This window comes from Stylophora pistillata, chromosome 3 (assembly GCF_964205215.1).
Source record: "Stylophora pistillata chromosome 3, jaStyPist1.2, whole genome shotgun sequence".
In the NCBI taxonomy this organism is placed as follows: domain Eukaryota; kingdom Metazoa; phylum Cnidaria; class Anthozoa; order Scleractinia; family Pocilloporidae; genus Stylophora; species Stylophora pistillata.
Window position 1 is genome coordinate 25197933 of NC_142521.1, and position 143708 is coordinate 25341640.

The following is a 143708-nucleotide window of genomic DNA, read 5'->3' on the forward strand; positions in this document are numbered from 1 at the left end:
AGAGGTTTCTTAACTTTGTTGTTCCACAGGGAACTATTTAAGGCCCCCTTCATTCTCGTTATATCATAAAAATGATTTACTCGGTTGTCTACATCACTCACAACTATCTAGAATCAGCTAAATTCATTCGAAATGCTGCTAAATAAATTTACAATAAATTGTTTCATTGATAGTCTACTCTGTAGTTGTGAGGTTGACCACTGATGGAGGCAATAACTGGACAAGAATCTAACCATTATCTTGCAGATCCAATTTCGTTGAAAGCCTCGACCAGTCGTCTGTCTTTTCGAAAAAAAATTTAAATAAGAAGGGGAATTATCTAAAAATCAACTGACTTTAATATCTATCCACCTAAACGACTGAGGCATAGATGGGGGAATTAAGAAAATTGTCTGAAACCACATCAACCATACCTAATGTAATGTTCGCTCTGAGGAGGGCACAAAACATAATCATACCTAACAACATAAAACGTTATTATTGCTATTATAATCACTTCTTGTGACTTTTGGGAGATAGGAACTAAATCAAATAACAAAACAGCCTGAACAATCAGGTGAGCGTGCAAGCGGCTAAAAATACATTTTTGCCCACAAATACCCAATAAATTGAAAGTAATGTAAATAAACGGAATTTTTGTGCAAATTCTCACCGTCATTTGATGGAGGGTCTTAATGGGGTTAAGTGTCAACCCTCAAATGGCCAAAATATTAACCATTAACCGTCATAGACGCAATATTTTTACCGTCAACTGTCAAAACAAGCAAGCAAAATGTTAGCTGTAAAATGTCTTAGATATCTTTAATTAAGAACTAAATGATTGCCTTAATTGGGGTCAAGTTCTGTTGTGTATAAATAAAAGTTTGATATATCACAAAAATACATTTATGTCCTTAATTTCTATTCGCGAGTAAAACTGGTTAGCGACCGAACTGACTTCCGGTGTAGAAACCCTTCCGGTGACGTAAAACGTAAGTCATTTATTTATAAAAGTGTTAAAAACTAACCGTCCTTCACAAACGCGTCATTATGTTAATTACAGCCAAATTCGCGCGTTTAATTCGTTTTATAAACGACATTCCAAAAAATTAACCGTCAATAGACCTAAAATTTAGCCGTCATGCGTCAGTAGGGCTCATTTTTAACCGTCAACCGTCAACCATCAACATTACCCCCCCTTCCATTGAGACCCTCTTAATTGACTAACAGATTAGGGCCGTCAGCCACCATTTTCTGCTGTCGGTGGCGGCTGGCATTGCTGCTGGAATGCTTCCCAACAAAACGTTCTCCGAAAAAACTTTTAAACCGCGGTTGATTTAAAACTTTGTCCAAACTCCAACCGTTGTTTTTTCACTGAAAAAGTTGTTTTTTAAATGTTCTTTAAATTCAAACAATAGATTCCACAGCCTTGTTACGGCTTGACAATTTTGAATGCTTTTTGCCTCGGGTCATGGATGGCTTTTTTATTTTACGCATTACTGATCCATCCAGGTTTGCCAATATCTAAGAAAAACTTGGTTGAGTAATTTGTATTTAACATCAAAGCAGCTTTACAATAAATTTTCCAATGTATCTTCCCAACTGTCAACAGTATTTTACTTGATCTCTGATCTGCCAGCTGAAATTTTGAATGATTGACATATGTAAAACGATATCAAACTGAAATTAGTCGCTGAAGTAGCAGCCCTCACGGGACCACTTTTTGTCTGCATAATGAAAAAAGCCGACAGAAGTGTAATCGTTTAAATATGTACAAAACTTTGGGTTCATTTGAAGTGGCACCTTGAAGAAAACGATGACAAAGTTTTTGTTCCTCTTCATCGCACTTAAGGTATGTTCTTCGCAAGCTCTTTAAGGAAACGTCTCCAACAAAGTAGAGTTGTTAAAATTAATGCAAACATGGATGATGGTCAGTGAATGATCTTTAAACACGAAGGCGCGCTATATAAAGAAGTCTTCCCTGGGAAGACCTAGGCTCATTTGTTACTCACCGTTGACGTGTGCGGGTCAAATTCAAATGCTGGTAGACGAACAAAAGGAGCTAATGAGATATCTATTGTTTACTTCCACCAGCATGGTGGTACGAGGTAACGTGCGAACCAGCGACTTCGATCTCAAATTTACCGCCACAAATAAAGACAGTTTCCATTGGAGAAAGGAAATACAAATCTCAAAAATTCTTGTATTGTGATGAAGACATAAAACAATTTTGAGGAATGCGCCCGTTGTTCACTGCCTTGGAGTAGCTGTAGCTCAAGTTGACTTGACTCTAACAGTTCTACATCACACGACGGTTGATTGACAAACGGTCCAGTGGGACCTAAGGCTCCTTTTATAGCGCGCCTTCGTGTTTAAATATTCTAAGAGGTTAGTCGATGCATTATTAAGTCTCAATTCATTTTTGACAGGAATTCATTCTTGTTACTGAAAGTCTCGTAAATCGTAAGTGCTCATTTGTTTCGCTTTTAATTTGTGAAAATTTTTATGTGTGTGCATTATCATATTGAGCTTATAACCAAAAGCATTTCTAAGACATGAAACCTATTTGGGGAAGAATTTCCTCGTCAATTTTAATCAATGCATGGACGTTGTCGTATCTATATAACACAATAATAAAAAGAACTCGTTAAGATTCATCATGCTGTTATTAATCAGAAAAGAGAGATCATTCTAAAACGTTCTATCAGAGCTAAAAACAGGCCTAAAAAGTGAAAAACGAGTATTGAAAAATTTCCTCCATTTCCGTTTTTGACTTTTCGTTCAGTTATCATCCCTTCGCAGTAAATAGATTTCATTCAAGCGGAAAATAAAGAACAAAGAAGGGTAGATTACGTAACCGTTTGACGAAGTCAGTAACGATCGTGAACTTAATTCTTAGAATAAGGGAAGTCTTTAATTGTCTTAATCACTTGTTTCGTAATATCAACGCAGACTCTATACGTTAAACAGGAACGCGGCAAAATTTTGTAATTCTGTCGACCAGAAATTGCTTTTTTTTTCTTTGTACCACGTGATAAAAATGAGGCCGGAGGAAAGCGGATTTTTTAATTTGCGGTAAAAGATGACCAGTGCTCTGTCTGTTCACAAGAGATGTGGTTTTCTCAAATGAATTTGTGGACACATATCAATCAAACTCTTCCCTTGGAGCTGATAAATTCACGCTCAAGGACACTTTTCATTTTACTAAAAATAAGTCATCAGTAATTACCACTTGCGACATCTCATCTCATATATAAAGACTCATTTTTTAGGGCTCGACAAGTTAGCAAGTTAGCATCTCTGGCATAATTCGTGGTGTTATCTCCAGAAATAGAGCTAAAGTTCCGGCTTTCTCAAAGTAAAATCGGGCTAATTCGAATTTACCCCCCGCCCCCTTCCCCCACCATGCAAACTACAAACACCACAAACACCACATGCAAACACCACTTTAACTGCCATGGAATCATGTATCGCTGTCATTAGTCGGTGGATGCAAACGGACAAGTTAAAACTGAGTGCAGATAAGACAGAATGTCTTCTGATTGGAACGCGACAACAACTTCAGAAAGTCAGTAACATCAGCATCTTATCTGTTGGCGACTCCAAAATTGCTCCATCATTTGAAGTTCGAAACTTAGGAATCTGGTTTGATTCGAAGATGAGTATGCTTAGTCATATTAACAGAACTTGCTCAATCGCATTCTATCATCTTTGCAACATACGTAGAATTAGGAAATATCTAAGTCGTTCAGTTACCGAAACATTGGTTCATGCTTTTATAACCAGTAGAATAGATTATTGTAACAGTCTACTATATGGCCTCCCGAATTCACATATCATGAAACTCCAACGGATAAAGAATGCGGCAGCTCGGTTGGTCACTGGATCACCAAAATACTTCCATGTTACGCCATTACTTTTCCACCTTCATTGGCTCCCGATTAGTTACCGTATAAAGTTTAAGATTCTCCTTTAGACATTTAGCTGTTTATATGGTCTAGCCCTAACTATTTGACTGATTTGATTAGCATCAAAAAGCGATCCAGGTACTCTCTTAGATCAAACTAGCCTTTATTACTTGAATTATCAAGTAATAAAGTGATCGTGCCTTCCAATCAGCTTCACCTCATCTTTGGAATGCATTACCTTCGACAATTCGTAACATAAAGACATTGGACACTTTCAACACTGCTATCAAAACTCATTTTTTTAATCTAGCTTTCAAATAGATTTTTATTTTTACTCATGTTTCTTATTCACTTAGCTAGGCTTTTGTTCTCTTTGAGTGCAGAGACTCGTAGGTTCCAATAGGTTCTTATATCTTAGTTACGTTTGCTATAATTTTATCTTACGATATTGTGAAGCGCGACTGAATATATTCGTATAGAGGTCTGCGTTATATAAATGTAAATTATTATTATTATTATTATTATCATTATTCTTATTATTAAAGTTCACTAGCAATCATGCCTAGAACATCTTGGACAGGCCACAACGATAAGAGACTAGAGGTTGTTTCATAGATGTCGACCACAAATAGATCAGTTTCTAATTTGAGAACACCGATTATGTTTAAATCTTTTGATGCCATATTTAAAATTCAAGTTTGATTTTAAAGTGTCCTTCAGTAAGTTATTCCTTTTTCGCTGTACACGCGAGCGGAATAGAAGAGGGAAATCGTTGTTTGTGACCGGCTTTTTTACTTTGAAACTATTCAACAAACACAGTTTTAGTGGACGACTTATCCAGCAGTAGTGAAAAGTGTTTTTTTCCAGAACCGGAGCCGCAAAACATTGGAAGCACGGTCTTTCGTAAATTTATTCAGCAGTTCTCTGAAATCATGACTTGGCCATAGTAAAAGATCTTCACCTGATTTAGCTTGTTCGAGCAGGATACCATTTGAAGGTAGCTTGACTCCAACTTCGACTGAGAAAGCCGAATGTCGAAGTTGTATGAATAGTAGATATTGTTTAAGAAAAAAAGCAGAATGTGCGTTACTCTGTGAAAACAGGATTTTGCCTTCACAAATAAACGGATCGACGGGGAAATTTCAATAAACTTCCTCTGGGAAAAGGTTTCCCTGGAGCCGGGATCTATTACGGCTGTTGACTATCCTTGAGAAATTGACTAACAACAGTAATGTTGGTTCCAACGTAGATTTATTTTGCAAACGCTACTGAATTGACGTGGTCCTAATTTGGCCTGACCTGGCTTGACCAGAACTGGCTACCTGGCTGAGTTTCTCCTGGCCAGAACTGGCTCGAACAAAGAAAGCTTTTCAAAACAGCTCTATTTAAGCCTAATGTACAAAGGATTAGGTAATGCTATGAATTATCTAAAGAATCACGTAATCTACTACAACGATTGGCTAGGCAGGAATTAGTCACTTTCGAAAAGCTCTGGTGGATAACAGCTACACAAAAGGACATGACAGGAGACGGTTACAGTTTAACGCTAATTACAGTTATGATCTAATAACAACTGTTTACGGTTGACTGAATGGGAACTGGTAGCATTTGCGTTTTGCTGAGCTTAGCAAGATCTCACAGTTTCTACGTTGAAGTTTATATATTTTTTGAGCTATTTCGGGTCGAAGGTGCTTCCATCGAAATGGGTTTTAAGTCATGTACTAACTGCAAAAGGTAATGAATGGTCATGTTTAGACAAATGTTGTTGGAGAAAGGAAAGAGAAACTCTTCCAGGCGTGTGTGATTTAAGGAAGTGAATGTAAGTCTTATGACTTGGTTTGATGATTTGTTACCAGTCTTGTTTAAGAGAAAACTGCAAGAATTTGAGAAATAGACCATATTGCTGTTTAACTGAACAAGTGGACAACCGCTCTACTTATAGCTTAAATTGGACATCCGTATCAAGGGAAACCAGTTGAATAGTTTTTAGTCATAGCAAAATACCACTTTTCTTTTTCAGCTGGTTCCTTTATAATAAAGAGAGGCGAATTTCTTGAAATTAACACAACTGCTCCGTCCATTAACTGCAGTTCGAGTGCTAATTACAAGTCAACACTTCAGGAAAGAAGCTCTCCACATGGCAGCCATCTTGTTGCTCACATAGAGTTCAGTGGTAACATTGTGTTCTGGAGCGGGTCAACAGTTCAAGTGTTCGGGAAGTATGCTCTGAGTTTAAAGAGTCAGAATGGTAACATCTCGATACACACTGATGTGAACATGACTTGTGGAGAGAAAATATTTGATACAACATGTCTTGGTGGATTTACACAGAATTCTACAGAAGAGGAAGTCGGATATCGAAAAACAAAATTATATCAAGGTGAGAAACATTTTGAATGCCTTGTTGTTTTTCTCTGAGAGTAGGCAATTATTATATAAAGGGTAGAAGAGTTTGAATTGCCTCCGTACTTATCCCTACTGGAGAGACGTTCAGAGAGTCACCCAGGTGAGACGCGCTTTGAATGCCTTAAGTTTTTGCTCTGAGAATAGACAAAGCCGGAAAAGTCTAATTCTCCGTCGAAATTATTAAGTCGACCTTTGCATTTAAACCTTTTGATACAGATGCCCAAAGAACTTTATCTAATGACAAATCTAAACTGATTTGAAAATCATCAATTTTGAAGGCTGTCAACAACTCGATTTGAGCACTAATAGGACAGTTTATGCGTCATCTACTCGCCTATTGGACTAATTGGACAACGCGCTTTGTTATATGCCTAAACTTTCACTCAACAAAACAAGCACTCAACAAATATATATGAAATACATATATATGAACTGCGGTTATGAAACGTATATGTGCACGATCCTTCGCAGTAAAGCACACTATATAATAGTGTGCTTTACTGCGAAGGATCGTGCACATATACAAAACGAGCACTGTTAAGGGACAAAACCTGTCGGGACAATTTGTTCGTAGGTACAAAACTGTTTCACTTCTCCAAATTTTTCTATCTGTTTGAAAAAATTCCTCCCCTTTCTTTGCAGTGTTTTTCCATCTTTCTCACTTAACAATTCCAAGATGTGTTTTCCGAGGAAAAGTAATGAATGAAACAGCACGGAAAGGATGAAAAGAAGAGCACATTAAGTATAGTTTTCGAAAGTAGATATCTCTTATAATTTCAAACGTCACCCAAGAAACTTCAACACGGATATATTCATTAAATCACTCCGCACACTTTCAAATTCACTTTAGCTCAAGCATTTGCGCTAGATGCTCTTCCTCCGCCAAGCAGAAAAAATTTCAATTTGATCTCTATCTCTTAAACTGAGTAAAACAACAAGTAGTGGATCCAAAGTGGAAAAAGGACATACATTCAATCAAGGGACGAAACCAAAACGCTTTTGTTATTCAAGCAACATTGACAACGTCATTATTTAAAAGTTGATAGATGACTCAGGGCGGTATAAATTTCAAACTAAAAAACTCTGCATCTTCATATATAAGCGAACTTTGAATAATCTGTGGATATATGCACTCAGTGCCGTCCATACATTTGTATCTCGGGTATTTTTCGGGTATGATTGGAACAATTACAACATACTAGGAAAAATTGCAGAATTCTGATTGGCTGAGACAAAGTGCATCCTCTCTTAATCGCGCGGGCAACCTTGATAATCAATAATTGATAGTTCCTCTGCAACGAAAGGCACTAGGAGACTTTTACAACAGGAGATTTTTGCTGGAAAGGTTTTTTTGTGATAAAGTCTGCTTGATCAAGTTGAAGGCAACGAATAATTCATTGGGAAACTTATACGCGGCAGCGGATATTAAAGCGCTTAAGAGCAAATGTGGCCAAAAATCGAACATTTTCAAAATATTGTGGCAACAGCCAAAAAGTCGATTCGGCTCATATTCTCAAGTTAGGTAGGCCTCATGGTGAAACAAAACACTGCATACTTCGTTTGGCTGAATATCGATTTATTTTGGAGAAAATCGATAACAACTGCATATCGCCAAATTGCCGCTTTTGAAGCTCAAAATTTCAGACGAATCTCGGAGCGTCGCGCCACGAATTGACAACACTTGGACCGATAAAAAGTACCAAATCTTGAAAAGCAACATCAATTCATGTGTTACGGCAATTTGAGCAATTCTTCATCATTTATTTACACAATCTAATTAAATCTATCCGACCCTCTTCTAACAAGATTAAAAATAGGTCAAAAGCAACCTGTTATTTAACTATGTGGTAAATAAAATAATCGACTGAAAATCTGGCTTTTGGAAGGCGAAGTGTGGTTCTTTTCGATCTCCAAAGGATTTTTTGGGGTAATGATTCTGTGCGATTTAATCAAATTTTAAAGTTGGAGAAAATGAGCTGATTTGACGGTGCAGTCAGTTATTCGAAAATGTACACATTCACACGCAAACTCAATTGTTTCGCTTTTTACATCCAGTCTACAGCTTATTTAACATATCATCTTATCGTTCGTATTGCTGTATCACAAAAGGTTATTGCAGTCCTGAAATTGTTGCATCGCTCCCATAATAGCGATATAACTTGGCAGGATAGTCAACACCCATTGATAATGAGTTTACAAAGCGTATCACGGGGTTTCTCCATTTCCATTTCGTCGAGAAGGAGGCTGTAATTACTTCACGTAAGAGATCTTTGTTTAAATATAGTCTTCAACCAGACCGCGAACCAAACGTCCGCGGGATTAATGTTGTTCGTTCAGAGACATGTTACTCGTGTGCGGAATAACGCTAATTAATTCAAAATGAGGTCCACTGAAATCGACAACTCTGCAAAAATATTTGACTGTGAAGCACGTGGCTACAGGAACTATGGTTGAGTGTTACATAAAGGAAACAGGAGCAAACAATTATTTAACTCCGATCCTTATTGAGTTAAATTTTTATTTAGTGAATTATTGTTTCGTTTGATAAAGTTCATTTTAGGACAAAAAGAACGAAAGGTAAACCTAGTTCGGTGATTAAAACCACTGCGTGCTACAATATTACTCTATTTTACTGTTGATAAGATTTCAACTTCCCTGCACTCTTACTTAATTTTCTTCACTTGACGGTATGTTGTTTTAAAAATGAGTTATAGTCAAACCTATTAAATGAAATCCAGAGGGGTGTTTTGATCGTTAATCGCTGATACCACACTGAGTATCCAGAAACACTTGGGGCTTTGTGTGAGAAGGAACCGATCGAGATGACAATTGCCTTGAATAGAGGTCAGGATTTAAAATGACTTATAAGTATTTTTTAAGACGCTGAAAGATTGAATCGTATTTGTTTTCTCTTCCTTACTATTTTAATCGCTATAGATTGTTTGATTAATTACAGAAATTACCTTGAAACTGGCATAAAACGAATTGCATGCAGAGAAAAGATGTGAACTCTGCAAAAGCAGTGCGTGTCGTTCTTCTTATAAGGATATCTGCTGCTCGTTGAAAACTACAGTAAGAGTGCACTGTGACTTCGACAAACGATCCAGAAAACGGGAAACAGTAGTTATACCTCTTCTTGCTTGTTTAAGGTGGATTGAGAGCCATTCCACTTGTCTCGATTTTCCGGGCCAAAAGACGACGTTGACCTAATTCTTAGCCAAACAACCATATTCTCTCCTCCTGTTAACATACATACCACGACAATTTGTCCCTCGCCTAGTGCAAAGCTTCGTTTGGGGTTGACGAGAGGCTCTAAATTCGAGGCGCCGAGTTCCTTTTGATATATCAAACCACGCTCAATAATATATCGCCATATAAAGCATTGATTGGCTTTGGACTTCAATAAGAAGTAGTCATTCGCTTCTTAAATTTATCATCTTGGAAGGAAATATTAAGGAGATAGGCAAAACATGGGTTTGTTTACTTGTTTAATCTAGATGTCAGTCTTTTTCCAACGGGCGTGAACATTCTGGTCTGACCAGACAACAGGCTTATGTTAAATTGGTCATTACGCATCAGCTACGCTCTATGATATTTCGCCATATAATGCATTGATGGCTTTGGACCCGACCATGTTTGAGGGGGATAGATCACTACTTACTCGGCTAACTTCTTGGGAAAGAATTCTAAATAACTAACTAGTTGAGTGCATTTTTCAAAGTCACTGTTTCCAAAATGCAAGTACCGTATTTGACTGAAGTAGGTATACCGACTCGCACTCGAGCCTGCTGTATCAGCTGGTGCAATGATTACTCGAAGCGTTTCTTGAGTTCTGAGATACGCAGAAATGGTTTCATTTCCAGGCGTGAGTTTTTTTTCTTTTTTTGGACCAGTGCCGGGAAAAGATGAGTGTGAATAATGTAAACGTGTGCTACCTGGGTCGTGGTCTTACTACCAGCACGAGTAACTTAACAAGGCACAGTAGCCTCTGGGGAAGAAACAGCACGGTTATAAAGCTGTTGAACGTTGGCTAGTTCAAACATTTCAGCGAAAGTCGTGGTTTTCCAGGTTTGACCCTTATAAAACTTCTTTTAAGTAAACAAATATTTAAACACTACACTTATCTCTGTTGCACATCTGCAGTGATACATGATGGGCTATTCCCTTTACAGATCTTTCGCTCTTTTTTGTCCTAAAAAAGGCTTCATCCATCCAAGTACCATGAAAAATTTAAGAATTGTTTCATGCTTAGCGTACGTCTATCGAGTTATGGATGCACGCGGGGAGTTTCGAGGAACCGGGAAATTTCGTGATAACCATAGGAAGGTCTAAGAATAGGCGTGGAATTAATCCCTAGCAGCCCTCGGATAGTTATTTTGTTTGGCACATAGTTAAATCACGGGCTACTCTTGACCTATTTTTAATCTAGTTGGAAATAGGTCGGATAAATTCAATTAGATTGTGTAAATAAATGTCAAGAATTACTTAAATTGCAATCAACATATGTTTTGATCTTATTTTTTAAGATTTGGTACTTTTTATCAATCCAGGTGTTTTCATTTTATAAAGCGACGCTCCGAGAAGCGTCTGAAGTTTTGAGCCTCAAAAGCCACATTTTGGCGTAAAACAGTTGTTATCGATTTTCTCGAAAATAAATCGATATTCAGCCAAACGAAGTATGCAGTGGTTTGTTTCACTCTTAGGCCAACGTAACTCGAGAATATGAGTCGAATCGATTTTTTTCGCTGTTGCCACCATAATTTGAAAATGTTCGATTTTTGGGCACATTTGCACTTAATTAACTCGACCGTTCGCTTATAGCCTGCAACGGGAGAGAGGGAGGGGAAGGAAACCTTCCCCTTCCTCTTCCCCATTGCCCATTTTTCCACTTAACACCTACTCCCTCGGCAAATATTTCCTCGCCCCAATCCTCCACAGTTACCAAATCTAAGATGGCGGCCTTATACGAAAATGTGCACTCTTTCGCCCAAAATACGCCGGCACTGCAGGCTAGTTCGTTTATAATCCTCGCCCTTTTCGTATTGATCTAGCAATAGCGCGTGTTGAAAGAGGTACTCTTAGAGAAATAGAGAGCTTTTCTTCGTTATAAAAGTATAAATCTCTTTATGGTAATGCCTTAAAACTCTGAATAACACAACTGGATTGAATATTTTCAATGAAAGCATGAATCTGGTGCGTGCTAAGACATTTTACACTTTCTCCCCTAGGTGCCATTCCCAGTAAGATTGGACGATTCATAAGGAGCTTACGTTAATGGGCAAAACCTGTCGAGACAATTTGTTCGTAGGCACGAGACAGATTCATTTCTCCAAATTTTTATATCTGATGGAAAAAATTCCTCCCCTTCTTTGCCATCGTTTTCTCATCTTTCTCACTTAACAAATCCAAGATGCGTTTTCCGAGGAAAAGTAACGCATGGAGACTGAAAAGAAGAGCACGTTTAGTATAGTTTTCTAAAGGAGCTATCTTTGGCAATTTGAAAAAGCATCTAAGATACTGCACCACGGATATATTAATAAAATCACTCCGCACACTTTCAAATTGACGTCAGCTCAGGCATTTACAGTAGATGTTCTTCGTTTTCCGTTAAGCTGAGAGAATTCCAATTTGTTCTCTGTCTTAAAGTAAGTAAAACATCAAGTAGGGGATCCAAAGCAGAAAAAGGACACACATTCAATCAAGGGACGAAATCAAAAATATTTTTTATTCCTGCAGCATTGACAACGTCATTGTTTAGCAGTTGATAGATGACTCAGGGCGGTGTAAATTTCAAGCTGAAAACTATGCAGCTTTATATGCGAACTTTGAATAATCTGTGGATGTATGCACACAATACCTTCCATGCATTTGCATCTCGGGTATTTTTTGGGTATGACTGGAAAAATTACCACATACTGAGCAAAGTTGCAGAATTCTGATTGGCTGAGACAAAGTGTGTCCTCTCTTAATCGCGTGAGCAATCTTGACAATCAATAATTGATAGTTCCTCTGCAACGAAAGGCATTGGGAAACTTTTTACAACAGGAGATTTTTTCTGATGAGGTTTTTGTGATAATAACTGCTTGATTTGTTGAAGGCAACGAAGAATTCACTGGAAAACTTATTCGTAGCAGCGGATATAAAAGCGCGAAAGAAGTACCGACCGGACCAACATTTTTTAACAGCGGGCAAAAAGAAGAACCATATATAAGCAATTTGAAAGCTACATTTTACAAAGACAAACAAAACGTTCTTCTTTTCGGAAATCAGAGGAAGGAATATGGTGAAGAGTACAAAGGAGAATGAAAAAAACCTCACGCGCTGAAAGATGTTTTCCCAACAGTTAGCTCTAAGAGGTCAATGTTTGAATGTTTCATAAACGGTTGTAGGCATTCAGACCATTTTATCTTTTAATTCAATTCTTTGTCAATATATTTATAGCGTTAAATTTATTTTTGTTCATAGTTGCACTCTTACATATTTTAGCTGTTCGTTTATGTTATTTTTGTTATACTTTTAACATTGGTAGTTTTACGGTTTGAACAATTCATTATTTACGAGGGCCACTGGTTTATCACCTGGTATATAGTTGTGTGTTTTTTTCATGGGTGTATAAAGTTTATGATCATTACTACTATCATTACTATTTTCATCATTCACGCACGAACGGATATATTTCCCTTTATCTTTTTATGTGTCTACAAGTTTCTCTGGTTGCTTTTTCAAACTGGGAAATTTCGTGATAACCATTGGAGGGTCTAAGAATAGGCGTGACCTTTTGCCCATACTCCCACATTAGGAGTTATTTATGTTCACATTTTGCGAGTGATGATGATTTACTTCTTTTCAAATGAAGTTTTAATTGGTGGTTTACTAATTGTTAGGACTTGGACCTGGGGGATTAAAAATAACTGACAGGACCATCCCACTGCCTAGCAAATTTATACCAGGCGCAAGTCATGGAGGAAACGGAGGAAGAAATAAGGACCAAAGCAACAACCACTTTAGTTTGCCTAAACCATATGACAAAAACAACACAGCTTCTCTGTTAGGAGGAAGTGGAGGTGAGATAATTATTGTTTTCATTTGAAGGCAACTGTTCAAATAGAGCAAAATACTTAAATAACGACAGCACATCCATGTAGCCTATGAATTGCCGCAGATATCACTATTTCTGGTATCTATCACGTAATAGTCGAGATATTTACTCTGCTTGTCACATAGATTTCCATGCGACAAGCTCGGAAACAGAAGCGAGTGTTTCGATCACTAAACTTTATCAAACCAAAGAAATGTTTCAGTCCTTTTAAGAAGCGGAAAATGCTTGACTGCCTGATATATCCCGGCCAAAAAGTGCATGCATTGTTGTTATCCGACGACTGACTAATTTTTTTATTTAGGTTCATGCGTGAAAAATCCAGGCGAAGTTTCTGGTGGAGGAGCCATAGAACTTGTCGCTGTTAATGGAGAGATAATCATAGGTATTGAACTTGCCATGTTATCCTCTAAATAATATCCCAAATGTATCGAATGCTGCGATTGAATAGTTGTTATGATAAGTTAGAGCGAGAATTGATAAGTCGAAGCTTACAAAAGTCTCATGTTCTGCGATTGGTAAAACTGTGCTTACACGGACTGTACAAGATGAGTTAAATTTGTTATCCGTTACTCAAGCGATGTGATTAACTTGACACTTTCGTGGTAAAGTTATTCTTTGTGTAAAGAGTTATCAGCCAAAATGCAGACAAAGTGCTTGGTTATTTCAAAAGAACTGGACTACCTAAAGTTTGATCAGGCCAACCATCTAGTCCACAACAGCACCATCCACAATCACATTCTTTGTTTGTCTTTTGAACTGTTCCGTCAGTTCCACAGACGAAAGTTAACCATAGAAGAATAGTTTGCTGCACCGAAGTTCTTCTTTCAAAATTTGATCAGTGCAATGCAGCCTTCATGGGAAAACTGCAATCCTTAAGAGAAAAGCGCTTTACATGAAGCCAAAATTATCACGGCTGTATACTACTCAGATACTAGCCCCATACTACACGTAGAATTCATGGTAGTATCGAGCTCAACAGATGTCAGTCTCGAGCGTTACGAAAATTCTATTTTGACGCTAAAAAAGTTCAGGCTGCAGACTTAGATTTAGGAAACGATTCATCTTCCTAGCTAGGGAAATTAATGGTTATTTGTTGTTTAAGTGGCGTTAGTCGAAAATGTGAGATTGATTCAATTCTAGGTGCCCCTATTATGGCTGAGGCCCAAAGTGACAACACAGGAGCGTGTTCTGGGGGCTCAGGAGGACTTATTCGCCTTAAGGCATCTAAGGTCAGTAACCTGAATTAATATAATCAGGTGTGGTTAATGTCAAAGGACCTCTGATATATAAATCGATGATAGAGTTCAGTTTTGTATAAAATAATAATTATTAGATACATAAGGTAAATGTGAGTTCAATAGCAATTCGAATTCTACCCGTTTTAAATTTATTGTAGTTAGTGTTGAAACTGAACAAAAACTCTGCTATGATTAATCAAAGGTAATTATACATCAAAACGGAAAACTAATTGTGGATGGAGGGAGCGGACCAGACAGTGATGACCAATCTTTGGGTGGCGGAGCAGGAGGAGTCATTCAGATAATAGCACCTGAAGGAGAGATTGCTGCTGGGACTTTATCGTTGAAACATGGTGTAAACAACCGTTGCGATGAAATACTAGCAGAGGATGGCTATTTTCTCTTGGAAGGTAACCAAAGAAACACGTTAAGAACCTATTTTAAAATATCTGAGATAGTATCAAAGTTGGTAAAGTTTAGTTACACTTGTTGACTATGTAACAATTACTTACTTAACCCGAACTCGCCGGATAAAAAAGAACGTTTGTTTAAAAAATGCGCATTTTAAGACGGATTAAAGAAATACATTTCTGAAAGAATATTCCCTGTTTCAATACTCAAATAGGTATAGCCCCTTCTCCATGTTTCATACCTGTGCAAGTCTGTATAAAACAGACGGTGTAACATCATTAAATGACGTAGGTTATGATGCAAAGATGTCGCGCTTCTTGTCATCACGAATGCCGGAAATGGTACTCGATATAAATCCGGTGTAGTCAAATAAAGTAACCACGAGGGATAAATCCAAAAGATTAAAAGTTTAACCACAAGACGCTAAACATCGAAAGGATCTGTAGATCGAACATTTGTGTACAAACTATTTGCTTTAACAGCTTGAAGAAGCAACATAATGGGTAGCTTCTCTTTTCTTACAGCAAATGAGACTGCGGGAGCATATAATAATACAAAACTTTACAAATGGCCACCAAGACTCAACTACAACCCCATCATTGCTTCTTCAAATAAAACAACAGGTTTGTTTGTGTATAAGCAGCGTCTGTGTGCCAAGTAAGAAGTGTGCTCAACAAAACTTATTAATCTAAGAAAATTACCCAGGCATGAGCGTGTCTCCGTTTGCGATCAAGTCTAAGGCATTGAGTAAGGCTGCCCAGTGAAAGGCCTGCATGGGATCTGGCATGGCCAATCGGAAGACAGGATTCGCTTCATCTTGCCAACGGGCGCTGAGGTCCTTATTATCAAGGCCAGATCGCTTTTAGGCCTCTCGCCCGCTCGCTTTTCTCAAAGCTTTTTTTTTTTATTCGGGCGAACGAACGCTCGAGCTGTAGTGCTAATAACGAAAGTCTGCTCGTAGGCTAGTCGAGAGTTTTAAATCCTTGTTCTAACTTTCTTTTATGTAATGAAAAGGTCAGTCATCAATTTATTTTAAGATTTGTTAAGAATGACATTAGATTTTGTTAGACATTTAAGAATAAACACTAGCGAGAAAAATACACAACGTTTCGATGACTCCATGTCATCATTCTCAAGTGAGAAGAGAATAAAAATGAATAGTTAATTTATACCGTACGAAGGTGGCAAACGTAAAAAGTTTAAAATATTTAAAATATTTAAATAAATAATTGCGCGTGTTGAGTTCATAAATGTAAACTATTAAATAAATAGTTTCGCGCGTATGGAATCCGATTGTTTGTTCAAAGAGGGCTTCATCTTTTTTATGAAAAGCATTTCATGAACTAAACAGTCCAGTTTCCCGGTGCACTTTTTAAGTACGTTGAAATGCTTGGTCAGGTCGCCGATGGTTTGTAGGCCGTGGTCGTTCTTTAGATGTTTGCCGATGGCCGAATTACGGTGCTCATTATACGTTGATGTAAATGCCGGCTGGTGTACCCGACGTACTCTGCATCACACAGATCACATTTATAATTATATACAACGCATTGTTGGCTAACTATAGGAGGTTTAGGCTCACGTACTCTGAGATCTTCACAGATTTTGCGACTCTTGAACACGGGATGAAGGGTGTGATCGATTTTGTTGCTTAGATCTGATAATTGCCTTTTCACTGCGTCAGCTGACTTTTGATCTTTAAAAGGCAAAACCACTCGGTGAACAGCATTTTCGTTGACGGATAATTGAGCTTGCACTCCAGGGTTTTCCGACCTAACTGAGGTGACGAAGTGAGAGATGGTGGAATTGATGAGGTGGTCGGGATACTTGAGGTTTGTAAACATCGTCTTTAGATTATCACATTCAGATTTGAAGGACTCCCATGTGGACGAGAGGCGGAATGCACGATTCAACATGGTCTTAAGTAGTGATTTCTTGTACCTTTTATCGACGTGGCTCTGGTGATGAAGCAATAGGCCTGTGTTTGTTGGTTTCCGATAAACACTAGTTTCTAGTTTACAGCCTTTCTTGAGCACTTCCATACCGACAAAAGGTAACTTTTTTCCAGATGCTAGCTCCATGGTGAAGTGTATGGACGGATGGCAGTTATTTAGCGTTGATAATAAATCTTCTGCCGCTGGTACACTTGTGACAATAGCAAACGTGTCATTCACGTACCTTCTGTAAAATTCAGGGAGCTTTTTGTCTTTATCTAGTTTCTCTTCGATAGAACAGAGAAATGCGTTTGCCATAAGTGGGCCCAATGGAGAACCCATGGCCACACCATCGGTCTGCTCGTAAAGATTGCCATCAAATTGGAATAGTTGATTCATAGTTGCAACTTCTAGAAGTTGAACCAGTTCAGGCTTTGTAATGCTGAGGTCGTGTGTAGTATTAAACCAGTTGTCAGCGAACGCCTTCTCAGCGATGATTTCGATCGTTTCTTGAAGCGGCACATTAGTGAATAGTGACGTGACGTCATAAGATACCAGAATGTCATTCTCGTCGATGAGTAGGTTTTGAATCTCATCGGCGAAGGAGAAGGTATCTGATATTGTGTAGCGATTGCTTGACAGGGGCTTCAGTTTGTCATCAAGCCACTTGGCGAGGGCATAGTTGTAAGTGCCGGTGGCAGATAGGATAGGTCTCATCGATAGATTCTCTTTGTGTGTCTTAGGGAGTCCATAAAGATGGGCAAGGCGTGAGCCAGCCTGGCAAACACAGTCGGCAATCTGCTTTGGTAAGATCTTCAGTACAACAGATGCAAGGTGCTTTTCCTTCTCCAATAGAGGGTGGTAATGCTTTACTGGGCGGCCTCTCGTTTTTGGTCTCTGCAGGCTGACAGGTGTGAACTTCGATGTATCATTGATAGATGCCTGGCTCAGCAGGTTAATATAATCAGATTTGTTCATGATGACTACACCAGTACCTTTATCTGGCTTCGTGACGACGATGTTGTCAAGTCGTTTCAACTGCTTTATAGCCCTTTGAAGTGGTTTTGGCGGCTTCGGTGATTTGCACTCGATGTAATTAAGTGCAATAGAACGGAGGGTTGCGGCAGTTAACTCTTTCTTGTCATCAGCAAGTGTCCGCTCCAGTTTCCAGTAGAGTTTTTCAAAACTAGCTTTTATCTCGATGGCAAATATGCTTTGTGGAAGGGAGAACTTTAACTGACAGGTGTGAACTAGAAAAACTTGGTTGAGTAATTTGTATTTAAGGGGGCCCTCTGGTTGAAATTTGGTAAAATTGAAAAATTTTTCGCCCAAGTTTTTTTTTTGGAAAAATATTTACTTGACTCTATCTAGATTTTGAATATGTTGCTTGTTTTTACATAAATTACTTTGCAGAGTCAAAAAGTGGCCAAAAAATTAACCGTCAATTGACCTAATATTTAGCCAAATTTAACCGTCAACCGTCAACATTACCCCCCCCTTCCATTGAGACCCTCATGTCTCCCTTGATCTGAGAATGGCATTTTATACTGTGCACCATAATATATGGTTTTTCTTCTTGTTTGAGTAACAGTAAGCTAACCTGTAAATTCGGTTGCAGTAAATCAGCCGAGAGGTTTCTTAACTTTGTTGTTCCACAGGGAACTATTTAAGGCCCCCTTCATTCTCGTTATATCATAAAAATGATTTACTCGGTTGTCTACATCACTCACAACTATCTAGAATCAGCTAAATTCATTCGAAATGCTGCTAAATAAATTTACAATAAATTGTTTCATTGATAGTCTACTGTGTAGTTGTGAGGTTGACCACTGATGGAGGCAATAACTGGACAAGAATCTAACCATTATCTTGCAGATCCAATTTCGTTGAAAGCCTCGACCAGTCGTCTGTCTTTTCGAAAAAAAATTTAAATAAGATGGGGAATTATCTAAAAATCAACTGACTTTAATATCTATCCACCTAAACGACTGAGGCATAGATGGGGGAATTAAGAAAATTGTCTGAAACCACATCAACCATACCTAGTGTAATGTTCGCTCTGAGGAGGGCACAAAACATAATCATACCTAAGAACATAAAACGGTATTATTGCTATTATAATCACTTCTCGTGACTTTTGGGAGATAGGAACTAAATCAAATAACAAAACAGCCTGAACAATCAGGTGAGCGTGCAAGCGGCTAAAAATACATTTTTGCCCGCAAATACCCAATAAATTAAAAGTAATGTAAATAAATGGAATTTTTGTGAAAATTCTCACCGTCATTTGATTGAGGGTCTCAATGAGGTTAAGCGTCAACTGTCAAATGGCCAAAATATTAACCATTGACCGTCATAAACGCAATATTTTTACCGTCAACTGTCAAAACAAGCAAGCAAAATGTTAGCTGTCAAATGTCTTAGATATCTTTAATTAAGAACTAAACGATTGCCTTAATTGGGGTCAAGTTCTGTTGTGTATAAATAAAAGTTTTGATATCTCACAAAAATAAATTTATGTCCTTAATTTCTATTCGCAAGTAAAACTGGTTAGCGACAAAACTGACCTCCGGTGTAGAAACACTTCCGGTGTCGTAAAACGTATGTCATTTATTTATACTGAAGGTGTTAAAAATTACCGGTCCTTCACAAACGCGTCATTATGAAAAATTACAGCCAAATTCGCGCGTTTAATTCGTTTCATAAACGACATTCCAAAAAATTAACCGTCAATTGACCTAATATTTAGCCAAATTTAACCGTCAACCGTCAACATTACCCCCCCTTCCATTGAGACCCTCTTGATTGACTAACAGATTAGGGCCGTCAGCCACCATTTTCTGCTGTCGGTGGCGGCTGGCATTGCTGCTGGAATGCTTACATACATACATACATACACACTTTATTGCATAGCTCCCCCCTGGGGGCTCTTCCGCCATACATGAATATAAGATATTAAGTCGTAAAAACGTCATAATAAGATAACATGATATTAAAAAAAAAAAAAAAAAAAAAAAAAAAAATTAGCTTATATTTCAATGCTTCCCAACAAAACGTTCTCCGAAAAAACTTTTAAACCGCGGTTGATTTAAAACTATGTCCATACTCCAACCGTTGTTTTTCACTGAAAAAGTTGTTTTAAATGTTCTTTAAATTCAAACAATAGGTTCCACAGCCTTGTAACAGCTTGACAATTTTGAATGCTTTTTGCCTCGGGTCATGGATGGCTTTTTTATTTTACGCATTACTGATCCATCCAGGTTTACCAATATCTAAGAAAAACTTGGTTGAGTAATTTGTATTTAACATCAAAGTAGCTTTGCAATAAATTTTCCAATGTATCTTCCCAACTGTCAACAGTATTTTACTTGATCTCTGATCTGCCAGCTGAAATTTTGAATGATTGACATATGCAAAACGATATCAAACTGAAATTAGTCGCTGAAGTAGCAGCCCTCACGGGACCACTTTTTGTCTGCATAATGAAAAAAGCCGACAGAAGTGTAATCGTTTAATATGTACAAAACTTTGGGTTCATCTGAAGTGGCACCTTGAAGAAAACGATGACAAAGTTTTTGTTCCTCTTCATCGCACTTAAGGTATGTTCTTCGCGAGCTCTTAAAGGAAACGTCTCCAACAAAGTAGAGTTGTTAAAAGTAAGGCAAACATGGATGATGGTCAGTGAATGATCTTTAAACATTCTAAGAGGTTAGTCGATGCATTATTAAGTCTCAATACATTTTTAACAGGAATTTATCCTTGTTGCTGAAAGTCTCGTAAATCGTAAGGGCTCATTTGTTTCGCTTTTAATTTGTGAAAATTTTTATGTGTGTGCATTATCATATTAAGCTTATAACCAAAAGCATTTCTAAGACATGGAGCCTGTTTGGGGAAGAATTTCCTCGCCAATTTTAATCAATGCATGGACGTTGTCGTATCTATATAACACAATAATAAAAAGAACTCGTAAGATTCATCATGCTGTTATTAATCGAAAAAGAGAGATCATTCTAAAACGTTCTATCAGAGCTAAAAACAGGCCTAAGAAGTGAAAAACGAGTATTGAAAAATTTCCTCCATTTCCGTTGTTGACTTTTCGTTCAGTTATCATCCCTTCGTAGAAAATAGATTTCATTTAAGCGGAAAATAAAGAACAAAGAATGGTAGATTACGGAACCGTTTGACGAAGTCAGTAACGATCGTGAGCTTAATTCTTAGAATAAGGGAAGTCTTTAATTGTCTTAATCACTTGTTTCGTAATATCAACGCAGACTCTATACGTTAAACAGGAACGCGGCAAAATTTTGTAATCCTGTCCACCAGAAACTGTTTTTTTTTTTCTTTGTACTACGTGATAAAAATGAGGCCGGAGGAAAGCGGATTTTTTAATTTGCGGTAAAAGATGACCAGTGCTCTGTCTGTTCACAAGAGATATGGTTTTCTCAAATGAATTTGTGGACACATATTAATCAAACTCTTCCCTTGGAGCTGATAAATTCACGTACAAGGACACTTAATTTTACTAGAATAAGTCATCAGTAATTACCACTTGCGACATCTCATCTCATCTCATCTCATGTATAAAGACTCATGATTTTTTAGGGCTCGACAAGTTAGCAAGTTAGCATCTCTGGCATAATTTGTGGTGTTATCTCCAGAAATAGAGCCAAAGTTCCGGCTTTCACAAAGTAAAATCGGGCTAATTCGAATTTACCCCCCGCCCCCCTCCCCCACCATGCAATGATTACTTTAACTGCCATGGAATCATGTATCGCTGACATTAGTCAGTGGATGCAGACCGACAAGTTAAAGCTGAGTGCAGATAAGACAGAATGTCTTCTGATTGGAACGCGACAACAACTTCAGAAAGTCAGTAACATCAGTATCTTATCGGTTGGCGACTCCAAAACTGCTCCATCATTTGAAGTTCGAAACTTAGGAATCTGGTTTGATTCGAAGATGAGCATGCTTAGTCATATTAACAGAACTTACTCATCCGCATTCTATCATCTTTATAACATACGTAGAATTAGGAAATATCTCAGTCGTTCAGTTACCGAAACATTGGTTCATGCTTTTATAACCAGTAGAATAGATTATTGTAACAGTCTACTATATGGCCTCCCGAATTCACATATCATGAAACTCCAACGGATAAAGAATGCCGCAGCTCGGTTGGTCACTGGATCACCAAAATACTTCCATGTTACGCCATTACTTTTCCACCTTCGTTGGCTCCCGATTAGTTACCGTATAAAGTTTAAGATTCTCCTTTTGACATTTAGCTGTTTATATGGTCTGGCCCCTAACTATTTGACTGATTTAATTAGCATTAAAAAGCGATCCAGGAATTCTCTTAGGTCAAACGAGTCTTTATTACTCGAATTATTAAGCACCAGGACCCGTCCAACCCTTGGTGACCGTGCCTTCCAATCAGCTGCACCTCATCTTTGGAATGCATTACCTTCGACAATTCGTAACATAAAGACATTGGACACTTTCAAGACTGCTATCAAAACTAATTTTTTTAATCTAGCTTTCAAATACATTTTTATTTTTACTCATGTTTCTTATTCACTTAGCTAGGCTATTGTTCTCTTTGAGTGCAGAGACTCGTAGGTTCCAATAGGTTCTTATAACTTAGTTACTTTTGCCATAGTTTTATCTTATTGTGAAGCGCGACTGAATATATTCATATAGAGGTCTGCGCTATGTAAATGTAAATTATTATTATTATTATTAAAGTTCTTCAGCAATCATGCCTAGAACTTCTTGGACAGGCCACAACGATAAGAGACTGGAGGTTGTTTCATAGATGTCGACCACAAATAGATCAGTTTCTGATTTGAGAACACCGTTTATGTTTAAATCTTTTGATGCCATATTTAAAATTCAAGTTTGATTTTAAAGTGTCCTCCAGTAAGTTATTCCTTTTTCGCTATACACGCGAGCGGAATAGAAGAAGGAAATCGTTGTTTGTGACCGGCTTTTTTACTTTGTAACTATTCAACAAACATAGTTTTAGTGGACGACTTATCCAGCAGTAGTGAAAAGTGTTTTTTTTCCAGAACCCGAGCCGCAAAACATTGGAAGCACGTTTTTTCGTAAATTTAATCAGCAATTCTCCGAAATAATTACTTGGCCATAGTAAAAGATCTTCACCTGATTTAGCTTGTTCGAGCAGGATACCATTTGAAGGTAGCTTGACTCCAACTTCGACTGAGAAAGCCGAATGTCGAAATTCTATGAATAATAGATATTGTTTAAGAAAAAAAGCAGAATGTGCGTTACTATGTGAAAACAGGATTTTGCCTTCACAAATAAACGGATGGACGGGGAAATTTCAATAAACTTCCTCTGGGAAAAGGTTTTCCTGGGGCCGGGATCTATTACGGCTGTTGACTATCCTTGAGACAATGACTAACAACAGTAAGGTTGGTTCCAACGTAGATTTATTCTGCAAACGCTACTGAACTGACGTGGTCCTAATTTGGCCTGACCTGGCTTGACCAGAACTGGCTACCTGGCTGAGTTTCTCCTGGCCAGAGCTGGCTCGAACAATGAAAGCTTTTCAAAACAGCTCTATTTGAGCCTAATGTACAAAGGATTAGGTAATGCTATGAATTATCTAAAGAATCACGTAATCTACTACAACGATTGGCTAGGCAGGAATTAGTCACTTTCGAAAAGCTCTGGTGGATAACAACTACACAACATGACAGGTGACGGTTACAGTTTAACGCTAATTACATTTATGATCTAATAACAACTGTTTACGGTTGACTGAATAGGAACTGGTAGTATTTGCCTTTTGCTGAGCTTAGCAAGATCTCACAGTTTCTACGTTGAATTTTATATATTTTTGGCGCTATTTCGGGTCAAAGGTGCTTCCATCGAAATAGGTTTTAAGTCATGTACTAACTGCAAAAGGTAATTAATGGTCATGTTCAGACAAATGTTGTTGGAGAAAGGAAAGAGAAACTCATTCACACATGTGTGATTTGAGGAAATGAATGTAAGCCTTATGACTTGGTTTGATGATTTGTTACCAGTCTTGTTTAAGAGAAAACTACAAGAATTTGTCTTTACAAATAGACCATATTGCTGTTTAACTGAACAAGTATACAATCGCTCTACTTATAGCTTAAATTGGACATCCGTATCAAGGGAAACCAGTTGAATAGTTTTTAGTCATAGCAAAATACCACTTTTCTTTTTCAGCTGGTTCCTTTATAATAAAGAGAGGCGAATTTCTTGAAATTAACACAACTGCTCCGTCCATTAACTGCAGTTCGGGTGCTAATTACAACTCAACACTTCAGGAAAGAAGCTCTCCGGCACATGGCAGCCATCTTGTTGCTCACATAGAGTTCAGTGGTAACATTGAGTTCTGGAGCGGGTCAACAGTTCAAGTGTTTGGGAAGTATGCTCTGAGTTTAAAGAGTCAGAGTGGAAACATCTCGATACACACTGATGTGAGCATGACTTGTGGGGAGAGAGTGTTTGATACAACATGTCTTGGTGGATTTACACAGAATTCTACTGGAGAGGTGGTCAGAGGGTCAAAATTTTACCCAGGTGAGACGCGCTTTGAATGAATTAAGTTTTTGCTCTGAGAATAGACAAAGCCGGAAAAGTCTAGTTCTCTGTCGAAATTATTAAGTCGACCTTTGCATTTAAACCTTTTGATACAGATGCCCAAAGAACTTTATCCAATGACAAATCTAAATTTGAAAATCATCAATTTTGAAGGCTGTCAACAACTCGATTTGAGCACTAATGGGACAGTTTATGCGTCATCTACTCGCCAATTGGACTAATTGGACAACGCGCTTTGTTATATGCCTAAACTTTCACTCAACAAAACGAGCACTGTTAAGGAACAAAACCTGTCGGGACAATTTGTTCGTAGGTACAAAACTGTTTCACTTCTCCAAATTTTTCTATCTGATTGAAAAAATTCCTCCCCTTTCTTTGCAATGTTTTTCCATCTTTCTCACTTAACAATTCCAAGATGTGTTTTCCGAGGAAAAGTAATGCGTGAAACAGCATGGAAAAGATGAAAAGAAGAGCACATTAAGTATAGTTTTCGAAAGTAGATATCTCTTATAATTTCAAACGTCACCCGAGAAACTTCACCACGGATATATTCATTAAATCACTCCGCACACTTTCAAATTCACTTTAGCTCAAGCATTTGCGCTAGATGCTCTTCCTCCGCCAAGCAGAGAAAATTTCAATTTAATCTCTATCTCTTAAACTGAGTAAAACAACAAGTAGTGGATCCAAAGTGGAAAAAGGACACACATTCAATGAAGGGACGAAACCAAAACGCTTTTGTTATTCAAGCAACATTGACAACGTCATTATTTAAAAGTTGATAGATGACTCAGGGCGGTCTAAATTTCAAACTAAAAAACTCTGCATCTTTATATATAAGCGAACTTCGAATAATCTGTGGATATATGCACACAGTGCCTTCCATACATTTGTATCTCGGGTATTTTTCGGCTATGATTGGACCAATTACCACATACTAGGAAAAATTGCAGAATTCTGATTGGCTGAGACAAAGTGCATCCTCTCTTAATCGCGCGGGCAACCTTGATAATCAATAATTGATAGTTCCTCTGCAACGAAAGGCACTAGGAGACTTTTACAACAGGCGATTTTTGCTGGAAAGGTTTTTGTGATAACGGCTGCTTGATCAAGTTGAAGGCAACGAATAATTCATTGGGAAACAATTAGAAAGAAAACATAATTTTTGTAAGAATACAAATAATAAATAGATCTATTAAATAACTAAAAACAGTATCGAAGATCATAGACAAGAGCTATCAACAAAAATTTACAATATTAACAATATTAACAATAACAATATTTACAATCACTACCGCTAAGCCATGTGGGCTTTAAGAGAACGCTTGAATGAAACAATATCTTGAGATTCTCTGAGTTTAGGGGGTAGTGCATTCCAAAGTTTACTAGCTAAAAATGAAAATGACCGATGTAAAAACTCAGGATTAAAAGGAAGTAAATCTAGCCTTGTACTGAGCCCACGTAAACTATACGGTACATTTCTAAAATTAAAAAAATCACTTATGTAAGGTGCCCCCTTATCATACAAGCACTTATATAACATAACCAACGATTGGAATTGTCTACGATTCTCCAAGGACTTAATGTTGGCCAACTTGAGGAGGAAGTCGTATGACACAGACTTCGAGAAGCCTAATATAGTTCTTAATATAAAGTAATTAGTTCTCTCTATTGTAGTAGTCTCCGCGTTACCTACTCCCAGTAAAAGGGGGCTACAGTACTCAAGATGAGGGAGAACATAGGCCTTGTATAAACGAACTAACACGTCCTTAGAAATAAATTTGCGTATTCTCCGCAAAGCCGAAGCCTTTGCGCATCCCTTATCCAGCTGTTGCTTTATGTGCGCTTTAAATGTTAATTTGCTATCTAGAACCACCACTAGGATTTTGAGTGTATCATTTGAATGGACATTAGAATCATTAAGATGGAAATCATACTGGTATGAAGACGGGCCAATAGCGATAGCTTGCGTTTCGGTGGCATTAATCTGTAAAAAATTCATTGAGAACCATCTCGATAGAACGCTCAGATCAGAGTTAATTCTATACTGCAAGACTGTTGGTGAGACATCAGAAGCGTAATGAGTAGTGTCGTCAGCGTATAGTCTCGAGGACGTATTAGTAATAAAATAATTAAGATCATTAACATACAAATCAAATAAGAGTGGACCCAACAGGGACCCCTGTGGTACACCAGTTTTAACGGTTCTCCACGAAGAATATACACCATCAAGTTTGACCCTCTGTCTCCGTCCAATAAGGTAAGCGGTCATAATTTCCAGCGCATCATGCGTAAAACCAGATGCCTTTAATTTAGCAAGGAGAAGCGGGTGACAAACAGAGTCAAAAGCTTTACTTAAGTCGATAGCCACCGCTGCAACAGCTTCTCTTCTGTTAAGACAGGCTCTCCAATCTTCAGTCAATTTCAATAAGGCCGTGCAACACGAGTGACCCTTGAGAAAGCCAGACAGATTCGGTGAGAGCCGCCAATAAAAGGCTTCATAGATTTGATCGAACAACACCTTCTCATATAATTTCGATAAGGAAGTCAGAACAGAAACTGGACGATAGCAGTTCTTTTCCGTCGTACTTTCCTTCTTAAAAACAGGAACAACGTCACTGCTTTTCCAAACTATTGGCCATTGACGATTGGTAATAAAATAATTGATTAAACGGGTAACCGGCTCGGCAATAACAGGTGAGGATAAACGAAGTAGCTTCTGAGATATTTTATCGCAACCAACAGCCTTGCGAGGGTCAAGAGTATCCAAAAGTTTCCTTATGTTATCAACATCAACTGGGACGAGGTCAAAAACATCATCACAAGTTTTCTCAGCAATGACTTTAACACTAGGATGATCAACAAACTCAACCATTTCCTTACTGTCACCATCGTTTGATGAAGTTCATTTTAGGACAAAAACAACGAAAGGTAAACCTAGTTCGGTGATTAAAACCACTGCCTGCTACAATATTACTGTATTTTACTGTTGATAAGATTTCAACTTCCCTGCACTCTTACTTAATTTTCTTCGGTTGACGGTATGTTGTTTTAAAAATGAGTTCTAGTCAAACATATTTAATGAAATTCAGAGGGGTGTTTTGATCGTTAATCGCTGATACCACACTGTGTATCTATAAACACTTGGGGCTTTGTGTGAGAAGGAACCGGTCGAGATGACAATTGCCTTGAATAGAGGTCAGGATTTAAAATGACTTATAAGTATTTTTTAAGACGCTGAAAGATTGAATCGTATTTGTTTTCTCTTCCTTACTATTTTAATCGCTATAGATTGTTTGATTAATTACAGAAATTACCTTGAAACTGGCATAAAACGAATTGCATGCAGAGAAAAGATGTGAACTCTGCAAAAGCAGTGCGTGTCGTTCTTCTTATAAGGATATCTGCTGCTCGTTCAAAACTACAGTAAGAGTGCACCGTGACTTCGACAAACGATCCAGAAAACGGGAAACAGTAGTTATACCTCTTCTTGCTTGTTTAAGGTGGATTGAGAGCCATTCCACTTGTCTCGATTTTCCGGGCAGACGACGACGTTGACCTAATTCTTAGCCAAACAACATTATTCTCTCCTCCTGTTAACATACATACCATGACAATTTGTCCCTCGCCCCAGTGCAAAGCTTGGTTTGGGGTAGACGAGAGGCTCTAAGTTCGAGGCGCCGAGTTCCTTTTGATGTATCAAACCATGCTCAATAATATATCGCCATATTAAGCATTGATTGGCTTTGGACTTCAATAAGAAGTAGTCATTCACTTCTTAAATTTATCATCTTAGAAGGAAATAGTAAGGAGATAGGCAAAACATGGGTTTGTTTACTTGTTAAATCTAGATGTCAGTCTTTTTTCCAACGGGCGTGAACATTCTGGTCTGACCAGACAACAGGCTTATGTTAAATTTGTCATTACGCATCAGCTACGCTCTATGATATTTCGCCATATAATGCATTGATGGCTTTGGACCCGACCATATTTGAGGGGGATAGATCACTGCTCACTTGGCTACCTTCTTGAGAAAGAATTCTAAATAACTAACTAGATGAGTGAATTTTTCAAAGCCACTGTTTCCAAAATGCAAGTACCGTATTTGACTGATGTAGGTATACCGACTCGCACTCGAGCCTGCTGTATCAGCTGGTGCAATGATTACTCGAAGAGTTTCTTGAGTTCTGAGATACGCAGAAATGGTTTCGTTTCCAGGCGTGAGTTTTTTTTTTTTTTTTTTTACCACTTCCGGGAAAAGACGAGTGTGAATAATTTGAACGTGTGCTACCTGGGTCGTAGACTTACTACCGGCACGAGTAACTTAACAAGGCACAGTAGCCTCTGGGGAAGAAACAGTACGGATATAAAGCTGTTGAACGTTGGCTAGTACAAACATTTCAGCGAAAGTCGTGGTTTTCTAGGTTGGACCCTTATAAAACTTCTTTTAAATAAACAAATATTTAAACACTACACTTATCTCTGTTGCACATCTGCAGTGATGCATGATGGGCTATTCCCTTTGCAGATCTTTCGCTCTTTGTTGTCCTAAAATAGGCTTCATCCACCCAAGTACCATGAAACATTTAAGAATTGTTTCATGCTTAGCGTTCGTCCATAGAGTTATGGTGCACGCGGGGAGTTTCGCGAACCGGGAAATTTCGTGATAACCATAGGAAGGTGTAAGAATAGGCGTTGAACGAATCCCTAGCAGCCCCTGGATAATTATTTTGTATGGCACATAGTTAAATCAAGGGCTACTCTTGACCTATTTTTAATCTAGTTGGAAGTAGGTCGGATAAATTCAATTAGATTGTGTAAATAAATGGTCAAGAATTGCTCAAATTGCAATCAACATGTGTTTTGATGTTATTTTTCAAGATTTGGTTTTTGTCAATCCAGGTTTTTTCATTTTGTAACGCGACGCTCCGAGAAGCGTCTGAAGTTTTGAGCCTCAAAAGCCACATTTTGGTGGAATTCAGCTGTTATCGAGTTTCTCGAAAATAAATCTATATTCAGCCAAACGAAGTATGCAGTGGTTTGTTTCACTCTTAGGCCAACGCAACTCGAGAATATGAGTCGAATCGATGTTTTTGTCTGTTGCCACCATATTTTGAAAATGTTCGATTTTTGGGCACATTTGCACTTAATTAACTCGACCGTTCGCTTCTAGCCTGCAGTGCCGGCGTATTTTGGGCGCACGAGTGCACATTTTCGTATTAGGCCGCCATCTTAGATTTGGTAGCTGTGGAGGATTGGGGCGAGGAAATATTTGCCGAGGGAGTAAGTGTTAAGTGGAAAAATGGGCAACAGGGGAGAGGAAGGGGAAGGTTTTCCTTCCCCTCCCTCTCCCCCGAATTCACTGGAAAACTTATGCGTATCAGCGGATATAAAAGCGCGAAAGAAGTACTGACTACTGGACCAACATCTTTTAACAGCAGGCAAAAAGACGAACCGTATATATGGAATTCGAAAGTTATATTTTACAAAAGCAAACAAAACTTTCCTTTTTTCGGCAATCAGAGGAAGGAAAATGGCGAAGGGTACAAAGGAGAATGAAAAGTATTTTTAGGAATTTACCTTTTCTTTTATTGAGTCTCGCCTTTTTACGCCTTCGTGTTATTTTGATAAATTTATAGTTTTGATCACTTATTCTTTTAAGTGTCTGCTTGAACTTGGCTCAGTTCGCGGATTTCCTTCTTGTCGTGCTCGACATTTTAATCGCTTGTTATGGTCGAGAATAATTAGTTTCATAGGTGGTCATGTTTGGGTTGGTAAAACTGACCTTGAGTTTTACCCAAACTGAAGATCCTGTTTATGCGCGTGATTCTCGTGCGCAGCTCAATCATTGGCGTTTAATTGGTTCTTTGGTGCTCGCCAAGTGCTTCCGAGCGAGCCACCCGATTTCCCCCCTAGCAAAACAACGAATGCACTATGGAAACTCCCACGGTCAGCTAACCCAAACATGTCAGTGATTTTTGCATTAAATACGCGGGCACTCCTTGCTAAAAAAAGAAAAGAGAAATAGCTGCGGTAGTAGAAGGTAGTATCAACAATAGAAGAGTAGAGAGTAAAGAAGAAAATTGCAGAGTCTTGATACCTCTTGTTAATTCGCCATGCGAGTGGTAAAAACCCCCAATATTAAGAAGTCAATGTTTGAATAAACGGTTGTAGGCACTCAGACCATTTTATCTTTTAATTCAATTCTTTGTCAATATATTTATAGCTTTAAATTTATTTTTGTTAATAGTTGCACTCTTACACATTATAGCTGTTCGTTTATGTTATTTTTGTTATATTTTTAATAATGGTAGTTTTAAGGTTTGAACAATTCATTATTTACGAGGGCCACTGGTTTATCACCTGGTATATAGTTGTGTGTTTTTTTCATGGGTGTATAAAGTTTATAATAATTGCTATTGTCATAACTATTTTCATCATTCACGTATGAACGGATATATTTCCCTTTACCTTTTTATGTGTCTACAAGTTTTCCTGGTTGCTTTTTCAAACTGGGAAATTTCGTGATAACCATAGGAGGGTCTAAGAATAGGCGTGATCTTTTGCCTATACTCCCACATTAGGAGTTATTTATGTTCACATTTTGCGAGTGATGATGATTTACTTCTTTTCAAATGAAGTTTTAATTGGTGGTTTACTAATTGCTAGGACTTGGACCTGGGGGATTAAAAATAATTAACACGAACGTCCCACTAGATAAGAAATGTACACCAGGCGCAAGTCATGGAGGAAACGGAGGAAGAACAGTGGTTAGCAACCGCTTCTTTAGTTTGCCTAAACCGTATGACAAAAACAACACAGCCTCTCTGTTAGGAGGAAGTGGAGGTGAGATAATTATTGTTTTCATTTGAAGGCAATTGTTCAAATAAAGAAAAATACTTAAATAACGACAGCACGTCCATGTAGCCTATAAATTGCCGCAGATATCACTATTTCTTGTATCTATTACATAATAGTCGAGATATTTACTCGGCTTGTCACATAGATTTCCATGCGGCAAGCTCGGAAACAGAAGCGAGTATCTCGATCACTGAACTGAATCAAACCAAAGAAATGTTTCAGTCCTGTTAAGAAGCCGAAGATGCTTGACTGCCTGATACATCCCGGCCAAAAAGCGCTGCAATGTTTTTATCTGACGGTGGATTAATTTCTTTATTTTTTTATTCAGGTGCATGCGTGGAAAATCCAGGAAGCGTTTCTGGTGGAGGAGCTATGGAACTTGTGGCTGAGAATGGAGCGATAATCATAGGTAAAGGTCGAGCAAAGTCCTTTAATCGATCCATGGCCGATCGTGTTAACTTAATTCAATTTTTACAAAAATTGTTACGATCTAACAATAGTAAGACCATGTCCAAAAGTGTCATCAAGATAAGTTGAATTTGTTATCCGCGACTCAATCGATGTGATTAACTTGACACCTACGTGGTAAAGTTATTCTTTTTGTAAAGAATTTATCCACTGATACCCAGACAAAGTGCTCGGTTATTTCGAAAGAACTAGACGACGTAATTTTTTTTATTAAGTAGCTGACTCGACATCGACAGCAAAATCTCGTAAAATTTTGATCAGGCCAACCATCCAATCCACAACAACACCATCCGTAAATACATTATTTGTTTGCCCTTTAAACTGTCCCGTCAAAGTTAAATGTTGGAGAAAAGTTTACTTTACCGAAGTTTCGTCTTCGTAAATTTAATCAGTGCAATGAGATGGACAGTCATCATATTCCTTTTTCATTATTATTTCATTATTTCATAAACAGTGCAGCCCTCATGGGAAAAGTGTAATCGTTGGAAGAAAAAAGCGCTTTACACGAAGCCCAAATGATCACGGCTGCATAGTACTCAGTGCACTTAAAATTCATGATAGCATCGTGTTCAACAAATGTCAAACTCGAGATTTACAAAAATCTTATTTTTACGTTAAAAATGTTCAGGCTGTAGACTTTCTTTCTATATGTATGTTGAAGTTTAAGAATTAGGGAACAATTCATCTTCCTAGTAACGGAAACTAATACACGCTATGCATAATGATAATTTGCTTAAGAAGCCTAGTAACAAGTTTGCACGAAAGCGAGGTCCGTCGGACCACTGTGTTTTTCTTCTTTCGGAGGCTTTTACCTTGATTAACACAAAATGAGCTCGGTTTCAAACAATCTAAAGCTTTCAGAAGCAGATATTCCTGGTTCATCACTAAGTGGGAGAGCTCCAGCTAATTTAAAAGTGCAAGAACTAAAATTCTGGTTAAAATGCAGAGGAATTTGGGTCCTTTGGAAAGTTAAAGAATGAAACTTTGTCTCCTCTTCCATTCCGATAACCCTTGAAGGTACACTGAGGAACAAAACAGTTCAAAGGCATCGATCGGAAGCCACGATTCCTCTTCCTTGATACGGAAATTAATGGTTATTCATTGTTTAAGCGGTGTTAACCGAAAGTGACATTGATTCAATTCTAGGTGCTCCCATTATAGCTGAAGCCCAAAGTGACACCGCAGGAGCGTGTTCTGGGGGCTCAGGAGGACTTATTCGCCTTAAGGCATCTAAGGTCAGTAACCTGAATTAATATAATCAGGTGTGGTTACTGTCAAAGGACCTCTGATATATAAATCGATGATAGAGTTCAGTTTTGTATAAAATAATAATTATTAGATACATAAGGTAAATGTGATTTCAATAGCAATTCGAATTCTACCCATTTTAAATTTATTGTAGTTAGTGTTGAAACTCAACAAAAACTCTGCTATGATTAATCAAAGGTAATTATACATCAAAACGGAAAACTAATTGTGGATGGAGGGAGCGGACAAGATCTTAACGGAGACAGTCCTGACTACCCTTTGGGTGGCGGAGCAGGAGGAGTCATTCAGATAATAGCACCTGAAGGAGAGATTGCTGCTGGGACTTTATCGTTGAAACATGGTGAAAGTAATGATGTAGTTGCTTGTGATATTGAAGCTGAGGATGGCTATTTTATACTCAAAGGTAACTCAAGAAACACTTAAAGACCCTATTTTAAAATATCTGAGATAGTATCAAAGTTGCCAAAGTTGGTTAAGTTGTGTTACACTTGTTGACTATGCAACAGTTGATTACTTAACCCGAAGTTGCAGGATAAAAAAGAACGTTTGTTTCATAATGCGCATTTTAAGACCGATTCTAGAAATACATTTCCGAGTGAATATTCCCTGTGCCGATATTCAAAAAGGTATAACCCCCTTTTTCTCTAACATGTTTGATACCTGTACAAGTCTGTATAAAACAAATGGTCTAACATCGTTAAAGAACTTAGATTATGATCCGAATATGACGCGCTACTTTTCATCACGAACGCTGAAAAATGATACCCGATATAAATCCTGTGTAGTCAGAAATAAAATAGAGCTCACGGGGTATAAATCCGAAGAATTAAAAATTTAACCACAAGACGGTAAACATCGAAAGGATCTGTGGATCGAACATTTGTGTACTTAGAAACTATTTGCATTAACAGCTTGAAGAAGCAACATAACGGGTAGCTTCTGTTTTCTTATAGAAAATGAAATTGCAGGAACATATAATAATACAAAACTTTACAAATGGCCATCAAGACCCGATTACAGCCCCACCAGCGCTTCTTCAAAGGATCCAACAGGTTTGTTTGTGTATGAGCAGCGTTTGTGTGCCAAGTAAGAAGTGTGCTCAACAAAACTTTTTAATCTTAGAAAATTATGGGCTTTCCAAATTATAGCCTGCGATCAGCCTTTTATCGCTGATAATTTGGATATATCAACAAAGTTGAAATGGTAAATTGGCCACCGTAATGACTACAAAAGCTGACGTTTCGAGCGTTAGCCCTTCGTTACTCCCACCGACGCAGCCCCAAACAGTTTCTTTCGAAACTATCAGCCTTTATTCTTTTATCGCTGAGGCATGAGCGTTTCTCCGCTTGCGAGCAAGTCTAAGGCCTTGAGTAAGGCGGGCCGGTGAGAGGCCTACATGGGATCTGGCACAACTAAAACAATATTTACCTGTAGTATTCATCGCGATTTGACATTTCAAATAATTTATTATGGGTCGATACATGGCTTGAATGATCCATCAGTTGCAATTTTTAAACGGAAAGAGCATTAACAAACTCGAGAATGTGAGCAAGATGCATTTGCAGTTTTTTGCGGCATAATCTCTGGCTTTAAGGCCTTATTATCAGAGGAATGTTCCTGCTCTTCGTTATAAGAAATCTTTATTGACTAACAAACGTTTTGAAATATTTTTCATCACAGATGCCTCGACTAAGGCTAGCACACCGTCACCAACAAGCCAAACTGGTACCCCTTTTAAAGGTAATCATATCAAAATATGACGGGCTAAACTTTGCGTTCTCCCGCCCTTTTTTTACAACGAATAAATACTTCCATTTAAGGTAATTTTAGAAGATGCAGTGGCCTTATGGTCAATGCACTGGACTCCGGGTCCAGAGTCCGGGTTCGACAGCTGACCCGGTCAATGTGTTCTGTTTTTTCATAGAGCCTCTCTCCACTCAGGAAAATAAATGGGTACCGGCGAATGTCAGGGTAGCCTGATGAAATGCTGGGGGGGGGGGGGGTGACCTTGCAATGGACCAGCATCCCATCCAGGGGAGAGTGGTAATACTGTTAGTCGCTTCATACCACAGGGAAACCGGGATATGTTCCGGCTGAGGAGGGGAAGGGGAGGCAATATGCTTGATTACAGACTTTACCCTTGGGGATAATCCTAAGAACTGAAATTTGTCGAACGATTTCTTTTAAACATTTTATACCAATCTCTGTTTCGAGAACTACTGTAGAAAAAGATAGATCACCCTACTTGCCAAAGAAATATGATTGCCAATCTTATTCCATCCATGCCTGTACTTATCCCGTGCGTTTCATCGGTTCACGATACATCTTACGGTAGATGGAGGTAAGGGTTAAAAAAAATAACTTGAAAAAATACTTGATAGGAAGAAAGTCTCTTGCGTATGGAGTTAATTTTTCTAATTATCCAACTTGTACACTAAGATTATGACAAAAAGGTCACCTTGTTCATTCCAAAGAAAAAGACCAGCGCACCTCTTTTACCACCTCCATTGATTGAAAAAAAAAACCAATACCATGTTCTCGTAATGCGCACGCACTTATTCGCCTAATTACGTGATGTCATAAGAGTTAAGAATGTATAGCGCAATATACTGAAGAGCCACCTTAACCCAGAGCTGTTTAGATTCAACCTATTTCAGTTAGGTATGTACATATGTATGTAACGATGAGCCGACAGTCTGCCTTTACCTCAGACACTAGCAAATTACACTCCAAGAGAACTAATTTTGACGCCAAACCAATCAAAGCTGAGTTTGGCTAGGACGTACATCATAACCTCTAAACAAATATTTTTTCGTCCGGCCCTACAGCCCAGTCAATAAGTACATAATTTATTCTCTGACCCATGAGGAGACTTAGCAATAATTCCACGAGCGGGTGTTGCATCTGAGATGCTGAATATCCAACGAGCCACATGGCACCGAGTCGGCTATAACCAATCTCGTATCCAACAAGCATAGTCGAAAAATTGTCCCCTGAAATTTTATCAAATTCCTGAAATTTTTGATATTTTCAGCAAAAGTTTTCAGCTTCCAACACTTGTCGCAAAGCATTTCCATCTCAGGTTTTCTTCTACTAGTTATGTGAAAAACACAAAAACTGACCGTTTTGAAAAGTTCGTAAAGAACAAGTTTGCCACTTATTTAAATCAAAATGTATAAAAATCCATTATTTATTATTGTATTTTGTAAGCTTACTTCCATGTATACAATTTGTTGACTATACCTGTAGTTCAGATTTTCAGCTAATTTACCTCTATCGCGTGGTGTTCGTCAAAATTAATTTTGAGGTAATTGTGAAAGTTCAAACTCACCAAGATGACAGTCTATTTACTCGTTTCTGAGTTTGGAATAAATAAGCACGAGTAAATTTTTTCAAAGACTCACAAAATTGCACAACAGTCGGCCGACAGACCTTCTGGGGAGGCTTTCTTCAATTTTACCATAGGTTCCAGTACAAATTTTACCCTTAGGGATAATCCTCAGAAATAAAATTTGTCAAACGATATTCTTGAACATTTCATACCAAGCTCTGTATCGAGAACTACTGTAAAAAAAAGATAGGTCACCCTACTCGCTAAAGAAATATGATTGCTAATGTTATTTTGTTCATGCTTGTACTTATCCCGTGCGTTATTTCATCGTTTCACAATACACCTTGCAGTAGCTGGAGGTAAGGTTTAAAAAAATAAGTTGAAAAAATACTTGATCTCATCTCCATATTTAAGCAATAAACCAAATTGTCTATCAGTTTACCGGCTAATAAACCGGGCACGACGTTGAGAGAACACGAGAAAAGCCTGTTAACCACTCGGCTGCGCTTCTCGGTTTAAAAAACTTTTCGAGAAATTTTGAAGTTTCTTTCACTTTAAATGCACAAGAAAAAATAAATGCTTAAAACGGAGCTAGCAGTAACTTAAACCGCATTTTCAATGTTCGAAAATAACGACCTTCAACAAATTAAAATCTGGTTGTGTTTGTATATATCAGACTTCAAGAACATTGAATTGTTTTAACTTTTTATTTCATTTCTTCCTTTACCTCTCCCTTAAGTAAAGACGACTCTTTCTGGTTTTGACAAAGTCCAAAAATAAGGGTATTTTAAGAGGCCTAATATGACTAACCACTTCTAATCATTATTCCTACATGGGCAGTGAAAGCTATCACTGGACTTCCAAAATCAGTAATAAGATTTTGGGGCAGCTGATTTCCTAACTCGTGCTGACGTGGTCTGTAACATCAAAATTCCGTAAACCACATCTTTATTTTATTAACTTAAAATAACTTAAAATTTACAAGAAATTTCCCAGAGAATATCGTTTAAACATGAACGAGGAGAGAATCTTCGAATAGCGCAAGTTGATCCCTTTTAGAGAACTCTTTTTATATTTGGTTTATTCTCGAGGAAACGCAACAGTTGATGATGAACATCAACGGCGCATATAGTCCAACCTTCTAACAAAAGAGATCTAGCAAGAAACTTGATGGTACATACATGTCTCTTGGGTGCCACAGTTGCAACTCTTGGCTTGACATCATTTGTTAGATGAGTAGCCATTATGCCAACAGAGTACCAGATTCGATTTGCTTTGTTGCCTTGTCGAAATATTAAACGCGGTAAGAGCTCTCGGAAAGATCGATCAAAATCATTTGTCTTCCACTGCGTGATACTTATCGATTTACATGATATGTGTTGGTGGCAAAAGGATAATTTGATGCCCTGAAAGCTGATGTAAATCAAAAGGACAATCCGCCATCGTTGATCACATAGCGCCCGCAATTTTGTTCAGCGGTTAACTTTGAAATTCATTTGGCATGCTTTGTTTCTAGCTCACAAAGTTTAAAATGTAACAAAGATTTACGGCTACAAAAATATTTTACTTGTTATTTGTTAAGCTTGAGATGGTTGCTGTTCACAGAAAAACAAATAAGCCAGTGATATATTAGTCTCCTCTCAGCACAAGGAAAAAGAAAATGGTTGAAAAACTGACACGTACATAGAAATCACTTACGTATTTTATATGAGGTTTTCTCCATACATTTGATATGTAATCTCTTGCTATCTACCATCATATCTGGTCTCGGAGTGCATAATATATTCCGGCAGCCTCTTTCCTCGGCCACATCAGTTCTAACTGATTATATAGCATTCAAAAACTCATTAATAATTCATGAGCTGATTAGCCTATCACACGAGGCAAATCGATCACAGGTATGAACCTTTATAGCCGGTATAGAATGATCATTAGGGACTTTAAGCAAACCACGACGGCTACGGCAACGAGAACGTGGAAAAACAATGGATCTAATTGGCAGAAAAATAGCCCAGCACGTGCATTTTCAAACTTTGTACATTTCTTAGCCGTCCTTTGCAAAACAACAACCTGAAATCACCAAAATTTGCGTCGTCTGTGAAGCTAAACCGCGGCGGCAAATTATTTTAATTTACATTTGGAACTCAACGCTACTTTTATGCGTTATGTTGAGTTTGAGGTCTGGCGCCCTATGAGACGGTAAACACATGCAGCCATTTTCGAAATTCTAACTAAAAGTAGAAACTCATTTTTTAACCGACGTCTTCCGTGGCGTTGCCGTCCTGACTGCTTCAAGTCCCTATTCTGAAAAGCCCGAAAAGGGTTTTGATTTCGGTCTCGGGGGAAATCGGGGTACAATTCATAAACAACGAAATCATCACTGAATTATTAATGAAATTAGGATCACTGTGATCTTTATATAAAGAACACCAGAGATCTTTATATAAAGATCACGTTAATTATAATACCAAATTATTCCCCGAAAGGCAGCGTACAAAACATTAACCGCAGTAAACAACAGAATTTATTTTCCTGATAAATTGTTGTTGGAACAGAAATTCGTTCTTTTACAATTTCCCATTGTTCACAAAATTAATTGTGCAATTTTGAATACTCCCAACTTCAACTCTAAATCCTATTTCCTCCAAGTTGGCGTCTTTATTTCTTCTTGAACTTTGCCACTCGCCAAAAATTTTGTAAGCCCGCTTCGTGGCATACCGAGTAGCCCTTGGAACACAACTATCCAAGTAATCTTTCGGCAAGAGTTCCATATGACCCCATACATTAATTATGCACTGCGAGTGTTGCAAAGAAACCTTTATATTTAGTCTTTATGAAATGAATGCATAATTAATGTTTGGGGTTATATGGAACTCTTTCCAATCTTTCTCTTCCTTCGCATTTTTTGGTTCTCGAAACCCGAGTTTGGGCGGCATTTCAAGAAAAAGCTTTCTGAACTTTAACAGCAGCCGAACAAGGAGCACTTTTCCCCTCTGTACGTAATTAACTTTTAATGCATTCAAATCACGTTTAGAAAAATCCCTAGAGAGGCACGGGTTTTTGAAGCTATTAAATGCATTAATATTATGTTTTAAAACCGACAAAACACTGCTGCTCGTTTTTTAAATAGTACTACACGCTCGACCACTGATTAATATTGCCGGCTTAGTAAAGGATGGCGGGGCGTTGATCATGTAGACGGAGAAACTGTGAGAATTAGTTTACCACGGGATCCCGTGATCCTTTAGCAACCTTGAACGCAGTATGTGTTTGGAAACCTGCAATGTTACGGGAAAATTTAGTGGTTGTTCCGTATGGTTGTTTAAGCATATTTATTTTCGTTGTTTTCATTATTCTAGCATTCTCGATTCATGCGAGTTTCTTTTTTTTCAGTGAGTCAAAGAAAATATAGAAAAGCCACCAGTAGTTTTTGGAAATAGATTTTGCATTGTTACTTTGTTTTCATTGTGCAGCTGCCTATTGGTACTTTTCTTGTTCAATTCTAGTGAAATTTTAGGTAATAAATGTCTTTCTGGCAAAATTAGTTCTCATGGTAGTTGGCAGCTGAGTTTATACTTGTAACTTTCAATGCGGTCAAACTTAACACCAACCTTGCTAAGATTAGCAGAAACTTTCAATTGTATTTTTCGTTTTATTTTATAAGGTGCTCTGTTGTAATTACCATTGGTATATTTTCAATATCAAAGCTGTGAATCTCAGCAAGGTTTGCTATGATGGCCTTAGGTTTATTGAACCTGCTCTTTCATTTTCGGCATCTGAGTATATCAATATAGATCGTTTAGCTTCAAATGGAACCACGCGCTCGATAGTACTAAGGTAAGTACATTTCAAAGCTTTGTTGATTACATCGCGATTACATCCTCGATTACCAACTTGAGTTCACTAGAGGTCATGTCAGTTGTTCGCCTGACCTAGAACAAAAGTTACTGTGAAACCAAAAGATTGTCTCGTCCTTGACGTCCATACAAGCTCGCTCGAAGAGGTCACCTTACCATTCTCGGTGCCGAGTCGCTCTACAAAGCTAGTTCCCCACGTTGTTGTTGTGCCGTTCGCGAAAAGTTCAGTTTCCCACGCGAAAAACTATTGTCACAGCAATATTATTTTCCTCATGTCAATGAAAGCGTTATTTCTGTAATGCAAGTAAGCCAAAAGTGTTTGGCCATCTTTAAGCGTTAGAGGCGGAATATTAGGAAAGCGACAAAATCATAGGCAATTTTTTGGTCAGAAGTTTTTTTCAGACTAATGACCAACCAGGCACTTTTAAATGCACTCCTGCACGATGCAAAACGTGTCCTTTCATTCACAACACTGATAAAATATCGGGACCTAAACGATCCATTAAGATCACCGATCACTTCACGTGCACCTCCGCCAATGTAATCTACTGCATAACTTGCACTTATTGCAAAAAGATATACATCGGCGGAACAGGCAGAAGACTAGGTGACCGATTCCGAGAACACCTTCGAGACGTGGAAAGGAATGACAAGGACACATCGAAACCAGTCGCTAGGCATTTTAATTTACCTAATCATTCTAAACAACATATGGCAATCTGCGGTCTTTCCTTACACTTAGGTAACACGGAAAGCCGTAAAAATCTTGAACAAAAGCTCATCTTTCAAACCGGCAGTCTAAATCCCACAGGGATCAACGAACGCTTTTCATTCCACTAATTTATTCTTGTTTTTCTCGTTGCCATGTTCCCACCAATAACGTAGCTCCATTTTCTGCCTTTAAAAGGACACACAACCCACAATTCCTCTATTCGCTCCGACGAAGGGCTAACGCTCGAAAGGTCAGCTTTTGTAATCGTTACGGTGGCCAATTTACCATTTCAACTTTGTTCATATATTCAAATTATTTCGTTACCCGCACCGACGCAGCCCCAAACAGTTTCTTTCGAAACTATCAGCCTTTATTCATTTGTATTTTGATTGCTGCGACTACTAAATTTTGTCTTTTTCAATCCACAGTACTCACAACAGCGGACCATGCCAAGCCTCAAGAACCTCACAAAGGAGCTACGCCAGGAAATCGTAAGTTATCTTTTCCCTTTTCCCCCTATTAGTAAAGATCTAGCATTCCGTTTAGCCATTCTAACTTTCGCCAAAACTAGGTTTTGCAGCCACATAAACTTCATCGGTCGTTGCCTTCATTGTAAAGTTATTCCCAAGGGTTTTACCTCCAATTTTCATGCATCTCCCACCAAACAATACCATCACCAAATTCAGTGCGCCCAAAATTCTTTTTCACGTAACATCATGAGAATTACCATTAAAGCTATGTGCCAAAAACGTAATCACCTCACCGAACAAATCCTACATTGCCGCTCTGAACTTTCCAAAATCTGTCCCGCAGTTTTATTACAATCTATCCCCGCCAAAATTCAGGAAACTAATTCGAAACTTTTCAATCATTTGAACCAAATTAAGGCCCAAAAACTTGATCAACTTATCGGTCCCCAAATCGCTAACCACTCATCACCAGAAAACCTCAAAACTGTAGTTACCATTCCAGAAAACCTCTCACTTTCCGATTCAGAAAAATCCGTCCTTAGTAAGGGCTTAAATTTCGTTCCCATTCCTAAAACAACGGACGAATTCTCAATTAAACAAGACGTAGAAAATGCAGTAAATGGCTTGAACCCGGGGGTAACATGTGAAGGTGTAGTCTGATCGTCTGGGTGAGTGTAGTCCTGAGAAGGACTGTTGTCGGTGGTAGTGACTGACGTTTCGACAACCTGTGCGGAAGTCATCATCAGAGTCAAGTGAATGATTGTTGTCAGTAGAATGTTCTTATTCCAGTTCGTGTGATACGATCGGTTGGTTTTGCCGTGATGTTATTGGCTGTAAGACTCAAGTGACGTAAGTCGGTCGTGATTGGTCTGTTTCGATCTGTCGGTAAAGTTAGGTCGTTCTTTTTCGGTCGTTTGTGATGTTTATGTCGTGAATGAGTCGTTTGTATGGGGCGGGTAGTTGTTGACATCTGTTTAGGGGAGTCTGTTCTAAGTTAGTAAACCAGCTTTCCAGAGTCAGTCGTTGAAAATAGTCAGTGCTGTAGGTTAGGCATTGCACAGAGTTCCAGTCAATGTTGTGGTTGGTAAGTCGATGGTGTTCAGCAATGTGATTGCTGAAATCACCTTTCCTCGTCGCCCGTCTGTGTTCAGTCAGTCTTGTTGTGAGACTGTTGATCTTGAACAAAAGCTCATCTTTCAAACCAGCAGTCTAAATCCCACAGCGATCAACGAACGCTTATCATTCCACTAATTTATTCTTGTTTTTCTCGTTGCCATGTTCCCACCAATAACGTAGCTCCATTTTCTGCCTTTAAAAGCACACACACTCCACAATTCCTCTATTCGCTCCGACGAAGGGCGAACGCTCGAAACGTCAGTTTTTGTAATCGTTACGGTGGCCAATTTACCATTTCAACTTTGTTGATATATCCAAATTATTTGATTATAAAAGACATCGGTAGTAATATATAGTTATAACGTGAACTGAGACTCGGGATGTTATATAAAAAAATTACTGATTTCGCGAGCGGGTAACAATTTAAAAACAAAATTGCGATCTGATTGGTTCCGAGAGCGGGCAGTATTCTCCCATACGGCCCGTTTTCAGCAAGCGGTATCCGTTTTGTGTTGAGTCACTGTGGAGAACATCTCTAGCATCGGCCGTAGGCCTCGAGCGGTATCCAAGACCTCGGACACAGTTTTTTTCCGATACGGACCTCCCGTATGGTAAATAAAAAATACATATATTTGATGATAGACGAGTCAAAATACAGAACTTCTAATTGAGGTCCTATAGTTCTTTACCTTTTTTCCTTTTGAACTATTAAAGTATGCTATTGAGCTATTGAGCTATTAAGTTATTAAGCTATTGAGCTATTAAGTTATTAAGCTATTGAGCTATTAAGTTATTAAGCTATTGAGCTATTAAGTTATTAAGCTATTGAGATATTAAGTTATTAAGCTATTGAGCTATTAAGTTATTAAGCTATTGAGATATTAAGTTATTAAGCTATTGAGCTATTAAGTTATTAAGCTATTGAGCTATTAAGTTATTAAGCTATTGAGCTATTAAGTTATTAAGCTATTGAGCTATTAAGTTATTAAGCTATTGAGCTATTAAGTTATTAAGCTATTGAGCTATTAAGTTATTAAGCTATTGAGCTATTAAGTTATTAAGCTATTGAGCTATTAAGTTATTAAGCTATTGAGCTATTAAGTTATTAAGCTATTGAGTCAGCGAGAAGAGACAGCAGCAAGCATTCATGTTTTGTATTTCCCTTTCTATTGTCTTGATCAGAGTCGTGTAAAATTAAACCGAATGAAGGCCAAAGTCTTAACACGAGCTTCAAAATCACTTGTACTGGTGGAAATCCTCTTTATGATTTAAAATACCAGTTTGGCTGCACTCTTCCAAATGGCCTACGCGTGGTACTATACGAAGGAAGTGACCGTAGCTATCATACGGTGTTAGTCAGCGGTATTTCTACGATAGAGGCTGTGATTATCAATGTCAGAGGAGCCAGAGGAGAGTTTAGTTTGAACGTAAAGGTTGGTGGGTCTTTTTTTACAACTTGAGCGATATGCCTTTCAAGATCACCACGAAGAAACGAAATTATAGATACCTGGGCTGACATAAATTTGAACCTGTCTAATAATAAAATAAATAAACACGTAAATTAAAGCTCCTTCTTAGGGGCTTTTCAGCCATAATGTGGACTACCTAAGTGCTTAAAAATCCCCACCGGTAGGAGGCAGACCAGTGGGCTATTTACAGAGCGGAGCAGAGGATTTGAACTCGGGGCAACGGAGAACAAATCCAGTGAGTGGCAGGGTGGAGGACTTGAACCCAGGACACCGGATTACAAGTCCAGCACCCTAACCACTCGGCCAGGCCGCCCCCTCGTACAACGGCTTTGAAAGGGTTTAGGTTTTTTTTAAATTAGAATAAACTCCGTTCTATATATCAGCTGAAGAAATGTTTTGAACTATTGAATATATTTGAAATGTTTACGCTGTTCAGGTTAAATCCACAACGTCAACTTGCGAAGACTGGATTGAGAAAATATATGAATACATTGGAAAGGGAAATAAAACTCTTAGAACGTGGTTGGTGCTAGAAAGTTTACTTTCAATCAATGGAGGCGTTCAGAGATGTCCTCAGGTTGGTATATTAGTTTCAGCTTAAATTTCTAACGTGTACAGCTAATATTCCCAGAAAAGAAAAACTCCAACATCGGACCGATTGATACTTTCTTTTTTTAGAATTGGTTTTTACTTACCAGTGGTATCCTAGCTTGGAAGAAGTCCGAGCCCACCTAAGAGAGTGAACCAAAATCAGTTTCTTTCTCTAAATGATCACATTTCATTGTCACACATTCCTGAGTAAGGTGGTTCTTGCTGGATTTTAGTGTATTAAAAACTCCAAATTGTTCCACGGTGTAATTTAGAAAATAAAGAATCGCTGCGACATATACTCTATTTGTCTTGATTGTGCAGCTGGAGGAGATTGTGCTTAACTTGACATCAGACATGACGATGGAAACTGCCCAGGATGTCCTTAGGGTTTCTTTACTTCTTGGCACTCTGTTGGGTGGAATGGAAGATCTCTCTACTTCTGCATTGGTGAGTTTCCCTATGCTTTGTATATCGTAAGTAATTTTACTTTCTAGCAATATCTTTGTTAATTTAAGCTTTTAGCTCGTTTGTTTAGATGGTACAGTGAATTATCAAACTTGAAATAGTAAGTTACTGTCAATAAGGAAAACACGTCGTCAACCATACATTTCCCTTCTAAATAATAAAATAAGTTCATCTTAAAACTGACGTTTGCAATCCACATTGGCTAGTAAAACCTGTGAGATGACCTTTCGTCTAATTTGAAATTTGAGATAATTCGTTTTCAAAAATTTGTGTTAGAGAGTCTTAAAGCTCAATTGCTGAATTACTATTCAATCTCAAAAAAATCATAGATGTTATTCCCAGTTAGCTCAATGGATAGAGCGCTGGACTGATGGGCGGGAGGTCGAGGGTTTGAGCCCCGGCCGGACTAACACTCAAAGTCTTAAAACAAGTGAGAAGAATATGCTACCTTTCTATATCAAGAAATGATTATTCTATGCAGAGGGCTAAAAGATTAGGAAAAAAAATATAAAATATTTAAACCAAACGTTTTTGGCTGTTTACCATCATAAGGGTTGAAAATGATGAGGCGTGAGTAGTCCAGTGGTCCGTGCGCTGGACTCTGGGTCTGATGGCCCGGGTTCAAGTCCTGGCTGGGGCTTGACGTTGTGTCCTTAAGCAAGACGCTTCACTCAAATTGCTTCGTCTTCTCGGATAGGACGTAAAGCCGGAGGTCCCGTCTCCTGCACCTATCAATTAGTAATTTCGGCAGGGGACGTTAAAGAACCCACATCACGAGGTTACTGTGATGTGGTCTGGCCTGTTTACTGGGAAAGGGGGGAGGGGGCATCTGTAAAATTTCTCCTTTATTAATTGTAAACTGCCTCCGGCAGTCTGGAAAAGTCCCCCGCACAGTGTTGTAAAGCGCATTAGAGCATTTATATGGAAATGCGCTATAGAAATCGATATATATTATATTATTATTATTATTATAAAATGATGATGGTAAACAGCCGAAAACGTCTAGTTTAAACATTTTTTAATAATTTTTTTCCTAATCTTTTAGCCTTGTATATAGAATATCTTTTTTAAGCGAACATTATGGACAAGGAAATGGTTGGATATTCTAGTCTTCTCGGGTAGGGACGAATAAACGGAGGTCCCGTCTCCTACAGGGTTAGGGTTAGGAGACGTTAAGAGGCTGTCCGCCTAAGAACGGATAATGCAAATTTCGGACCTTCACCGATTTCTCTGATTTTTACTGTAAAAGTCGAGACTTCTATCCCATGAACAAATATTGCGTTTATTTTGAACCAGTCTGGTTTTTTCACTTTTTACGAGATATTTTTCAAGGTGACCTCAAAGGCACCCAGTTTCCCCTCTGGACCTCCATAATTTAGCTACAAAAGTCGATCGCTGGTGTAGCCGTATTTTCAACTCTAACGAGCTTTCTATTTTATATGTCTAAGATCAACCTTTTTCCATTATGTTAATGGTAAAATAATCACACTGTATATATTTTTCACTGAGTTACAAATTTTTCAAAATACTTACCTCGAGCGCTGAAATTTGTGATACGTGAGGTACATGTGGTTGAAAGCTATTTTCTCTTATGTGGGACCTAATCTAGAGTCATCTATTACAGCCTATAAGCACTTACACCTTATAAGTAAATTATGGAATAGAACTTTCGGGCACTCTTCATGGCGCGCCGCAGAGAGCTTTGCGAATTTAACAAATATTCGCCATTTTGATCGGAACCAAAGATAAAACGATCCGCACATAAATCCGATTTCTAAGCCCTAACGGCCTAAAACTGCTTGAAGATAAAGTACCAACTCCTTAATGAAGTATCAAAATCGATAAAAAAATTGTTTTGTCCGTCTTACATGGCATGGAGGAAATGTTTCAGAAAAATCTTTCTCTGTAGTCATATGCAAATTAGCTGCATGCGTTCCATGTTTTTCGACACACGCGTCCAAAATAGTTTCCGAAGCAATATTTGACCATGCAAACAATAGTTTCTATAGAAGTAGAAACGTTAATGTTGTATCCCTTTTGGACTTGAGAAACTTACTTAATGTTCAAGAGCGCTAGCCTTTGTTTTCAGTTATCAACGACGTGTCAACGGAACTTGTTGTTGAAGAAGTTGTTCATTTCACTAGTGTATATTATTGTGGCCAATTTGCCAGATTTAACCAATTCTTCCAGCTATTTGCTAAAGTTTTCCTTTTAAGTGGTTAGCAAGTTATTCATCATCATTTTTAGAATGGCATCACAGTTGGTTTGTTAGCCTAATGGTTAGAGTGCTGAACCGGCGGTGTTGCAAAAGTCAAGGGTTCGAAACACGTTCAAGTCGTTCAAGCATGAATTTTTCAGGTTTATTTTCGAAAATTAAAAGTTTCGTCTATAATTGCGATGAACTTCTTCTCGTTCCACAGTTCCTATATACTGTAATCATATATTCATCATTTCAAAACGGTATTTGTTGAAGAGGTGAATTTTACATGTTTACTTTTTCAACTTGACTGAGTCCGTTACGTCTGGTCACGCAACATCTAGTTTCAGAGGTTTGTCTTGTCGTCGAACCAAACGCGAATCCCGAAGATATGCAATATGATTGCGCCATCGAGAGTAGGAGAATCCTACCGGGAGAAAATGAAAAATAATACAAATGATTCAAACTGGCATTTTAATAAACTCCTGCAAAATTCACATATTAATTTCTCGAAATTAAGAAAGTCACAAACCTATATTTACGCGTAAATGCCGCTAACATCTCCCACGGTCAGGGTGGTATTTTTTCCTTTTTTTTTCTCTCCTTTAATTTTTTGCGAGTTAAAAACATCGCCACAAACTAAATAACGACAAATTTTGAGAGATTTTTGCGAATTCTCTCAGAAGTGAGTACGTTAATTCGCTGAGTACAACTGCTTATAGGGTTACTTTTGAGGCTGTGCCTATTGTTCTGAAACAAACTCACTCCACAGGCACTATCATTTGTTTTCCTGGGCTATGCAGCTTCTGATATAGTTTAATTAAAGCATTGGCATTCCTGTATAAATGACATCAGTTGCTCAATAAGGTCTTTTTTCCTGTCTCTTTATTTAAATGGTACTTCATAAAACGACAAGATTTCTTTGAGCATTGCTACATTAAAAAGACTAAGCTTATTCTCCTTTGCGCACTCGCACAGATTAAAGGCATCGTAGGACAGAGGGTGCTGCGGCTTTAGTTCATTAAGGATGTGTTCCATCAGCCGTTGTCGTTGAGCTTCTTCTTCCTCTAGGGACAGTTCCTTCGGATTTTTCTCGATTTCTGAGGGTGTTCGTTGCCTTTTTCTGTTTGCTGTAAGGCGAGAGAAAAACCCCTGCACCTGGCTCTTGGTAAGCCACTCGTCTCGGTCAAACAACCTATTGTTCTGCTCGTCTCTAGCCTTTCGCATATAATTTGAAACTTGCTGAGGGTCAGCTTTTAGCCCTGATTGTTCGCCTAGATCAAACTTTGCTGTTAGATAATTCCTAACTTTGCCACTGAATCTAGTGGATCTTGCTCGTGGCTTGGGTAGGGCCCAGCCCATACTGACAGTGTTTACTGGGGGCATTGAATCACGTACAACCTGGTGGGTACTAGTTTCGCACTGTGGTTCGTCAGTGATGCTGACTGATGTAGTAATCCTCTCTGCCCAATCTCTACGGATTTTACCATATACTGTTTCTGACAGCCTTTCGTCCTTCACACAATAGTCCCCTACGTTCAAATGTAACTCAAGCTCTGAAAACGTTTGGAAACTCTTCACGCATCCAGGCTCCGAACATTCAAACATGTCCATCTTTGAGTCGTCCAAATCATCGTCTTCATTTGAACCCTCTGTTCCAGGAACTGTGTATTCATACACACGTGCATTGTGAAAAGGGAAGAACTCCTTACTTACAACGAGAGCGGTGTCCCCTTGGTCATTTGAAACTAGCTGGTCGTAAGAAATCTCCTTGCCACGTCCTATTCCGTACGACCCGCACGCACGTATACTTTTTTCCCCAAACTGGATGTCGTGTAGCTTGCTAAAATCATCTATCCTGTTCACTTCTAAGGTTCTCTTAAACTCCTCAATTTCGCATACGCACACGGATGTACCTTTCACTGGTCTCTCAGAGAGCGCCTTTCTCATGTCTCCCGCTGTTAGAATGTCGTGTCCTTCGTTGCAGAAACGTCGGATGCATGTTTGCATTGGGTACAGGATACCATCACACACATCCTTGCCATACTGTGGCTCTGAAAAGTCATACCGAAAGACTTCAATACCTGCCGCTGACCGATGCCTCTTGCTGCGGCAATGAGATAATTATTATGATAACAGCCAGCTTCATCGGACCTTAGGGAAACTTGAGTGATGTGGGGCCTCTTGGTTTTAATTTCTTTTAGTGTACTCTCTATGATGGAACACACGGCGAACCAATCCTGCTGACATGTGTCAAACAGATGGGCATAGGACTGCAGTTCTAGTTTTCCTTTGTGGTTTGGATCACTTGTGATCACTGTCGGGATGTGCCAACTCATTCCTCTCTTGCCGAACCAGTCGGACTGCTTCTCACGAAATCTAAGCTGGATAAATTTCATTGCCCAGTCCATTATGACTAATGCACAGTCTTGACTGGTGCTTATCATCTTCAGCTGATCTTGCTTTGCTGCTTCCTGGTTTATGGAGCGAACAATGTGAGCCTTCCACTGCAAAACGTCGGTTTTTGCCAGCTTGAAGTCATAGAGGAGATCATCTCGTTGCTCGCTGCTGTAAGGTCTCCAAGACAGTCCTCGAATTTTGTCTTCGACTTCATCAAGGACATTTCGCAGATTTTGACACTCCTTACAGTTTTCTTTGTGTTGGTGGGAACAATTTTCCTGGAAGTCGAGATCTTTTTCATCACTAAGAGCGAGCTTACGGCAATGATCAGGACATACAGCCTCCTCTGGATTGCAATGAACGCGAAAATCAGTCTTCAAGTAGCGTTTTGTTTTCTTCAGCCTTTCTTTGACTTCAGCGCCCCATTGCCTTTTCATTCCCCCTTTCTCTAAGTCGTCGGCTATCATTTCAATTTTATGGAACTTTCTCTGTGAGGCTTCTCTGACTTCAAGAATCTTGAATAAAGTGGAGCGACCTAGAGGTTCAAGCGTCTCCTCCTGACAGAATTGCATGTACTCTCTAATCATTGTAGAGCGCGTCACTGTACGCACGACGTTCGGCATCTCACTGGTGTCACCACTGCCTAACTGCAGCGACCTAGTTCCGTAAGACACGTCCTGGTAAAAATATGGACGATTAATGAACTCGATAAAATGGTCCACTTTACTCATATCAATGCACACACGATGATGTTTTTTCTTCTCGGGCACTCTTCCAGGACCTATTGTTATTGCATGACACCGCGCTCTTTGTATCTGACAAGTTGACAACTTATCGTATGGTGAGTGAAGTTTCTTTAACGTGCTAATCGAATACTTATAGGCATAAAGGCTTAGAATTTGCGTTTTGGTGCTTTTGGCTTCAGCATTCCTGTAAGCGGTCATCAAAGCTTTCAGCAGGTCATCGGCTACTACTTTATCATTCTTTTCTTCACCTGGAGATACCAAGGCATGAAAAAGCCGCTTGCCGTCGTTTGGGGCTATCACATCACATACCAGCATGCAGTCTTCAGCTGCTTTGTGGATGCAGTATTGTCGTTGTGCTGCAGTGCTTTCATCCCATGAGTCCAGTTGTGAAGTTAGTAGTAGTCGCGTGCAAGTAATATTGCTGGCAATTTTGTCCATCGCTGCGTTGTAAGTGCTGAGAATCTCTGTGTCGGTGCTCTGAAGAGAGGTTGCTTGAGCACTCCCTGGACCCCAGCCGGGACTAGAGCAACGCTTTGGAGTGAGAAAATGAAGGAATGGAGTGGTTTCCATTTTGGCTGAATGTGCTTGTATAGCAGCTTTCGCATCCGATCTGGCTGGTCTGAGAGATAAGACAGTCTCACTAACAACGGGACAGGTAAACGGGCATTTCTGAACATACTTTATCAGCTATAATGCCTCTTTTTATTGAAAGATTCAGTAAAACGGAAAGACATATATGGGGGTTAATTTGCGAAAAAAAGAAGGGCTTCATCTTTTATCCAGGAGTTTTGTTTTCATATTAAGTTTATTCCACAGCTACTAACACATTATTTTTCTGATTTCCTTGCCTAACTGATGTGGCATGCGCAAGCTAAATACATAGTGAGAAAAGTACGGAATCTCAGGGACAATAAATAGATCCAACAGACCTTTCAGAAACTGCTCCCTCTTGGTCTTGTGAACCTTCGGCAGAACCCCGCCATCTTAAACTCAACAATCGTTCAGCATGCTTCTTCCGGCAAGTGGTGCAGACAGCTATAGATTAGTAATTAATAATATACATTACTCGCGATCGTAATGTATATTATTACAGGCCTGACAAGCTGACGTCCTTGTGTATGCGTTTAAAGGAAGAGTATTCTTGAGCGGTAAGGTGCGTCGACGCGAGGGGAATGGGAGGAAATTTACACACCCGATCCACCGCTCCAGAATATTGCCGCTCTCTAAGTTGCCAGCTACGCAGGCCAGTATAAAAAAAAACAAAAATTAAAACAAATAAAAAAACAAAACAAAAATAAAACAAAAAACAAATAACAAAAAAAAAAGAGAAAGAGCACGAAAAATATTTAGAAAAAGGAAGAAATTTATTCGGCAGTTTAGTATGAGCTACGGGAACGTTGAAATGTGAGCAACAATAACAGAAACTTTTAGGAGTAGTGTATAGTAAGGGTAGACTTGTAGGAGTGCAGGGCTGGAAAATAGAACTAGCGAACCGCAAGTTAAGGCTTATGGTACTTACGTGATCCAACAGCAGCGATTACGCCAATTATAAGTTTAACTTGGTCGGCCATTTGGAAGATTACAACGTGGCTGCCCGACACACTTGTAGTTTTCCCGGTGTGGGCAGGGTATTGGCAGGATCTTGGACCCCTCCAGAATCTTCCTAGTGAGTGTCGGTGCCTCGGGCAGATTGTCATACCCGCGAGTTGACTCCTCGACAAATGTTGTATTCCCGTTCTTGCCATGATCAGCTCGGCTTCCGTAATAGCGCTGCACTTGGATAAGTGGCAGCTAACTAAACGGGCGGATATATCTGCATTGCAGTCGGAGAGCAAAACGTGCTTCGTTTCTTCCCTGCTAGCTCCACAAGGAGTCTGTGCTATTTCGTAAAGAGAACAATTTAAGGGTTCGGCAGACATCTTTCCGATAAACAAACACTACGGCATGAATGCTTCCGCAGCTAAGTTCGTTAATGTTACTTGACAACTGGTGTAGATTTCAACGGATTTTAATTGAATTACAGCGAAGTAAACAAATTTTCGAAGAAGGGAAAAATAATCTGGCCTAGGATATAAGAGGCTGTTAGGAAAACGAGCTCTCTTGGTCTTGCCGGAAAAAAAAAACATCTCTTGGTACTGAAGAGAAGTTAAGGAAATATTACTGGTAAGATCTTCGATGTCAACTTCTCAGTGGTTGATGATAAAACAAACACAAACACAGCTGTTTTACTTAATCAGCGCTTCGTGGGAGATGACAATGGCCATAAACTAAAGAAATACCTTGCCTTAGAAGTGTGGAATAATATGCTCTTCAGTTAAAAGAGACAGCTCTTTGTGTTTAAGAACATTGTAGAAAAAAATTTTATGGACACAATTTTAAATGATGCTAATTTGCATAATTTAGTATCTATAAACACAGGTCTTTCCTCTTTAGAACAGCAATGTTTTCAACTTAACGGCGAAAAAGTCGCATGATATGTATTTTTCAGTATAAAAATCCGCTCTTCAGTTTTATTTTATGATTTGTAACAAGCTCTCAGATCCCAAATTTACCTGTTAGTCGGATCGCGTTATCTTAGATTTCGATCAAAATGGCGAATATTTGTGAAATTTGCAAAGCTCTGTGCGGCGCGCCATGAAGAGTGCCCAAAATTTTTATTCCATAATTTACTTATTAGGTGTAAGTGCTTATAGGCTGTAATAGATTTGACTCTAGATCAGGTCCCACATAAGAGAAAATAGCTTTCAACCACATGTACCTCACGTATCACAAATTTCAGTGCTCGAGGTAAGTATTTAGAAAAATTTGTAACTCAGTGAAAAATATCTACAGTGTAATCATTTGACCGTTAACGTAGTGGCAGAGGGTTGATCCTAGACAAATAAAATAGAAAGCTCGTTAGAGTTGAAAATACGGCTACAGCAGCGATCGACTTTTGTATCTAAATTATGGAGGTCCGGGGGGACAATGGGTGCCTTTGAGGTCACCTTGAAAAATATCTCGTAAAAAGTGAAAAAACCAGACTGATTCAAAATAAACGCAATATTTGTTCATGGGATAGAAGTATCGACTTTCACAGTAAAAATCAGGGAAATCGGTGAAGGTCCGAAATTTGCCTTATCCGTTCTTAGGTGGATAGCCTCTTAATTTACCATGCACGAGATTACTGTCTGATGGATGTCCTCCCCTGGGGTGGTTGCTGGGTGGGAATTAGCCCTGAAAAGCCCCCATGGTGAGTGGTCAATCAACATCCGTATGTATGTATGTTATCAAAAGCCACCTGATGATTTTTCCGTGTTTGATCTGGAGCAATGAGCTCAGAGCTAAGTGTGATATTCAAAATATTTATTTAGCCTGACTAGAAGAATTATATCCCACCATAAGTGCAAGTTATAAGTCTTCGTCGGTAAAATCCAGGGTAAGTGCTTAAAAACTTTCCAGTGTATTTCTCACATTTCTTTTTCAGTTAAGAACTACAAATATTTTGAATAACATTGTGGAGAATGTCAGTGATGATATCAGAAGATCTGAATCAAGGCTCAATTCAAGCTTCGCAGCTTTAGTAGAGAACATTCTCTTCAACCTTGGAAAAGCACTTAAAATTGGTTCAAAAAGGTCAAATTTTTCACACTACGACAGAACGGAATCGACCAAGGTTTGTTTGATATTAAGTTCCCTTAAAAAATGGTATAAACACATGATTAAGTGAGTAAACAAATTTTAGATGCCTAGGTTTTTAGAGATTTCAAGACAGTAAGAGTGCCGACAGTTCTCTGTAATGAGCAATACAACTCATCGACACTGCATGCTAGTCAAGTTTATCAGTCGCTTATTTCTAACAAACATAAATTTCAACGCTGTGAGGTTTTGATACCTCATATGGTATTATGGTTAAGAATTAGTTACGATTTCTCTTACATCCTCAGAATTTAAACGCCACAAAGACCCTTCTCTCCCTGAAGGATCAGATTATTCAAGTACTACGCCTGTCATTAACAAATGCCACGCCGGGAAATTATACAATACAGTCAAAATATTTGAGCATAACAGTTATGTCTCTTCGTGGAGGTGAAGTAAATAACCTCACAATTGCTGCAAATCGAAGCAGATTCATAATACCTGATCTAAAACCAAATGGAAAAATCATCTCGTTCCTGGAGGTAGGAGATAAGGTCACTTTTATACGTTGGATTTGTTACGTTAAGGAGGAACAAGGAATAAAACCCAGTAACTGACTTCATTTCCAAAGTCGTACGAACCCGCAAAGCCAAAGATTTGAAGAACTGAAACACAGAATTTGCTTATCTAATGCTAATTATATTGATTTATCATTATTTACCCGACTCTGGCAAGATAAGTTGTGCACTTAAGCGTTTAGGCGACAAAGAACAGTATCCAAGTTAATAGGCACAAAACAAAACCACAGTATAACCATGTGCATTATCACTTCAATATCACCTTGCCCCTCAACTTTCAATCTACTTTTTTTCTTCGGGAGAGTGAGAAGACTTAGCAAGCTTGAAGCCTCATCCCACGGCAGTATTAATAGAGAAGGAGGCTTGGTGGAGCTCATTCATTTATCTTTTGCGCCTTTCTCTTGTAGATGTGGACTACTCCATTCAACCCTTTCACCTGGGACCAAACTAGTGAGAGGGTGACGTCACATGTTGCAGGGTTAGAAGTGAGAGACGATAAAGGAGACATTATAAACATGACTGATCCCTCACGTGAAATCACCGTCATATTACCCCTTGACGAGAAAGCTACTCACAATATATCAAAAGGGTCCACCTATCACCGTAAAATGATAATAAATCACAACATCACCGTTCAGCATGGGCAGTCCTTCGTTAATGTCTCCTTTTTGCCTCAAAGCAGCGACTTGGTCATCTCAAAAGTGAAATTGATTTCAGCCACAACTCAGAATTATTCAGAATGTGAAAACGTTAGGGACAAGTGGATCAAAAGAGGCCGAATACACTGCCACGGTAATGTTGCTATATCGTTTATGGCGATCAATCCCGGAAGGTACCGCGTTAATGCTATTTTTATTGTCAAAGAGAGAAAGACGAGGAAAATGACTCAGTCGTCCAGACTGGAACGAGGCAAGGCTACCTGTATCACAATAAAAAAACCACCTGCAGTGAATGAAGTAAAATATATCCGTGTCCAAGTGAGTGAGTCAGCTTGCCTTTTCTGGGAAACAGAAACATCTGCTTGGAAAACTACAGGATGCAGGGTGAGGAAATAAGAATTAGCAATAAATCGCTTTGAAAAATGATCGATAATAAATGCGTTTATCGCTCTATAGATTCTATTACTGTCGACCTACCTGCGATCACATGAAAAACTAAGCTAAATGTACCTTTATTTTCAATCTATAATGATATTTCCTACTCTTACTTGCTCATTTCCCTTTATCGATGTTATTTGTAAGAAACCATATTTGATGATATTTTAATTTAGGAAAGGGTGTAGAAGGGTATCTTTTTTGTTTTCTTTTGTTTTTTTCACGTCAGTAAGTAATGTTTGGAAAAGTGAAGCTATGCAAGTAACAAAATTGCTTGAACAAGTTTTTGCAGCGATTGTAACTGTCACTGTGAACATGAAATGATGAAATCAAAACAATGCTTACCCTCCGTCTTTTTTGTGGCGCCTCGAACCAAGTTTTATTTCATACGTAGCCACACTACTGGCTAGCGATTCGCGAGAGGTCTCATTACCAAACAACACAGCGTGGAGAAAGTTTACTTTGGTGTAATTCGCTGTCTTTGTATTTGCATTTTTGATTCAGAAAGGAACACATCTGTAGTAAAATTTGCCTTTACAACCACACTGACTATAGCTTTCTTTCAAAGGTTGCGGAGGTCATCGGCAATTCAGGTTTGAAATGTGCCTGCAACCACTTGACGTCGTTTGGCGGAGCCTACCTGGTGCATCCAAATCACGTCAGTTTTTTCAAAACTTTAAGAGCGCTTCGTTCACCAGATGACAGCGGAAAGTTCCTCGTCCTTGCGATCCTGTTTGCAACTTTTCTTCTCCACCTGGTTGCGATCGTTTTCGCAAGAAGGGAAGACCGAAAAGATAAAGCCAAGGTTAATTGAAATGACGATTTTGACAATTAAAGAACTTAGCAAGGTGTTGCTTTATGCAGCTATTTTTACGATTATTCTCTTAAGTCGCCAAAACAAGTTTGAAGCATGCTACTTTTTATTTTTTAAGCAATTGCTCTTAAGAGATGTCACTAAAAATCAGACAAATTCACTAATCACCGCCAACAGTAAATAAAATCGAATTGGCTCATATTCTAGTATTACGTAGTTCTATAGGTAAAACAAAGCAAGACATATGTAGTTTGTTGAAAAATTCTTTTGTTTTCGAGAGAATTGATAAAACTCAATTCACGCATAATTAGCTTCATTTGAAGGTCGAATTTAGCCCATTTTTGGAGGCCTCGTTCCTACTTGTAAAAGCAGTGAAAAACTTACTTATTCCACACACTTTTGCCTCCCCAATGTTTCCACGAAAAGGCGGAATCACTATTTCAATTTCAAATAAAATACAGAGATTTCTATCGATTTACTTAGGTGTCTTGTGAAAAGTAGGGTAGCTTCAAAAAATTACTTTTATATGCCGCTAAGTGAAATAAACGTTTTATATTTGAAATATGAGAAGTTGAAGTGATAAACTAACAGTTTGTAGAGTTACTTTTCTGGGTTTGTTGTGCTGCCATGCATACGAGGGCTTTAAATTCATGGAAATTTCGCTCTTCCTAAAAATGGGCTAAATTCGACCTTCGAATGAAGCTAATTATGCGTGAATTGAGTTTCATCGATTTTTTCTAAAACAAAAGAATTTTTCAACAATCTACATATGTCTTGGTTTGTTTTACCTATAGGCTTACCTAATACTAGAATAAAAGCCAATTCGATTTTTTGACTGTTGCCGGTGAATGTTTGATTTTTCGTGACAACCTCTCTGAGATAAGGACTGTTTTCCTACATGGTAACGGATGGCCCAGCACTAAGAAAAATCACCACACCCCAAATCCCGAGAATCACTACGACAACTAAATTTACTTTAAACTTCTATTTTAAGGTGCAAGACTCAGAGCCCCCAGTGTTCTATCGAGCATCGGAGTCAGCTAATTGTCGTTACGAGTTGACCGTTAGGACTGGTGTCTGGTTAGGATCCGGTACAACCGCTAGCGTGTCCTTCATACTCTTTGGAGTCGAAGGCAGGAGCAGTACCCTTACCATCCAACAAGACTTCGATTCCGGGTTCCAGCCGAAGTTTGCAAGAGGAACTGAGCACAGGTTCGCTGCCATTTTAGACAAAGACCTTGGTGATATCTACAAACTTCACGTCAGCCATGATAACTCTGGTAATAATCCCTCTTGGTTTTTGGATTGCATTAAGATTGTTCATACGGGGACCGACAAAAGTTGGAATTTCTCATTTGACACTTGGTTAAGCTTGGAGGATGAATCTCTATCAAATGAATGTATCCGGAGTCCTTCCAACGCTCAGGCCAGCATAACAGATAGAGACTTGCGTGAAATGTTCTCCGATGGGCATCTCTGGATGTCGATCATAACCAAGACCCCTGGGAGTTGCTTCTCTAGAGTTCAGAGAATCTCATCGTGCCTCTGTTTGCTCTTCTGTACAATGGCTGCCAATGCTATGTTCTATTCCTGGGGTAACCAGCCTTCTCAAACAATTAACCTGGGACCGCTACGATTCTCAGCGCGACAAGCTATCACGAGCATTCAGAGTATCCTTCTTACCCTGCCGATTCACATAATCATAACATTGTTTAGGAAGGCTTCAGCAAGTCCTCACAATCGATTTTGGCGATGCTTGCTTTACTTGACGTGGGGTTTACTTTGCCTAGTGACTGCCATGTCTGCGGGTTTGACTGTTTCCTACAGTCTCATATGGGGAAGCGAAAAAGGCCAAGAGTGGATTTCGTCAGTTTCTGTCTCCTTTTTTCAAGATATCTTTATATTGCAGCCCTTTAAATGCTTTCTGCTCGCTGGGCTGGCGTCAATGTTTTCAAAGTGCAGAGTTAGAAAGGTATCTTGCAGTCAACAGTCCTCTGGGAAAACTGCAGATCATAATCGAAGCTCAGCATCCACAAAGTTAGGTGAATTGTCGGCATGGAGGAGAAAGAGTGTGGCAATGGCTAGACGTCGCTTGATGAAAAGACAGACTCTCTTTTACATTTTCTTTCTTGTAGTTGTTGGTGTCCTTACGTACGGAAACAGGGACTTTTCAAGATATCTGCTCTTCAAATCTTTGGCGGACCACACGGAAAGTTTTGAGGACGTAAGGAAATGAGTTGATTGAAAATTACAACAATTCATGCATCCCTTAAGAAATTTATAACCAACAGCTACCGGCAAACTATCTACTGCAATTAGATATAACGCTCGGCATCGTTTATCCTTGTTATTGGCTGTTAAGTAGGGAGATCAGTAAAGATTCTGTTGGCAGGGATGAAAGATACCTTAATCAGTTTAGAAGAAATTAATATGTTAAGCAATAATTTTACTATGACATAGTATTGGAATGCACTCCCCTCCTATGAAACGATAACCAACAAAGACTTCCGGTATCATTGCATGTACATGAACCTAAAGTAATTATTACGCATGAGAAAATGATATCTTCTGTTTTGAGTTTGAGAACTCGTCTGCATCATTCTTCTGTACTCATTTTTGTAGGTGAAAGATGAAACTTCATTCTGGAACTGGATAAATGAGTCGTTGATCACATATCTTTACTCAAAAAATCAAGAAAGTAGTGAGCTGGCATCGACGGTGATTGGAATGGTGAGAATACGTCAGCTGAGAGTGAAAAAAGGTATACCTACTTAGACTTTTTGTCATTACTGAGTACATGGACAAATAGTAACGCTGAGTTCTAATTTTCTTCTTAGTTCCATGCCCAAACTGGTGGCAACACACCTGCTTGGGGTCCTACTCTCGCAAAAATGAATACAGAGAACCTTTTTATCCTAACAAGGCCGGAACTTCGCCGCTCCAGTTTAATCAGTGTCCAATTCCATGGATGTACAAAACAGGAAAGGAACTTGGATCTTCTTCAAAATGGGGCCGCCATGCTTGGTATGGTGGCGGTGGGTATTTAGCAGAGCTGGGCTATGAAGAAGAAACTGCTCGTGCGATAACAAATCTACTGCAATCAGAAAGTTGGGTCGATCGTCAAACAAGAGCCATCGTCTTAGAGTTTTCGCTTTTAAATTCGAGGACCAACGTTTTGGCCGTCTCGTCTTTCTTTGTCGAATTTCTCCCGACAGGCCAGGCAACGGTTAAAAGAAGCATCGATACCATCTCGTTATACAACACAGAATCCGTCCTACAGATTTTTCAAGGGATGTGCTTCGTGTTCTTTACAGCCATGGTTCTCTTCATGATCGGCGAAACAATAGCTCAGATAGTTAGAAGGAGGTGGCGATACTTTTGCTCTTTTTGGTGCTTGCTTGATCTTGGTCACTTCGCGACATCCATTCTACTCGTTGTATCAAGCTTCATGAAGTCTTATCTCATGACTATGAGTGTGCTTAGGCTGAATGAAAACATATTTGCACGTACAAACTTTGAAACACCTCTCCTATGCGCAGAAGTTGAAAACAGTCTCATCGCCATTCTCACTTTCCTGACAACGTTGAAGCTACTACAACTTACCTATTTTAATTTCTACACGCGGTTGTTCTCATGTGCTCTCCGGATCTGGATGCACGACCTTCCCTCTTTCTGTCTAGTCTTATCGATCATATTTCTTGCATTTTTACACATAGGAGTTTTAGTTTTCGGTCCATCCATTGGCAGGTACTCGAGCTTTTGGCGGGCCTTCGCTTTCCAGCTAGAGATAACTCTTGGCAAAGTCAAGGCTCGGCCCGTTAAGGAACTGGCTGAAGGCGTCCCAATTTTCGGACACGTTTTTGTAGTTTCGCTTCCTTTTAGCATTACCATAGTTTTAATGAACTTTTTTGTTTCCACCTTAAACGAGGCCCTCGCTGAAGCTAAGACTGCGGAGATGGATAAGGAACCTGAACAGTTGGTGACTGATGGGCAGCCTGTGAACATAACTGTTGGAAAGGCTGATGGAACTAACGTTTTATTAGAGAATAAAGATAACGAGAGGAAAGCAGAAATAATCAGAGAAGGAGAGACAACCGAAAGAGGGAGTCGCGCGATATTATTTGATAAAATTAGCAAGTGTCTCAAAAGCAAGGCTTTCGTTGATGAAATCAGTGAGCAGCTGAAGAGCATTAATACCCTTCAGCTGCCCATACTGCGTTTAAAGGTAGATAAGGTTTGCAGACGTATCGAAGATGCCATTGCTGATGAAATCGATACTAGAGAGTCATCGACAGTCAATCAAAAGGAAAAAAGGAGGGTTCATTTTGGAAACAACGTTACAATACCGTTTACGCAGCACCGTTATCTCTTTCCACATCACGAAGAACTCTGAGGAAACAATTTTTAGATACTGCGAAATCGTTTTGTCTTAGCGATTTATTGCGTCATTTTTCGTTGTCGCCTGTTGCGTGAGCTTTTTCAAATGCGTTTACATGGTTGAGATGAAGCACTGCGAACATTTTATTTGGCACTATTCTGATATGGACTAAATAAAAGCGTAATTGGCTTTGATATTCCATTAACCCGTAAGCTACTTTAGATAGACAATCTGCCTGTAAATACGCGGGAAATGATTGAATAGAGTAAGCTTGGATAACACAAACAGTGTGGGAAAATTTAAGCTTTGGGGATTCCCCTCTTCAATTTTTATAAATACTTAATAATTTGTCCTGAGTATTCTGAAGCAGACTCCACCTCTAAACTGAGAAACATCATTTAGCTGAGAAGTAAAGATTACCTGCTCTGATGAAAGTTTAGTGTTTCGCTCCGACGAAGGGCTAACGCTCGAAACGTCAGCTTTTGTAATCATTACGGTGGCTAATTTACCATTTCAACTTTGTTGATATATCCAAATTATTTCGTTACTCCCACAGACGCAGCCCCTAACAGTTTCTTTCGAAACTATCAGCCTTTACTCTTTACTGAGAAGAGATCGAAGAAAGGAATTCCATGGCTTACTTTCCGTATTATACTTCTAGGATGTTGTAAGTAAATCACATCACAGTAAGATCATGGCTCATGTATTACTGGGTCTGGGAATTTTGATAAGTTTCAAAACTGAGTAATCTGTGATGGATTTAGCAACAAACTATAGCTGAACTCAAGAGAACACGAAGAATAAGGATCCATGACAGAAATGGAAAATTAATGGATTATTTCCCAGAAAGCGTGGGGTAGGATGGGTGTAACTCATATTATTTAAAAGTTGCTGAATGAGGCATGATTTTTCCAAGTTAACATTAATTAGTAGCTAAGAACATTTACGATAGGTTAGTCCACCAAGTTGAAACTGTAAATATGTTTCTGTGTTATCTTGGATCAGCGAAGAAAAGAATTCTGATTTTCAATCAGTATTTGGCAGTATTTGGTATTTCTTTGCGGAGATGGAGCGCAACTTTGCCTTATCATCACCAATTTGTAGAAAGGTTGACGAGAAGTCCTGATTAGTGATATATTTAAGTCCAATCTGCGGTTTTTATGGAAGTTATCTAACGTTTAAGCCCAGTAATTTGTTGTTTGTCAATTTGGTAAGGTTTGGTAAGGTTTGGTAAGGTTTGGTAAGGTTTGGTAAGGTTTGGTAAGGTTTGGTAAGGTTTGGTAAGGTTTGGTAAGGTTTGGTAAGGTTTGGTAGTATTTTGAAACCCAAAACAAACAGTAAACCTTGACGATTGTAAATAGTTTTTTCTCCTCGGGAATGTCTTTCTCCTCGTTCTAATTTTTAAACTTGATTATCAAGGTAATCAAGCACGATTTGCTTTTTTCGTTCCTTGATCTTCAGAATAAAGTGCCGCTACAGTCGTTCTAAAGTTCTGAGGAAGAAATTCGTTGATTAATCATTTGACTGTAATTAACTATTTGACAATTTGACTGTTTGTAAATCAGGGCAATAAAGAGATAAATAAATCATATATAGAATACAGCGAACCATTTAATAAACCTTTATACTAGGTTTGATTATATAGTAAAAAGTCTATTAAGAGTAAAGACGCTGCGTCTTAGGGATTTATTTTGACCTTCTCTCAAAGTAGAATTCACAATTTTTAATTTAATTTTCCGAAAGTAAACTGTACCAAAAAAATTGAAAAAAAGGACTCTGAGCTTCTAACTTTCCACTCCAGAGTTGAATAAACTATGATAGAAGATTCTGAAATCTACCTATTTAATGATACTTGATACTTGATCAACGAACACTTTGGTTCAATTAAGGCTTCAATAGAGACATCAGAAATTGTTGTGGATCTTAGTCGTCCATAAGGAACAGTAATAAAGAAGTTTGCCCTTGGTTCGATCACTGAGATTAATGTTATTGGAAACTACTTTCAAAAAGTATTGATCAAAGAGAAAACTGTGGTAGAGAGGGAAAGAAAATTTTATCGAGAAGGAGAGAACTAGATATTAGCAAAGTTAGGTTAGACAAAGAAATTATTTAGGAGAGAAATTAGTGGAGGATAGAGAGTAGAAAGCGGAGTTATCTAAAGAGACTAGCATAGAGAGAGTTAGAGTGGAAATTGGATTGGGAATATCGGCAATGCCTTTCAGCGTATTAGAACCTGATAAGTTTGTGAGCAGGTTAATGTCAGTTAGTTATGGTCAGATAGTTACCTTGTTGTCATGTTTATTTTTAGACTAATTACATTGACTAACCATCGTAATAGGTGAGACAGGTAACGAATCATACTCATGGAGAAAAAGGGCGAGAGGGTTAACTTAGTTCGTTATGTTACGTTCAAAGGTATTGGCGGGTGTCTTTATCATAATAATATAACAAATTAGTAAGTCGAGTAGTTAAATAGTCAGTTGGTCAGTAGGTTAGTTGCTCAGCCAGGTAGTTGACCCGTTAATTAGCTTGGCAGTTAATTGGTTAGTTAGTTTGTTAGTCAGTTGGGTTATTACTCAGTCAGTTAGTAAATCAGTTAGTTGGTTATCCTGTTAGTTAGTTGGTAAGTTGATTAGTTGGTTGGATAATAAGTTAGTAAATTTGTAAGTTAATTAGTTAATACCTAAATTAGTTGGTTATTTTGTCAATTGGTAAACTGTTAATAAGAGAATAATTGATAAAGAAGGGACACGCACAGAACAAAACACATTTCCCAGGCACCATTCAAGCTATCACTATGTTAGATAAAGTTATGCTGCGGATCTTAGTGAGCCAGTGTGTTAGTTAGGTAAGAAAGTTAGCAAGCCGGTTAGATTTACCTAGGATAATATTTAGGAAAAAAGAGAAAGATCGATGCCGCTTCTTTATATTATTAGTCGTTAGTACATTAGTATGTATTAGTATATATTAGTATGTTAGTTGTGCAGTTAGTCAATTAGTTTCTAAATTTAAGAGCGAGTCAATAAGTATGTGAGTTAGTATGGTTAGTCCAATTAAAACAATGGTTAGCTAATGATTGATATCATAAAATTACATTTTGCGGATCGGTTTGATCTGTTTAAATCATTGCGTTTGAAACGTGTGAATTAGTAATAAGCTGAAGAGAGTGCTGTGAATTAGTCGCAGGCATGAAAAAGAGTGAACTGAATTGTTGCTGAATACTATCTGATTTGATGCAATAGTCCGTGTAAACTAAAAAAGGCAGTAGTAACAGTGACTCATCTGCTTGAATAAAGCCCTGATTTTTCTTAGGAAAAATGATATCAGAGAAATTATCTAAAGACCCGTTGATGTTACAAATTGCCTTATGCAAAAATCAGAATGTTAATCAGAATCACAACTTCCTTAGTAGTGGGTTATTGATGGAAGTGCTGCTTGGGCAGTTATACTGTCTAAGTATATAACTTTTTAATAAACTATTCGTTCCATTACTACTGAAATTACGGCAACTCTTGGGTCATTTCCATGCACTGCCTTCTCGGATGTCTGTTTTATCTTTACGTCACGATGTGATCAGTTAATCCTAGGGTTGGCTTTATCAGGAGATATTTTGGTATATCTTACAAGGATCTTGATTTCAGTCATCGTGTGGAACGGCTGGTTTGGTGGAGTTTAGTGAAGGTGGATTGTTCATAAATAATGCTCTCCAAAATCTGCGGTCTTCCCAGATTCAATGATTTCGGAAGATTTCAAGGCTCGTTCCTGGGCAGTCAAAGAGGGACTTTGGTGTAATTACCCCACTGAAGTTCAGCAAATCTGAAATATAAGGTATAAATAAAACGTAAAAATTGCTGCGTGATTTTTTTGAAGAAACAGCGCTCAAAAAGTGCAATTCAAGTTCCATATTAGAGCAGTTTTCAATTGAGCGTCGAAGAAGTTAAAATCAAAGTGATCACATCGGCCAAGCGAACCGTTAGAAGAGCAGGAAAAGGCAGGTAAACAAGTCATGGTTGGTTAATTTTTTCGTTTCATGTGATAGGAGGGTAGTGCGAGTTTTCTAGACCAATCAAAACACAGTGTGAAGCAAAAGTAGTCTTGTATTACTTCTGAAACTCAATCGAAAGTTTTCTTGAAATTTTCTCTTTTTTTTTTTGAGGGACTCTTGTCAGTTAAAATTCATCATAGCTCTCTGATAAAAAAAATTAGAACTTTTTCCGTCCGACAGCTGATTTCGATCTGGTTTTCTGAGTGATAGAAATATAGCGGCGAACAGAGTGGAGATTAGTTCAATGATAAAGACGACTTCGACAAAGAACGTCCATGATATCTCTTGAATGAGAATTCGCAGTGAAAACGTCCGTCTTTAGCAACACTGAGATGTCTCTTTGTGCCCACTGATTTCATCAGTCCTCGATATTTTAAAATCTAGTATTCATTAGCTTCCCGTGAAAACGAGTGATAATACGAGCCGTCAAGTATTTTATCTCTTTAAAATTAGCTAGCAGTTTGAAAGCTAAGAAGCCTTACAGACGACGCGATCTGTTTGATAAATCCTGATCCGTGCTAATCACAATCCATTAAGCTGCGCGCAAGGATAACAAAAGTTTTTGGTTGATGGCAAATTGAAGGTTATTTTGCGAGAAAAACTTCAAAATTTTTTTTTACACGGCAAAATTGCTAATTTTACATAGAAATTAATTTTCTCTATGAAATGGATTTTTTTTCCAGCAACTGTAGTTCTTTCATTACTTAAGGCAGTGTGGTGTGCTCAGAGCATAAAATATTAAAAGGGTCTTGGCTTCTAAGGAAGACAGGCATATTTCAATGAATGATGATAGATGATGAATTTTTCTCAACTTTTCTTGGCCCACACGCCGAGCACGGAACTTCTCGCAGCAGGACCTTTTCAATGAGAATCATGCCACTAATTTAAGCAGATACGCTTAGAAAGCTTGAAAAATATGTCACAGAATAAGGGTGTAGAGACATTAGACAGAACACGAAACTTTTATCACCATTTCTATTTGGCAGATTGCTTCGTACAGGAGCAGTTTTCATTCATTCAGTTAAAGAGACAACTAACGTCAGATAGATCACGCAGGGATTTCTTGTTTTGAATAGTTTTCCTTACGCTTAAAAAAGGTCGCGTGTGGCGTGTGTGTAACTTAAGGAGGTCGCTTTGGAACTCAGTCATCCGTTACTTGAAAACAACTCGCAAAAGTTTTCAAAATATCACTTAAAGGCTCCGAATCATACACTTCTCAATCGAAATATTGAAGGCAACCTTGGGGTCGCTCTTCGTGCGAGCCAAGTTTGATTTTTCTTCCCTTTCTAAGATTTCGTGGGGGTACAACAATTTTGCACCGCAAGTGTTAACAATGGTCTATTCTTCTCTCAACCAGCGTGTATGAATGAAACTCACTGTCAAGTTGAATTTTAAATTGCTTTCGGTTAATCTTGAAGAATGTCATAGAAAATTAAAAACTCCGACTAACAACCTCTTAGTGGGTTCCCGTTATTCAATTGAAAAATTCCGATGGCTATGATCTCAACTTTGTAATCAAAATCGCAAATGTTTCTTCCTCGTTCCAGCTAACACTTGCTGTTTGCCCGTAAGGATATTTCATAGATGTTTTCATTATGTTGTTGACAAAGACAAAAGCTAATTTTTATATTTCAAAACTTGATTTTCTAAAAGTCACGCTATCCAACTTTTGGTCGTTCGATTGCATCTCATAGAAGTATTTTGAACTTGTAAAACTTTCCCAGTTTTTGGCGACATGTTTCGGTAAATTTAGTATTTTGATAAGGAAGGAGGAGATACGAAATCGTCCCACAAACCTTATTAGTTGAACCAGATTTCATCTGCATAAATATTTTAGCTGTTTCGCTCAAAGTAAAGATAAGTTTCTTGCTGTGATTTAATTTTCGCAAAGCTCATCGACATATTCAATTACTGTGTCTGTAGTTACTGTCCTTGATTTTGCTTTGAAATAATAAAAAAAAAAGGTTATACTCGTGTGGGTTTGATAACAAATTTCACATTTCGGTAATAAAGTTTGCAAATTTATCATTCTGTGTGGTGTAAACCTCCTCCCAAACACAGCTGTATCTGTGAAGTGTGTGTCAACACTGAATACGGATAGAAAGTGTGAAATCACGTCAACTACAAGCTTACTTACCATAGATTCTGTCATCTTTCCCTTGCGTGAGGTTAGTAAGTGCTAGTTGGCGCATCTGCCCGTGTGGGCCAATGGGTGAGATTAGCAGGATAAGAAAGCTTGCAGCGAACGTGAATGCAGCATGTGTGGAAAGAACCGACTCCACCTGTTGTATTCCGTATAAACAGGACGAGGTAGTATCCTGTTTTTTCATTGGCTAACTCTTGTTACGCTCTTGATGCCTGCGATTGTTTCGAGTCAGCGGCGTTCACATTATGTAAGTATTGATTACAAACAGCAAGTGAAATATTGATGAGGCTTACAAAACAAACTTGTCTGGAAACTTTGCGTTGTCTTATTGCATTTCTTTTCAGTTCCAAATTTTTTGAGGAGAAATCATGTCTATATACAGAACTAAGCATTTCATTAATTCTAGCATTTAGATTATTGAGCCTTAATGACAAGTGTGCATGTTAGGTATATCAGAAGATAAGATCTTAAGATAAAACTCATTTGATAAGGGTGTGATACTCTATAACATGTAACCAAACAGAGAATGAACACAGACTTTGGCACGAGATAACGGCGAATTACGACGAAATCGTCGTCATTTGTAGTTCAAAGAAGTTTTTTCCACAGGAAATAATACTATGAATCTCCATCTCTCTTGTTATTATGAGTGGAGGCAAAGGAGGATTAGGGCACGAACAATGAAAGTTAATTCACTTTACCACTTTCTAAACAGGAACAAGTATCTGTTATACAGATTGGTGAACACCTGCCGTTTTTGACTCCAATTAAAGAAATCTTTGTGAAAAGCAGGAATGCAAAATTAGTCGTGCTGTGTATTCCATGGTTTTCATTCAAAGGCGTTGACTTCGCAATACCAATAGCAAATGTATATCAAGCGCAGCGAATATATCGTCAAGTGTAAAATGCAACTTGTGCATGATTCTGTAGATACATGCTAGGCATTTACCAACATCAGAGTTGCAAATTTTGCAAGTCTAAGTTAGCGTGATGTTTTCCGTTTGTGGCTAATTCGAAATTATCTCTACGACATTGTGTTTACTAGAAGACATAAAAATGGAAGTGATGGTTAGAGAACTTTGTCTGAAGTACACTCGAAATAATCTGATAAAGCCCGAAGATAAGGAATTTTTTAGTCGAGTGTCTAAAATATCTCGGGGTTGGATACTTTTGATGTAGTGAAAAGCTCGTCTTGATTTATCTTGAAAAAAAAAAACATTACCAGCAACCTACTCATCCAATTAGAACGGAGAGTGATATCACACTTGCGACTTGTTTGTCGGCACTTTTTTCCCGACATGGCGGTAAACATGTATTTATTTTGATTCATCAGTGGCTCTACTGTTTGTTATAAGCTGCCCATGTTGATGCCTGCGTTTCTTAAAAGCGCGGTAAAGTTGCCAGATACAGTTCTTCAACCACGTGCGCTGAAATTTAATTTAATAACCTCCATTGACTCGAATTCTCCATAGTTTGGATCTTCAGCTCTCGAAAAGTATATTCCTATAATTCAACCTTCGATAACTTTAGCCAGATTAGAAGTCGGTCGAAATGAACACTATGGTTCCTGAAAACATTGAATTTATTTTGAACCAGCCGGGCATTTTTCGTTTTTGCTTCCTTGGACAACAGAAACGTGTCAAGTGCGTTAATTGACCCTTATGTTGCATTAAAACTCGGGTAGGGTACAGTACTTTGTTTCTCTTTTTTTACATAAAGCTTTCAACGCTTAAATGTCACTGAATTCTTTTCTTGATTCAAAACTGTTACATTCTCAGCTGGACCTCGCTGTATTCTGATTGAATTTAACAAGAATGTATTTAGTATAAATGAAAATACAGTGACTACCTTTCTCCCTTATTTCCGATAATTTTCCCTGTTTCTCTGAATCGAACGTCGGATCACATATTTTTTAAAATTTTCCTTATTTATATTTATAACATAACCAAAGTAAAGCGCGCGCTCTGATTGGTCAATTTAGCGTCCCCCATTTGCCCATGGGTGTACGCTGCTGACGTGAGCAAATGCAAAGACTATTTTTCCGCGCGCGCTTGTTTTTTCTGGTCACGTAAGATTTGTTAAATAAAAGGGAACTCTTTAGCTACAATGTGTTAATGTTATGTTATAAAACAAATGGTAAACACCACAGCGTACATTTACCATTTGTTAATTATAGCGGAAATTCGCTCGTAAGAAGTCTGGAGCAAGACAGCTATTCGTAGCCTCGACATCATGCATGTGTAGAATTTGCTGACCTCGTTGTCATGCAGAAAGATGGCCGCCGCGTGAAGGAATAGCGTTCTGAGTTGTTGCAGTAATCTTCTACTCACAGGATGCCGGCCATCGGAGTTATTTACCCTCCACCGGAGGTGAGAAGTATCTTTCCTTGTGTAGACAACGTTTTGTGGTCACTTGGTGGCGAGAATACGGTGAGGCGTTTCCAACTTCGTCTTTCACTAAGTAGACGTCACGTTGTAGGAAGACTGATCATATTGTCTCGTTGCTTTCATTTTGGAAAGATCAAACGAAATGAAAATTATGTCCTTTCAGAAAAAATCCTGTGACAGATGATAGTTTCAATGCTGCTATATAGAGTGGTGCAGAACTTCAAGTTGACGTGCATGACTACATGTAAATATATTTCAAAACGAAGCAAAGCTCTTTCGTAACTGGTCGGTAATGAGAGCATTTTATTCAAAGTAGTTATATAAAATACACGTAAACCTTAACTTAAGGTTCAGATATCGTTGACAAGACTGCGAGCTTTGTTGCCAGGAACTGTGAGTAGCAACACATATGTAAAATAACAAGTATTGATCAGTATATCGACACTACGGTAACAGTAGACGTGAGAATTAAAATTACTATAATTGCATGTGTGGATCATACACGTGTGTATACTGTAGTTGTAAATGTTTGACAGATAAGAGTGGAGTCTTGTTTGGTCCATAAGTATTTGATTAGCTAGATGACCATAAATAACTTTGTTATTACAAGTTTGACAAAAAAACTCCCTAAATAGAGCAACTTTGATTTGGTGTCATATGACACTAAAGGAAAGAATCTCAAGGAGAGAAGAGAAGAGAAGAACTCTAAGTAAGAACCATACAGTCACCACACTGACCTGCTCTACTTCAAGGAAATGTGGTGATCAGCCGGCATTTGGTTTTAGTTTTGGACTAGGTAAGTCGGGAGGGAGAACAAGTTTTCTTGAGTAGTCACAGAACAAAGTAAAGTAAAAAACAGTGTAATACCAAATTATTTTTGACACTCAATGGAACAGCATTTGTCTCTGTGTGATTTAAATGTATCCCAACAAAGATATTTTACAGCACAGAGCTCTGTCTGTTCAGTAACAGTGTTCAGGGAAAAACATGATTCTAAAATGAAACTGGTATCCTTTGTGGTGATCAGGGATTGTAGATGGTAGAATTCTACGGTGGTCATGCAGAATTCTCTGTTTAACAGATCAATTCTGTTAAACAGAGTAGCAACACATATGGTCAGTGGTTCGAATCCCGTACAGGCCTGAATTTTTTTCAGGTCTGATTTTCACTATTGCTTAAATAGTGCTTTACTGCGAAGGATCGTGCACATATACGTTTCATAACCGCGGTTCATATATATGTATTTCATATGTTTGTTCTTTGATTTATCATCTACGGGTTTATGTCGAATTAATTTGATGGCCTGCTCCCAGTTGGCTTGTTAGCTCAATTGGTAGAGCGCTGCACTAGTATCGCAGAGGTCAGTGGTTCGAATCCCGTACAGGCCTGAATTTTTTTCAGGTCTGATTTTCACTATTGCTTAAATAGTGCTTTACTGCGAAGGATCGTGCACATATACAGATCAATTCTGTGTTGGCATGTATCTGTTTAGTAGTAGATCATTGATGATTTTGAAATGTGGCCAGAACAAGAAAGTGGTTCTTACCACAGTTGCTTGTGGTGTCATCATTGATCCATTGCTGAACAGATACACGCACATGGAAACATGGAATCCATTTGTTTTATTTAAAAAAGTAAAATTTTGTTGATAGTGACATCATCTATGCAGTAGTTCAGCAACATATCATAGATAAGAACCAATTAAAATGCATGTATCCTTGAGCTTATTATATAGCTAAATTTTGATGCACTGAGTTATTTTGTTCTGCAATATGGAGAGCATCCTCCAGTCACTTTCCACCATTCTAAAGCCACTACATTTGATGATTTTACTGCTTTGAGAAAAGTGGATTGTGTAAGTAATTATTGTGTCACTGTTATCTATTTGTTGCAGGACCTGAATTTGAATTGCAAATCAGACAGAATGAAATAAACAATCCAAAGTTTAATTTCCTGAATCCTGGAGACCCCTACCATGCATACTTCCAACCAAAAGTTACAGAAATTAAAGAGCAGGATGACAAAGGTGAGAGATAGGAACATGATACATCAGGTCCACTTTTATAGTTTGAAAAGAAAAAGAGGATCATAAGGATGAACAGTATGTGTTACAGGTATATTATGATATGCAGTAATGCAGAAGTAGCCATTTACAGTCTGAACTTGTCTTTGGAAGAGGACTTGGATGATGTAGTAAGAAGAGCTGTAACATTCCATTGACATGACCCAGGTCTGATCCAGGTCTGATTTTTGGAGCAAGGGTCTCACATTGATTGGGTTTTTTTGGTCCCTGCGTGTATCTTTCTGTGGATCTTTTAGTTTTTTCCTTCCAGAAGAGCCAACTCTGCCTACACTTATTTTTACCTGGAATTATTGGAACCATTTTTTTTCTACACATTGGTCCCACTGTTTTTACATTTTCTTTCTTTCTTTTTTTTTGTATAGTGTATCTATGTCTTGTGTTTATCTGTACTTCAAACTAGTTCATTAGGTTTTATCTTTGGATTGTTGCCGTAATGTGTAGTTATCTTCTTCCCTCATTTCAAACCACACTATGTGGAATTTCCTTTATTGGGTATTGGATATTCTATGTATGCATTTGATAAAAAATAATTGTTTTTGCATTTTTAAACACGCAATCGGTGAAAAATAATTATTACCCTCCCAATGATACAGTGTACATGTAGATCGATATACAGTAATTATATTTTAAAAACAGCAAAGAAAACCAGATTTGGACCTGTAATTGCTTTGGAACTTAATTTGTCCTACATGTACATGTAGTTTGGTCTGCTATAATATAATTAATAAATTTTGTGATACTTTAATGCATTAAATTGATCATAAACTATTTATCAGAACTGGAGGTCATCCCAGCAGCTCCTGTTCCACAAAAGGTAGGAACATTTTTAAAGGATCTTTATGATCCGTATTGACTCTTTCACTTCTGAGATCTGAGAGCAAATTCTCCAAATGAAAGCTACATAGTGTAGATCTGTTGTGGATTAATCTTGAGAATTCATTGTTACAGCCTACTGTGTTAGTCACTTGTACAGTAAGTGGACAGTCTTGGAGTGAAACTCAAAACTCAATTCTCCAAAGTTTCAATTACAAAGTTTTGAGGCTCAAGTTGGTGATTTGTAGAGCAAGTTGTGTCAACTAAATCTTTCCAGCCTCCAAATGACCAAAATGGTTGCAGCTTGGTAAAACTTTAGATGGTTATATCCATTGTCAATTTTGAAGCATGCTCAAGGAATGCATTACTGTTCACATTGACCTCATTTTAACTCTGTTTGTGTTTGGTTTCAGCCAAAACCATTGATGCAGATACCAGTGGCAATTTCAGAGCCACCTGTACCCAAAGAACTTCCCCCTGAGTTTGAATTTATGGCTGATCCACGTTCCATATCTGCATTAGATCTGTGAGTAGTAAAATACCTTCATATATGCTTTTCTTTTATTTTCAGAATTCTCTGGGGTAAAATCAGTAACCTTGGGTATATTTTACCATAAATTGTTATTTACATGTATTAGTAAAGTTGAATTCAACTCTAATCTGTTTATACTGAAAACCTGATGGCATGTTAAATATTTCTGTTCAGTTTGTATTGATGCAAGATACATACATGTATGCTTGTAGCCTAGCCTTCTGAAATGACTTTTGTTCTCCTTAAGGTACTGTTACAGTATTGGAAATTATTGAATTCTATGATACTATCAACCTGGGAATACTTTTTGATTCAACACCATATTCTAAAAGCAAAAATAAGGAAAAACACAGGAAGACAGTGTAGAGAATTGATATAGATGTAGGTCTTTCATGGTAATTTCAAGTCATCATTTTTTATCCCTTTTAAACACACAGGAATATTGTAAAACTAACTGCACAGTTTGTGGCAAGGAATGGGCGTCAGTTCCTAACCAATCTCATGAACTGAGAGCAAGTATGTTTGCCATAAGACACTTTACTATCATGAGACAATTCAGATGTATATGCACTAGCTAAAATTATTATATTTTTCATTTAGTAGAGTGTAAGTGAATTATAGTTGATCAATCGAGACCAATCAGCAGATCCATAGGGAAAAGGCTGGTGTAAACCAGTGATCAGTATAAATACACTGTGAATGATAATGAGAGAATCACTTCTCTTACTAGAATGAAAAATAATGATATATCTAACAGTTGTACAAGTCATGTAGATTGCTTTTTGAAACAGCCATTGTGACTTGCAATCACAATCATCATTTTTATTACAGAGAAACTATCAGTTTGACTTCTTACCGCCACAGCACAGTTTGTTCAACTACTTCACCAAGCTTGTGGAACACTATACGAAGGTGAGACTTGTTTAGTGATGTTTTGTTTCACATTATTTTCACACAAACACAATCATGTACTGCAGTAGGTGTTGTAACCAGGTTCAATAAATCTTTCATCTCATCAGGTCTTAATTCCCCCAAGTGATATCAAAGAGAAGTTGCAAAAGGATGCCTACAAACCCAAAGAGGTATCACAAAAGTCTTCTACACTTTCTTCCATATTGTACTTTTTTTGGGGGGGAGGGGGGTGGGTATATTTTTATGATACACAACATTTCTATGTGCCACATAAAAACTGGAAAGGAGACAGGCTCCCCTCATATATAATCAGTTATATTCACTAGCATATTCAATACATCAGTGGGCTGTCTTGGTGTAATTAATAGAAAACTGTCAGTCTGTCTGTGGACAAGGTTTTTTTGTATTTCAGTTATCAGTCAGAGTAGCTGACATACTTTGCATCTTCTTAGATTCTGGATCGTGTCATGTATCGTGTGGAGTGGATTAAGCAGCAAGAGAGAGAAAAAAAGAAATTGGAGGATGAAAAAGAAAAAGAAAGAGGTTGGCATCTTTGTGATTAACAATAGCAGTATATTTTAGAAAGCACCATGAAACTCAAAATCTTTGAAAATTTGGAAATGACAGGAATAGCTTGTTATACGGAAACATTTTTGTAAACGTTTGCAAGAATGATACAATGAATATATGAAGTTCATATATTTTGAACTGCGGTTATAGATACGTATAATGCATGATCCTCGCAGTAGAGAGCGCTATTTATGCAATAGTGAAAATCAGACCTGAAAAAAATCAGGCCTGTATGGGATTCAAACCACTGACCTCTGCAATACTAGTGCAGCGCCCTATTTTAGAGCGCTGCACTAGTATCGCAGAGGTCAGTGGTTTGAATCCTGTACAGGCCTGATTTTTTTCAGGTCTGATTTTCACTATTGCATAAATAGCGCTCTCTACTGCAGAAGATACCTCAGACCTCGGTTTTGATAATTCTTGAAATCTTGCTCAACCTCATCCAATGATTACTTATAATAATCCATCGAATATTTTTGCTCGTGTGCGATTGGTCTTTGCGAGACCGAATATTCCTAAGTTAAATCTGGTGAAAAGGTGAGGATATACGTCAAGTGATATTCCCAATTTTCATACCTTACCTCTACTGAACACGATAAAAGCGTTCGTTAGCAAACTTTTAATTCAAAAAGAGACAGCGTTTAGCCATCGTTATAGGAGATTGGACATGTTTGTTTGTTTATGAAAGTCGTACCAGATAACACTGAAAAATAAACATCCCACTCAGCAAAATGTGGGGTTTTGGTAGACATTTTTCCCGCGCATCGAAAAATATTTGAAAGGATGTTAAACACAGTAGCCTCCAGTTGGCGCGAACATATGCTCATATCTTTGTCCTTGGACATTATCTGTTCCTCTAAGTTCACAGTTTTCTTCTAACTTCGCCCTCAGTAAACTGTCCTCATCTCGTAAAAGATAATGTCCGCGGGCAAATAATAATGATAATGATAATGATGATAATAATAATAATAATAATAATAATAATAATAATAATAATAATAATAATAATAACTTTTATTTAATATCCGAGTTATTGTTAATTTGGTCGGCCAAGAGGACAGTCAAGGAAAAAAACCCTAAGGAACATTTTCAAGTCTGGGTCACAGCTTTAACTAAACGGTTCAGCCATGGTCACATGGATCCTTGCTGATATCGTGTTCTTCGAAGCGACAGTGGCCATACATGTAAGTACTTATTCCTAGTTCTTATGTTGCCCTTCAGGCCCTCAGAAGAACGAGAACGAATCGGACCAAAGGTACCAGAGTAAGATAAACCTCCCGATGCCCCGCTACCACCGACCACAGCTATCCCGCCCCCTCCCTCCCTGGGTACGATGACCGCATCACGAGCGCCACCTCCGCCCCCTATGTCCGCGATGATGAATCTACCGCCACCTCCACCCATGCTTCCCCCTGATTCACCCCCACAGTTTATGGGTAAGCACCATCGATTACTGAAGTAAATTTTAATGAGCAAAGCATCCAAAAAAAGTACCAAGTCGTCTGTCCAGGGGCGATTTTCCAGAAATGAGATGTTTAGGAATTGCAATCTACGTTTTTCTGGTTTGTTGTTCATGACGCGTGAAAATCTTCGGCATCTACAACTATTTTTGATCCTTTTTTAAATATTTTTAGCGACTGAGCTTTATTTGATCGTTCTGGTGAAAGAAAGCCATTACTCGATTCCATTACGCATTTATTAAAACCACCAGTCAGTAATTGACACATTTTCAGTGATACCTCTTTGTGATAGCGTGCTCGCGGTCTCGCATTAGCGCTGCTACACTAGAATATCGCACTCGCGAAACCCATAGAAGGTTTAAACCTCCTGCTATCAAGCAAGACGGGCCAACCTGACTCTTCCAGACTTCACGAGATGTTCTCACAGGAGCGCTAACGAAAACTTGCTCACTTTTCTTTCTTTTTCCCTACCTTTGTGAGACTGCTATATGAAAGCACCTCTAGGTGTCTGTCCTGTACAGCGTGCATTGATTTCTTCTTTTTTCCAGCCTTTGTTTTCCGTCTACTCTTAAAGACCTTCCAACAACGTCTTACTTTCATTTTTTATCTTTAGATGTACCGCCCCCGCCACCCCCGGGCGGTCTCCCGCGCATGCCGCCCCCGCCGTTTGTTAATCCCAGTCCGCCTGTTGCACCTCCCCCGCTCAATAAGGGAGATACGGAGATGACGCAGCTGGTAAGAAGTCCAGAACTGAGCCGGCTGAAGCGAATCTTGTTCCTGAGGATCAATTCCTTTCCTCCAACCCTAACCCGGTCACCTTTGGTGTCCAGATCCCTAACATGCCCGATAAGTCCGAGTGGAAATTGGACGGCAGCACAGTTCGTCTTACTTTGCCGTTAAGTGTGGGTCTGGTACCGAGAGAAGTGCATGTCCGCGCGAGAAAGCTGGCAAATTAACTCAGAATAATTCGAAAACTTAGCTTTCATCAAAAGGACTATTTCGGGAAGCAGACCCTGTAAATTTAAACCTCAGCTCTCCCAGTGCTAGCTTCATCTTTTTTTTCCTGACCGCTTTAATTTCTTACACCTTGCTATTTTTCTTAACAATTTTTCAGTGCTATTTTGTTTTGGTTATTTCTCGCTAGATTTCTGTCATCAAGGCTAAACTGCACGAGATTACTGGTGTGTCAGCTGGACAGCAGAAACTACAGCTTGGGGTGAGAGTTTTTTCAATCTCCCTGTATAGCTAGATACAGTAGGAAAACAGTTATTAGTTGAATGATCTTCCTTTATACACGAGCAAGTTTTTCTTGACTGCATAGATGGAAAATCAAGTTTCTCTTGGGTAAGCTGGCTCGACTAATACCAGGTTTTCGACGAGGAGACCTTTCAAGAATAAGAAGTGATAACAAGGAAATTTGCTAGAGTAGATAACTCAATAAGGTAACCGTTACCAAGGATATGACAGGGTTTTTAGTGCAATTCTGCTGCATCAGGTTTTCCTAGAGTGTTTTTTTAGTAGATTACTTAGCTAATGTGCACGGTGCTCTCGTGGGTCACAGCTTTTAAGTAGATTCAAGCAAAAGTCAAGAAAAATTTCCATCTTGTTTTTTTGTGCGAACTGTTGACCTCTCTTAAAAATCTTCATGGATAAATTATAGTAGAATTATTAAACTCCACGTTCTGACCATATACGCCATGCACGCCCTTACATCTGACAACTGTAACGTGAAAGTCACGAAGTCTCGTGCGACCTCCCAAATAGTTTTAGTAGGCGATAGATTAGCAGGTTTATCTCTTTAAACTGATCCGGTGATGAAGCTTATTCACCGCGTTGACAATCCGCCTACGACTAGACATACATTTATTAACGTCTGCTCAAGTACAAATATTGACTTAAGAGAAAAGAGCAAACACTTGCGTAACAGTTCATGGCCGGGACTAAAAGCGAATTGGTTTAAGATGGCTGCTTTCACTTCCCTTAAACTGTTGTACTCGTTCAATTTCTCATTCAATTCCTTATTTTGAAATTCGTGTCAGAAACAAGTCGCCGAAGAGTTAATTGTTTACTTTGGCTGAGAATGCGGCCGGAAAGGTCCACTGTTTCGCTTGTTGTCTTTTCTTTCGTTTTCTGAGGTCAAGTGCTTACTGAGGCTTTTTTTTTTTTGTTTCATTCTTTGTACATTCGTTTTTGTGAAGCACGGGAGAAATTTAAACACGATTTTTTTGTGTTGCATACATCTGACAGGTCATATCGGCGTTATAATTTAGCAATTTTGACGGGAAAGAGAAGTGTTTGTTAGTCTATCTTTCAATTTTCCTAGTGGCAGAGTAGAATAGAACTAAGGATGAAAGCAGATCAGACAGTTTAAAGCAGCGAGGTTTTTGTCAACCTTTCAATAATTTCCTTCTATTTTCGACCACATCTATCCAAAGTTTTGGCACAGGACGAACTTCAATGTGCCAATTCGTCTCTCATTTTCTGTAAAACCTCAAATATGTCTTCTTGCCTCTTTTAGGGAATTTTCATCAAAGATTCCAACTCGTTGGCATATTACAATGTCACTCCAGCCAGTGTAGTGCAGCTACAACTCAAAGAACGTGGTGGACGAAAGAAATAAAAGACTCTGCCGTCTCAGAGGCCGAAAAGTTGCCTGATTCGTTCTGTTGTTTTTGTCTTACTGCAACTGTTTATACAAGTGTAGCCCGTCTCCGTAAGTCAACTCCTCCAGTGAGCGCCCCATGTAGAACCACAAATATCCAGTAAGCTTCCTCCCTACTCTTTATTAAACCTCTCTCCACTTTCTGTACCCTAAAGAGAAACTCCAAGTGGTACTGGCTAGTTATGTTGTTTCCCATTTAGACTAGGTTTACACTAGAGGAAATGTTCCGGATTCACAATGAATCCGAAACCTTTTAGTACTGGATTGATGTTGCCGTTTACAAGAAAGTGGACGAATCCGAAATAAAAACTCCCCGGTTTGGTCGTGTCTCCGGAGATTTTGAATCCGGAATTTAAAGAGGGAACTTTGAATCCGATAACTTTACATGGTGGGAGTAACGAAATAATTTGGATATATCAACAAAGTTGAAATGGTAAATTAGCCACCGTAATGATTACAAAAACTGACGTTTCGAGCGTTAGCCCTTCGTCGGAGCGAATAGAGGAATTGTGGGTTGCGTGTGCTTTTAAAGGCAGAAAATGGAGCTACGTTTTGGTGGGAGCATGGCAACGAGAAAAACATGAATAAAGACGAGGTGACCGATTCCGAGAACACCGAGACGTGGAAAGGAATGCCAAGGACACATCGAAACCAGTCGCTAGACATTTTAATTTACCTAATCATTCTAAGCAACACATGGCAATCTGCGGTCTTTCCTTGCACTTAGGTGGCACGGAAAGCCGTAAAAATCTTGAACAAAAGCTCATCTTTCAAACCGGCAGTCTAAATCCCACAGGGATCAACGAACGCTTTTCACTCCACTAATTTATTCATGTTTTTCTCGTTTCCATGCTCCCACCAATAACGTAGCTCCATTTTCTACCTTTAAAAGCACACACAACCCACAATTCCTCTATTCGCTCCGACGAAGGGCTAACGCTCGAAACGTCAGCTTTTGTAATCATTACGGTGGCTAATTTACCATTTCAACTTTGTTGATATATCCAAATTATTATGTTGAACAACGCCGAGTGAATTGTGTGCACACTTCAAAGTCAGGTCAAAAACATGTAACTGTAGATGTAATGAGAACGTAACACCTTGAATTATTATGACATAGAGGAAACATGTTTTGCATGGAGCTGTTATAATTATCGTTTTTTGAGGGTACAACCACTTGTACTGAGCCCCCAAATAGGATAGTCTGAACGTCTGCTGTTTTTTTTTCTCTTCTTTCATAGACATAGAAAATATCACCTCGTTGTACGACGACCTTTTCTTATGCAAAAGTGGAGACGAAATTCTGTCGATGGATAATCGATGTGATGGTTATGATAATGAATGCTCTGATGCATCAGTCGAGGACGATTGTGACCAATGTGAGTTATTACTTACATTTTGAGAGAAGTTTTACCTATGAATAAAGGAAGAAAGGATTTGTAAGTGAAATAATGGGAGACAATGATGGGAAATAATGGACTACCACGCTAATTGCGTCGTGGGTTCGGATCTCGGTGATCACTTCTTCATCTTCACATTTCTTTACTTTGAATAAATTGAATTGCTTAGAATCAGCCCCAAGCAGCTACTCTTGGTCTAGTTTTTTCAATCAGAATTTAATGTCCCCACAATAATATTGTCAGTTAGACCACTTTCTCTTCTCTCAAGATTTTTTAGCTGGGTCATCATGATGTTAAAGTACCTTTCCTCTGCCAAACAAACGCTCGCTAACTAGAGGCATACGTATTATTTTTTAATCTGCGTTTCTTTATGTAGAGTCTCGATCATATAAATTATACTTAAATATCTTTCTCTTTTTCCTCGATCTTCCCTCCACTCTTAGAAAGTAAAAGATCTGTAGTCGCTACGTAGCCGGAATAAGAATAAACGATTGCTCAGGCAGACGATAGTACGAAAGAAAGAACACTAAGCTTTCTAGAAGAAACTAAAGAAGAGTCGTTTCTTGGAGGTTTAATATTTTATTGAGTTTTTCTTAACGCTGTAACTCTGTTTTTAGGTTACTGTGCCTCGAAAAATATGATTTCTCTTAAGTTACCAAGATCAGCTTATTCTGCAAAGGAAATACGATCGTGTTCTGCAATGGATCCATCCTTAACAGGTCTGTGTTAATTGAGACGAACGCAATATCTTTTGATCCGGAGAGTTTTTGACGCCTTGATTCCTGGCTGATTGAGAAATTGCAGAAATAAATTACAAATAAACCAGCTAGGTCGATAAGAACTATGTGGACTATCAGTGATTTTCATTTTTTCTGCGGTAACCAAGTCTAATCACTTTAATCTTAGGTGTATTTCTTCCGCACCCCGATCATTCCAAGTATCCTTTGGAAGGCACTTTTTTCTCTCCCGTGTTTCATTCTTTGATTATAACTTCCCCATTTCGTTACCAGAAAAAGAGCAAAGGGGATTTCCCTTCTATCAGCCTATCTTTTATTGGTAAAAGAAAAGAATAGCAAAGACTCTACGATTGCACTGAAAAATTGACCAATTCAATAATTTCTTTGCTCTACAAAAAATATATTGCAGTTTATATGCCTTTCTAAAAGTACGAAAGAAGTTCAATGAAATATGTCGGATAATGCTATTGTAGAAAATGTTATTATATTTGCCATTAAACGTCTCAAAGGGAGCTATATGAAATGTCTCTGACCTGTACATATACACGGCTTAATCCATAAGACTTTTGGGTAGCGTTTTACGAAAGTGATATTTTGCAAACAAAGGCTACACTTAAGTTTTCTATCACCTTTACACCTAAGAGAAAACACGTTTCAAACCTGTTTTATTAAACATTGTTTAAATTTCTTTTTCGTAGGAGTTTCTGAAACTGATGTTTGTCGTTTTCTGTTACTGATTTTCATTCAGTTAAACCTGGTTTCACTGAACATGTTTTGTAGCTTTAAATGGGACACTGGACAGTTTTTCGGAGGGTCCATGAAAGATTGCTATTTCGGATCTAACCTTTTCTTGCAGAATTTGTGAAAGGTGGCTGTTTCATTCAAAGAAGAAAATTAGGTCGTTCCTGATATTGCACATGTAACTGTCTTTTCAGGAACGCTTCAGTTTGAGTGTGTTTATGGCATATACAACCACGTGGAGACTCTTATACGAGACATGTAAATGTGAAAATAAAGGTCTTGATTACTTCAATCAAAAGGTAACCTGCCTTTTTATACCCTCTTGCAAAGTTGGTAAAAACGCTTAAAAAATCTCGTTTCTTTTCTCTTTCCTCTTTGCTGGTAATCTGGTTTGTGATTTTTTGCGAACTATTTATTTGTGGGCGTTGCGTATCTTACCAGTATTGTAATTTATTTCATATCATTGGCTCACTGGTCTTTTTACTTTTTGTTAATATAGGACGACCACACCCCTTCTTATTTTACAATCAAATTGTTATCTTTTTTTGACTGACAGCTAAGCTTCTCGCAGAATCTCTAACTGGTGTATTTGGAATTTATGGTCCACTCCTACTGCTTAACTAACAAGTAATTAGAAAGAAACAAACGAGCAGAACGACTGTATTTCTGCAGTTATTATGATCTTTCACGCGATTTAACTTTACAAAGTAGGAAGAAGATGGTAGGAATAGACTATATCTTAAGATCTTTTCTTTGTTTTATTAAAAGTTGTCACTATGCTGTTTGGTTTTCAGATTAAGGAGGTTAGCATCACAAACTTTCTCGGCATTTCACGAGAGCTTTCTGCTTCAATAGGGCGTTTTCAAAACAACAGAGGTTTTTATTTAGATCTACAACAATCTCGTCCAAGCCGTAAAAACGTTATTAACACCCATCACTTCGAAGAACGCTAATATCACGATTATCTTCTGTCAGGTACAGAAACCTCTCTTTTACACAACGGTTGAATCTTAAAAAGTCAGCTCTCCAATTAAATGGCATTGGAGGTAGATTTTGAGCTTGGCAATGGAATAACACTCTCTAATGAATTAAGCCTTAACTAGGTCCCTATGTGACACTCTCCATAACGTTTCGGACTCTCTGTGTGTCCCACGCTCCTGATAAGGCGAGTCATTCATCAGAAAACGGAAACTAAGGGTTCTTTCCGATTGATGTTGTGACAATTTAGTCAAACTTACCTATATGATAATATTCTTTGGCCGAAATGTTAACTTTTACATGCCCTTCTCACATATATTTACCCTTAACACACCGTCAGTTTTTTTTTTTTTTTTGGGTGTTTTCCCCTTCAGTCATTTTAATTTCCTTTCTTTCAATGCAGGATATTCTCGTGGCTGACGAGCACGCGCCTCCCACATCCACCTCAGACTTCTGTAAGACTAAAAGCTCCTTTAATTTGGTGAGCCAACTGCGTGAAGATGATATCACTGTACTAATTTTTCATTTCAATCAAGGCCAATTACTGATTTCATACATTTTTCTTACACAGGAAGAGCGAATAGATTTGATAACTGCAGTGTGCCATCTCTTTAGGGAAGCTGCGTCACTCGCAGGCTCTAACAACACATGTCATGAACCTCTCAAGTAAGTTGGTAAATAGGATGAAAGTGTGCTGGAGAGCCATTGAAAGGTTGAGTAAACACTCAAGCACTTAAGGTAGTTGTGGGGTCGAAATATTTTATTCGGATCTATGTAAGTGAAAAACTCTTCAAACAAGTCTTTGTCGTTTGTACCCCTCCTATTGCAAGTAATAGTGCACCATTTGCTGAACTCCATGCAAAATAATATGTATCAGACAGGGGCTGACTCAGCAGGAGTACCACATCGGACAGAAGTACCAAGAAATAATGATCCCAACAAAGGCCAAAGGAAAAAGAGAACTGATTCTACAAAAATAAAATACCGATATCTATCGCTTTAGAAGTGGTATCAGGACTGGACTAAAGCTTTCCTTCTAATTTTTAAGATTTAGAATGGCAGATACATGTCTCGGAAAGAGGATATACTTTCTTAATCTCGCGCTGTGCCAGAAGAAAACTCTTGTGAACAGCATTGAGGTTCCGCTGAGTGAAGCTCCCATCGCCTCTAATAACTGTTTTCTTTTTCATTTATTTCCTTTTTCTTTTCATTATCTTAGAGTGGCTGGGGTTTCTGTGTTCTCTGGGTTATTTTCCCAACCTCCCTCCAGAAAAATGATGTTCACAACCGGAGGATTCAACCGATTCATGCAGCATCCGCAACGGCAAGACACATAACACCAGTTAGATATCAGTTTAAACGTCAAATCACTTCGATGGCTACCAGCTTTTTCATCGAAAGAAGTTCTTCTCAACCTAACATCTCTCGTAAACACCAAAAATAGTTCTAATATTTTAGACAAGGTACGTCTTGCACTACCAAGTTAATGTTACATAAGCGTATCTGAAGGCAAACTGGTGGCAAAAGATTTGGGCTGTAGAATCATTACTGAGAAGCAATAGAAAACGCTCGGTTTCGTTTATAAATCTTAAATTTATCATTTATTTGATTTTTCTGAATGCAAACTAAGGAACGAGAATAAACTATGCCGTGAAGGACAAGTGTGGAGCGAGAGAGAACACCAAGAATGAGAGTCTTGAGGGAGTAGCTTCGCTTTGACTTGTTTTGATAGAGTGAACCATTGCTTTAATGTAAACTACTGATAATGCAATCAAGTTATAATGTTTACAATCAATCCCGCAGAATCGAGTTGGGAAGTCAAGTTTTTTCAACCCCTTAAAAAACAAAGCCAAATCTTAAGAATCTTCCCTAACTGAATTGTCTTATTCTGAACTGTCTAAAACTGAACATTATTGAAAGAACAAAGTCAATAATTAGAATGACGTTCTGTTGTTGTTTAGGTTAAGGTCCCGTCCAGCCACAAAGAAAAAAAAATTAATGGAAGTAAATGGCTGTAAACTGATTACAATTGATGGGGTGAACTTTATCATAATCTTGTTAATCAATAATAATGTAGCAATAGTAATGTCTCGTTCTCCAGTAAATTGGACGGTTCTAAGATCCTTGTCGCCGGTTTCGCGTTCGGCTTGAGTAATGACGACGTTGTATTGAAAATCTGATCAGTACAATGAATACTTCAGGTGGTTTTAATGACTATTAGACTCTGTTTGACTGACTTTAGGATAAACGACTGGTGATTAAAAGTTGCATTTGAAAAACAAGCCTGTGAATCAGCTGGAGTACTTATGTGTACTCATACATTTACACCGTTACTTTTTCCAGTTCCCCACTAAACCAGTGTGCATTCTAATAAATATCAGCTACACCCTCAACGGAAGTCCTTAAGTTCATCATGAGTTCTTCCGTTTAAGCTTTTGTCGGCACATATTATTAAACCAAATTCCCACCTTCCATGTGTGTTTTTTTATCCAGCATCACTGGTAATCCTTTTATAGAAACGAGCTCTCGTCAAAATCGTTACCCTGAAATAAATAGAAGCAGACGATTTCTCTGTTGCCGTCAAAGCTTGAGGTCAGTGAAAAGGAAATACGTCATTATAGTATTGCTTTCTTTGTGTGGTAGTAAAGCGGAGATCAAGTGATCCTCAACCCTGAGCTCACGCCCGAGTCAAGCAAGCAAAGAGAAATCCAGGACAACTTGGAGTTGGTTCTCATATGTATTTCAGTAGCAGCAGTGTTCGTGTCACTTGTACTCCTTAGAATCATAACATAAAGTCTCTACAAGTGGGAGCGGTATCATTGTTATGGCCCAATTAAACTGTGATATCTGACAAAAGAGATCGCAGATATACTTATATTCATTGATATTCATGCGATAATATTGGTACATGCACATGCGAGTTGTTTTAGAGCGTAACATCTTTCGTTGGCTTCAATTTTACCACACTAATGTACATTTTATATCTTAGGATAAAGAGTGAAAAGTTGTTTGTGCATAAAAATCTTCTGCTGTCCATGGGCCTTGGTAACCTTGTAGGTGTTCTAGATGTGACATTCTTCAAAACTAGAGAGAAATATCCTGTAAGTTGCGGAGACACTATTTGCGCACATACATGTTCCTATCAACCGGCTTGTTCTTACAGTTAATAAGAAAATTTTGGATGTCGCACCACTATTTCCCAACTGTTTGAAACATTTTCGGAAATCTGAGTCCGTTTTCAGCCGGTGGAAATGGTTAAACGAGTACCATTGTCATCAAGGTACATCTGTGTGAGGCGAGCTTTTTGGAGTACTGCACTGTCATGATGCAACTAGTATCGAGACCGACTTCGAATCCGTGCTATTGACTGTATATGCAGAACAACTTTTGGCAGAAGTGAAGTAATGTCACATGTAGCTGTGATTGTAGCTTTGTAAGGACCCCCTGTGAATTGAAAAAATTAGTGAACATCCTCTTTCTTGAATGAAAACTTATTTTCAGGACCTCTGGACGTGGTTTATCTTCAACGCCTTCAGTGCCAATAGTAAAATGCTGCATCTATCTCTGCGAAACCATGGTGCAAGTTCCCCATTAACTTTCACGAGCTTTTCAAGGACAGACCCTCCTGGAAAACTAATATATGACGAGTGTAGATAAAAACGTGTATGCTCCTTGAAAGGGTCCATACCACAACCACTTCAGCATCTTAATTAGAAGGGCTGGAAAATTCCACGGCCACTTTATAAGAGCACTCAATTTTCATAGAATCAGCTAACCCTGTGGTCTTAAGATTAACATAAGAAAATAGAAACATTTTTGCTTGGAGAGGCTAAAGCTATCTTTTGTGACAGACCCTCTTGATCCGCCCTCACAATGCACCATCTCTGTTTTGACTTGGTGAATATATGTATGTCTTGCAGGAATCCCTCTGGTGATTGTGAGTTTGGTGGCAGCCATTGAACCGTCAAGCTCTGATATGGGGAAAGTCACATTTACCGACATCACTTGTGGCTCCTTGGTTATACGAATGGGAATAAAGCGGGACAGGTTTGTCATTATTTCGCCAGCACTCAACACAGGACATCACAATTTGCAATGTTTAAAGTCACATTGTCTTGATACTTCTTAATTGAGACAGCTGGTTATTTTGTGTGCATCACCATTCCCTCGATAAAATTTACTGATCATCAATTACAGAAAAAAAATCTTTTGAAATTTGCGTTCTGATTGACGATAATTAATCGAACGACAATATTCAACATTGGGCATTTCAGACCATTTAGCATGACGTTGCTCCAGTGTCCAGTTGTCATGGAAGTTGTTTAGGGCACATGCGCAGGGTGATTTTGTGTGACAGGGATCGTAGTTGCGATTTATCTTAGGCGACATTGAATTTTAGTCAGGTCTCGTCAGCCTGAAAGAAACGGTTTTTGGACCAGTATGGGTAACGTCAGGCAGGAATAGTTAAAATAGAAGGAAGATTGAGTGCACCTTTCATGTCTCAAAAATGAGACAAATTGTATGTCTATTTGCTAACTCTCTCTCATCATAAAAGACCTGATTAGATGCTGGCTCAACGGAAACCAGTGGATTTTCAAAGGGCCAGTTTTGGCCATTCTGCTGGTATTTTTTACGTTTTTTTGGGTGTTTATTCTCGGGAAATACCATTAATCCCTCAAATAACACCGCTTTTGCATTCGCTCCTTTCCCAGAGTGAGTATTCCTTTCCCTTCTCTTGTTGTTAGAGATCTGCGATCTATTCGCCGATGTATTTGCAAGTTGAAAATCTTTTTTTTCCCATTTGCAACTTTTTTTTTTCAGTTTGTGAGCATGTTATAGTAGAATTAGCTTTGCGCATTGATACACCTAGACGCAACGTCCCAGAATTTTTGTAATAAGTAGTGAGAGAGTGGTTTTGACTTTTTCTTCGTAATTAATTATCATTAACTACCAGATGTATGGAATCAAATCTATATCCCTGACACTTGCTGTGAGCTTAAAAGCCTTGGGAAAATATTTTAGTCCCATGCCAACGATATCGTAGCCAATTTAACCCTTTACGAAAATGTCACACAAATGACTGGTAAATTCGTGTTATTTGTTCTTACTACTTGATCAGTTAGTACAACATAATCGGAAAATAGATTGGAAACAGGGATATAATGCTTCGTTGTTGATCAATGTCCATCTTTTAAAGTCCGATTTTAGTCTTTCTGAAGTAACTTCTAAATGTCGTTAGAACATCTTAGGCATTCTCGGAAGTGTCACTTGAGCCTCTTTTTATTTTTAGAGACTTTAATCAAGTTAAGTGTTTTTTGTTTCGCCTCTTTTATGTTCCTAGTATTCTTTTTCCCTAGGCAAATTTTGTCATTTTTCCAATTCTTCAGCGAGTTGTCTTTGGGAAGCTGGCCTCCAAATATAGTAAAAGCAGCTTGGAAGCTTTAAAGTGAGAGACATTTTTTGTTAACAGAAAATGATGATTTTTGCGCGTCGTACCTCATCTCTCTACAAAGCTTTGTGACATACGCCAGATAATAGCACAATAAAGATTCGCTTTAAATACGCGTACTGTTTCGTCGATATCGCTTTTAAAATGTTTTTTCGCTTTTTCCGTTTTCTTTATTTACTAACTAATGCATGTTGATCTACTTATCTCAGGAAAGGCCTAAAAAATATTCTTGCTTTACTTCCTTTACTTGGTGTCACGTATTTGTTTGGATTCATACAGTTCAATGAAGCTTTGCGTTATCTCTTCATTGTGCTCAACTCAACCCAGGTAAGCTATGGAGATCCTGATTATGAATGGGTGTCTGTTTCTTAACTTATTAATCCTATCATGGAAAATTGTGATCGATTTATTAAGAATTAAATCATGTTTGATATTAAGTGGGGAAAATGTACAGAGATAAATTGCTTTCTAATCGATATTCCTTTGAATTTTTCCTTGGGGAGTCGTGTTTTGTGTCTTTCACTGCATACTTGATGATCAGGTACATTGAGATTATTGACAAAAAACTGCTTGATAAAGGCTTGAATGCGCAAAACGCAGTCCTAGTCCATAGATCATTTGATTTAGTTTTAAATGATGCATGATGATGTTGTTTGGTATTTCCACATTTTTTTCCATAATACTCTTTGTTCGTCCCCCCCTCCCCCCCTCCCCCCCCATCCCTAAACTGTACGTGACCACATTTTTTTTATTTTACCTCGGAGAAAGTTATCATTCAAAGCTTTGAAGGGGGTATGTCTAATGTTTCAATGCATTTCAAGAGGGGCCTAGGGACCTCTGTTGTAGAGGCTGACGTTTAATTAGGTGAAGACACCACGCACCTTTTAGGAGACTACATTTATGTCATGAAACAGAAAACAGCAAGTGCAATTTTGCATTGTAATAGGGAAGGAGGAAAAGGAGAAGAAAGAGGAGAAAGGGAAAAAGGGTCTTGCAGAAGGCAGCATGGTCGAGTGGTCAGCGTGTCGGACTTGCAATCTGCCGCTCCCGGGTTCAAGTCCCGCCCTGGCCACTACTTGGATTTGTTTCACGGTAGCCATGCTTCTAATATAGCCAACTGGTTTGCCTTCGGCCAGTTGGGATTCTTAACAACGTTATTTTCAATTTGAATCATTTGTTTAAGTTGTTTCGTGGAAAACCTGTAAACTAGCTTCTAGCTAAGTTTTTCTCCACGTTAAACTGTTTATTATTGTTATTATTATTATTATTATTATTATTATTATTGTTGTTGTTGCAGATGTACCATATATGATTGTTTAAGATCACAAATTGTTTAAAAAAATGAACCATAAGATTAATCGTCAGGTTACAGTTTCAAGTTCTCATTGCAAACAATAATTGAAATGCAATATAGCCCTATTCTTGCTGAAGTGAGACCCAGGGGTTCTTGTAGCTGCAGCGCAACCTTTCTCTTCATGGAGCAGCTTCTTTTAGTTTTAATTCATCATTCCTAACTCAGTCATAAAAAGTCAAATTTAGAGACTCGTCAGATCCTTTCATGTTCTTAGTCACTGGTATCTTACTGTGTGAGGAGCTAATTGCATTTTACAACTGTTTTTCACAAGGTGCGAGAAGCCATTCGCAAGCTTTCTAAGAAACAGTCACTGGGTTCGAAAACGGAAACATCGATAGCTATGACTTCTGATGGCAGAATGAGAACGGGCAGGAAGTTGCAGGGCGACGAAGAGAAGGGCTGCGGTAACAAAATTTTGATTTTTGTAAAATTTGCCTAAATGCGTTGACAGAAGTAAAATAAGTCAATAGGCTTATTAACTTGGGGCTTTTGCTTTCTTTCAATGATCTGACTCTGTATTGTTCAGTTCAATAAACGATTAAATGCCCGCCTACACCGACCGAATAAATACTCAAGAACAACATCTTTTAAAAGAAGAACATCTATTTTGTGAATTTCAGACAAGCTGATTGTACACACCCTTTACAGACATCCTACATGACAATGACCATTTTTAATTCGTCAACAGAGGTCGTCCTAGATGAGCGGGTGGAAGAAGAGGCAATTTAACAAGTACAATTACTTATTGATCAACCTTGAGAGTGAAGGGTGTAAATTGCATAACAACTTGAATGCTAACACCCATCCCTGCCGTCATGCTGCGGATAAAGCTGTGTTGCTTTGTTTGATTCACCAGGAGGGTCTCAATGGGGTTAAGCGTTAGCCGTAAAACTGCAAAACAGTTTAGCTCTCAGGCGTAAAAACTGGCATATTTTAACCAATAGTCATAAATAAAGTTGATCGTAAAATGTTTTCCTATCTACGATGCGTCGTTTGGAAAGTGTCCAAAACTTAGATCGTTACAAGTCTTGTCTTGTGGCCGACAGAAATTACTTAATATCAGCCGAAGAACAGCACGATCTCAAATCGTCCTGGTTGCCTGAGTCTTGTGGTAAAAGCAAGCGGATAACTGTGTTTTAAAACAACGAAAAATAGTCATTAAGTTTTCTTAATGATTTAAACTAATTTGTAACATCTCTGTTAACTGTTACAGGAAGAAATTAACCGTTAGTCGTAAAATGCATCACCCCACTGAGACCCTCCACTAAGGGCTAGAATAATCAAAAAACGAAAGTGAGAAGTAGTATCGCTTTGTAACTTTGCAATGCTTTCATAGGTATCTAGGAATGAAGATTAAATGAAGCTTTCTCGTTTTGCTAATGATTTTATTAACTTTAATGGTGGCTCAAGAAGTATCGACATGTCATCTTTAGGGATTTAGGTCAAATTGATAATCTACCTTGAAGCCTGCGTAAATAAGACCAGCGATATGTAGTTTAATGGTGGCGAATCGGAAGTCAGTTGAATCGTTATCATGTTTAGCCATGTTCGGGGTTAGATAAAGGAAGTAGGGAAAGTATGGGTTATTTCAACCGGTAGGAAATGCTTAACATATTCAGTGCATGTACCAACAATGCTACGCCGATTGTAAGAGATAAAAGCTCAACTCTAATAGTCTTAAATTCCAGTTGTTAAAGTTGATGATCATTGGATTAGTAAAATCTGTCTTAGATGTTGAGCAACAACAGTGAACTGTTCTCTACATTTAAATATACATCTCTTTAGAGCTTCACTTTGAAATCACACGTGTTCCTTGCAATCTCATTGGCTCTTATTGGTGGGATTTGTCGACGAATCTCACCATTTTTTTGCTATAAATCGCGTCTCTTTCCTAGCCAATACCATATCTTTACTTAAACGCAATAACCAATCAGATTTAAAGGTTTGTAAGTAGCCAATCAAATGGTAGGAAATGAAAGACAACTCTTGCAACTGTTTACCAACCAGCTCATTATTAGATCAATAAATTCTTTGTACCGACTTAATAATCCTGTATTTGAGTGATTAAATTTTGTGATTTCAAAATGGATGCGAAAAAGTGGTAATTTAACTTATGCAATTTTGGTGTGAAATCATACCTGTGATTTGAAATCAAAGTTAAGCTGTACTTTCGATTGATTTTGAAATGACGCGTACGATTTTAGATCAAATTGCACTCCAATCTGATCAGTTTCTTTATACCTCCCGGTATTGTGGTGTGGCCTTGTCGTTGTTTCTACACGCCTCCATTTAAACCAGCTTCGAGCTGAACTGAGCCAGCCTGTCTGAATATCGCAAATACGTACATGCATACATACAAACATACATGGATACATACATTTAATAGACTTACATGTATTCGCGACTAGCCAAAACCCGCCAGGTTACACGTACTCTTTAAGCTCTAGAGAAGATCATATTTCCTTGAGTATCGTTAAGTGTACGATTTTCGTGTCTGTAAGAAAATCATTCTTAACGAGAATCTTTTGCGATTACATTCAATATATATATATGCATTAGCACACACGTGAGATGGCTTCTCCACCACTCTTTTTTAGTGAAATTGGAATTTAGCAGCTTTGTGCTTCTGCTAGAAAGAAAACCGGAGGACCTGAGATTTCTTTTATCGCCCAAAATATCATTTATATCTAGAAAAACAGATCCGTGTCATTGAGCAGTTCTCCATGACAAGCCAGTACGTCTAGTAAAATACCTAGCGTACGAAGATAGCCCACGTGTCTCCAGAAGAAAGAGAAGCTACGTCGCTTTTATAGTTATCACAGTCTCTCCTGGTGGGACTTGAGGTAAATTTATGAGAATTTAAACGTCTTAGTGCATTTTTTTATTGATACGATACTTTTGGACATTCCAAAAACGGGTCCATTTCCCTTCTGGATGGATTTTATTCCAGCCTAGCTTGCTGCAATCCTTAGACAAACGTAGAATTGTCATCGCGAAGAACTGTGTACGAGCCACAAGTGAAGGGCCGGATTGATATTAAGTGTTCCTCGGTGAAAAACTTTACCACGGCCTCACCCAGGGGATTATCACTAGTCATGACGTGGAAAACCATTCCAACTTTCTTCTCGTGACAGTAAAAGCGCAGTTGTTTGAAGCTCATGTCATTTCGTAGCTGTAGTAAATTAGGTAAACTTAAAGTCTGACTATGGTCATTATAGTTTTGAAGACCCTTAAATTCGCCCCATGAACTTTCCAATCGAAGGTTTGATTCTGAGAATGAGATCATTTGTACAGCTGTCCACTCACTAAAATAAAACAAATTATTTTAATGATTGGTTTTTGCAGTTTACAAATTGCAACAACTAAAAAATTGTTACTATGCCATAGTTCAGATTTTCTTGAAAACAACATGAAAATTAGCATTGAATATGACGATTTTGAACATCCAATTATCTAGTAATTTCTAATTGGATAATAGTAATTTCGCTGTGGATGCACATGTACTTTGTGACAACACTTGACCACCAAAGGAATTTCAATTGTTTAATTTCTTCCATTTTTTGGAGCAAATCTGTTTTATTTGAAGATACAGTGCTTTTTGATGGAACAAAAGCTCTATTGGCTTATTAGGAAGTCGTTTACTTGGAGTTCTGCTACTCGAAATATGATCGCAGGCGCAGGACCAAAGTTGGCATTTGAACATGTGTCTTGAACTGGGCATAGTTCTTTTGCTATTGAACAGCACAGATTGAGTCAATGATCATTTGAGCGTACCTCCATCAGTTGTCATGTCACAATAAGCGATCGATGTGTTTCCTGTCATTGTGGGGTCAATAGAATATTCGCCATCACCTTTTGATGGATGGATGTGCCTGCACGAACGGTAAACAGCTCTATTTGTTATGAAAGGGAAAAAATCAATTAAAAACATAAGCAAAATGAAAGAAATCTCCTCAGCCGCTCATAAATTCATGGTTAGGTTATTCACATAAAGATTGTTTGGTTACAACACTTTTAGCAATATTACAGTTAAAACGTGAAGACGGCAATTTCTATACCAATTGCCATGTTATATTAGATCTATTTCGTAGAAATGACGAATTGTCTGGTAATATCGCATTTTTTAAATATCTTTTAGAGGATCTCAACACTCTGATACAATGTCTGTTACTTCAAAATTCAGAGAAATAACTCTTTCTCTCATCAAACCCATGTAAGTTGAAGATGAATCTAGGATAAAAACCTAGCCTCAGTTGAAAACTTTGTCTTATTGTTCAAGTCACACTGTGAGCTATACCAACAGTAGTTCAAACTCATACACTGTGGGTCTGGATGCAAGCCATGGGGCAGCTGGAATACTTTTCAGTATACAAAGATTTGTGAGTGTAGTTCAACGGCGCCATTCCTCTTTGAGAATTTTTTCGTTCAGACAGCATACAGATGCTCTGATTATCTTCAGAAAGCAGTAGGTGCTAAATAGGATGATTTGTTCAACCACTGCCATCCGTATCGCTCTAGGCGAGGAAGAAAGAAGGAAATTCGTGGACTTGGACTTGTGTATCGGCTATTTGGTAAAAGCAGGAAGAATGAGGAAAAAATCCATCAAAGGTCCAAAGGGATCGTGTATCGCCCCTGTAAGGTTTTGGAGGCACGTGCTTTCGAATACTTCTGAAATGAGGACATTTCAGGCTGTTTTTGTACAGTGTATGTTAGAGAATGTAGTAACCTAGGCTAAAGGCACAAGTACCTACACACTGAGCGGTAATGCATCATTAATTATGCGTCACGTTTTTGGAAGTGCTCGTTGTGAAGTCCGATTTCAGTAGAGAGTAAACAATGCGTCCTCAGGAGTTTAAAATTATGTTGTTGTTGTTTTTTTTTTTAAAGATAGGTCGATCGCACGCACAGTATGATAATGTTACGTTATCCTCTATTATCAGCTTAATACTGCTAAGCTGGAGTAAAATGACTTATTTTCATCATTTCAGAGTAAACAGGGGTTATATCTATTACACCTTTTGCTGTTTATTACGAGAAAATACGCATTCATATGGGTTAAAAGGCGAATAATTGTCTGAAAATATAATCATTAAAGACAAAAAACCATCATTTGCGCGTAAACAAGATTCAATAACAATTTTTGCATTTTAATCAGCATTCAATAACAATTTTGGGCATTGTTATGTATTATTCGTCAAACAAAAGAGAAAAATACACTGTCATTTGCGGTAACCTTCAAGTCATTTACGCCATCTTGAAAGTCAATAGAGAAATTAAACAAACAATGTAGTGCATATAGCATTCATTTACATTTTTATCACACTGTTTGCAATTCAATAGCATTCCTAGACAAAATTAGTATGTATAAGACAATTATTTATGCGCTTGTACGAACAATTGAGCGTTTTTTATTTTCAATATTCACTCATCGAATTTCAATTGAAAAATACCTATTCCCAAATCATTTTGCTTTGAATTTCAGTTTACCCTTCAATAATCTCTCTTTTCAAACATTTTGGCCGATAGGTCTGCTTAAAGCGGTACCACTGCGCACTTTTAGCCGCAGTCACAGTGTCGATGTTTCTGTGCAGAGCTTCGAGCAGTTGCTGTGTTCGAAACTCCCCCACTGGGATTCTCCTGGCTCTGGGCTCATCTCCGTTATCCATGCGGCTTTGAATTTCCGGATACGAGATGTCAGCTTGACGCCGCTTTCAAACAGCTTATTGCCTGCTCCACGATGTTTAGGAAACGACTGTAGGGAGGAAGCATTTTAAGTTCCGCGTTTGGGGCGGGGATGACCGGGTTTTGGTGGGCCGGTGCCATGTCATACACAAAGATCACCTCCTCATCGGGATCTAGATTTGTCCTCGCCTGTGCCAAGAAGTTATCGAAACACGCAGCATTCATTCCGCCAACAGCTACTGAAGGAAACACAAGGCCATTGATAAGCGGAATTGCCATGGTTACGGTCAAGTTTCGTCCGCGCCGGCCGCACACTTGACGGTACGCCCTCTCTCCCTGTCGCGCTGTACCTTGGCTTCTGGCCGTCCTGATGTTGTAGCCGCATTCGTCGACAAACACACAGGTTTCTAAACCAAGTAGCGTAGTCGACTCGCGTGTTCAGCACATTAAGTCTGTTTCTATCAGCAAGAAGAGGCCTCGCAAGTTTCGCTCAGAAGAGCATCCCGTCTAATGTTCTTGCCACGGTGCGGTCATGGATCTCGGATTTGAGTGGTAGTTTATCTGAGAAAGTGTAAGTAAACAGTTTTCGTTGATGATTTCCTCTAGGCAATCTCTCATCTTATCATCCACGCACACCTTGTTTTCTACTTCCTCGTGGTCTCTCCTGGATCCTGCCCTCTCTGATGTAGCGCGCCACAATGCCTCTTGCCTTTGATCGGTTCACTCCGAGCTAGTCCGCGACCACAAGATTATCTTCCTCCTCGTCCTCAAATCCTCTCATGATTCTCTCTCTGTGTTAAAGTAGTATTCGGTTTCTTCGAAGCGAATTAACCGGACGAACTCTACTGAATGTAAATTCAGGAAAAATCGGTGTTCATTTGAAAATCGGGTTCTGTCCTGGTGTACCGGTTCACAAGGGAATTACCATTGTTCTTTCTTTGTTTAGGAGTTATCGGTTAGCTATTATGTATTGTTTGGTCTTTTGTATTGGCTCTTGTGAACCGGTACACGAGGACAGAACCGAAAATCGCTTTTTGCATATTGAATAGAAAAAACACTGAATTGTTTGTACAAGTGCATTAATAATTGTCTTATTCATGCTAATGCCGTCCAGTAATGCTATTGAATTGTAAACAGTGTGATAAAAATGTGAATGAATGGTTCATGCACTATCTTGTTTGTGTATTGTCTCTATTGACTTTCAAGATGGTGTAAATGACTCGTATATTCGCGCAAATGAAAATATCTTTTTCTCTTTTGGTTGACGAATGACGCATAAGAATGCCCAAAATTGTTATTGAATGCTGATTTCAATGCAAAAATCGTTATTGATTCTTGTTTACGCGTAAATGACGGTTTTTTATCTCTTATGATTGTATTTTCTTACGATTGTTCATCTTTTAACGCAAATGAAGGCGTATTTCCTCGTAATGAACAGCAAAAGGTGTAGTTTTCAGTTTCAGGAAAAAGTTCGTTAGGGCATGATTGAAACTACTATGCAAATCTAGTTTAACGGGCCTATGCCTAAATTGACCTGAATAATTGATAAAAACGCCATGGGTTGTCTCGGCACATAAAATCTCCCCAAAACTAATTTCACATTTTTTTAGATTTCGCCTAGTCGTTAAACTATCTCTGAAATCAGCTGACGCAAACTTTGAATCGCTTTTTGAAAGTAAAATATTACAAAACTATAAAAAACTAGAAAACCTTAACTCAGCAACTGTCATGGAAGTGTTAGGAATTTATTTATTAAATGTAAATTATTTTTTTTATTCTCTTAGGATCAGTGTAGTTCGTGATTATTTGTATCTGTTACGTAATTTTTATTCTTCACTTGTGTAAACTGTTGTGTAATTAACCTTTATTGTGTATATCAAATAGTTTTCTTCATTCTTTTCGGGCACCTTGCGTCCATGTGTATTTAAGGATTTGGGTGGTTTGGTACGGTGTGGTTTTTTTTTGAAGAAGTGAGGTGAAGGTTTGTGAGTTACGAGCGAAGAGCGTGGAAAAATTTGAGTCAACGGAGACTCGGCACAGTATCATTTCTGAGAAATTCATTCAGAACAATCGTTCCATTTCACGGTAGAAAACCATTTGCGGGGGAACGGGTGTGCAAAGAATCTACCAGACTGTGAGCTAAAGGAAGAAGAGATAGTAACTAATTCAATAACAAGTCTGAGCGAGTCAAGTTACGAGAAGTAAAAAGTTGAAAACTGCAAAGTTGTCAGAAGACGAAGCAAAGTTGAAACGAAGGAAACGAGCAAAGTTGAGAACTGGTGAGACAGGAACCTGGTTGGAGAAACGGGAGTTTGGTTTTGGCAGGGCACTGTTTGTTGGTGGAGCGTGGTGATTTGTGGACAAGAGAAGAACACGGACGCGGGCGTAAGGTGAAACCCAACCGAACTGAACTAAAAAAAAAAAAAACCTTTTTTTTATCTGAATCGTAATAATCTTGTAAATAGTTTTAGTGTACTGTAGTTCAAGTTAGCGTATTCCTGTAAATTAATTAGATCATTGTATTATCGTTATTGTTAGTCGCTTTATTGTTTTAATTAGCATAATAAATATCTCTAGGCCTACGTTTAGTTGTATTGTGGCGTGTGTTCTCGGACTCGTTTATGTTCTGTGTTTTGTTTGTGTTAGGGGGCACCCACCTTTGTGGCGCGGATTCGTCACAGCAACTGACGGAGACGGAAAGTTATTATTTGGTACCCCGTTTTTTATGTTTCGTAACATGGAAAAATTATTCTGTCTACATGGTGAAGTCATTTAGTTTTAAGTGTAGATCAATTAATTAATTGATTATTAAACTGGAGACACTCAAAATTTGATTTCTAATCGCTACTTAGAATTTTGAAATTTACATAGATTCATAAGGTTGAAGATCGGAAAACTGTCATAGCAGTAACAAAAAACCAGTTTTAATTTTCAATTTTGTCCCGAAAAAAATTGAATAAAAGTCGATTCTTGCAAACAATGAATAATGAATGTTAAAGTAATCCTTCTTCTTAATATCCTGCTCTTGACGATATTGCAGTCCTCATGGGAGCCTAAACGTTAAACCTGTGAAAGGGATTTGGCATGCAACATTGATAAATGAGACAAGAAATATAAGGGATAGAAACCGACATTTCGGTGCATCTTGCGCCACTATCAAGGTTACGCAGTCAATGATAAAATGCGGTTTGTGAAGAGGCTAAGTTGAAGCGAATTTGCATAAAAGAGTGCCAAGCTAATAACATGAATACTTAAGCACGAAGAGAATCCGACTGTAGGTACATTCAATGCTGGTTTAAGATCTTGAATACACTGCATTTCATTAACAAGGAAGTCAAATTTGTCCGTACATTTCATGATTACATTGAAGCGTGCTAAGAAATTGTTTGGAACAGCAGTGTTATATTCTTTGGAATAATGCCTGTAAATAGATGACGCCTTTTGACGGTGTCCCTCAACGCGCGTGTGAAGGTGGCCCTTTGTGTACCCGACATAACCTGCATCGCACAGGTCACACTTGAATAGATAAGCAACGCATTGCTGGGTTACGATGTTAGGCTTGGGCTCACGCAGGCTTAGATCTTGTTTAAGCTTGCGGCTAATAAACATGGATTGAATGGTCTTTTGCACCTTGCTGCTAAGATCTCTCAGCTGTCGGTTGATAGACACTGCAGCATCCTGATCTTTATAGACGATTACTATCCGGATGGCGTCATCGGTATGCTGTTTAGTATGGCGTCATCGGTATGCTGTTTAGTATGGCGTCATCGGTATGCTGTTTAGTATGGCGTCATCGGTATGCTGTCCACTGCGACTCTCGAGGTGATAAACCTGTTGATGACAACAAGAAAAATAATAACTTTTGCTTCTTTAACTACATGGATAATATATTTCAGTGCATACACATTTTTCTTTTCCGGGGTGCCTTAACAAAACACGAGTGGCATTTTGCCGTTTGTTAATTTTTTTTTCAACTCAAGAAGATTTTGTATTCAGACTAGCTACCTTTGAATCAGCGTGCGAAGATAGCCCAAAACTCTCCTGGAGTGAGGGACACTTGTTTCTGTTAAATTATTTGGGTTAAATGCCAGTGAAATAAAAATTACTCTGCAATGGGAAACCGAACTCAATTTTGAACGCTTTTTTGCTCGTGAAATCCACGGTTTTGATAGCGTGCTTCATATTTCCGTCACATAGCCTAATTTCAGCCAATTAAAACGCTTATCGATATGCTCAGAATTATCTACATGGCTGACAAGTAAAGAGCTGAAATTTAGCAAGATGGTCGATCTTCGGTGGCGTTTGGCTTATTAGGGACTTTAAGAAACCACGACAGCGACGCCAAGGAAGACTTCGATTAAAAAATGAATTTCTACTCTTAGTTAGAATTTCAAAAATGGCTGCAGCAGCTTACTGTCAGTCATGCAGCGCCACAGATCGACTTCAGCATGACGTATAAAGTATCCGTTGAGTTCCAAATGGAAATTAAAATAATTTGCCCTCGTGGTTTCGGTTCGCAGACGACGCAAATTTTGGCGATTTCACGTTGTTGTTTTGCATAGGACGGCTAAGAAATGTTCAAAGCTTCAAAACGCACGTGCTGAGCTATTGTTCTGCCAATTAGATCTCTTGTTTTTCCACGTCCTCGTTGCCGTCGCCGTCGTGGTTTCTTAAGGTCCCTCTTAGGGAACTTAAAAAACGACGACGAATGGACGACGAGGACGCTTTACATCTGAGAAAGACTGGACCGAGGATTTGGTTTTCGGAGGGAAAATTTGAAGGTTAAGCGGACGGTCTTGCGGGAAGACGACGGCATCTTAAGTCATTATAAATTTTATTTGGCTCTGGCGTTCAAAGACTTACGCAATTCGCTTATAATAAGCTACGACGATGGTTTCATTGATGACGGACGAAGAATTTGTTCTTCTTTACGACTTTTATTCTTCGAAAGACCTTGATTTTCCTTATGATGTTTACGCACCGTTTGACCTCGACGAACTTGACGAAGCTGAATGTCAAAGAATCAAACAAATAATCAAAGAAATAGGTGCTAATTTGGTGCAAAAGTTTCTCAGAAGTTTCTCAAAGTACACGGCTGTCTCAGTAGCTTACGTTTTCTCGGATTCTTCTGCCAGGCACTAGGTAGCCATGTAAACACTGCTCGCCAAATGCGCCCCTGAAAAATGAGCAAAAACTTCGAAATTCAATCTGAAACGATCTATTTAACATAAAAATGATCTATTCGACATATAAGACTCCTAGAGACATACAGCTTCGGAGAACCAGTTGAAATCCCCTAAAAAGAGCTACAAGGACACAAGTTTTACTTACGTTTTACCCAGAACCGCTTTCTTCTACAAATTTCGTCGTCGACGAACCGAGGGCGACGAAATCACAAACAGAGACAAGCGTAGCACGTGCATTTATGCAAATCTAACTTCCGGTCGTCGTCGTCGTCTTATTTCGTCATCGTATCTTAAGTTCCCTGTTAACAAGAGGTTCTCTGAAAATACGTTTTGAAACGCCGGTATTTAAGACTTCCACTATATCCCAGCACTGACCGGTGCCTTCTTCTATTTACAACATATTCAATAGATACGCACGACAGCTTTGAAAACAGCTTGACAAATTTGAAATTTTTGAATCGGATCATTAATAAAACAAGGTTTGCGAAAGAAATCCAAGATCTGAAAGTTATCTGTGGAGTAATTGGCTTTTATTCTCAAAGCTGCGTTATAATACAGTTTGCCACCATGTCTTTCCATGACGAAACTACCAAAACTACGTTACTTCATAGTCTGACGAATGAACTTGTTGATAAATGGTAAATGCAAAATTTGTCGGGTCATACACACTGTTTACGTAACGGTGTCAAAATGAAATTAATAACTCGAGTAGCAGCCTTAATGGGCAGATGTCGAGTTTGCATAACGAGAACATTTACAGCGGTGTAATTATTTAAATATGTAAAAAACTTTGAGATCACCTATCGTGGCAGCTTGAAGACAACGATGGCAAAGTTTCTGTTACTTTTCATTGCACTCCAGGTATGTTCCTCGCCAGTGCTTCACAAGAATGTCTTTAACAATGTAGAATTTTTACAGCAAATATGGATGATGGCCACAAGATAATCTTTTAAACTCTCTAACAGGTTAACCGAGACATTTTTAAGTCTCTCTTAATTCACTTTTAACAGGAATTCGTCTTTGTTGCTGAGAGCTTGGAAAATCGTAAGTACTCATATGTTTCCGTTTTCATTTGTTATTATTTTTTGCGCGTGCGTTATCTTATTGAGCTCTACTGATACAATGGGATGGGAAACCTGTTAGAAGGGGTGCTACTTCGCCAATTTTAATCTGGGCACGGACGTTGTCGTATCGGTGTAACACATTAGGGAAGCAACTTGTAAGATTAATCATGCTGTTATGAAACTCAAAACAAAGTTTTCCCTAAAACGTTGTATCATCGGTGCTAAAAAAAAGGGCCTAAAAAATAGAGTCTTGAGAAATTTCCCCCAGTTCCGTGTTTATGACTTTTCGCTGTTATCCCTTTGTCGAAAATCTACTTCAACTGAGCGAAAAATAGAGAAGAATAAAAAGCAGATTACGGAATCGTTTGAATAACAAAGTCAGTGATGATCGTAAACTATATTCTCCTTTGGATGAGCGGAAGTCTTTAAGAGACTTTATCGCAGACTCTAAATGTTCAACTGCAATGTGGCAAAATTTTGTAATCCCCATCCACCAGAAACCGATTTTTCTTCATATGACGTTGCAAAGGAAAAAAGTCCGAAGAAAGGCGGATTATAATAATATGTGTTAATAGACGGCCAATGCTCGAACAGAAATGGTTTTCCCGTCTGTTTTTTTTTGCGACTCCTTGTTTTTGGATGATTGTGCTCTGTCCGTTGACAAGAGGAATGGTTTTCCCATCTGAATTTGTTGATTCCATGTGTACCAAACTCTTGCTTTAAAGCCGATAACTTCGCGTTCAACAACACTTTTTATTTTACAAAACAAGTCATCAGTAAAACAACTAATTGCCTTTCTGCTAGACTGGCATTTAACCATATTGCCAATTCTACCCACTATGACATCTCGTCTGATGAAAACTCGTTTCGATTAACTTGTTCACAAAATTACAGGTTACCTGTCAAGAATCATCTGTCAAGAGTGCGGAATATTTTTGATCATCATTTGCCCTCGATGTCATAGGCACCTCAATAGTGACAGCCCAGACCACTCAACACGTTTTTAATTTGACAAGTTTTCCCGTTTTTTTCATAGTGCTCAAGAAGTTAACGCTTAAATTTGAGGGATAATCTCCGGAAACAGTGTCCGGTGTCAAAAAATCCAGCAGTCTCAAAGTAAAGTCAGGCTAATTTGTATTTCCTGCTATGTCTCATTTGAGGCCGATTCTCTAGGCTTTTACCAGTTCATCTTTTGTAGCCCCAAATGCAATGATGACTCACAAAAGTTCCCTGATATATACTTCTTGCAATCATGCTCTAAATATCTTAGATAAGCAAAAAAGATAGGAGATCAGAAGTTGTTCTGCACGAGGCTCGTAAATTTCGATTAGTTTCTAATTTGATGACGATTATGTTCCAATGTTTAGATGGCACATATGCATTTAAAATGCAAGTTTGAATTTAAAGTGTCCTTGAGTAGATTATTCCTTTTTATCCTAAGGCTACCCACCCAACGGAGCAGACGAAACAAGTTATTGTTTGTGGCCCTCTCTTACTTTGTAGCTATTCAACAAAGATAGTTCTCGGTTAGTAGACAATTTTTCACGGTAGCGGTTATTTTTCAGGATCGGAGCCGCAAAACACTGCAAGTACTCGCGTTTAAACATACCGAGAACAAAGAAAACAATTTTTCGTAAATCTAGTCAGCAATTCTCTGAAATCATCGCTTAGCCATGATAAAAGATCTTTACCTGATTTAGCTTCTTCGAACAAGATATCATTCTATTTTTTTTTGCGTCCGTCCCCTCGCTCCAAACAAGAGATTGAAACAGAAAACTTCAGTCAACATCCAGCGTTGTAGTACGTTACTGACCTGCCGGTGTGTTTAATACTGTACCTTAACAGGAGGAGAAGTCAGCTTGATTTCAACTTCGCCTGAGAAAGCCGAAAATGTAGAAGTTCTGTGAATATTGATTATTGTTTAAGAAAAAACCAGAGTTTCCGATACTAGAGAGTTTAATTAATTCAGAGTAGATTTTCTATTTTGGTTCGAAGGTGCCTCCCTCGAAATAAGAGTTATGTACTGACTGCAAATGAAATACTAATGTTCATCTTCAAACAAGCGTTGATTAAGAAAAAAAAAAGAGAAACTCTTCCAGGCATGTGTAATTTAAGGAAATACATGTAACTCGTGTGTCTGTGTTTGATGATTTGTTTTCTTTTTTTGTCATCAGTCTTTTTCGAGAGAAAACTGCGAGTGTTTGTCTTGAGAAATAGATAAAGACTCGTGATGATGTCACTTAAGAACTGTTGGTAGCATTCCTGCTTACTAGAGGTTTCCTGTCCAGTCCGAGATTTGATGCCTAGCCACCATTTCTTGGGGTTAGTTTCAGCCAGACCGTCCACTTTGGGGTTATAATAAGAGCGCTTCGCTGTCTTAATAGCGCCAGGGACTCTATTCCGTCACAGCCTATAGACTGGCGAATCTTTCCCATATGTAATAAATGCTTCTTGTCACTTGTTAATCAAAGATTTCAATTTTCATCCAAGGTTTATCATATACCTAGGTTTTTACTATTTACCATGGAAAAAAGATTTCAATAGCAGAGCGAAGTTCCTGAGAGAATACCTCAAGCTTAGAAACACATGAGGTAGCATTGTAAACTTCGGCCCAATTCTTAGTTGTAATCCAGGATACAAACTCTCTTCATTTGCTCGCGCGGTACTGCCTTCTGTGAACTTTTTGTAAAGAATCATGTCAAGGTGGAAGTTTAACAGTTGAGCATACTAGGACGGTGAAGTGGTCCGATGAGCCAAGCTTCGGTATCCTCTGAGGATCGAAGGTGTGGGGTCTATCAGTGAAAAATCATCCAAGTATCCCAGAGTCTCTTGAGTTGAATTGAACAAGCTACTTCAGGTGATTAGGTCTAGAAATAGAGTCTGAGCGCAAGCCGATTGAAGCCGGTTTTCCTCTGTACGTTTCGACAGATACGTATCCATTTTCTTTTGCATATAATCACGAAGAGTAACATTTTCCTCTTCACCGTTTGCGGTTGAATGATAAACAACTGCCAGAATAAGTATGCAAATTTTTTGCGGGGGTGATTGCGATCTTAATTGTACCCAGATAGATTCCAATTTCTCTTGTTCCATTTCTACTAATCGCTTACTCGGAATTTCCTCCTTGCTGTAGACGCAGCAGCCACCGGATTAGTATTTCTCGTCATTTCTTAATGATAAGAATCTAGGTAGCGAGACAGCCGAATCCGGTATCAGCTGAGAAAGCCACGTCTCAGTTATGCAAATGCATATGTTTCGTTGCGAATGGCGACTTGATGCAATTCGTCTACGTTGTTCGATAAATTGCGAATGTTTGTAGCTAAAATAGAAGGGACTCTGTAAGACTTTGCGTGCAGGACTCTCTTCATGTAGGACTGATCTCTGCCACGCGAGACTGTCGCAGAGAGGACTCGGTTGGTGATTCTCATTTTAATTTGTTCCTTCGAGGAGATGGTAACTCAATGAACTCAACACAATATATCCACGCCGGTTAACATACAGATAAAGGCAAAAAAGTTGTCCCATTCGCAAACTGTAAACAACAACTATTATAGTCCAACCTCGTTGTTACCAACTTGTGACTTCGTTTCAATATATACACGAACATAGCTCGGGCGTTTCTTATAAATTACGATGACTGTGAAATGCAGATGAGTAAAGCGGGTAAGTTTCTAAAGAAAGTGTGGCGCGTGGGTAGGGGTAGCAAGGTAATTTGGTTTTATTAACTGGGTTGATACTGTGAATTGACCTCCCTAAAGGATTTCGAAGCTGACGTTTCGAGCGTTAGCCCTTCGTCAGCGGAGCGTTTGGCGAAGGCTGACGGCTGAAACGTCAGCTTTGAAAGCCTTTACGGTGGCCAATTCACATTATCAACTCAGTTGATAAAACCAAATTATCAATTACAGACTGATTCTCCACGTTCCAGTGTTAGTAGAAGAATGAACGTGTCATAAGCATGTTCATGAAAACTCGAAGCTAACTCGAGCATCGAGTTACGTCTTACTAGAGATTTTGGGCGAGGAGAAAATCGCACCATGTTTTGTAAGGCATATCACTTCCTGCAGTTGGAATTGAGAAGAAAGCATGAAGACGTAGGATGACGACCAAACAATGTTGTTCGCAGTGGAAATAAGTCCATGAAACCAGCGAGTTCGTTTGTACCACATCTTTGACGGGTTCTTACATGACAATATTGTCAAAATAAAATTACCGCGAAAAACTTACTTGTAAACATGAACCTCGCTGACTCAACCTCAATAGAGGTTTTGCACAGCAGCCATGTTGGATGGCAGGAACAATAGATTATTTTACCCATGGGAAAAAAAATTCTTTCTTATTCAAAATATTTTCATTGTTCCTGCCATCCTACATGGCTGTTGCGCAATACCTCTATTTCATCTTAATCTTCGGAAAGGCCACGAATTCAAATCCTATGGTAAAACCATTCACGCACCTTCGACATAGTAGCGAATCTCTCAAACGAACAACCTAAAAGTGAATGATGGAAGCTTGCTTGTAAATTTGCCGCTGGCTATTATCTAAAAACTTTCTAGGCAAAATACTTTTTTTCCTTTTACCCACGACTGAATTAAACAACGAAACGAAAGTATCAAAAGAGATTTCCTAAGACATAAAGCTGTAAAAACGAACCATAAAATCCGACGTTTAATTTCGGAGTAGTCGTGACTCCATTATCAAGGAAAATATGAACGATGATGCCAATTGCAACATATAAAGCGTTTTAGGCGCGAAGAATTAACATAAGAGGGTGCGAAGATCATAAAAATATCATAAAAATACTTTCGCACAAATGGAAAAGAAAGTAAAAAAAATAAAATAAATAAAATTCGGCGAATAAAATTCGGCGAAGATCATAAAAATATTATAGAAATACTTTCGCACGAATGGAAAAGAAAGTAAAAAAAAAAATAAATAAATAAAATTCGCCAAATAAAATTCGGCGAATACAAACACTCTGAGTGTTGTTTGAGCGATGAACCGGCGCGAAGGTTTTTACTGAAAGGACGAATGCCAGATAATTTTTCTGCAACGTCATTTATTTTTTTGTCTGCATCAAAACTATGAGTTATAAACAGAAAATCGTATCAAATGAAAGAAAATCGAATTTTCTGGGGCATCAGCATGAAAAAAACTCAGATAAGACTCAACTTACCTCTCCACCTTTTCACGTCCTTCCTCGGCTTTTTTGTAGTTCACTTTCTCCGTGTTGTTAATTCTTTTCAGTCTATTTCCTTGGGGTCTTTATCTTTTTTTCTCCCGGTACTCTCCGTTAGAATTTCGCCTTTTTACTCAATTTCCTTTTTATTTTCTTTCGCTTTCTTCTTCCTCGTGTTTCTGTCTACTTGGTCGAGTCCTTTCTCAACCTCGTTCGCGTCGCTCACGACTCGCTCTGCGCTTTGGCTTCTTTCTCTATTTCCCGTCTCGGTTCACTTAAACCCTGTTTCCACAACTTTGATTTGGGATAAATTCCTCAGTTGACATGGCTTTTTCTACCGATATCGTTACTTTGTAAGGTGATATAAAAACGCATATTACCGGAAAATAATAGTTTAAATCGACTCAATCAGCATGATTTCCCTCTGAAAAAAAGCGCCCACTCGGGCTTCACGTCAGGCAGCCCACATGAAGCCCTTGTGTTATGCCAAACTTTTTTGCGCCTGGAGACCGCACACGAGTTTGCGCACTTCATCAGGCTGCTTAGATGTACACTAGTGCAAGCGCACCCGATTTCTTAATCGCACATATAACCTTAACCTTTTTTTTTACCTGGGGGTTCCCCTTTGAATAATTATGCCAAGATTAGTGCCCTCAATTGAACAGTTCGTGCATGCTATAAGTAGCACCTTGTACAAACGGTCGGTCGTACGGTCACGTGGAAACCAAAATTCTTCAGGCTTGATAGGTTACCATTGTATTTTTTTAGAAAATTACCCTCTTCTTCCTTATGAAATTTGAATAGAAAACCGCCTCCGGTTTACAAAGCACTTACTTGACATCCTTAGAAACCAAAAGGAAAACTTGTCTTGAAGTTTCAATAATCATCAGCATATCCACTCGATGTCTCCCTTGATCTGAGAATGGCATTTTATACTGTGGACCATAACATATGGTTGTTCTTCTTTTTTGAGTAACAATAAGCTAACCTGTAAATTCGGTTGCAGTAAATCAGCCGAGAGGTCTCTTAACTTTGTTGTTCCACAGGGAACTATTTAAGGCCCCCTTCATTCGCGTTATATCATAAAAATGATTTACTCGGTTGTCTACATCACTCACAACTATCTAGAATCAGCTAAATTCATTTGAAATGCTGCTAAATCAATTTACAATAAATTGTTTCATTGATAGTCTACTGTGTAGTTGTGAGGTTGACCACTGATGGAGGCAATAACTGGACAAGAATCTAACCATTATCTTGCAGATCCAATTTCGTTGAAAGCCTCGACCAGTCGTCTGTCTTTTTGAAAAAAAAAATTAAATAAGAAGGGGAATTATCTAAAAATCAACTGACTTTAATATCTATCCACCTACACGACTGAGGCATAGATGGGGGAATTAAGAAAATTGTCTGAAACCACATCAACCATACCTAATGTAATGTTCGCTCTGAGGAGGGCACAAAACATAATCATACCTAACAACATAAAACGGTGTTATTGCTATTATAATCACTTTTCGTGACTTTTGGGAGATAGGAACTAAATCAAATAACAAAACAGCCTGAACAATCAGGTGAGCGTGCAAGCGGCTTAAAATACATTTTTCCCCGCAAATACCCAATAAATTGAAAGTAATGTAAAAAAACGGAATTTTTGTGAAAATTCTCACCGTCATTTGATTGAGGGTCTTAATGGGGTTAAGCGTCAAGCGTCAAATGGCCAAAATATTAACCATTAACCGTCATAAACGCAATATTTTTACCGTCAACTGTCAAAACAAGCAAGCAAAATGTTAGCTGTCAAATGTCTTAGATATCTTTAATTAAGAACTAAACGATAGCCTTAATTGGGGTCAAGTTCTGTTGTGTATAAATAAAAGTTTGATATATCACAAAAATGAATTTATGTCCTTAATTTCTATTCGCGAGTAAAACTGGTTAGCGACAGAACTGACTTCCGGTGTAGAAACCCTTCCGGTGACGTAAAACGTAAGTTATTTATTTATAAAAGTGTTAAAAGTTAACCGTCCTTCACAAACGCGTCATTATGAAAAATTACAGCCAAATTCGCGCGTTTAATTCGTTTTATAAACGACATTCTAAAAAATTAACCGTCAATTGACCTAAAATTTAGCCGTCAACCGTCAGTAGGGCTCATTTTAACCGTCAACCGTCAACATTACCCTCCCCTCCATTGAGACCCTCTTGATTGACTAACAGATTAGGGCCGTCAGCCACCATTTTCTGCTGTCGGTGGCGGTTGGCATTGCTGCTGGAATGCTTCCCAACAAAACGTTCTCCGAAAAAACTTTTAAACCGCGGTTGATTTAAAACTTTGTCCAAACTCCAACCGTTGTTTTTTCACTGAAAAAGTTGTTTTTTAAATGTTCTTTAAATTCAAACAATAGGTTCCAGAGCCTTGTAACAGCTTGACAATTTTGAATGCTTTTTGCCTCGGGTCATGAATGGTTTTTTCTATTTTACGCATTACTGATCCATCCAGGTTTGCGAGAGAGATCCAATATCTAAGAAAAATTTGGTTGAGTAATTTGTATTTAACATTAAAGCAGCCTTGCAATAAATTTTCCAATGTATCTTCCCAACTGTCAACAGTATTTTACTTGATCTCTGATCTGCCAGCTGAAATTTTGAATGATTGACATATGCAAAACGATATCAAACTGAAATTAGTCACTGAAGTAGCAGCGCACACGGGACCACTTTTAGTCTGCATAATGAAAAAAGCCGACAGAAGTGTAATCGTTTAAATATGTACAAAACTTTGGGTTCATCTGAAGTGGCACCTTGAAGAAAACGATGACAAAGTTTTTGTTCCTCTTCATCGCACTTAAGGTATGTTCTTCGCGAGCTCTTAAAGGAAACGTCTCCAACAAAGTAGAGTTGTTAAGATTAAGGCAAACATGGATGATGGTCAGTGAATGATCTTTAAACATTCTAAGAGGTTAGTCGATGCATTATTAAGTCTCAATTCATTTTTAACAGGAATTCATCCTTGTTGCTGAAAGTCTCGTAAATCGTAAGTGCTCATTTGTTTAGCTTTTAATTTGTGAAAATTTTTATGTGTGTGCATTATCATATTGAGCTTATAACCAAAAGCATTTCTAAGATATGAAACCTGTTTGGGGAAGAATTTCCTCGCCAATTTTAATCAATGCATGGACGTTGTCGTATCTATATAACACAATAATAAAAGAACTCGTAAGATTCATCATGCTGTTATTAATCGGAAAAGAGAGATCATTCTAAAACGTTCTATCAGAGCTAAAAACAGGCCTAAAAAGTGAAAAACGAGTTTTGAAAAATTTCCTCCATTTCCGTTTTTGACTTTTCGTTCAGTTATCATCCCTTCGCAGAAAATAGATTTCATTTAAGCGGAAAATAAAGAACAAAGAAGGGTAGATTACGGAACCGTTTGACGAAGTCAGTAACGATCGTGAACTTAATTCTTAGAATAAGGGAAGTCTTTAATTGTCTTAATCACTTGTTTCGTAATATCAACGCAGACTCTATACCTTAAACAGGAACGCGGCAGAATTTTGTAATTCTGTCGACCAGAAACTGCTTTTTTTTTTCTTTGTACTACGTGATAAAAATGCGGCCGGAGGAAAGCGGATTGTTTAATTTGCGGTAAAAGATGATCAGTGCTCTGTCTGTTCACAAGAGATATGGTTTTCTCAAATGAAATTGTGGACACATTAATCAAACTCTTCCCTTGGAGCTGACAAATTCACGCACAAGGACACTTTTTATTTTACTACAAATAAGTCATCAGTAATTACCACTTGCGACATCTCATCTCATCTCATCTCATATTTTAAGACTCATTTTTTAGGGCTCGACAAGTTAGCAAGTTAGCATCTCTGGCATAATTTGTGGTGTTATCTCCAGAAATAGAGCCAAAGTTCCGGCTTTCTCAAAGTAAAATCGGGCTAATTCGAATTTACTCCCCGCCCCCCTCCACCACCATGCAATGATTACTTTAACTGCCATGGAATCATGTATTGCTGACATTAGTCGGTGGATGCAAACGGACAAGTTAAAACTGAGTGCAGATAAGACAGAATGTCTTCTGATTGGAACGCGACAATAACTTCAGAAAGTCAGTAACATCAGCATCTTATCGGTTGGCGACTCCAAAATTGCTCCATCATTTGAAGTTCGAAACTTAGGAATCTGGTTTGATTCGAAGATGAGTATGCTTAGTCATATTAACAGAACTTGCTCATCCGCATTCTATCATCTTTCAACTTCAGAAAGTCAGTAACATCAGCATCTTATCGATTGGCGACTCCAAAATTGCTCCATCATTTGAAGTTCGAAACTTAGGAATCTGGTTTGATTGGAAGATGAGTATGCTTAGTCATATTAACAGAACTTGCTCATCCGCATTCTATCATCTTTACAACATACGTAGAATTAGGAAATATCTAAGTAGTTCAGTTACCGAAACATTGGTTCATGCTTTTATAACCAGTAGAATAGATTATTGTAACAGTCTACTATATGGCCTCCCGAATTCACATATCATGAAACTCTAACAGATACAGAATGCCGCAGCTCGGTTGGTCACTGGATCACCAAAATACTTCCATGTTACGCCATTACTTTTCCACCTTCATTGGCTCCCGATTAGTTACCGTATAACGTTTAAGATTCTCCTTTTGACATTTAACTGTTTATATGGTCTAGCCCCTAACCATTTGACTGATTTAATTAGCATCAAAAGGCGATCCAGGTACTCTCTTAGGTCAAACGAGCCTTTATTACTTGAATTATTAAGCACCAGGACCCGTCCAACCCTTGGTGATCGTGCCTTCCAATCAGCTGCACCTCATCTTTGGAATGCATTACCTTCGACAATTCGTAACATGAAGACATTGGACACTTTCAAGACTGCTATCAAAACTCATTTTTTTAATACTAGCTTTCAAATAGATTTTTATTTTTACTCATGTTTCTTATTCACTTAGCTAGGCTATTGTTGTCTTTGAGTGCAGAGACTCGTAGGTTCCAATAGGTTCTTATATCTTAGTTACTTTTGCCATAATTTTATCTTATTGTGAAGCGCGACTGAATATATTCATATAGAGGTCTGCGCTATATAAATGTAAATTATTATTATTATTATTATTATTATTATTATTATTAAAGTTCTCCAGCAATCATGCCTAGAACATCTTGGACAGGCCACAACGATAAGAGACTAGAGGTTGTTTCATAGATGTGGATCACAAATAGATCAGTTTCTAATTTGAGAACACCGATTATGTTTAAATCTTTTGATGCCATATTTAAATTCAAGTTTGATTTTTAAGTGTCCTCCAGTAGGTTATTCCTTTTTCGCTGTACACGCGAGCGGAATAGAAGAAGGAAATCGTTGTTTGTGACCGGCTTTTTTACTTTGTAACTATTCAACAAACATAGTTTTAGTGGAAGACTTATCCAGCAGTAGTGAAAAGTGTTTTTTTTCCAGAACCGGAGCCACAAAATATTGGAAGCACGCTCTTTCGTAAATTTATTCAGCAATTCTCCGAAATCATGACTTGGCCATAGTAAAAGATCTTCACCTGATTTAGCTTGTTCGAGCAGGATGCCATTCGAAGGTAGCTTGACTCGAACTTCGACTGAGAAAGCCGAATGTCGAAGTTCTATGAATAGTAGATATTGTTTAAGAAAAAAAGCAGAATGTGCGTTACTATGTGAAAACAGAATTTTGCCTTAAAAAATAAACGGATGGACGGGGAAATTGCAATAAACTTCCTCTGGGAAAAGGTTTCCCTGGGGCCGGGATCTATTACGGCTGTTGACTATCCTTGAGACAATGACTAACAACAGTAAGGTTGGTTCCAACGTATATTTATTCTGCAAACGCTACTGAACTGACGTGGTCCTAATTTGGTCTGACCTGGCTTTACAAGAACTGGCTACCTGGCTGAGTTTCTCCTGGCCAGAACTGGCTCGAACAAAGAAAAGCTTTTCAAAACAGCTCTATTTAAGCCTAATGTACAAAGGATTAGGTAATGCTGTGAATTATCTAAAGAATCACGCAATCTACTAAAACGATTGGCTAGGCAGGAATTAGTCACTTTCGAAAAGCTCTGGTGGATAACAACTACACAACATGACAGGTGACGGTTACAGTTTAACACTAATTACAGTTATGATCTAATAACAACTGTTTACGGTTGACTGAATGGGAACTGGTAGCATTTGCGTTTTGCTGAGCTTAGCAAGATCTCACAGTTTCTACGTTGAATTTTATATAATTTTAGCGGTATTCGGGTCAAAGGTGCTTCCATCGAAATAGGTTTTTAAGTCATGTACTAACTGCAAAAGGTAATTAATGGTCATGTTCAGACAAATGTTGTTGGAGAAGGGAAAGAGAAACTCTTCCACGCATGTGTGATTTGAGGAAATGAATGTAAGTCTTATGAATTGGTTTGATGATTTGTTGCCAGTCTTGTTTAAGAGAAAACTACAAGAATTTGTCTTGACAAATAGACCATATTGCTGTTTAACTGAACAAGTGTACAACCGCTCTATTTATAGGTTAAATTGGACATCCGTATCAAGGGAAATCAGTATAATAGTTTTTAGTCATATCAAAATACCACTTTTCTTTTTCAGCTGGTTCCTTTATAATAGAGAGTGGCGAATTTCTTGAAATTAACACAACTGCTCCGTCCATTAACAGTAGTTCGGGTGCTAATTACAACTCAACACTTCAGGAAAGAAGCTCTCCACATGGAAGCCATCTTGTTGCTCACATAGAGTTCAGTGGTAACATTGAGTTCCGGAGCGGGTCAACAGTTCAAGTGTTCGGGAAGTATGCTCTGAGTTTAAAGAGTCAGAATGGAAACATCTCGATACACACTGATGTGAACATGACTTGTGGGGAGAGAGTGTTTGATACAACATGTCTTGGTGGATTTACACAGAATTCTACTGGAGAGACGGTCATATGGTCAAAATTTTACCCAGGTGAGACGCGCTTTGAATGCCTTAAGTTTTTGCTCTGAGAATAGACAAAGCCGGAAAAGTCTAATTCTCCGTCGAAATTATTAAGTCGACCTTTGCATTTAAACCTTGTGATATAGATGCCCAAAGAACTTTATCTAATGACAAATCTAAATTTGAAAATCATCAATTTTGAAGGCTGTCAACAACTCGATTTGAGCACTAATGGGACAGTTTATGCGTCATCTACTCGCCAGTTGGACTAATTGGACAACACGCTTTGTTATATGCCTAAACTTTCACTCAACAAAACGACCACTGTTAAGGGACAAAACCTGTCGGGACAATTTGTTCGTAGGCACAAAACTGTTTCACTTCTCCAAATTTTTCTATCTGATTGAAAAAATTCCTCCCTTTTCTTTCCAATGTTTTTCCATCTTTCTCACTTAACAATTCCAAGATGTGTTTTCCGAGGAAAAGTAATGCATAAAACAGCACGGAAAAAATGAAAAGAAGAGCACATTAAGTATAGTTTTCGAAAGTAGCTATCTCTTATAATTTCAAACGTCACCTGAGAAACTTCACCACGGATATATTCATTAAATCACTCCGCACACTTTCAAATTCACTTTAGCTCAAGCATTTGCGCTAGATGCTCTTCCTCCGCTAAGCAGAGAAAATTTCAATTTGATCTCTATCTCTTAAACTGAGTAAAACATCAAGTAGTGGATCCAAAGTAGAAAAAGGACACACATTCAATCAAGGGACGAAACCAAAGAGCTATTGTTATTCAAGCAACATTGACAACTTCATTATTTAAAAGTTGATAGATGACTCAGGGCGGTATAAATTTCAAACTAAAAAACTCTGCATCTTTATAACCGAACTTCGAATAATCTGTAGTGCACATAGTGCCTTCCATACATTTGTATCTCGGGTATTTTTCGGGTATGATTGGAACAATTACCACATACTAGGAAAAATTGCAGAATTCTGATTGGCTGAGACAAAGTGCATCCTCTCTTAATCGCGTGGGCAACCTTGATAATCAATAATTGATAGTTCCTCTGCAAAGAAAGGCACTAGGAGACTTTTTACAACAGGAGATTTTTGCTGGAAAGGTTTTTGTGATAACGGCTGCTTGATCAAGTTGAAGGCAACGAATAATTCATTGGGAAACTTATACGTGGCAGCGGATACTGAAAAGCGCTTAAGGAGGCTCGAAAGGGCTTTCCACAATTAACAGCAAGTGCCAATCAGTAAAAGATATCAGGACTGTTAAACTTATCATCAAGAGAATGACTTGACATATCCATGACACTATGTTAGGGCAATCTTTTAAGGGGGTTCGTCAGGCATTATCTGTTGCCATGGCAACAGTACAGTAGTGCTAAAAGACCCTCTAAAACTCAGTTTTTGAAAGATATCTCAAAAACCAAGTCGGTGACCTAGTTTTTTTTTCAAATTTCTTAAACATCATCACGTTCTCTACATGTATACGTGATATTAAAAAAAACTGTCTTGTAGAACTTAAATTATTTAGGAAAATGTTGTTTTAAAATGTAAAAAAATTTCCACTGGATAAATTTTTTTTAAAATTTTCTTCAGGAACGCGTAATGATGAAATTAATTTGTACACAGAAAATCAGGGTAGGTCACCGAACTAATTTTCGAGATATTAGTTCATCAACTTAGCAAGCTTTATTTCCGGTTTTTGCAATTTTAGCTCACACTTTAATATCCGGTCACGCGTTTTAAACGATACCGCTGACTCAAGGGCTCATTTTCGCGAAGATGAGTCAGTGTCCGCGCGATTAATCGACGGATGCCCTTAGCGCGGAAAAAATCGTTCATCCTGAAGATGGATTCACATTGTTTTGTGATTTTACACATTCCTGAAAAGTGACTCATCATTTGAGACTCAGACTAGTACCGTTACGACAGTTTGAAATGAACTCTGGAGAGAAACTCCGGAGAGAAACTCCGGAGAGAATTCTCTAGAGGAACTGAATTCGATATATGATGAAAAGTTGATTTTGCAGATGGCGCCAACCAGTACTTCATTGAGGCCGTTAAATGTTGAGTTTCTCGTACAGAGATTGTAGTGTAACTTGAGACAAACTAGCATGTGCCAGCTTCTGGACCATGTTTGTCGAAAGATGAAGCTTTCCATCGAACGTCTGGATGGTGTCTTATCGCTGTTCCGAGCTGAGAAGATGGCTTGATCGAAGGCCTCATTCGACGATGCACATTTACCATGATTGACCGATATAATTGTTCATGTGCAATTTGAAGTGGAAGAGTGAAAACAATTTGGAGTGAAAAGAATTTGATTTGACGTCTTCCAGATTGTCACGAGCGTCAAACTCAGCGGAAATTAGGGTTTCATATTCATCAGCAATTTGTTGGTCGTCACAGAATTCGCGAATTTCTATAATTTTCGAGGTAGTAGAGGTATGAACAAGCCTCGGCTTCATTTTTCTTTTTTTCTCTTTGCCCCTGTCATAACTGTGAAGCTTCATTATTCCGTTTAATTGGGAAAAAAAAAACAAATTTTGCAATCCTTTCTTAACAAATGCGAGTTTGCATTTTCGAAGTTGTAATTTACAGTTTATCAACGGAAATATCAACAATCTTTCTCACAAGTTAAAGATGAATATTTTATTTTAATTTTACCGTCTGTGGTTGAATTAGAATTAAAGTCTCACCTACATTTTTACGATCTCTTGTTTACTGAAAATTATGTTTATTTTTATGGCAACATTTACACTTCTCCATTTACACTTCTCCATTTACACTTCTCCATTTCCATTAATAAAAATGTCAATGTTTACAATCCTGGATCCAACAATGATTTCATTTTCCTTTTCATCTTCCAGTGAGTTGTTTAGGAAAGTTTTCGGTCATTTCATTTTATTGGGAATCAAAATTCAATGCGAAACAAATCGTGGCACTCAGAGGTATCCACTTAAATTTTTCGCGGAACAAAGTAAGATCTACCGAGTACCGAATGCACTCGACGCGACTTTATTGATGGGGTGTCGACTTCACCATCCTCCTTTCGCTCGTTAAATAAAGTTTTTTTGACCACTTTCGGCAAGAATCCTGCCATCCAAACATTTTCCTACCTGCTTTCAAGAAGTAAACTTTCCATTTTTGTTTCTCAAACAACCACTTCCGCTGGAAACACTAGAGGTGCCGGAAATTTTGAAACGCTTATGGAGGCCATATTTGTTTACAACTCGCCCGCGGATCTGATCGCGCGCCCTATCGCTTATTTCTCTCGCGAGTAATTAGCTTGCGTATATCTTGGAATCCATTCTCCGCGCGGTAAAAATAAACTCTTTCGTGCCTCCTTAAGGTGGCTCGTACCAGTTTCCTCGCGCGGGAAACAGGTCACTCTTGCGTGACGCGCTCGAGAGAAACGTGCGAAAGAAGCGCGAGATCAAAAGATGAAAATTCAAACCAAAGATGGCGGCGCGTGGAATTTTTTCTACTTTTGTGAGAAGTTTACCTAAGAGCTTGTATTTGATGTGTTGAGCGGCCACTGTGAATGCAGGAGATAGAAACTAAGATAACAAAGACGATTTTCGGAGAAGTAAAGGTTGCTTCACTTCACATTTAAAAGAAATATTCAACCGATATGAAATCTTGCGACGGCGAAAAAAGAAGAACTCAAGTGAAGGATAATCTACCTGAAGTGGAAGAAGACTTTGAAACTTAAAGGAAAATAATATGATATAGCCAGAAGTCATGTGTAGGATTTTTAAGATGAGCTCGGGAGGCTGTCTTTGACGGCTTTTTAATGATTTTCTTAGCTGAAAACGTCTGTAAACATCAGATCGTAGGTGCTCGCGCGAGCACACGCAATTGTCAGCGGTAGCTAAAACAGATCATGAGCAAATGTCAATCTTATAGAATCCAGATTTTTAAAAGCGCGAGAACGCGCGTGGAAATTGCTAAACTCACGAAAGCTATTGCATGAAAACAAGTCCGGTGACCCCTTCTTTTTATTGTTCCAATATGATAATAACGTCGAAAGGAATCATCAGAAAATAAACTAAAAAATTTTACGGAAGGAAATTTGCGATGTGTGAAAATTGCCCTTTCTGTAGATTTTCTGAAATTCTCCTCCGTAGAATTTTTTAAAAATCTTTGTACATTTTCCTTTTCAAGTGCCAAAAGCAATCACTGAAAAAAATCAGGGGGTCACCGTATTAGTTTTCGAATTATTTTAGCCACAAGCTAAAAATGCGTCTGATTAAGCCTATGGAAGCGTTGCCATGGAAACTGCTAGTGACGAAATGACACTTATTTTCGGATAACCAATGATTATGTAATTTAACTCCGTAAAAGTGTTCAACTGGCCATGGTCAGTCTTTCTGCTGTATTCTTTCAAAGTTACAAACCATCAAAAAGATGAAAACCGGTACGAGCCACCTAAAGAGCAAATGTGGCCAAAATATTGTGGCAACAGCCAAAAAATCGATTCGGCTCATATTCTCAAGTTAGGTAGGCCTCATGGTGAAACAAAACACTGCATACTTCGTTTGGCTGAATATCGATTTATTTTGGAGAAAATCGATAACAACTGAATTTCGCCAAATTGCCGCTTTTGAAGCTCAAAGTTTCAGACGAATCTCGGAGCGTCGCGCCACGAATTGACAACACTTGGACCGATAAAAAGTACCAAATCTTGAAAAGCAATATCAATACATGTCTTAAGGCAATTTGAGCAATTCTTGATCATTTATTTACACAATCTAATCAAATTTATCAGACCCTCTTCTAACAAGATTAAAAATAGGTCAAAAGCAGCCTGTTATTTAACTATGTGGTAAGTAAAATAATCGACTGAAAGTCTGGCTTTTGGAAGGCGAAGTGTGGTTGTTTTCGATCTCCAAAGGATTTTTTGGGGTAATGATTCTGTGCGATTTAATCAAATTTTAAAGTTGGAGAAAATAAGCTTACTTGACGGTGCCGTCAGTTATTCGAAAATGTACATATTCACACGCAAACTCGATTGTTTCGCTTTTTACATCCAGTCTACAGCTTGTTTAACATATCATCTTACCGTTCATATTGCTGTATCACAAAAGGTTATTGCAGTCCTGAAATTGTTGCATCGCTCCCATACTAGCGATATAACTTGGCAGGATAGTCAACACCTATTGATACTGAGTTTACCAAGCGTATCACGGGGTTTCTCCATTTCCATTTCGTTGAAAAGGAGGCTGTAATTACTTCACGTAAGAGATCTTTGTTTAAATAGAGTCTTCAACCAAACCGCGGACCAAACGTTTGCGGAATTAATGTTGCTCGTTCAGAAACATGTTACTCGTGTGCGGAATAACGCTAATTAATTCAAAATGAGGTCCACTGAAATCGACAACTCCGCAAAAATATTGCACTGTGAAGCACGTGGCTACAGGAACTATTGTCGAGTGTTACATACAGGAAACAGGAGCAAACAATTATTTAACTCCGATCCTATTGAGTTAAATTTTTATTTAGTGAATTATTGTCAATCAACCCTTTATTTAAACACGTGACACCTAGGAGTACAGAAGTTCTCGTTAAAACGTGTACGTGTATATACAATTAGAAATAAAACATAATTTCTGTAAGAATACAAATAACAAATAGATCTATTAAATAACTAAAAACAGTATCGAAGATCATAGACAGGAGCTATCAAAAAAAATTTACAATATTAACAATGTTAACAATAACAACATTTACAATCACTACCGCTAAGCCATTTGGGCTTTAAGAGAACGCTTGAATGAAACAATATCTTGAGATTCTCTGAGTTTAGGGGGAAGCGCATTCCAAAGTTTACTAGCTAAAAATGAAATTGACCGATGTAAAAACTCAAGATTAAAAGAAGGTAAATCTAGCCTTGTACTGAGCCCACTTAAACTATACGGTACATTTCTAAAATTAAAAAAATCACTTATATAAGGTGCCCCCTTATCATGCAAGCACTTATATAGCATAACTAACGATTGAAATTGTCTACGAATCTCCAAGGACTTAATGTCGGCCAACTTGAGGAGGAAGTCGTACGACACAGACCTCGAGAAGCCTAATATAGTTCTTAATATAAAGTAATTAGTTGTCTCTATTTTAGTAGTCTCCGCGTTACCTACTCCCAGTAAAAGGGGACTACAGTACTCAAGATGAGGGAGAACATAGGCCTTGTATAAACGAACTAACACGTCCTTAGAAATAAACTTACGTATTCTCTGCAAAGCTGAAGCCTTTGCGCATCCCTTATTCAGCTGCTGCTTTTTGTGCGCTTTAAATGTTAATTTGCTATCCAGGACCACCCCTAGGATTTTGAGTGTATCCTTTGTATGGACATTAGAATCATTAAGATGGAAATCATACTGGTATGAAGAGGGGCCAATAGCGATAGCTTGCGTTTTGGCGGCATTAATCTGTAAAAAATTCATTGAGAACCATCTCGATAGAACGCTCAGATCAGAGTTAATTATGTACTGCAAGACTGTTGGTGAGACATCAGAGGCGTAATGAGTAGTGTCGTCAGCGTATAGCCTCAAGGACGTATTTGTAATAAAATACTTAGGATCATTAACATACAAATTAAATAAGAGTGGACCCAACAGGGACCCCTGTGGTACACCAGTTTTAACGGTTCTCCACGAAGAATATACACCATCAAGTTTGACCCTCTGTCTCCGTCCAATAAGGTAAGCTGTCATAATTTCCAGCGCATCATGCGTACACCCATATACCTTTAATTTAGCTAGGAGAAGCGGGTGACAAAACAGAGTCAAAAGCTTTACTTAAGTCGATAGCCACCACTGCAACAGCTTCTCTTCTGTCAAGACAGGCTCTCCAATCTTCAGTCAATTTCAACTAGGCCGTGCAACACGAGTGACCCTTGAGAAAGCCAGACAGATTCGGTGAGAGCCGCCAATAAAAGGCTTCATAGATTTGATCGAACAACACCTTCTCATATAATTTCGATGAGGAAGTCAGAACAGAAACTGAACGATAACAGGTCTTATCCGTCATACTTTCCTTCTTGAAAACAGGAACAACGTCACTGCTTTTCCAAACTATTGGCCATTGGCGATTGGTAATAAAATAATTGATTAAACGGGTAACCGGCTCGGCAATAACAGGTGAGGATAAACGAAGTAGCCTCTGAGATATTTTATCGCAACAAACAGCCTTGCGAGGGTCAAGAGTATCCAAAATTTTCCTTATGTAGCCAACATCAACTGGGACGAGGTCAAAAACATCATCACAAGTTTTCTCAGCAATTACTTTAACACTAGGACGATCAACAAACTCAACCATTTTCTTACTGTCACCATCGTTTGATAAAGTTCATTTTAGGACAAAAAGGACGAAACGTAAACCTAGTTCGGTGATTAAAATTACTGCTTGCTACAATATTACTGTATTTTACTGTTGATAAGATTTCAACTTCCCTGCACTCTTACTTAATTTTCTTCGGTTGACAGTATGTTGTTTTAAAAATGAGTTATAGTCAAATCTATTTAATGAAATTCAGAGGGGTGTTTTGATCGTTAATCGCTGATACCACACTGAGTATCTATAAACACTTGGGGCTTTGTGTGAGAAGGAACCGGTCGAGATGACAATTGCCTTGAATAGAGGTCAGGATTTAAAATGACCTATCAGTATTTTTTAAGACGCTGAAAGATTGAATCGTATTTGTTTTCTCTTCCTTACTATTTTAATCGCTATAGAAGTCAATGTTTGAATAAACGGTTGTAGGCACTCAGACCATTTTATCTTTTAATTCAATTCTTTGTCAATATATTTATAGCTTTAAATTTATTTTTGTTAATAGTTGCACTCTTACATATTTTAGCTGTTCGTTTATGTTATTTTTGTTATATTTTTAACATTGGTAGTTTTAAGGTTTGAACAATTCATTATTTACGAGGGCCACTGGTTTATCACCTGGTATATAGTTGTGTGTTTTTTTCATGGGCGTATAAAGTTTATGATCATTACCATTATCATTACTATTTTCATCATTCGCGTGTGAACGGATATATTTCCCTTTATCTTTTTATGTGTCTACAAGTTTCACTGGTTGCTTTTTCAAACTGGGAAATTTCGTGATAACCATAGGAGGGTCTAAGAATAGGCGTGACCTTTTGCCTACACTCCCACATTAGGAGTTATTTATGTTCACATTTTGCAAGTGATGATGATTTACTTCTTTTCAAATGAAGTTTTAATTGGTGGTTTACTAATTGCTAGGACTTGGACCTGGGGGATTAAAAAGAACTATCACGAACATCCCACTGGATACAAAATGTATACCAGGCGCAAGTCATGGAGGAAACGGAGGAAGATCAATGCAAAGCAACTACTACTTTAGTTTGCCTAAACCGTATGACATAAACAACACAGCCTCTCTGTTAGGAGGAAGTGGAGGTGAGATAATTATTGTTTTCATTTGAAGGCAACTGTTCAAATAGAGCAAAATACTTAAATAACGACAGCACATCCATGTAGCCTATGAATTGCCGCAGATATCACTATTTCTGGTATCTATCACGTAATAGTCGAGATATTTACTCTGCTTGTCACATAGATTTCCATGCGACAGGTTCGGGAACAGAAGCGAGTATTTCGATGATTAAACTTTATCAAACCAAAGAAATGTTTCAGTCCTGTTAAGAAGCGGAAAATGCTTGACTGCCTGATACATCCCGGCCAAAAAGTGCATGCATTGTTGTTATCTGACAATGAATTAATTCTTTTTTTTTTTTATTCAGGTTCATGCTTGGAAAATCCAGGAAGCGTTTCTGGTGGAGGAGCTTTGGAACTTGTGGCTGAGAATGGAGCGATAATCATAGGTAAAGGTCGAGTAAAGTCCTTTGATCGATCCATGGCCGATCGTGTTAACTTAATTCAATTTTTACAAAAATTGTTACGTTCTGACAATAGTAAGACCATGTCCAAAAGTGTCATCAAGATAAGTTGAATTTGTTATCCGCGACTCAATCGATGTGATTAACTTGACACATACGTGGTAAAGTTATTCTTTTTGTAAAGAATTTATCCACTGATACCCAGACAAAGTGCTCGGTTATTTCGAAAGAACTAGACGACGTAATTTTTTTTATTAAGTAGCTGACTCGACATCGACAGCAAAATCTCGTAAAAATTTGATCAGGCCAATCATCCAATCCACAACAACACCATCCGTAGATACATTGTTTGTTTGCCCTTTAAACTGTCCCGTCAAAGTTAAATGTTGGAGAAAAGTTTACTTTACCGAAGTTTCGTCTTCCTAAATTTAATCAGTGCAATGAGATGGACACTCATCATATTCTTTTTTCATTATTATTTCATAACTTCATAAACAGTGCAGCTCTCATGGGAAAAGTGTAATCGTTGGAAGAAAAGCGCTTTACACGAAGCCGAAATGATCACGGCTGCATAGTACTCAGTGCACTTAAAATTCATGGTAGTATCGTGCTCAACAAATGTCAAACTCGATATTTACAAAAAATCTTATTTTGACGTTAAAAATGTTCAGGCTGTAGACTTTCTTTCTATATGTATGTTGAAGTTCAAGAATTAGGAAACGATTCATCTTCCTAGTAACGGAAACTAATACACGCTATGCATAATGATAATTTGCTTAAGAAGCCTAGTAACAAGTTTGCACGAAAGCGAGGTCCGTCGGGCCACTGTGTTTTTGTTCCGTTCGGAGGCTTTTACCTTGGTTAACACAATATGAGCTCGGTTTCAAACAATCTAAAGCTTTCAGAAGCAGATATTCTTGGTTCATCACTAAGTGGGAGAGCTCCAGCTAATTTAAAAGTGCAAGAACTAAAATTCTGGCTAAAATGCAGAGGAGTTTGGGTCCTTTGGAAAGTTAAAGAATGAAACCTTGAAGATACACCGAGGAACACAACAGTTCAAAGGCATCGATCGGAAGCCACGATTCCTCTTCCTTCATACGGAAATTAATGGTTATTCATTGTTTAAGTGGTGTTAACAGAAAGTGACATTGATTCAATTCTAGGTGCCCCTATTATAGCTGAAGCCCAAAATGACAACACAGGATCGTGTTCTGGGGGCTCAGGAGGAATTATTCGCCTCAACGCTTCTAGGGTCAGTAGCCTGAATTAAATGTAAACAGGTGTGGTTGCTGTCAAGGGAGCTGATATATAAATCGATGATAGAGTTCAGTTTTGTATCAAATAATTATTATGTGATACATAAGATACATCTAATTTCATTATTAATTCGAATTTCACACATTTTAAATTTACCACAGTACTTTCTATTTTGTTAAGTGTTGAAACGCAACAAAAACTCTGCTATGATTAATTAAAGGTAACTATACGAGAAAACGGAAAACTAATTGTGGATGGAGGTAAAGGACAAGATCGCTACTGGTTGGCTGGCGGAGCAGGAGGAGTCATTCAGATAATAGCACCTGAAGGAGAGATTGCTGCTGGGACTTTATCGTTGAAACATGGTGTAAGCAACCATGACGTGGTTTGTTACGAACCAGCAGAGAATGGGTATTTTCTCTTGGAAGGTAACCAAAGAAACACGTAAAGAACCTATTTTAAAATATCTGAGATAGTACCAAAGTTGGTAAAGTTAAGTTACACTTGTTGACTATGTAACAGTTAATTACTTAACCCGAAGTTGCCGGATAAAAAAGAACGTTTGTGTAAAAAATGCGCATTTTAAGACCAATCCTTGAAATACATTTCTTGGTGAATATTCCCTGTGTTGATATTCAAATAGGTATAGCCCCTTTTCCTCTTACGTGTTTCATACCTGTACAAGTCTGTATGGTCTAACATCGTTAAAGAACGTAGGTTATGATCCAAATATGACGCGCTACTTTTTATCACGAACGCTGAAAAACGATACCCGATAAAAAATGCGATGTAGTCAGAAGTACAATAAAGTTCACGGGGTATAAATCCAAAGAATTCAAAATGCAACCCCAAGACGGTAAAAATCGAAAGGTTCTGAGGATCGAACATTTGTGTACCTAGAAACTATTTTCATCAACAGCTTGAAGAAGCAACATAACGGGTAGCTTTTGTTTTCTTATAGCAAATGAAACTTTGGAAGCATATGATAATAAAAAATTTTACAAGTGGCCATCAAGACCCACTTACAGCCCCTCCATCGCTCCGTCAGAGGAACCAACAGGTTTGTTTGTGTAGGAGCAGCGTCTGTGTGCTAAGTAAGAAGTGTACTCAACAAAACTTGTTAATCTTAGAAAATTACCGGCTTTCCACCTTATAGCGTGCGATCAGCCCTTTATCATTAGTGCTGAGGCATGAGCAATTCTCCGCTTGTGAACAAATCTAAGGCCTTGAGTAAGGCGGGCCAGTGACAGGCCTACATGGGATCTGTCACAACCAAAACAATATTTATCTGTGGCATTCATCGCGATTTGACATTTCAAATAATTTATGGGTCGATACATGGCTTGATCCACCAGTTACAATTTTTAAACGGATAGAGCATTAACAAACTCGAGAATATGAGCAAGGTTCATTTGCATTTTTTTACGGCGTAATATCTGGCTTCAAGGAAGGTCCTTATTATCAGAGGAATGTTCTTGCTCTTCCTTATGAGAAATCTTTATTGACTACCAAACGTTTTACAATATCTTTCATTGCTGATGACTCGACTAAGGCTAGCACATCGTCACAAATTAAACAAGCCAAACTGGTAGGCCTTTTAAAAGTAATCATATCAAAATCTGACGGGCTAAACCTTGCGTTGTCCCGCCATTTTTTTACAATGAATAAATACTTCCTTTAAAGGGTAATTTATGGAGATCAAGTGGCCTTATGGTCAATGCACTGGACTCCGAGTCTAGAGTCTGGGTTCAACACTTGACCTGGTCAATATGTTCTGTTTTTGGGCTTTACTCTCATAGAGCCTCTTTCCACTCAGGAGTATAAATGGGTACCGGCGAATGTCAGGGAAGCCTAATGAAATGCTGGGGGGTAACCTTGCAATGGATCAGGGATCCAGGGGGGAAGAGTAACACTGTTAGGCGCTTCATGCCAGATGAAAACCGGTAAAAGTCCCGGCTGAGGGGGGGGGGGAGTCATCTTGGTAAGTTTGAACTTTCACGATTACAGTTGGCCGACATAATGAAAACAAATTCAGATTAAGACCCTCGCACTCAAAATTTTCCTCTGTCGCGTGGTGTTCGTCAAAATTAATTTGGAGGTAATTGTGAAAGTTCAAACTCACCAAGATGACAGTCTATTTACTCGTTTCTGAGTTTGGAATAAATAAGCACGAGTAAATTTTTTCAAAGACTCACAAAATTGCGCAACAGTCGGCCGACAGTCGGCCGACAGATATTCTGGGAAGGCGTTGTTCAATTTTACCATCGGTTCGAGTACAAATTTTACCCTTAGGGATAATCCTCAGAAATAAAATTTGTCAAACAATTTTTTTTGAACATTTCATACCAAGCTCTGTTTCGAGAACTACTGTAGAAAAAGATAAGTTACCCTACTCGCTAAAGAAATATGATTGCTAATCTTATTTCGTTCATGACTGTACTTATCCCGTCCGTTATTTCATCGTTTCACAATACACCTTGCAGTAGCTGGAGGTAAGGTTTAAAAAAATTAGGTGAAAAAATACTTGATCTCGTCTCCATATTTAAGCAATAAACCAAATTGTCTATCAGTTTACCGGCTAATAAACCGGGCACGACGTTGAGAGAACACAAGAAAAGCCTGTTAACCACTCGGCTGCGCCTCTGGGTTTAACAAACTTTTCGAGAAATTTTGAAGTTCTTTCACTTTAAATGCACAGGAAAAAATAAATGCTTAAAACGGAGCTAGAATTCACTTAAACCGCATTTTCAATGTTCGAAAATAGACCCTCAAGAAATTAAAATCTGGTTGTGTTTGTATATATCAGACTTTAAGAACATTGAATTGTTTTAACTTTTTATTTCATTTCTTCCTTTACCTCTCCCTTCTGAGTAAAGACGACTCTTTCTGGTTTTGACGAAGTCCAAAAATAAGGGTATTTTAAGAGGCCCAATATGTCCGATGACCAACCACTTCTAATCATTATTCCTACATGGGCAGTGAAAGCCATCACTGGACTTCCAAAAGCAGTAATAGGATTTTGGGGCAACTGATTTCCTAACTCGTGCTGACGTGTCTGTACCATCAAAATTCCGTAAACCACATCTTTATTTCATTAACGTGAAATAACTTGAAATTTACAAGAAATTTCCCAGAGAGTATCGTTTAAACATGAACGAGGAGAGAATCTTCGAATAGCGCAAGTTGATCCCTTTTTGAGAAATTTTTTTATATTTGGATTATTCTCGAGGAAACGCAACAGTTGATGATGAACATCAAGGGCGCATGTAGTCGAACCTTCTGACAAAAGAAATCTAGGAAGAAACTTGATGGTACATACATGTCTCTTGGGTGCCACAGTTGCAACTCTTGGGTTGACATCATTTGTTAGATGAGTAGCCATTATGCCAACGGAGTACCAGATTCGATTTGCTTTGTTGCCTTGTCGAAATATTAAACGCGGTGAGAGCTCTCGGAAAGATCGATCAAAATTATTTGTCTTCTACTGCGTGATACTTATCGATTTACATGATATGTGTTGGTGGCAAAAGGATAATTTGATGCCATGAAAGCTGATGTAAATCAAAAGGACAATCCGCCATCGTTGATCACATAGCGCCCGCAATTTTGTTTAACTTTGAAATTCATTTGGCATGCTTTGTTTCTAGCCCACAAAGTTTAAAATGTAAAAAAAGATTTACGGCTACCAAAATATTTTACTTGTTATTTGTTAAGCTTGAGATGGTTGCTGTTCCCGGAAAAACAAATAAGCCGGTGATATGATTAGTCTCCTCTCAGCACAAGGAAAAAGAAAATGGTTGAAAAACTGACACGTACATAGAAATCACTTACGTATTTTATCTGAGATTTTCTTCATACATTTGATATGTAATCTCTTGCTATCTACCATCATATCTGGCCTCGGAGTGCATAATATATTCCGGCAGCCTCTTTGCCTCGGCCACATCAGTTCTAACTAATTATATAGCATTCAGAAACTCATTAATAATTCATAAGCTGATTAGCCTATCACACGAGGCAAATCGATCACATGTATGAACCTTTATAGCCGGTATAGAATGATCATTCTGAAAAGCCCGGAAAGGGTTTTGATTTCGGTCTCGGGGGAAATCGGGGTACAATTCATAAACAACGAAATCATCACTGAATTATTAAAGAAATTATGATTACTGTGAACTTTATATAAAGAACACTAGAGATCTTTATATAAAGATCACGTTAATTATAATAACAAATTATTCCCCAAAAGGCAGCGTACAAAACATTAACCGCAGTAAACAACAGAGTTTATTTTCCTGATAATTTCTTGTCAGAACAGAAATTCGTTCTTTTACAATTTTCCATTGTTCACAAAATTTATTGTGCAGTTTTGAATACTCTCAACTTCAACTCTAAATCCTATTTCCTCCAAGTTGATGTCTTTATTTCTTCTTGAACTTTGCCACTCGCCAAAAATTTTGTAAGCCCACTTCGTAACATACCGAGTAGCCCTTGCAACACAACTATCCAAGCAATTTATCGGCAAGACTTCCATATGACCCCATACATAATTATGCACTGCGAGTGTTGCAAAGAAACCTTTGTATTTAGTCTTAATGAAATGAATGCATAATTAATGTATGGGGTTATATGGAACTCTTTCCAATCTTTCTCTTCCTTCGCATTTTTTGGTTCTCGAAACCCGCGTTTGGGCGGCATTTCAAAGAAAAGCTTTCTGAACTTTAACAGCAGCTGAACAAAGAGCACTTTTCCCCTCTGTATGTAATTAACTTTTAATGCGTTCAAATCACGTTTAGAAAAATCCCTGGAGAGGCACGGGTTTTTGAAGCTATTTAATGCATTAATATTATGTTTGGAAAAATCCCTAGAGAGGTACGGGTCTTTGAAGCTATTTAAAAAACTCGCAGCACGTGTTTTATCGGGTCTAAAAACACACGGCTAAGCCTCGTGTTTTTAAACCCGATAAACTGACTGTTGCTCGTTTTTTAAATAGTACTACAAGGTCGACCACTGAATGATATTACCGGCTTGGTAAAGGATGGCGGGACGTTGATCATGTAGACGGAGAAACAGTGAGAATTAGTTTACCACGGGATCCCGTGATCCTTTAGCAACCTTCCAACACAGTATGTGTTTGGAAACCTGCAATGTTACGGTAAAATTTAGTGGTTTTTCCGTATGGTTGTTTAAGCATATTTATTCGTTGTTTTCATTATTTTAGCATTCTCAATTCATGCGAGTTTCTTTCATTTCAGTGGGTCAAAGAAAATATAGAAAAGCCACAGTAGTTTTTGGAAATAGATTTTGCATTGTTACTTTGTTCTCATTGTGCTGCTGCCATTGGTACTTTCTTGTTCAATTCTAGTGAAATTTTAGGTAATAAATGTCTTTCTGGCAAAATTAGTTCTCATGGTAGTTGGCAGCTGAGTTTATACTGGTAACTTCAATTTCCTTTCATGCGATCAAACTTAACACCAACCTTGCTAAGATTAGCAGAAACTTTCAATTGTATTTTTCGTTTTATTTTATAAGGTGCTCTTTTGTAATTACCATTGGTATATTTTCAATATCAAAGCTGTGAATCTCAGCAAGGTTTGCTATTTTTAATGGCCTTAAGTTTATTGAACCTGCTCTTTCATTTTCGGCATATGAGTATTTCGATATAGATCGTTTAGCTTCAAATGGAACCACGCGCTCGATAGTACTAAAGTAAGTACATTTTAAAGCTTTGTTGGTTACATCGCGATTACATCCTCGATTACCAACTTGAGTACACTAGAGATCATGTCAGTTGTTCGCCTGACCTAGAACAAAAGTTACTGTGAAACCAAAAGATTGTCTCGTCCTTGACGTCCGTACAAGCTCGCTCGAAGAGGTCGCCTTACCATTCTCGGTGCCGAGTCGCTCTACAAAGCTAGTTCCCGACGTTTTTGTTGTGCCGTTCGCGAAAAGTTCAGTTTCCCACGCGAAAAACTATCGTCACAGCAATATTATTTTCCTCGTGGCAATAAAAGCGTTACTTCTGTAATGCAAGTAAGCCAAAAATGTTTGGCCATCTTTAAGCGTTAGAGGCGGAATATTAGGAACGCATATATGCCAAAGAGCAATCATTCTGTTGATTGGAGGATAACTTTAACCTTATACTTTATTAAATGCATGTTTTCATTTTAATAGTCTGGTGTTCTTTAGGCTGAGAAATGTTTAGATATGCTCTTTGCTCACCAGCTAGCCGTGCATAGTTTAATGGCACAGCTGATCAATTTGAATGTTTAAGCTCCATTTCCACAACAACATGATTATAAAAGACATCGGTGGTAATATATAGTTATAACGTGAACTGAGACTCGGGATGTTATATAAAAAAAATGACTGATTTCGCGAGCGGGTAACAATCTAAAAAATCTTGCGATCTGATTGGTTTCGAGAGTGGACAGTATTCTCCCATTCGGCCTGTTTTCAGCAAGCGGTATCCGTTTTGTGTTGAGTCAATTTGGAGAAAATCTCTAGCATCGGCCGTAGGCCTCGAGCAGTATCCAAGACCTCGGACACAGTTTTTGCATGATACGGACCTCCCGTATGGTAAATAACAAATACATATATTTGATGATAGACGAGTCAAAATACAGAACTTCTAATTGAGGTCCTATAGTTCTTTACCATGTTTCCTTTTGAGCTATTAAAGTAAGTTATTAAGCTATTGAGCTATTAAGTTATTAAGCTATTGAGCTATTAAGTTATTAAGCTATTGAGCTATTAAGTTATTAAGCTATTGAGCTATTAAGTTATTAAGCTATTGAGCTATTAAGTTATTAAGCTATTGAGCTATTAAGTTATTAAGCTATTGAGCTATTAAGTTATTAAGCTATTGAGCTATTAAGTTATTAAGCTATTGAGCTATTAAGTTATTAAGCTATTGAGCTATTAAGTTATTAAGCTATTGAGCTATTAAGTTATTAAGCTATTGAGCTATTAAGTTATTAAGCTATTGAGCTATTAAGTTATTAAGCTATTGAGCTATTAAGTTATTAAGCTATTGAGCTATTAAGTTATTAAGCTATTGATCTATTAAGTTATTAAGCTATTGAGCTATTAAGTTATTAAGCTATTGAGCTATTAAGTTATTAAGCTATTGAGCTATTAAGTTATTAAGCTATTGAGCTATTAAGTTATTAAGCTATTGAGCTATTAAGTTATTAAGCTATTGATCTATTAAGTTATTAAGCTATTGAGCTTTTAAGTTATTAAGCTATTGAGCTATTAAGTTATTAAGCTATTGAGCTATTAAGTTATTAAGCTATTGAGCTATTAAGTTATTAAGCTATTGAGCTATTAAGTTATTAAGCTATTGAGCTATTAAGTTATTAAGCTATTGAGCTATTAAGTTATTAAGCTATTGAGCTATTAAGTTATTAAGCTATTGAGCTATTAAGTTATTAAGCTATTGAGCTATTAAGTTATTAAGCTATTGAGCTATTAAGTTATTAAGCTATTGAGCTATTAAGTTATTAAGCTATTGAGCTATTAAGTTATTAAGCTATTGAGCTATTAAGTTATTAAGCTATTGAGCTATTAAGTTATTAAGCTATTGAGCTATTAAGTTATTAAGCTATTGAGTCAGCGAGAAGAGACAGCAGCAAGCATTCATGTTTTGTATTTCCCTTTCTATTGTCTTGATCAGAGTCGTGTAAAGTAGAACCGAATGAAGGCCAAAGTCTTAACACGAGCTTCAAAATCACTTGCACTAGTGGAAATCCTCTTTATGATTTAAAATACCAGTTTGGCTACACTCTTCCAAATGGCCTACGCGTGGTACTATACGAAGGAAGTGACCGTAGCTATCATACGGTGTTAGTCAGCGGTATTTCTACGATAGAGGCTGTGATTATCAAAGTCACAGGAGCCAGAAGAGAGTTTCGTTTGAACGTAAAGGTTGGTGGGTCTTTTTTTACAACTTGAGTGATATGCCTTTTAAGATCACCACGAAGAAACGAAATTATAGATGCCTAGGCTGACATAAATTTGAACCTGTCTAATAATAAAATTAATAAATAATAATAATAAATACGTAAATTAAACCTCCTTCTTAGGGGCTTTTCAGCCATAATGTAGACTAACTAAGTGCTTAAAAATCCCCACCGGTAGGAGGCAGACCAGTGGGCTATTTACAGAGCGCAGCCGAGGATTTGAACTCGGGGCAACCGAGAACAAATCCAGTGAGTGGCAGGGTGAAGGACTTGAACCCGGGACACCGGATTAAAATTCTAGCACCCTAACCACTTGGCCACGCCGCCTCCTCGTCGAATGGCTTTGAAAGGGTTAAGGTTTTTTTAAAATTAGAATAAACTCCGTTCCATATATCAGCTGAAGAAAGTTTTTGAACTATTGAATATATTTGAAATGTTTACGCTGTTCAGGTTAAATCCACAACGTCAACTTGCGAAGACTGGATTGAGAAAATATATGAATACATTGGAAAGGGAAATAAAACTCTTGGAACATGGTTGGTGCTAGAAAGTTTCCTTTCAATCAATGGAAGCGTTCAGAGATGTCCTCAGGTTGGTATATTAGTTTCAGCTTAGATTTCTGACGTGTACAGCTAATATTCCCGGAAAAGACAAACTCCAACATCGGACCGATTGATACGTTCTTTTTTTTAGAATTGGTTTTTACTTACCAGTGGTATCCTAGCTTGGAGGAAGTCCGAGCCCACCTAAGAGAGTGAACCAAAATCAGTTTCTCTCTCTAGATGATCACACTTCATACTCACACATTCCTGAGTAAGGTGGTTCTTGCTGGATTTTAGTGTATTAAAAACTCCAAATTGTCCCACGGTGTAATTTGGTGTGGCTACCATTTTAATTCCGTTTCGTTATTTTCATTTCCGGTTGTTGTGTTATGTAATATCACGTGAGTTATTTCCCACGTGCCTTTGGAATTTGAAGTCTCTGGTTACGTATGTTGTAGTCCTGGTATGGGTCGCTGTATTCCCAATGAGGGTAAAACAGTTCCTCCTAGTGCTTAAGGCACGTTTTTTTTGTTTTTTATTAAAATAAGCCGCAAAGGTAACATTTAGAAAATAAAGAATCACTGCGACATATACTCTACTTGTCTTGATTGTACAGCTGGAGGAGATTGTGCTTAACTTGACATCAGACATGACGATGGAAACTGCCCAGGATGTCCTTAGGGTTTCTTTACTTCTTGGCACTCTGTTGGGTGGAATGGAAGATCTCTCTACTTCTGCATTGGTGAGTTTTCCTATACTTTGTATATCGTAAGTAATTTTACTTTCTAGCAATATCTTTGTTAATTTAAGCTTTTAGCTCGTTTGTTTAGATGGTACAATGAATTATCAAACTTGAAATAGTAAGTTACTGTTAATAGGGAAAACACGTCGTCAACCATACATTTCCCTTCTAAATAATAAAATAAGTTCATATTAAAACTGACGTTTGCAATCCACATTGGCTAGTAAAACCTGTGCGATGACCTTTCGTCTAATTTGAAATTTGAGATAATTCGTTTTCAAAAATTTGCGTTAGAGAGTCTTAAAGCTCATTTGCTGAATTACTATTCAATCTCAATATAAGCATAGATGTTATTCCCAGTTAGCTCAATGGATAGAACGCTGGACTGATGTGCGGGAGGTCGAGGGTTCGAGCCCCGGCCGGACTAACACTCAAAGTCTTGAAACAAGTGAGAAGAATATGCTACCTTTCTATATCAAGAAATGATTATGCTATACAGAAGGCTAAAAGATTAGGAAAAAAATTATTAGAAAATATTTAAACCAAACGTTTTTGGCTGTTTACCATCATAAGGGTTGAAAATGATGAGGCGTGAGTAGTCCAGTGGTCAGTGCGCTGTACTCCGGGTCTGATGGCCCGGGTTCATCTGTAAAATTTCTCCTTTATTAATTGTAAACTGCCTCCGGCAGTCTGGAAAAGTCCCCCGCACAGTGTTGTAAAGCGCATTAGAGCATTTACATGGAAATGTGCTATAGAAATCGATCTATATTATATTATTATTATTATAAAATGAAGATGGTAAACAGCCGAAAACGTCTAGTTTAAACATTTTTTAATAATTTTTTTCCTAATCTTTTAGCCTTTTATATAGAATATCTTTTATTAAGGGAACATAATGGAAGAGAAATGGTTAGATACTCTAGTCTTCTCGGATAGGGACGAATAAACGGAGGTCCCGTCTCCTACAGGGTTAGGGGTAGGCTAGGAGACGTTAATTTCCCATGCACGAGATTACTGTCTGATGGATGTCCTCCCCTGGGGTGGTTGCTGGGTGGGAATTGGCCCTGAAAAGCCCCCATGGGGAGTGGTCAATCAACATCTGTATGTACGTATGTATGTTATCAAAAGCCACCTGATGATTTTTCCGTGTTTGATATGGAGCAATGAGCTCAGAGCTAAGTGTGATATTCAATATATTTATTTAGCCTGACTTGAAGAATTATATCCCACCATAAGTGCAAGTTATAAGTCTTCGCCGGTAAAATCCAGGGTAAGGGCTTAAAAACTTTCCAGTGTATTTTTCGCATTTCTTTTTCAGTTAAGAACTACGAACATTTTGAATAACATTGTGAATGTCAGTGATGATATCAGAAGATCTGAATCAAGGCTCAATTCAAGCTTCGCAGCTTTAGTAGAGAACATTCTCTTCAACCTTGGAAAAGCACTTAAAATTGGATCAAAAAAGTCACATTTTTTAAACTACAACAGAACGGAATCGAACAAGGTTTGTTTGATATTAAGTTCCTTTAAAAAATGGTATAAACACATGATTAAGTGAGTAAACAAATTTTAGATGCCTAGGTTTTTAGAGATTTCAAGACAGTAAGAGTGCCGACAGTTTTCTGTAATGAACAATACAACTCATCGACACTGCATGCTAGTCAAGTTTATCAGTCGCTTATTTCTAACAAACAAAAATTTCAACGCTGTGAGGTCTTGATACCTCATATGGTATTATGGTTAAGAATAAGTTACGATTTCTCTTACATCCTCAGAATTTAAACGCCACAAAGACCCTTCTCTACCTGAAGGATCAGATTATTCGAGTACTACGCCTGTCATTAACAAATGCTACGCCGGGAAATTATACAATACAGTCAAAATATTTGAGCATAACAGTTGTGTCTCTTCGTGGAGGTGAAGTGAATAATTTCACAATTGTTGCAGATGGAAGCAGATTCATAATACCTGATCTAAAACCAAATGGAAAAATCATTTCGTTCCTGGAGGTAGGAGATAAGGTCACTTTTATACGTTGGATTTGTTACGTCAAGGAGGGACAAGGAATAAGACCCAGTAACTGACTTCATTCCCAAAGTCGTGCGAACCCGCAAAGCCAAAGATTTGGAGAACTGAAACATAGAATTTGCTTATCTAATGCTAATTATATTGATTTATCATTATTTACCCGACTCTGGCAAGAGAAGTTGTGCACTTAAGCGTTTAGGCGACAAAGAACAGTATCCAAGTTAATAGGCACAAAACAAAACCACGGTATAACCATGTGCATTATCACTTCAATATCACCTTGCCCCTTAACTTTCAATCTACTTTTTTTCTTCGGGAGAGTGAGAAGACTTAGCAAGCTTGAAGCCTCATCCCACGGCAGTATTAATAGAGAAGGAGGCTTGGTGGAGCTCATTCATTTATCTTTTGCGCCTTTCTCTTGTAGATGTGGACTACTCCATTCAACCCTTTCACCTGGGACCAAACTAGTGAGAGGGTGACGTCACATGTTGCAGGGTTAGAAGTGAGAGACGATAAAGGAGACATTATAAACATGACTGATCCCTCACGTGAAATCACCGTCATATTACCCCTTGACGAGAAAGCTACTCACAATATATCAAAAGGGTCCACCTATCACCGTAAAATGATAATAAATCACAACATCACCGTTCAGCATGGGCAGTCCTTCGTTAATGTCTCCTTTTTGCCTCAAAGCAGCGACTTGGTCATCTCAAAAGTGAAATTGATTTCAGCCACAACTCAGAATTATTCAGAATGTGAAAACGTCAGGGACAAGTGGATCAAAAGAGGCCGAATACACTGCCACGGTAATGTTGCTGTATCGTTTATGGCGATCAATCCCGGAAGGTACCGCGTTAATGCTATTTTTATTGTCAAAGAGAGAAACACGAGGAAAATGACTCAGTCGTCCAGACTGGGACGAGGCAAGGCTACCTGTATCACAAAAAAAAACCACGTGCAGTGAATGAAGTAAAATATATCCGTGTCCAAGTGAGTGAGTCAGGTTGCCTTTTCTGGGAAACAGAAACATCTGCTTGGAAAACTACAGGATGCAGGGTGAGGAAATAAGAATTAGCAATAAATCGCTTTGAAAAATGATTGATAATAAATGCGTTTATCGCTCTATAGATTCTATTACTGTCGACCTACCTGCGATCACATGAAAAACTAAGCTAAATGTACCTTTATTTTCAATCTATAATGATATTTCCTACTCTTACTTGCTCATTTCCCTTTATCGATGTTATTTGTAAGAAACCATATTTGATGATATTTTAATTTGGGAAAGGGTGTAGAAGGGTATCTTTTTTGTTTTCTTTTGCTTTTTTTCACGTCAGTAAGTAATGTTTGGAAAAGTGAAGCTATGCAAGTAACAAAATTGCTTGAACAAGTTTTTGCAGCGATTGTAACTGTCACTGTGAACATGAAATGATGAAATCAAAGCAATACTTACCCTCCGTCTTTTTTGTGGCGCCTCGAACCAAGTTTTATTTCATACGTAGCCACACTACTGGCTAGCGATTCGCGAGAGGTCTCGTTACCAAACAACACAGCGTGGAGAAAGTTTACTTTGGTGTAATTCACTGTCTTTGTATTTGCATTTTTGATTCAGAAAGGAACACATCTGTCGCAAAATTTGCCTTTACAACCACACTGACTATAGCTTTCGTTCAAAGGTTGCGGAGGTCATCGGCAATTCAGGTTTGAAATGTGCCTGCAACCACTTGACGTCATTTGGCGGAGCCTACCTGGTGCATCCAAATCGCGTCAGTTTTTTTCAAAACTTTAAGAGCACTTCGTTCACCAGATGACAGCGGAAAGTTCCTCGTCCTTGTGATCCTGTTTGCAACTTTTCTTCTCCACCTGTTTGCGATCGTTTTCGCAAGAAGGGAAGACCGAAAAGATAAAGCCAAGGTTAATTGAAATGACGATTTTGACAATTAAAGAACTTGGCAAGATGTTGCTTTATGCAGCTATTTTTACGATTATTCTCTTTAGGATTTATTGGAAAATTATCTAATATGTTTCTCTAAACACGATGTAGTGAGACATAAGTCGCCAAAACAAGTTTGAAACATGTGCTACTTTTTATTTTTTAAGCAATTGCTCTTAAGAGATGTCACTAAAAATCAGACAAATTCACTAATCACCGCCAACAGTAAATAAAATCGAATTGGCTCATATTCTCGTATTACGTAGTTCTATAGGTAAAACAAACCAAGACATATGAAGTTTGTTGAAAAATTCTTTTGTTTTCGAGAGAATTGATAATACTCAATTCACGCATAATTAGCTTCATTTGAAGGTCGAATTTAGCCCAGTTTTGGCGGCCTCGTTCCTACCTGTAAAAGCAGTGAAAAAATTACTTATTCCACAGACTTTTGTCTCCCCAATGTTTCCACGAAAAGGCGGAATCACTATTTAAATTTCAAATAAAATACAGAGTTTTCTATGGATTTACTTAGGTGTCTTGTGAAAAGTAGGGTAGCTTCAAAAAATTACTTTTATATGTCGCTAAGTGAAATACACGTTTTATATTTGAAATATGAGAAGTTGAAATGATAAACTTACAGTTTGTAGAGTTACTTTTCTGGGTTTGTTGTGCTGCCATGCATACGAGGGCTTTAAATTCATGGAAATTTCGCTCTTCCTAAAAAATGGGCTAAATTCGACCTTCGAATGAAGCTAATTGTGCGTGAATTGAGTTTCATCAATTTTTTCTAAAACAAAAGAATTTTTCAACAATCTACATATGTCTTGGTTTGTTTTACCTATAGGCTTACCTAATACTAGAATAAAAGCCAATTCGATTCATTGACTGTTGCCGCTGAATGTTTGATTTTTCGTGACAACCTCTCTGAGATAAGGATTGCTTTCCTACATGGTAACGGATGGCCCAGCACTAAGAAAAATCACCACACCCCAAATCCCGTGAGTCACTACGACAACTAAATTTACTTTAAACTTCTATTTTAAGGTGCAAGATTCAGAGCCCCCAGTGTTCTATCGAGCATCGGAGTCAGCTAATTGTCGTTACGAGTTGACCGTTAGGACTGGTGTCTGGTTAGGATCCGGTACAACCGCTAGCGTGTCCTTCATACTCTTTGGAGTCGAAGGCAGGAGCAGTACCCTCACCATCCAACAAGACTTCGATGCCGGGTTCCAGCCGAAGTTTGCAAGAGGAACTGAGCACAAGTTCGCTGCCATTTTAGACAAAGACCTTGGTGATATCTACAAACTTCACGTCAGCCATGATAACTCTGGTAATAATCCCTCTTGGTTTTTGGATTACATTAAGATTGTTCATACGGGGACCGACAAAAGTTGGAATTTCTCATTTGACACTTGGTTAAGCTTGGAGGATGAATCTCTATCAAATGAATGTATCCGGAGTCCTTCCAACGCTCGCGGAAGCATAACAGATAGAGACTTGCGTGAAATGTTCTCCGATGGGCATCTCTGGATGTCGATCATAACCAAGACCCCTGAGAGTTGCTTCTCTAGAGTTCAGAGAATCTCATCGTGCCTCTGTTTGCTCTTCTGTACAATGGCTGCCAATGCTATGTTCTATTCCTGGGGTAACCAGCCTTCTCAAACAATTAACCTGGGACCGCTACGATTCTCAGCGCGACAAGCTATCACGAGCATTCAGAGTATCCTTCTCACCCTGCCGATTCACATAATCATAACATTGTTTAGGAAGGCTTCAGCAAGTCCTCAGAATCGATTTTGGCGATACTTGCTTTACTTGACGTGGGGCTTACTTTGCCTAGTGACTGCCATGTCGGCGGGTTTGACTGTTTCGTACAGTCTCATATGGGGAAGCGAAAAAGGCCAAGAGTGGATTTCGTCAGTTTCTGTCTCCTTTTTTGCAGCCCCTTAAATGCTTTCTACTCGCTGGGCTGGCGTCAATGTTTTCAAAGTGTAGAGTTAGAAAGGTATCTTGCAGTCAACAGTCCTCTGGGAAAACTGCAGATCATAATCGAAGCTCAGCATCCAGAAAGTCAGGTGAAGTGTCGGCATCGAGGAGAAAGAGTGTGGCAATGGCTAGACGTCGCTTGATGAAAAGACAGACTCTCTTTTACATTTTCTTTCTTGTAGTTGTTGGTGTCCTTACCTACGGGAACAGGGACTTTTCAAGATATCTGCTCTTCAAATCTTTGGCGGACCACACGGAAAGTTTTGAGGAAGTAAGGAAATGAGTTGATTGAAAATAACAACAATTCATGCATCCCTTAAGAAATTTATAACCAACAGCTACCGGCAAACTATCTACTGCAATTAGATATAACGCTCGGCATCGTTTATCCTTGTTATTGGCTGTTAAGTAGGAAGATCAGTAAAGACTCTGTTGGCAGGGATGAAAGATACCTTAATCAGTTTAGAAGAAATTAATATATTAAGCAATAATTTTACTATGACATAGTATTGGAATGCACTCCCCTCCTATGAAACGATAACCATCAAAGACTTCCGGTATCATTGCATGTACATGAACCTAAAGTAATTATTACTCATGAGAAAATGATATCTTCTGTTTTGAGTTGGAGAACTCGTCTGCATCATTCTTCTGTACTCATTTTTGTAGGTGAAAGATGAAACTTCATTCTGGAACTGGATAAATGAGTCGTTCATCACATATCTTTACTCAAAAAGTCAAGAAAGTAGTGAGCTAGCATCGACCGTGATTGGAATGGTGAGAATACGTCAACTGAGAGTGAAAAAAGGTATACCTACTTAGACTTTTTGTCATTACTGAGTAGATGGACAAATAGTAACGCTGAGTTCTAATTTTCTTCTTAGTTCCATGCCCAAACTGGTGGCAACACACCTGCTTGGAGTCCTATTCTCGCAAAAATGAATACAGAGAACCTTTTTATCCTAACAAGGCCGGAACTTCGCCGCTCCAGTTTAATCAGTGTCCAATTCCATGGATGTACAAAACAGGAAAGGAACTTGGATCTTCTTCAAAATGGGGCCGCCATGCTTGGTATGGTGGCGGTGGGTATTTAGCAGAGCTGGGCTATGAAGAAGAAACTGCCTGTGCGATAACAAATCTACTGCAATCAGAAAGTTGGATCGATCGTCAACCAAGAGCCATCGTCTTAGAGTTTTCGCTTTTAAATTCGAGGACCAACATTTTGGCTGTCTCGTCTTTCTTTGTCGAATTTCTCCCGACAGGCCAGGCAACGGTTAAAAGAAGCATCGATACCATCTCGTTATACAACACAGAACCTGTCCTACAGATTTTTCAAGGGATGTGCTTCGTGTTCTTTACAGCCATGGTTCTCTTCATGATCGGCGAAACAATAGCTCAGGTAGTAAGAAGGAGGTGGCGATACTTTTGCTCTTTTTGGTGCTTGCTTGATCTTGGTCATTTCGCGACATCCATTCTACTCGTTGTATCAAGCTTCATGAAGTCTTATCTCATGACTATGAGTGTGCTTAGGCTGAATGAAAACATATTTGCACGTACAAACTTTGAAACACCTCTCCTATGCGCAGAAGTTGAAAACAGTCTCATCGCCATTCTCACTTTCCTGACAACGTTGAAGCTACTACAACTTACCTATTTTAATTTCTACACGCGGTTATTCTCATGTGCTCTTCGGATCTGGATGCACGACCTTCCCTCGTTCTGTCTAGTCTTATCGATCATATTTCTTGCATTTTTACACATGGGAGTTTTAGTTTTCGGTCCATCCATTGGCAGGTACTCGAGCTTTTGGCGGGCCTTCGCTTTTCAGCTAGAGATAACTCTTGGCAAAGTCAAGGCTCGGCCCATTAAGGAACTGGCTGAAGGCGTCCCAATTTTCGGACACGTTTTTGCAGTTTCGCTTCTTTTTAGCATTACCACAGTTTTAATGAACTTTTTTGTTTCCACCTTAAACGAGGCCCTCGCTGAAGCTAAGACTGCGGAGAAGGATGAGGAACCTGAACAGTTGGTGACTGATGGGCAGCCTGTGAACATAACTGTTGGAAAGGCTGATGGAACTAACGTTTTATTAGAGAATAAAGATAACGGGAGGAAAGCAGAAATAATCAGAGAAGGAGAGAGAACCGAAAGAGGGAGTCGCGCGATATTATTTGATGAAATTAGCAAGTATCTCAAAAGCAAGGCCTTCGTTGATGAAATCAGTGAGCAGCTGAAGACCATTAATACCCTTCAGCTGCCCATACTGCGTTTAAAGGTAGATAAGGTTTGTAGACGTATCGAAAATGCCATTGCTGATGAAATCGATACTAGAGAGTCATCGACAGTCAATCAAAAGGGGAAAAGGAGGGTACATTTTGGAAACAGCGTTACAATACTGTTTACGCAGCACCGTTATCTCTTTCCAGATCAGGAGGAACTCTGAGGAAACAATTTTTAGATACGGCGAAATCGTTTTGTCTTAGCGATTTATTGCGTTATTTTTCGTTCACGTCGCCTGTTGAGTGAGCTTTTTCAAATGCGTTTACATGGTTGAGATGAGGCACTGCGAACATTTTATTTGGCACTATTTTGATATGGACTATATAAAAGCGTGATTGGCTTTGATATTCCATTAACCCGTAAGCTACTTTAGATAGACAATCTGCCTGTAAATACGCGGGAAATGATTGAATTGAGTAAGCTTGGATAACACAAACAGTGTGGGAAAATTTAAGCTTTGGGGATTCCCCTCTTCAATTTTTATAAATACTTAATAATTTTTCCTGAGTATTCTAAAGCAGACTCCACCTGTAAACTGAGAAACATCATTTAGCCGAGAAGTAAAGATTAGCTGCTCTGATGAAAGTTTAGTGAGATGAGATCGAAGAAAGGAATTCCATGGCTTACTTTCTGTATTATATTTCTAGGATGTTGTGAGTAAATCACATCACAGTAAGATCATGGCGCATGTATTACTGGGTCTGGAGATTTTGATAAGTTTCAAAACTGAGTAATCTGTGATGGATTTAGCAACAAACTATAGCTGAACTCAAGAAAACACGGAGAATAAGGATCCATGACAGAAATGGAAAATTAATGGATTATTTCCCAGAAAGCGTGGCGTAGGATGGGTGTAACTCATATTATTTAAAAGTTGCTGAATCAGGCATGATTTTTCCAAGTCAGCATTAATTAGTAGCTAAGAACATTTACGATAGGTTAGTCCACCAAATTGAAACTGTAAATATGTTTCTGTGTTATCTTGGATCAGCGAAGAAAAGAATTCTGATTTTCAATCAGTACTCAGCAGTATTTGGTATTTCTTTGCGGAAATGGAGCGCAACTTTGCCTTATCATCACCAATTTGTAGAAAGGTTGCCAGAAGGACTGATTAGTGATACATTTAAGTCCAATCTGCGGTTTGTATGGAAGGTATCTAACGTTTAAGCCCAGTAATTTGCTCTATGTCAATTTGGTAAGGTTTGGTAAGGTTTGGTAGAATTTTGAAACCCAAAACAAACAGTAAACCTTGACGATTGTAAATAGTTTTTTCTCCTTGGGAATGTCTTTCTCCTCGTTCTAATTTTTAAACTTGATTATCAAGGTAATCAAGCACGATTTGCTGTTTTCGTTGCTTGATATTCAGAATAAAGTGCCGCTACAGGCGTTCTAAAGTTCTGAGGAAGAAATTCGTTGATTAATCATTTGACTGTAATTAACTATTTGACAGCAGTATACTGTTTGTAAATTAGGGAAATAAAGAGATAAATAAATCATATATAGAATACAGCGAACCATTTAATAAACCTTTATACAAGGTTTAATTATATAGTAACAAGTCTATTAAGAGTAAAACCGCTGCATCTTAGGGATTTATTTTGACCTTTTCTCAAAGTAGAATTCACAATTTTTATTTCAATTTTCCGAAAGTAAACTGTACCAGAAAAAGTAAAAAAAAGGACTCTGAGCTTCTAACTTTCCACTCCGGAGTTGAATAAACTATGATAGAAGATTCTGAAATCCACCTATTTAATGATACTTGATACTTGATCAACGAACACTTCGGTTCAATTAAGGCTTCAATAGAGACATCAGAAATTGTTGTGGATCTTAGTCGTCCATAAGGAACAATAATAAAGAAGTTTGCCCTTGGTTAGATCACTGAGATTAATTTTATTGGAAACTACTTTCAAAAAGTATTGATCAAAGAGAAAACTGTGGTAGAGAAGGAAAGAAAATTTTATCGAGAAGGAGAGAACTAGGTATTAGCAAAGTTGGGTTAGACAAAGAAATGATTTAGGAGAGAAATTAGTGGAGGATAGAGAGTTAGTAGAAAGCGGAGTTATCTAAAGAGACTAGTATAGAGCGAGTTAGAGTGGAAATTAGATTGGGAATATCGGCAATGCCTTTCAGCTTATTAGAAATAGGTTTGTGAGCAGGTTAACGTCAGTTAGTTATGATCAGATAGTTACCTTGTTGTAATGTTTATTTTTAGACTGATTACATTGACTAACCATCGTAATAGGTGAGACAGGTAACGAATCATACTCATGGAGAAAAAGGGCGAGAGGGTTAACTTAGTTCGTTATGTTACGTTCAAAGATATTGGCGGGTGTCTTTATCACATCATAATAACATAACAAATTAGTAAGTTGAGCAGTTAAATAGTCAGTTGGTCAGTAGGTTAGTTGCTCAGCCAGGTAGTTGGCCCTTTAATTAGCTTGGTAGTTAATTGGTTAGTTAGTTTGTTAGTCAGTTGGGTTATTACTGAGACACTTAGTAAATCAGTTAGTTGGTTATCCTGTTAGTTAGTTGGTAAGTTGATTAGTTGGTTGGATAATAAGTTAGTAAATTTGTAAGTTAATTAGTTAATACCTAAATTAGATGGTTATTTTGTCAATTGGTAAATTGTTAATAAGAGATTAATTGATAAAGAAGGGACGCGCAGAAAAAGACATATTTCCCAGGCACCGTTCAAGCTATCAGTATGTTAGATAAAGTTATACTG

At 38.2% G+C, this 143708-nt stretch overlaps 7 protein-coding genes, 3 long non-coding RNA genes and 3 pseudogenes across 17 annotated transcripts in view; 9 read left to right on the plus strand and 4 right to left on the minus strand.

Annotated features, from left to right (window-relative positions):
- Positions 1–5831: 5831 nt before the first annotated feature.
- LOC148735218 (uncharacterized) lies at positions 5832–16071 on the plus strand. The gene is made up of 6 exons (XM_088755270.1): positions 5832–6267; positions 13178–13357; positions 13694–13774; positions 14533–14621; positions 14833–15040; positions 15566–16071. The coding sequence occupies exons 1-6, from the start codon at positions 6165–6167 to the stop codon at positions 15700–15702; spliced, it is 798 nt and encodes a 265-aa protein (XP_088611396.1). The 5' UTR covers positions 5832–6164; the 3' UTR covers positions 15703–16071.
- Positions 16072–16091: 20 nt separating this feature from the next.
- LOC148735219 (uncharacterized) lies at positions 16092–18186 on the minus strand (annotated as a pseudogene).
- Positions 18187–32727: 14541 nt separating this feature from the next.
- On the plus strand, positions 32728–35107 carry LOC148735220 (uncharacterized). The gene is made up of 5 exons (XM_088752904.1): positions 32728–32788; positions 33047–33135; positions 33347–33572; positions 34123–34221; positions 34850–35107. Exons 1-5 carry the CDS (start codon positions 32728–32730, stop codon positions 34927–34929), a joined length of 555 nt encoding a protein of 184 aa, XP_088609030.1. The 3' UTR covers positions 34930–35107.
- A 9296-nt stretch (positions 35108–44403) lies between these two features.
- On the plus strand, positions 44404–56681 carry LOC148735221 (uncharacterized). Its single transcript, XM_088755582.1, has 6 exons — positions 44404–44701; positions 45037–45162; positions 53990–54178; positions 54450–54683; positions 55127–55762; positions 56382–56681. The coding sequence occupies exons 2-6, from the start codon at positions 45070–45072 to the stop codon at positions 56625–56627; spliced, it is 1398 nt and encodes a 465-aa protein (XP_088611708.1). The 5' UTR covers positions 44404–44701; positions 45037–45069; the 3' UTR covers positions 56628–56681.
- An 844-nt stretch (positions 56682–57525) lies between these two features.
- LOC148735222 (polycystin-2-like) lies at positions 57526–64017 on the plus strand. The gene is made up of 5 exons (XM_088752905.1): positions 57526–58297; positions 58763–58851; positions 59250–59388; positions 59465–62220; positions 62271–64017. Exons 1-4 carry the CDS (start codon positions 57526–57528, stop codon positions 61018–61020), a joined length of 2556 nt encoding a protein of 851 aa, XP_088609031.1. The 3' UTR covers positions 61021–62220; positions 62271–64017.
- Positions 64018–68741: 4724 nt separating this feature from the next.
- LOC148735223 (splicing factor 3A subunit 1-like) lies at positions 68742–81264 on the plus strand (annotated as a pseudogene). Its single transcript, XR_015999507.1, has 15 exons — positions 68742–68876; positions 69373–69572; positions 69938–69976; positions 71478–71609; positions 72443–72480; positions 72893–73005; positions 73449–73527; positions 73843–73923; positions 74031–74093; positions 74376–74466; positions 75696–75748; positions 77098–77169; positions 78472–78715; positions 79857–79994; positions 80633–81264. The product of XR_015999507.1 is annotated as a splicing factor 3A subunit 1-like (transcript).
- A 2530-nt stretch (positions 81265–83794) lies between these two features.
- Positions 83795–91361, plus strand: LOC148735224 (uncharacterized). Of its 5 annotated transcripts, XR_015999509.1 has the most exons (10): positions 83795–83934; positions 84965–85063; positions 85461–85572; positions 86392–86518; positions 87037–87094; positions 87859–87917; positions 88130–88247; positions 88867–89012; positions 89546–89678; positions 89963–91361. XR_015999509.1 is itself a non-coding variant. In XM_088755714.1 (8 exons), exons 3-8 carry the CDS (start codon positions 86448–86450, stop codon positions 90001–90003), a joined length of 480 nt encoding a protein of 159 aa, XP_088611840.1. In that variant the 5' UTR covers positions 83795–83934; positions 84965–85063; positions 85461–86447; the 3' UTR covers positions 90004–91361. The 5 variants fall into 5 exon arrangements, 1 of the variants encoding a protein (XP_088611840.1); XR_015999508.1 differs by having other exon boundaries at positions 85461–86518; XR_015999510.1 differs by lacking the exon at positions 85461–85572.
- Positions 91362–92026: 665 nt separating this feature from the next.
- LOC148735225 (uncharacterized) lies at positions 92027–93758 on the minus strand (annotated as a pseudogene).
- A 4108-nt stretch (positions 93759–97866) lies between these two features.
- On the minus strand, positions 97867–100400 carry LOC148735226 (uncharacterized). Its single transcript, XR_015999340.1, has 3 exons — positions 100288–100400; positions 100069–100132; positions 97867–98787 (listed from the first exon to the last, which is right to left on the minus strand). It is a non-coding gene; the product is annotated as an uncharacterized LOC148735226 (long non-coding RNA).
- Positions 100401–109118: 8718 nt separating this feature from the next.
- Positions 109119–113472, plus strand: LOC148735227 (uncharacterized). The gene is made up of 3 exons (XM_088755717.1): positions 109119–109235; positions 109386–109419; positions 113031–113472. Exons 1-3 carry the CDS (start codon positions 109200–109202, stop codon positions 113420–113422), a joined length of 462 nt encoding a protein of 153 aa, XP_088611843.1. The 5' UTR covers positions 109119–109199; the 3' UTR covers positions 113423–113472.
- Positions 113473–131021: 17549 nt separating this feature from the next.
- LOC148735228 (uncharacterized) lies at positions 131022–132752 on the plus strand. The gene is made up of 3 exons (XR_015999416.1): positions 131022–131434; positions 131920–132060; positions 132628–132752. It is a non-coding gene; the product is annotated as an uncharacterized LOC148735228 (long non-coding RNA).
- Positions 132753–136553: 3801 nt separating this feature from the next.
- The window catches only part of LOC148735229 (polycystin-2-like), an 80272-nt gene continuing 73117 nt past the window's right edge, over positions 136554–143708 (plus strand). Inside the window, exons 1-4 of one of the 2 annotated variants that reach the window (XR_015999506.1) lie at positions 136554–136698; positions 137762–138974; positions 139373–139511; positions 139588–142180. Coding sequence is in view for 1 of the 2 variants with exons in the window: in XM_088755708.1 (XP_088611834.1) it covers positions 138696–138974; positions 139373–139511; positions 139588–141143 (1974 nt within the window). In the remaining variant the exon portion in view is untranslated. Of the gene's footprint in view, positions 136699–137761; positions 138975–139372; positions 139512–139587; positions 142379–143708 lie in introns of those variants that run through there. The other variant, XM_088755708.1, reaches the window with a different exon arrangement.
- The window catches only part of LOC148735230 (uncharacterized), a 5388-nt gene continuing 4275 nt past the window's right edge, over positions 142596–143708 (minus strand). For both annotated transcript variants that reach the window (XR_015999514.1, XR_015999515.1), the window contains exon 2: positions 142596–143708. This exon is cut by the window's right edge and continues 988 nt beyond it. This is a non-coding gene — a long non-coding RNA (uncharacterized LOC148735230).

Excerpts from the sequence above, each read along its gene's own strand:
- LOC148735218 (XM_088755270.1), top strand. The coding sequence starts at position 6,165 with ATGACTTGTGGAGAGAAAATATTTGATACAACATGTCTTGGTGGATTT. Across the intron at positions 13,358-13,693 it reads TCTGTTAGGAGGAAGTGGAG|GTTCATGCGTGAAAAATCCA; the intron begins GTGAGATAATTA and ends TTTTTTATTTAG. Across the intron at positions 13,775-14,532 it reads TAATGGAGAGATAATCATAG|GTGCCCCTATTATGGCTGAG; the intron begins GTATTGAACTTG and ends ATTCAATTCTAG.
- LOC148735220 (XM_088752904.1), top strand. The coding sequence starts at position 32,728 with ATGAGCTCGGTTTCAAACAATCTAAAGCTTTCAGAAGCAGATATTCCT. Across the intron at positions 33,136-33,346 it reads TTCGCCTTAAGGCATCTAAG|GTAATTATACATCAAAACGG; the intron begins GTCAGTAACCTG and ends GATTAATCAAAG. Across the intron at positions 33,573-34,122 it reads TGGCTATTTTATACTCAAAG|AAAATGAAATTGCAGGAACA; the intron begins GTAACTCAAGAA and ends GTTTTCTTATAG.
- LOC148735221 (XM_088755582.1), top strand. The coding sequence starts at position 45,070 with ATGACGATGGAAACTGCCCAGGATGTCCTTAGGGTTTCTTTACTTCTT. Across the intron at positions 54,684-55,126 it reads AAATCATCTCGTTCCTGGAG|ATGTGGACTACTCCATTCAA; the intron begins GTAGGAGATAAG and ends TTTCTCTTGTAG. Across the intron at positions 55,763-56,381 it reads GGAAAACTACAGGATGCAGG|GTTGCGGAGGTCATCGGCAA; the intron begins GTGAGGAAATAA and ends TTTCTTTCAAAG.
- LOC148735222 (XM_088752905.1), top strand. The coding sequence starts at position 57,526 with ATGGTAACGGATGGCCCAGCACTAAGAAAAATCACCACACCCCAAATC. Across the intron at positions 58,852-59,249 it reads ACACGGAAAGTTTTGAGGAC|GTGAAAGATGAAACTTCATT; the intron begins GTAAGGAAATGA and ends TCATTTTTGTAG. Across the intron at positions 59,389-59,464 it reads TCAGCTGAGAGTGAAAAAAG|TTCCATGCCCAAACTGGTGG; the intron begins GTATACCTACTT and ends TTTTCTTCTTAG.
- LOC148735224 (XM_088755714.1), top strand. The coding sequence starts at position 86,448 with ATGGGGAAAGTCACATTTACCGACATCACTTGTGGCTCCTTGGTTATA. Across the intron at positions 86,519-87,036 it reads ATGGGAATAAAGCGGGACAG|ATGCTGGCTCAACGGAAACC; the intron begins GTTTGTCATTAT and ends AGACCTGATTAG. Across the intron at positions 89,679-89,962 it reads CGACGAAGAGAAGGGCTGCG|AGGTCGTCCTAGATGAGCGG; the intron begins GTAACAAAATTT and ends ATTCGTCAACAG.
- LOC148735227 (XM_088755717.1), top strand. The coding sequence starts at position 109,200 with ATGACAAAGTTTTTGTTCCTCTTCATCGCACTTAAG. Across the intron at positions 109,236-109,385 it reads TCCTCTTCATCGCACTTAAG|GAATTCATCCTTGTTGCTGA; the intron begins GTATGTTCTTCG and ends CATTTTTAACAG. Across the intron at positions 109,420-113,030 it reads TGCTGAAAGTCTCGTAAATC|CTGGTTCCTTTATAATAGAG; the intron begins GTAAGTGCTCAT and ends TTTCTTTTTCAG.